The sequence below is a fragment of the Mugil cephalus genome, chromosome 12 (assembly GCF_022458985.1).
Source record: "Mugil cephalus isolate CIBA_MC_2020 chromosome 12, CIBA_Mcephalus_1.1, whole genome shotgun sequence".
Classification (NCBI taxonomy): domain Eukaryota; kingdom Metazoa; phylum Chordata; class Actinopteri; order Mugiliformes; family Mugilidae; genus Mugil; species Mugil cephalus.
The window spans coordinates 18,695,146-18,810,097 of NC_061781.1; the positions used below are offsets into that span (position 1 = coordinate 18,695,146).

The 114,952-nt window shown below is 40.6% G+C and overlaps 8 protein-coding genes and 1 long non-coding RNA gene across 17 annotated transcripts; 4 read left to right on the top strand and 5 right to left on the bottom strand.

The window, feature by feature from the left end:
- The first annotated feature begins 708 nt into the window (after positions 1-708).
- Positions 709-8,218, top strand: phf11 (PHD finger protein 11). The gene is made up of 17 exons (XM_047601600.1): positions 709-911; positions 989-1,023; positions 1,105-1,190; positions 1,483-1,550; positions 1,663-1,712; positions 2,936-3,003; positions 3,081-3,103; positions 3,269-3,342; positions 3,433-3,515; positions 3,637-3,644; positions 4,375-4,409; positions 4,488-4,546; positions 4,793-4,943; positions 5,984-6,091; positions 6,200-6,340; positions 6,419-6,490; positions 7,711-8,218. The coding sequence occupies exons 9-17, from the start codon at positions 3,456-3,458 to the stop codon at positions 7,785-7,787; spliced, it is 711 nt and encodes a 236-aa protein (XP_047457556.1). The 5' UTR covers positions 709-911; positions 989-1,023; positions 1,105-1,190; positions 1,483-1,550; positions 1,663-1,712; positions 2,936-3,003; positions 3,081-3,103; positions 3,269-3,342; positions 3,433-3,455; the 3' UTR covers positions 7,788-8,218.
- Positions 8,219-8,378: 160 nt separating this feature from the next.
- Positions 8,379-18,961, bottom strand: LOC125018002 (RCC1 and BTB domain-containing protein 1-like). Its single transcript, XM_047601598.1, has 12 exons — positions 18,808-18,961; positions 15,636-15,865; positions 15,216-15,366; positions 14,964-15,130; positions 13,615-13,773; positions 13,412-13,519; positions 12,373-12,515; positions 12,093-12,283; positions 11,055-11,181; positions 10,817-10,968; positions 10,567-10,697; positions 8,379-9,454 (listed from the first exon to the last, which is right to left on the bottom strand). The coding sequence occupies exons 2-12, from the start codon at positions 15,759-15,761 to the stop codon at positions 9,314-9,316; spliced, it is 1,596 nt and encodes a 531-aa protein (XP_047457554.1). The 5' UTR covers positions 15,762-15,865; positions 18,808-18,961; the 3' UTR covers positions 8,379-9,313.
- Positions 18,962-20,736: 1,775 nt separating this feature from the next.
- On the bottom strand, positions 20,737-42,583 carry kpna3 (karyopherin alpha 3 (importin alpha 4)). The gene is made up of 17 exons (XM_047601134.1): positions 42,220-42,583; positions 38,944-38,988; positions 33,733-33,822; positions 32,158-32,184; positions 32,014-32,066; positions 31,828-31,923; positions 29,304-29,389; positions 27,159-27,245; positions 26,878-27,047; positions 26,537-26,581; positions 26,319-26,450; positions 26,067-26,195; positions 24,823-24,927; positions 24,499-24,570; positions 24,137-24,299; positions 23,925-24,019; positions 20,737-23,837 (listed from the first exon to the last, which is right to left on the bottom strand). Exons 1-17 carry the CDS (start codon positions 42,286-42,288, stop codon positions 23,739-23,741), a joined length of 1,563 nt encoding a protein of 520 aa, XP_047457090.1. The 5' UTR covers positions 42,289-42,583; the 3' UTR covers positions 20,737-23,738.
- A 1,951-nt stretch (positions 42,584-44,534) lies between these two features.
- Positions 44,535-52,556, bottom strand: spryd7b (SPRY domain containing 7b). Of its 2 annotated transcripts, none has more exons than XM_047600407.1 (5): positions 52,389-52,556; positions 50,733-50,849; positions 50,160-50,326; positions 47,102-47,204; positions 44,535-45,574 (listed from the first exon to the last, which is right to left on the bottom strand). In XM_047600407.1, exons 1-5 carry the CDS (start codon positions 52,519-52,521, stop codon positions 45,477-45,479), a joined length of 618 nt encoding a protein of 205 aa, XP_047456363.1. In that variant the 5' UTR covers positions 52,522-52,556; the 3' UTR covers positions 44,535-45,476. The 2 variants fall into 2 exon arrangements, with proteins under 2 accessions (XP_047456363.1, XP_047456364.1); XM_047600408.1 differs by lacking the exon at positions 52,389-52,556 and adding an exon at positions 52,014-52,303.
- A 194-nt stretch (positions 52,557-52,750) lies between these two features.
- On the top strand, positions 52,751-55,592 carry trim13 (tripartite motif containing 13). 3 transcript variants are annotated; one of them, XM_047600404.1, is made up of 2 exons: positions 52,751-53,401; positions 54,024-55,592. In XM_047600404.1, exons 1-2 carry the CDS (start codon positions 53,318-53,320, stop codon positions 55,263-55,265), a joined length of 1,326 nt encoding a protein of 441 aa, XP_047456360.1. In that variant the 5' UTR covers positions 52,751-53,317; the 3' UTR covers positions 55,266-55,592. The 3 variants fall into 3 exon arrangements, with proteins under 3 accessions (XP_047456360.1, XP_047456361.1, XP_047456362.1); XM_047600405.1 differs by having other exon boundaries at positions 52,752-53,401; positions 54,057-55,592; XM_047600406.1 differs by lacking the exon at positions 52,751-53,401 and adding an exon at positions 53,410-53,957 and having other exon boundaries at positions 54,057-55,592.
- A 2,766-nt stretch (positions 55,593-58,358) lies between these two features.
- Positions 58,359-80,865, bottom strand: LOC125017369. 2 transcript variants are annotated; one of them, XR_007113833.1, is made up of 2 exons: positions 79,568-80,865; positions 58,359-59,109 (listed from the first exon to the last, which is right to left on the bottom strand). It is a non-coding gene; the product is annotated as an uncharacterized LOC125017369 (long non-coding RNA). The 2 variants fall into 2 exon arrangements; XR_007113834.1 differs by lacking the exon at positions 79,568-80,865 and adding an exon at positions 68,938-69,351.
- A 19,726-nt stretch (positions 80,866-100,591) lies between these two features.
- Positions 100,592-105,236, top strand: rnaseh2b (ribonuclease H2, subunit B). Of its 2 annotated transcripts, XM_047601753.1 has the most exons (11): positions 100,592-100,838; positions 101,140-101,208; positions 102,001-102,108; positions 102,612-102,688; positions 103,323-103,437; positions 103,522-103,586; positions 103,748-103,853; positions 104,097-104,178; positions 104,257-104,302; positions 104,522-104,599; positions 104,875-105,236. In XM_047601753.1, exons 1-11 carry the CDS (start codon positions 100,775-100,777, stop codon positions 104,983-104,985), a joined length of 921 nt encoding a protein of 306 aa, XP_047457709.1. In that variant the 5' UTR covers positions 100,592-100,774; the 3' UTR covers positions 104,986-105,236. The 2 variants fall into 2 exon arrangements, with proteins under 2 accessions (XP_047457709.1, XP_047457710.1); XM_047601754.1 differs by lacking the exon at positions 104,522-104,599.
- Positions 105,237-105,350: 114 nt separating this feature from the next.
- LOC125018104 (uncharacterized protein C13orf42) lies at positions 105,351-114,275 on the bottom strand. 2 transcript variants are annotated; one of them, XM_047601760.1, is made up of 4 exons: positions 114,079-114,275; positions 107,798-108,309; positions 107,570-107,714; positions 105,351-106,512 (listed from the first exon to the last, which is right to left on the bottom strand). In XM_047601760.1, the coding sequence occupies exons 2-4, from the start codon at positions 108,209-108,211 to the stop codon at positions 106,268-106,270; spliced, it is 804 nt and encodes a 267-aa protein (XP_047457716.1). In that variant the 5' UTR covers positions 108,212-108,309; positions 114,079-114,275; the 3' UTR covers positions 105,351-106,267. The 2 variants fall into 2 exon arrangements, with proteins under 2 accessions (XP_047457716.1, XP_047457715.1); XM_047601759.1 differs by having other exon boundaries at positions 107,798-108,407.
- On the top strand, positions 106,457-112,221 carry LOC125018103 (TLR adapter interacting with SLC15A4 on the lysosome). Of its 3 annotated transcripts, none has more exons than XM_047601758.1 (2): positions 106,457-106,567; positions 110,348-112,221. In XM_047601758.1, the coding sequence occupies exon 2, from the start codon at positions 110,350-110,352 to the stop codon at positions 111,271-111,273; it is 924 nt and encodes a 307-aa protein (XP_047457714.1). In that variant the 5' UTR covers positions 106,457-106,567; positions 110,348-110,349; the 3' UTR covers positions 111,274-112,221. The 3 variants fall into 3 exon arrangements, with proteins under 3 accessions (XP_047457714.1, XP_047457712.1, XP_047457711.1); XM_047601756.1 differs by lacking the exon at positions 106,457-106,567 and adding an exon at positions 108,387-109,521; XM_047601755.1 differs by lacking the exon at positions 106,457-106,567 and adding an exon at positions 109,532-109,815.
- Positions 114,276-114,952: the final 677 nt, after the last annotated feature.

A 114,952-nucleotide genomic window follows, 5' to 3' on the forward strand; every position in this document is an offset into this window, starting at 1 on the left:
TATTAGCACGTTTCCTTGCTAGTATGGAGATGAGTTAGAAAAAAATAAATAAACATGGCTAGCAAAGTAAGCGCGGCTATTTTATGAAGAAGGATGCAAAAGAAGAAGAGAAACTCGTATAGAAACTTTCTTCCACCTTTATTGAACGCGGAGGAGGGAGGAAGCGATGGGTACATTATGTGACAGTCTATTATAGAGAGCCGGTTCTTTTGGTCCGGCTCACTAAAAAGAATCGACTCTTTCGGCTCCCAACTGGCTCCGGAGATGTTTTACTGCTTAAATTAACTTTAAATTATGTATATAGCGTAAAGCTAATTGCTGATGGAGTTACGTTATATAAATTGTTTATTGTGCAAATTCTCATTGAACTGCTTCAAAACATCCTGTCCTGTCCTCTGGAGGGTCACCCAAACCAAGACTCAAACCTGGATCCTTCCTGCTGTGAGGCATCAGTGCTAACCACCACATGTGCCTGTGCAAGTTATTTGTGGAGCCTGCTCAATATGAAATATTTAACTTTTTTAGCTTTGTAGTATCATGCACGTTTACTTGTTATTTACTTGTGTTTCTGTTATTTTTTTTAGTTATTTTCCTCAGGTATTTATTGCCGGGAGTCACCAGAGTTTGACAACCTGTTTGGTTTCTCCGTGGAGGATGTGCTGGAGGAGGTGAAACGAGGAAACAAACTGGTACAGGCCGCTGAAATGATCAGATGCCCGATCCACCGTCTGTGCCAGCGGTTATGTTCAGTTGTTTGACTGGTTTGTTTGCATTAGATTTGTTAACTTTTGTAGGACGAAGGGGGCCACGGCTGGGTGTGAAATCAAACGCTGCAAGAAGTCCTACCATTACCCGTGTGCTGTTGAAGAGGGAGCCAAGACGGTTGAGGATGCGGAAAACGAGAATTATGGGTAAGTCCGACATAAAACGTCGTCCTGTATTTTTAAGTTGTGAATAAATCCAAGCTTACCTTTGTTTTACGCAACAGGCTGTACTGCCGACATCATTATGAACAGATAAAAAGTAAGTGGCTTCTTTCCGACGTTATTTTTCCCCAACTGTACGACGTATTATGAGTTGATCGAGTTTCTTTTTTCTGACCAGAAAAGAACAGTTATGACAAAGAACTTGTCACTTCCATCGCGAAGCCTTCGACCTCCAAAACCCCCACTGAAGCCGGACCATCGAAGGTCAGAACGACTTCGGTCGCGTCATATTTATAACACCTGGCGATGATAGGGATGGGCATCGATAAGATTCTATTGATACCGAGGACTTCTGATTTAGATCCTCACCACCTCTGCTCTGCTGAGACTTAAGGAGAATCGATAAGCATGAAAGATAATGATATCGATGGAGTTGGAACCGGTTTTCGATGCCCATCCATAGGCCCTGAAGTTTTTACCATATTCTGTATTTACTTACTGGTGCAGCGGTGAAAAGTGGTCCGACCCCAAATTTAGCGTGTTTTATTCTCAACAGGTGTATTGTCTGCCCTGTGAGAAGACAGAGGGAAATATCACCTTGGACAGTGTGGCTCAGAGCATCAAGTGAGTATTTCACAAACATCTTTATTTTTAGTGAATTCATCTGTTTTCAGTCACGTCAATATCATCGCATATCATCGTAACAACCGGATGTGACTTCTCTTATTTTCTTAAGGTTAAATTGTGAAAAACATCTTCCTTCGTCACATAAGAGGAACAACAGCGGTGAGTCTTGATCAGAGGCTTGTGTTTTTTGTCATATTTGTCACAGGTTAAAGGCAGGTTACGTACTTTTTTTTGGGGCATAATTTTGTCCAAATTCAATTATAGCCTGTCAACATAATGTTATTCAAGCTTCATGAGAGAAAACTTGACTTCTGTTTATAAAAAAATCATCCTGTGATGTAAGTTTTCCACCAATCACAGGCCATTTTACAGAGCGTCACTGTTTTGGGTGTTCCTATTGGTTACTCTGCATAAGTCGTGCACGTTCACGTCCCATTGCTAGTCAGTAACTATACTGAAGTAATATTCAGTATATTCACGACATGAATCTGCCATGGTGTATAACTGAATAATGGCTCCACCAACGTTAAAGGGGAGGGAGCTGAACTGCAGCATATTCACCCCTTCATGTCCAACTTCACAGTGTTAACTGGAGGCCAAAGCTGTCACTTTCAACCATGAAAAAGTTTTTGCTGCCAAAACTGAAAAATCAAAAACCCTAACTTGACGTTTTATCACATGCAAGCAACTGCCAGCCGTAGACAACTTTGGTTTGGCTTTGCCGATTAAAAGAAAGGATTGGAGTGAGACAATCAACAACCTGCACACTTCATATCAGATAAGATTAATATGTAATCCATCTTCAGTTTCAGCCTGGGGTTAATTTAAATCATGACTGAAATTATGTTAAGTTAATGCTTATTTAGAAGATTCTTGTTACAGGTCAATTCTAATGCTAACCGCTAGGTAACGCAACATTAGTCGTATGTTTCAAGGGTGTCTAAGCAGAAGTTGCATTTACTACGTTACCCTCCACAGTGGTTCCACTTACTCTTTGTAATATCTTTGTTGGAGAGGCTTCACTTGACTTCGCCCCCTCCGTGTCCTCCTTTGGTCAAATCGTCCATCCAGTGAGTGAGTGTAGGGGTTGGTGAATACAGTCCCATCAGAGTCAACTTTTTAAAATAACAGTGTATTAGTATATTCTCTAAAATATGTGTTTTCCTCGTACATTCCTGCCAAAACAGTCCACTGAAATACGCTAACCGCCGTTTACAAGCTATAGTGTTTGAGAAATTGTGCATCCAGTTAAGCCCCGCCCCTCACAAAACGTCACATTGTTTACAAACTGTGAAGGTTTTTAAACTAGAAGGAGGAGGGGGGAGGGGACAGCTCAGATTTTACATACTCTGCCTTTAAATTCCTCTCCTTCTTATTTTCAGGTGACTCTGCAGCAGCCGGACCGTCCGACCATTCCTCATCCAGCAATACGACGCATGGCACATCCAAGGCACACAGATTTATTCACTGTCACTAGAATGAGTCACGAATTGATCAGAATTTAATCGTTTTGTCTTTGCCTTTCAGAGACGACTGAGTTTCTGTGACACGTAAGTGGCCGTTCTTTGAAATGAACCTTTTTGTCATTGTGTGTTTTTAGATATTTTGGTGTTATTACAGCTAAAAATGATTACAGGAAATACAAATGATTTTTTTTCTTGCTCTGCCTTAATAAGTGGCACAGTTGTGATGGTGCCTCATCTCTTATGTCACAGACAAGAAGACACTTCCTTTAAACGGAGGCCTGAAAGCAAGAACGGAATAATATCTGATGATTCTTCAAATTCAGGTTGTCCTCTTTCACGAGTAAAGAAAATGTAACCTGTGTGGGTTTGTTCTGCTTTAGATTCTGATTCATGTGATTCCTCCTTTTCCATAGATGACTGTCAACTAAACGAATCAATGGAAATATTTGCGCCTTTAGAGTCGGATTTGGATGAAAGTGGCGGTGCAGAGAGCCAGGTAGACCTAATCTGTTATTATAGCTAAAAATCACAACATCCTGAAGATGTTTAATGAGCTAATGACCTTTTTTTTTTTTTTCCTGTCTTCATTGATTTTCTGCGCTGGTCTGTTGCCTCAGAGGATCAGGTACGACTTTTCGCTGTGTGTTTTTCTTTATTATACAACTCCTAAGTTTGATCAGCTGGCTTTACAAATGAGGCATCTTCTTCTGCTTCTCAAAGCTTCTGAAGGATAAGTTTATATTTTACCGACTTAGAATTCTATACACATTTATAAACTAATCCATAGTTTAAACCATTCTGACACAACGGCTACGTTTACATGGACAATATTATGATTATAGATTCCAGCTTTGACAACGCTAAATTCACTCAGCGGACGGACGTGACCACATGACTTTTAACAGCGCTGCGCACTCAGTCGATTCTGGCTTCGGTTTTGTTATTTTTCCATGTTTCCGTCCATCCTGGAAACTCATCACCTCATCTGATGTTTACGACATGTGTGGCAGACAGAACGTATTTATTCAAACTAGAGAGAAATGTTTGAATAAAGCGTCTCAGTGTTTATTTGGCGTTATGACCATTTCAAACAGATGGTCAAAGGTTTACATCAGACCTCCTAATCCTATTGAAAATTCTGTCTGATTGGATCCTACCAGTATTTTCAGACTGATGCGTTTTTTTTGTTCTGATTGGGCTGTTATTCTGAAGATTAGTGGAATATTAATATCTGTGTAAACATACCCTTTAATGGCCCCCTGGGGACGAATAAGGTTTTCTGAATCTGAATAGCGACTGTCACCAGCTATTAAATATTAAAAGATATTTCGGTTTTTAATGTTATTGCCCCCTAGGAAAGACTGTAAGAGTCCAAATGGATCCATTCCAGGTAAGCAGTCACAACAAATTCAAGTTATATAAAGTATTTAGCTAAGATGTGACACAAATGGGTCCTGACTCCTTTTAGGAAATCAACCAAAGATTGAGAAGAGACAAGAAGATGAAGATGAAACAATCCTATGTTCAGTGAGTTCTCAGATATAGCTCCAGTACTGTCCTTCCTAGTTCTTACTAGTGTCCCAGTCTTTTGTACTCAAACATTCATGCAGTTTATTACTGTTTATTCGTATTTTCTTAAAAAACGAGTTGTATAAATATGTCTCGGGAGCATATTTGCATTCAGAATTAAGATACATTTTAAGCACAGTTCATGCAGTATGAGGTAAATCGATGACCAGTGTGTTGATGTGAGACGTATCTGCTGCCTGTGAGGACGCTGAGTCTGAGAGTCTGCTGCTTCCTGTGGAGATCTGCGTTGGGTCCGAGTCCCTTTCAGCTGCTGCTCCTGAGGATTCAATGGATTCAAGTCCAGCACCCAAAGTGACTTTGGTTAGAGAAGATGTGGCAAAGACGGTACATAAAGGTAAGACCAGACCAGTACTTTGTTGTTTTTCAAGTAAAAACGAGTAAATATAACCGTTGCACCTTTAATTAATCCTCTGAGAACCATGAATGTCAAGATTTCACAATAATCCTTCCGGTAGTAATTCACCAAAAAGCCACTTCTTCCTTCTAAAAATACACGCTGACAGCAAAATAATACCAGAATATAGTTAGTATCATTAGAAGTGTTCAACATTATTTGAGTAACTGCTGTTTATAAATGACCTGATAAGTGCTGCGTGTGTCCAGGGACATGCAGCGCAACACCCACAAAATGCATCGTGTATATTCTGTAGTTCCAATGTTACAACACCAGGTGGAGCCTCCTACTGATCAGTGACAGGGACCTTTTATTTATAAAGATGGAGGCATCCTCCAGGATGTCACACAGAGGTTTCCTGAATAGCAGTTTTGAAGCGAGTTGTGTGGCCGATGCTTCGACACACCCAAATTATACATAACACTAAGCCTTAATGCAAATAAAGAACAAATACACATTGTAAAACAAGCACACCTCCCTGCGTCCAACTAAGAAAAAAAAGTCTCATGTTGAGCATTAGGTGTCTGTAAATTGTTGACTTTAGATAGTTTTGTCATGCTAATGCTAAACTATGATTTTTTTTAATGTTTAACACAGGCCAGGAACTCTGTTAAACTCTGATTAAGTGCTACCAACAAACTTAAAACTAAGGTGATAAAATATATTGACAGTCCCAGTCTAGATACATGTTAGCCGTGACATTTTAATGATTAATGACTATCTGCTAACTACATTTTTTTTAAATGTCCATCCTTCAACATTACAGCAGAATTTGGACATATTTGCAAACAAGGTGCTCAGATTTTAAACCTTTAAACCTACAGACTGAGTGGAGACGAACCAGTCAAACCTCTGACATAAATACTGCATGAGAAATATTTATTATATGAGGACGATGCCGTTATATGAAATTTGCAAATTATTAAATCAGGAGGGGATTAATTACATGTATTTTGACACTGAAACGTCTCCGTTGTTAGACTCCAGTCCCGACCACAGGCCGGGTCGTCACACCGAGGGACCCTCTGTCCCACAGCAAAGCTCCACTGCTCGCGCTCGTTCTCCTGAGCCGTCTCAATCTCGCTCTGGTGCTGGCTCGCCTCCATGTGCCGGCTCAGCTGTTCCCCTGGCTCCACCTGAAACCAACTGTGTAACCCTTCTCTCTACGCCTTCCTCTCTAACGGCACTTCCCTCAGGCCCAGCGCACGGCATCAACTCCACCAGCTTCTGGAAAAGCTGCAATGTGGCTGGCTGCACGGAGGCCATCTTCACTGACTTCATTAACGGGATGAACGATATTTCTAACAGAATCCAGTCCGACCAGGCCAGCCAGGAGGGTAAGAGAGGACACAAGACACGTCTCTTTGTTGGTTTTCATTTATAAGTGTAAACAGAGTAAAAACTTCTTTCCTCAGATTATGATCGGGCACTATCGGTGATGGCGGCCTCTGGGAGACTGGCAGAGTTTGTGTCCAAGCAGCAGGAAGGTCAGTGGACAGTGTTGCTTTGGGGATTGTGTCGTTGGTTGGACTTGATTAAACACAGTAATTTAACCTCCTGAGACCCTGCGTCCTCATATGGGGACGTTAAGTTTTAGGTTTGTGGTGACTTATTTTGCTTCATTTAAATTTTTATCCTCATAGTTATGATCGTGTAACAAAAGTGGACAAGGTACAAAACCTTATTTGATTTTACAGTTGAAACTAGTTTATTCATGCTTACAAACTTTTCTAGTTCAATTCTATCAATAGTAACAATCTATGACTTCGCTAACTAGCAAGTACTCGATTGAGGACATTGGGACTTCATTTCTGCTTTTTGCACAGAAATGTTCAGACATGAAAATTAACAGCTTTGGTGGCTTTATTATAATGTTGAGTGAAATAATCCCTGTGTCCACACACGAGGATGTAATTTTTACGCTTAGTTTGTATAGTTCTTGGGTCCTACTAATCCCAAATGAAGAGAAGTGGAGAAATTAAAAATGCATACAAAACAAAATCTCAGGTCTCTGGAGTTAAAACACGTTAAACACGTTCTGCTAATTTTAGCTTTCAGCTAAGTCTGCACTGCACTCTGACTTTAGATCAACACATAGTAGATCCAAAGCCATTTACTTAAATTTTCTTTAAAAATTTACTTAAATGCACGATCAGGCATAATGTTATGACCACTTTCCCAATATTGTGTATAAATAATAATAATAATAAATATTATTTCTATTGCACTTTACATTTTAACAATCTAAAAGTGCTTCAAAGCAACAAAAAGGGCAATAAATTTAATTGAAATTAAAGGAAGAGCCTGTAAAATACATTCAGTAAAAACCTTTTTCAAAAAGAAGGGTTTTAAGTCTCATGTAAAAACATCTGTAGTCAGTGGGGCCTTCAAGTTGTTATTCACGTCTTCTGTCGGTGGTCATAATGTTGTGGCTGATCGGTGTATATGAAGCGTACTCTATCACTGCTGTTGTCAGTAACTGTTGTAGTGCTGTGGTTTTTCTGTGGAATCACTCAGAAAAATTGAATCAATGTCAGCAGTAAAAAGGCTCCATAAATGTGCTAGAAAAGAGCCAATGCAGTTAGTTTTATTACAACAGATTCGTTTTAAGACGGTTCGTCCTCGTATTAGGTCACTGGAACAGAGCTTCTGCGTTCAGTGCTGATGTTCATGTTTTAATATCATTTCTAAATCACTGTGGTTGCAGAGTTAAAAAGGAAACTAAAGGAACTGCACAAGGCGGCAGCGGCCATGATGGAGGTCGTCTCAGCCCTGAATAAATGAGTCCGTCCCGAGAAAGAACATGTACATCAGCTTTTCCTGCTTTTCTCTGTTATTTTGCATTTCAAATTATTCCCATTTTATATATATATATATATACTGTATATATATATACTTTTTTTAATCTGTACATTTTTATTGATTCTGCCTTAACATGTGTTTTATTTCTTACAAGGATTTAATTTTAAAACCTAAAACAAAATGTGAAGAAGTGGAGAGGATATTTATATTGAAGATTGTTCCTCTCAACTGAAGTATGTTTGCTTGTGGGTTTGATTCTTTTAAATAATTTTATGGTTTACTTACATTTTAAGAATATTTTTATACCGCAATGTAATTGTTCTTTTTTACCATGTTGAACTTGATGCCACACTGCACATTATCGGAGCTGTTTATTATGTTCGATACATAAATGAACACCAAGTGAAAATTGATGTTGAAATATTTGACACACTTCATGCTGCATTTTTTTTTTTTTTTGTCAAGATGTTTGCATCCTGTGGTTTACTGATGTTCTGTCAAATCAAATAATGCCTTTTCTAATATAACTGTTTGAAAATCCTTTGTGCATTTTGGGAAAAACAAAAACACTCATTTACAGAAAACTACTTTTTATTTATTTGCTTTACAAGGTCACAGAATTTAACTGGCACTTCATAGTCTTCAGTATCAACAACTCACAATTATTTGATAAAAACAAACAAAGAAAGCAAAACAAAATAGGAAATATATTCTTGAAAATACTCACAGCGGTAGTGTACATGTCTCTAAACGGCTTCATAAATGCTAATACTGTGTAATATCACACGTCCAGGACCTTAACAACCAACGTTTCATGACCAAGGACACATGCCCTGAACGGTTCTTAACGGCTCCAGACACTTCACTACGTCAGTTTACCTCAAACTATTTTTTTTGTGCAATCTGGAGTTGTAGCTGCCTAGGAAAACACAGTCCAGTTTACGAAATCTACAATTTAAGACTGGATGTAACTCTGGGTCGTAAAACAGAAAGTAGAGGAGGATTCGGACCTGAGCGCTGCAGCTGTGGAGACCACCAGGACTAATAATCACTGGAATAATAATGCGATATGTTTGTGTTCAGTTTTCAAATACCGGTTCTCTCTTGATAACTACAAGTGCAAAAAGTGTCATGCCTGAAATCCACAATGCATCCATCAAAACAAATGTGCAAACTCAAAACAAAGTAACTTGGTCAGTTGAACAGAAACAAGGCAAATGGCAAAACACTTTTAAGTTAAAAAAAAAATAATGTTAGCCACATCAAACTACAGCAATCCTTTAAATGCCTTTGAGCTCCTGCTTTACGTCTTTAAGTCAGGCACTTGTAACACTGAATCAGCTTGAATGTCACGGACAGGCTGTTTCTAGTCTGGAAGTACGTGAATTAGGGATTTGACAGTGATGGCGGTGAAGATTTCCGCCGCGTCACCGCCTGTCAGTGGAGGTACGTGCAGTCGACCGGAGGCGACGACGCGCTCAGGCGTAGAGTCCTGCATCGGGCCGACATCAGTTCTTGAAGGCTCCGCACTGACTGGCTCGACCTATGAAGTCTTTGAGCAGACCGCCGTCGACCTGCCAGAAAGCGGCAGTCTGCGTCACCTCGGTCAGGTGGTTCACACAGAACCTGAAGCAGAACTCCTCCAGCTCCTGAATGACAAGGTAAGAGCACAAACAAAAAAAAAGATTTAATAATAAGTCCTGATTCAACTGCTCTCCCTCCGAGCACTATTTTGAAACTTCTTTACATTCTTGCTCGTATTTTTTGATTGAGCTATATTCTTGTCATTAAAAAATGTTACATGTCCCAAATTAGCTGTGTGTGTAGAGTTAAAACATTGGGATCCAAACAATGGCAAAAATAAAGTTTCTTCCATTTTTTCAGATTTACTCAACCACTGACAGAACATAAAGACAATGAGAAAGGAAGTGTCGCTTTTCTCAGTGAAAATTGAGGCCAGCTCAGTTTTGATTGGTTGTGTCAGGTTGGAGATTTGCATTTTACGTGTAGCTTTTGACAGCCTGAACACACCACTACGTAAGCTTCCCCAATTTCTGGGGACAGTCCCCGTTTTGGATGACCTGTCCCCCGGCTAAAGCTTGTCCCCGAAAATATCCCCATTTTTAGCTTTTTATGAATGAGAAAAAAAATGTTGCGCGCGGACTACAATTATTACGGTAGCCGGTCATGCTGATATTGACGTTACAGACAATATCCGTTAAATATGAATAAATACGTCAAAATGAATTGTCCCTGTTACTTTATTTCATCATTTTTATTTATTTAGTTATTTATTTTTTCATGTCCGAACAGTAAATGTCCACAGATTTCCACATCAGCATTCAGTGCTAACACAGTGCCATGCAAACCTGTTTTACTATAGTGTGGAATTATTCTAAAATATTTACTCATCATCACAGTAAAATAGTCCATCTTTCAATCAATAATCAATTAATTCCTCTCTCAACCAGTAGAAAATTTTGGGAACACGATTATGCAAGAAAAAAAAAATATTGTGATACCATCAGAATTTTGAAAAACACTGATGTACATTTCTGGTAATACCCTACTTCACACTAAGAACAACAAAGTTACAAAAAAAGGCTAAGTGTGGCCAGTTACGCTGGTGCAGACCTCTGTTGTCGATTGGTCTTAATGTGATTGGAGAGGCAGATGAAGTGATACATCCATCATGCCTAGTGTTTTTTTTTTTAGGTAGTAGTGTATCTCCACACAAACAGATGACAGACGACAGACTGACCTCAGCATCGTAGCGTACAGCAGCAGACAGCAGAGAGAAGGCGTTGTCAATAGTGATTCCCCTCTTGATGAGGTTTTGACAGAGACGTTTCAGGCGGCCCTCACAATACGACGTGGCCAGATCCAGCAGCCCTGCCAGCGCACACACACAGGAGCAGTGTGAGTGTGAGTACTTAAAAATGACACTGACAAGTGTCAGCAGGCTGTGAAGTGTGTGTGTGTGTGTGTGTGTGTGTGTGTGTGTGTCTGACCGATGGCGTCTTCAGGCGGCAACTCAACGTTGTCTGTGTAGAGGAACTCCAGGAAGGAGCGGTAGACTGGGTAGGAGAACTGGTCTATGTCAATCACATCCTTCATGTCTTCGTTCCAGTGGGACTGAAACATCGATCTGAAGTGTTCACACCTACACAGCAAACAGACGCACGACACATCCTCTTGAGTAACTTTGTGAAATCGGTTGAACAGATCAGAGGTAAAATAAATCCTGACCTGATTTTGAGAATTGCTTTGTGGACATAGATGTATCTGCCTTCAACACAGAACGTCAGGTCAGCTGTTTCTGGGTTGTCAAACTCTTTCTTGAGGGCCTGAGCCACAGTCATGAAGTCATCATGTTCTGGATGGAAAACAACAAAATGCGAAAACAAATTCATTTGTGTCTTTTGCAATTAGACACAACTGCCCAATGTTTTTTTATGTTTTTATCTTGTCTTTATCTTGAGTACACAATATAAAACCCAGACAAAAATGTAATATTAATAACTAACTGTGGATAAAGATGATTGTCTGAACTTATACGTTTTGTCTAGTCCAATGAAATGCTAATCATTATTTTTTTTTCACTCAATGCGCAGCAGGTCAGGAATATGTCCGCTGGCTAGCAAAAATTCATTTTTAGGTTAAATGAGGTTAATTAATTTAAAGAAATTGCTCTAGAAAACAACACTATTATAACTACGCCCTATTTATTATCTGCCTTTATAATGTGTGGCCAGAATAAACCCAAGGCTCATGTGTTTTATATTATAAATGATTAACCACATATTTTAGACAGATCTCATCTCTCTGTACACTACACTACGTCTGCCTGTTCTTTCAGTTTATTTATAGTAACAATAATAATAATAGTAATATATATTGAGATGTGTTTTATGGTCTCTTTTGTAACTGTGAATATATGAATGCTCAACGGTTTTGCAATATTGCATTATACAAAATTTTAGCATAATGAGTTTCATATTTTATATACAAATATAAAAATAACTATTAGTAGGAGAAACATTACATAAAACCCACCATCATCCCACTATAAATGTTCCTTTTGTTGTATTGTACAGTGAATATATATTTTTTGTATATTTAGTGTGTGTGTTTATTTTATTTTATCTTATGATATATTTTTTATGCAACAAACACCAAGGCAAAGTCCTTGTATGTACAAATATACTTGGCAATAAAGTATTTTGTGATTATTATTATTACTAAATAATTATTTCAATAATTGGGATAAATTGAAAAAAGACTTACCCACAGAAAGAAGTCTCCACATAACTGAGGGTGTGGCAAAGCAGGCAAAGACGTCGTCTGTGCAGGTGAAGGGTGTGAGGTGTGGCAGCACTATTGACTGACCCCTGCACTGGCCCCACATGTACACCTGTCCACTCTGGGTCTTGGCAGCCGATGTGTGGGTGGAGTGACAGGCAGCGATCTCTACGATCCTGTGAAAGGAAACAGAAGTGAAGTCAGTCGGTGCCGATGGCAGCGACGGGAGGATTTATATCTATGTGTGTTGGTGGTCTCCTGTCACCTCTCTTTCTCAGTCATGATCTGAAACGGGCTCAGCTGGTTGCTCTTGTTGCCGGTGCCCAGTTGTCCGTATATGTTGGCACCCCAGGTGTAAAGCAAGCCCTCGTCTGTTAGAGCCATGGAGTGAGCGATGCCTGAGACGATCTGGAGAAAGAGGGAAAAAAAATTAACGTGAGGCCGATCGTTCTAACGTGCCGACCAAGCTTCATATTATTTAATAGGTATTATAATAAAATGTTTAATCCAAACTTGACATTTACAGCCTTGAAAATCCTTTAACATCGAGCTTTGTACACTTTCTAAACACAGTTACTAATCTCCTGGAAGAGGTGATTTAGAAAACATGATTTTGCCCTCATTTTGAGGAATGCAGATTTAATTTTTGGGTTTTCTTTTTTTTCTTTGTGTTTTGATAAGTAATAGTAGCGGAGGGAGCAATGGATTGGGGCAAAAAGGTGGAGGCTAGAATCAAAGCTGTACCACCTGCCTCATCTTTAAATTAAGATTACTTTAACTTTTTTCGTTTGTTTTTATCCTGCTGAGACCCGGCGTCCTCATACGGGGACATTTTTCTGCTTCATTTACACCTGTTGTCTTCATAAGGGGACGCTTTTGTCTTGTTATCAAAGGGTCAATGCACTTGTTTATTTGTGTTTATTAACTTTTCTAGTTTGATATAGCATGCAAAATTAACAAATTAACAAGTACTCATTTGAGGACACTGGGAAATCATCATTTCTAGTTTTATATTTTGGTACACGTTGTGGACTTAAGTTGTAATATACACTGAAATAATCCCTGTATCCACATAATTGTTATACTTCTTAGGTCCTACTAATCCCAAATACCTAAAGATCTTTATCTTATCTTAAAGAAATTAGGATGCATTCCAAACAAAGGAGGTTATTGATGGCATTTGCAGGGAGTATGCAGGTATTATGAAAATTATTCCAACACATCCAATACATTTGCGCATTTTATTTCTTGTAGACTTTTAAAAGGTGAAACAAATACAGCTCTCAATAGGTTTTATCACCCACCTGCTGCACACACACACCCTGTAGAGCCAAAAGTCGACAAGGAGTGAGCTGGTTCCCGTTATTTCCCAGTCCCAGTTGTCCATTCCCATTAAAGCCCCAGCCGTACACCTGCGGAGACACAAACAGAACATGAACAATGTGGTGGCGGTCTGAGCAGGGGGACTTTGTTTGTATAGCTCGGGCACAGACGAAACATGAATTACCTCTCCATTGTCCACTACTGCCAGAGACGAGGTCTGACCACAGACGATGCTGACGGCCACCTTGTTCTGCAGGCAGCTGGAAACTCTGCGGGGCAACAGCTGGTTTGCTGTGGAGCCTGAGCCCACCTGACCGCAGTTGTTGTAGCCCCACGCATACACCTGGCAGACAAGAAGAGGTAAAACTTGAGATACTGTGTTTTTTGTTTTGTTTTGTTTAACAGCCAAAATACAATTAAAATCTGATTTATTTATTTTTTTTAAAGATGGAGCCCTGTAATTGATTATTTTAAATAGTCAATTAGACACTTCATCATCAGCATCACATATTAGAGGTTAAATATGTGATGCTCTACCAGCCTTTAATTAGCCCTTTATTTTTCTACTCGTATGTTTGTTTGTCTGAGGGGAGAGAAGAGATGCTATGAATTGGTTGGATATGTTGAGGATGCAGGTTGTGATTGGGTATAAAAACGCGACTGTATTTATTTATGTTTCTGCCTCATCGCCAGAACCCAACTTAATTAACATTTTATTATTATTATGAGTATTATTGTTATTATTATTATTATTGATCTTGTCTATGATCCTGGTCTGATGGCAGGACTGGAAGGGCGAAAAGGAAACTGTGGGAATATGGTTTAATAATCTTGAGGAGACCTTCTACATTATTTCATCTTTGGTATTTTTTTTCTTTATACATTTGTGAATTGTGTTGTATTTTATGTGTTTGTTTTTTTTTTAGTAAATGAGGAGTTTTATTCTATGACAATGGAAAATAAACTAAACAATATGTTGGAAAAAAAAAAGTGGAGATACATGGAGAGTTAAACATCACCAGCCTTGATTTTGATTTTAACAGCAAACTGTTTATAGAAAGTCAACAAACTATTATCCAATCTCAACTGTACCTTCTGCTCCAAACACCAGCATTTATGTCTCTTTATGGAGTCTAAACTGTTACAAACACTCCTTCGTGTCTATACCATCCAAGCTTCACCTCTGACACTGGTTAATATTGGATCCTAAATGATAAACAAAGTTTGGACAATTTGCAAAACAGTCCAAACAGGCTAACTCACTAGCTGCGTCCCTTGTGTTACAAAAACCCAGCTGCCAGCATCTCTAAATCTCTCGTAATGACTGTGCGGGAAGCAGTTTGAAGCAGAATAGATTATTTATTTTCCAGGTTTTCAGCTCATGTGGGATCAACTGCAGCTGCGATTGGACTTTGGGTCACGTAAAGCGTCACTATGACTAATCACCGCCTTTGACCAAAGTTGAGCCTCTTGTGTAATTAGACAGATTTTCGCTGTATAACGAATTCTGTTTCAGTCACACTAGACACTTACTTCTCCCAAGTCAGTCAGAGCCAGCGAGTGGTGAGAGCCACAGGCCACCTCTGTGACCTTCTTATTGAGCAGGTTGGCAGACACGAGCACTGGAGCTACTCCTTGGTTGGTCGTCCCGTTTCCCAGTTGGCCGTAGCCGTTGTGGCCCCAGGCAAATAACTCTCCATCTGAAACCCAGAGACGTGCATCATATTCTGGTGCGTGTTTTAATCCAGCCATGTGGAGGGGGATTACGCGTTTTGGTGAAGCTACCCTTCGTGGCCAGCAGGACGTGGAGTCCACTTCCGTAGCTCAGGCTGACCACCTTCCTGCCGCTCAGGAAGTCCAGCTTTTTGGGTACAATTGTGCTGAGGCTGTCCCCTGTCCCCAGGCAGTTACTGCAGTTCAGCCCAAACACGTACACCTGAGTGTGGACAAAAGAGACAACATGTAATGTCGACCTGTGATAAGGAAACAGAGAGAGCTGAGTGATAAGAGCTGCATATGTTCAGCTGCAATGGATAATAGATAATAATAATAATAGAAACAGATGGCAGGAGCCTAGATTTTAGTTTTTACATTTACTTAAACAGTGTTAAATACACAAGAATATGTATATGTAGAATATTATTTTAATAATACTCAAGAGGACGAGGATTTGACGCCATCTTGCTTTCCCCTCTCACCTCTCACCTTATCGTCACAGGTAATGTAGATGGCCTCATTAGCAGACGTTCCAAACACACACGCTTTCTGTATCTGGGAGAGCTCCTGAGGCTCCAACAGGCTGAAAATGGGCCATTTGGTTATATCCACCATGATGCGAGTGCGCAGCAAAGACAGCAGGTCGGATGGATGAGCTTCAATCCGAAAGGCACGGCATGGGACGGGGGGGCAGGAGGGGATAGGCAAGGCTGCCAGCGCTGCAGTGGGTGAGACAATAGACAGCAAGGACATTAGTCAACTTGTGTAAAGGCTAATCTTAATAATGCAACAAAAATGACTCGATCTGAGCTGGAAAATGTATCTCACAACAAAATCATTTTAAGCTTGTAAACACACACACAGTGATGTGCAGCTAAATCAGAAATGAAGCCACACATGATCCCACAGAGCCACATGATTTAACTTATTAGCTCACAGAGATAAGGGTTGGTATTTATACGCTCCTTGGAGTGAAACTTTCCAGTTCGTGAAAATACTTTAATGTTTGTTATTAATTTGTGATATGCATAAACAACCATAAGATTTTAGGTTAAATTATTTAGGAGATCTTAGGAATCAACAGCGACTCAGGGGGTCAAGAAATGGAAAAAAGATTTAAAACACGTTTGAATCGTAGCAAATTGTTTACCGTCATTCATTACATAATGTCTAAGCATAAAGGAGAAAAATATAGTTTGTGGGTGTAACTCATTGTGTTTTTAGGCTGGACTGATGCAAACTGTGGTGATGATGTGGAACCAAACCCAGGATCTGCTCCATAGATAAATAAAAGTAACACCAGCATAGAGCAAACAGACAGAACATGCTGCCATCCAAATAGTGTTTATTTACATTTATGGTAAAGTATTTGCATTTTACTACATTTGACATAGTAATACACATTTACCTCTTGCTTTACAGAATAGAATAGAAAAATACTTTATTCATGCCCTGGGCATGGGGGAAGTTGTAACATTTTATACGCAAAATATGATAAATAGTTCTAAATTAAACTGGTATAGATACTTTATGCTTTGACTCAAAGTCTGGACTAAAATCAATTCAATTATATAAAATATTGCATTGACAGGGACACATATCTTGCCTTATAGAATAGAATAGAAAACGGTATTGTCCCCTGGGAGCAATTTAAGGCACAGTTGAGCTGCATGACATGAAAGTACAAGTCATTTACAAATAACAAAAAAAGAGCAATACGAAGTATATGCAAATTACTATTCCCCCCAAAAATAGATATATTAACCTCGCCAACTGTCCATGGAGGATGTGAACATGACTGTATGAATAATGTGACTAGAGTTTAAGTGTAAACAGTAATTTCCAGGGATCATCGTGCGCCGCATAACTACATTTATACACTAATAGTTCTTGATGTAGTGCTGAATGTTAAACATTTACTGGGAAGCCTGAGGTTATTAAACTGAAGACACGCTTTACAATGTCTGCTGGAGTTCGACCTTAGAGAATATAAATCCAGGTTAAATACATTTTCAGGCTTCTGATGGAGGATGGAGAAATAACAGATGAGTGAGGGCCCAATAAAGTGGCTCAAGGCACAGCTGTCTGACTTTTTGCCATCAAGCAGGTGAAACAAGTAGGTCAGATGTTGTTGTTGTTGGCACTACGTGTAAAAGGCGCTGACATCAGGACAGAGCGCGGGACGAGCACAGTAACAATGGCACCGCTATTTTATCCTCACAATCTGAATTCCATCGCAATAACAGTTTGCTCACATGTGTTTACACTAGTGATGGAATCTGATGTCCAACCCTAGCCTGTAAATAAAAAGCACAAATATGACCTGAGAGTGACTTGTTATATGCTCAGTAATTTTACGTGTTTAATTCAATCCGGTTCAACAGAAACACAAACTACATCCTCCAAAAATGACCGTACAATGGAAATAACACATTTTTTATGCAGCTTCAGTATTAACTGGACATTATAATTTAGTTTTAGAGCAAGGCTGTTATATTTAAATGCATTTATCTACATAGGTAATGTATTGACAAGCCAGTGTATATAATAATTTCACCAGCTGCTGCCCTCACTTAGAGCCCAGACAGACTTCTTTTCAACCACTGCTTTGGTGGTGGATTTTTTTTTTTTTTTCTACCTTCCGTTTTAAACCCGCGCTGTTTATCCTGTGTCACTGAAACAGTTGTTAGTGAAAACAGTTCACGGATCTCGGAGGCTTAAGGATTTCAGAGGAAACGGGCGTTGAAAGTGCACGAAGACAGGTCACACAGGATTTACGTAACAGCGCAGCTTACCTCGAGCAGCGGATGAACGCAAACCAGGCTCGTACGCAGTGACTTTTAACTTGCTGGTGGTTGACTGCGATGTCTTGTGATGCGCTCTTATTGTGATTATCGTCCTGTTTTCATGTCGTATCCCTTTCTCGTTTCTCCCTGCTGCCATCGGTCACCGATGCATTGCATCTGCTCAACTCTGAGCCTTTACGGGACATATTAGTGGACACTAGACATTTCTTGCACTTTTAACACTGAGTCACATGTTTGTTTTATTGTCATTTGGAGATGAATGTTGTGCGTGGACATGTGTTTTGAGTGCTCTTTATTCACACAGTTGCTTGAAAATTTTGTAAATTCATGTATATACAAGCTACCCCCCATTTTATATTATATTTTTCAAATATCTATACCTAGTTTTTTATTTTGTGTGCTATATTACTTTTTCTACTGTTACTTTTACAGGTACAACAATATATTTCAGAGTGTATTGTACTATGTGTAACTGTGCATGTGACAAATAACCTATCTTATGTTTTTGTGTTGTGTTTTTGGCATCATGGTTTTTGTGTTACCTGTTAACTGCGGATAAATAATTAAAAAATACTCTTCAAACCTGTGAAATATTAAAACATCCGCAGAGACCCACCGGGGCCGCTAACAGTTAGTTTGCTGGTTAATGTTGTCCATTGTTACAGTCGCATTATTCAGCAACACAATGCAACAAACGGGACACAGCTGCTACTAGACTTATCCCTTTGGAAAGTCGCTCTAATCTCCCGTTAACTCGTTTTTTCCACCCTAACACGCCACGGTTAGCAATTAAAAACAAAAACAAAAAACACAGAGAGAGAGAAGGACACGACTGCCTCTTCCACAAAACTCACCCGTTACGTGGGTTTGTTTCTGGAGTCGTTACCGGCTCCGGTGAACGGTTTCACCATGACACCATGTGCCCGTGTTTCCACTTTCTACCGGAGGTGCCACACTCACTCAACTCTCCTGACTTTTATTTGCGGAAGTGGGGTGGAGAAAAAAAAAAAAAAAAAGGAAAAGAAAACAATGTCACATGACCTCAAGGCCAAACTAATCGATTTCAGAGTGAGTAGATTCAAACACAGACCAAACTGTCGAGCACAGACCGATTAATCTGCATTTCAGCTTTTCTTTCTACACCAGTCGTGTGAAACGCATTTTAGTTCATTTGATCTGAAGCGGACTGGACAAATATCATAACCTATCAACCGCACCTATAAGCAACGAGAACTATTTTTTTTCTATTTGTTTTAGTGCAAAGAAGAACAAGTAAATTAGGTCAATGTTTACATTTAATAAAGTGCAATTTGGGCACATTGCTGTCTGGTCTTTAGTGTTGGGTTTCAGTGTTGTGTTCTGTCCACTTCTCTGACTAAAACCATGGACAAATTAGGAACAGCAGTTATCATCATCATCAAAAAAAATTGCCATTTTTTTCTGTAATTTTCACGCTTTCCGAGTACATCTGGTGGCCCAGATTAGACCCTCTGGACACTTGTGTTCTACCACATTTAATAGTTTTTCTCCAACCGGTATAATGTGCAGCCTCTTATAAGGATTTATGTTCTCTGGAGTTTTCTGGGACTCAATTTTAAAAATGATAGCCAGATGTCAACAAACAAATCAAAGTGAGATTGTGTTCTGCAGTTGAAATTTATAAATTGGCCCAGATTTTTAACCAAGGAAAATGTGTGTGTCTGATTTGTGTCTAGAAAAAATATTATTATTTAAAAAGGCTACTCTAAATGCCACCATATTATTTTCTGCAGTTGTTCTTGAGCTTTCCACAATAAATAATTGTGATCTTCACCAGCTGATGAAGTTAGCTCAGTTGAATAACATACTTTTGAAAACTTCTGTGCTTGTGGACATCTGAATACGGAGCTTATGTAAAACAACCAAAGATCCAGGACACCTATTATATGGACCTCGATATGTTTAATAAGGGCCCGTTTCCAAGGTCAACAATGATCTTTAAGTCTCAAGCTATTTCCTGGAAGAAGAAAAAAATATCCAAGCTCAGGTTTGCTGTGAGGCAGCTTAGGGTCTGCATTTATTAAGCAATCTACAGAGTGCAAATGTAAAATCATCAGAGCAAATAAAACGTATCATAGCGCGCCTTTGACACAAGCCTCAGACTCGGAATCTATGTAAATCCAGTAGCCGCTTCAGGACTTTAGAATATCTATTTACACCTGGGTTTGTTTGTGCATTGCACTTAAATAACCACAAATCGATTGCCACGCAGCAAACTTGGGGCATCTGGATCCGAGTCAAGCACCATTAATGTTCAACCTTGAAGTACTGTTATCTTTTTTTAGCCTGCACGGGAAATCCAAATCTAGATCGCGCTGGCTTAGTTAACCATTAAATATATTCAAAACAGGGTGAGTGTTTTCCATGTGTCCACTGTAACCTCATTTCAGCAGCAAATTAATAAAAACAAAACATTGTAATCTAAAGAAAAAAAAACAGATCCATGAGACATAAATGAGAAAAATCCTGTTGTTGGATTTGCTCTGCGAAGGTTACGCTGCACAGAAAGGACCAATGACTATAACCTAAGAACCTTACTTATCTCTTTCTGATAAGATGCAGGAGTCGCTTTGCTCTTACACACAGAGAGGAAGTGAAGTAGGTTTTGATATTCAAGGAAGTTCAAGAGCATAAAAACTCTGAGATAACACTCGGAAACCATCAGTGCAAACAGCTCCTCACATTCACGCTCGTACAACTTTAAACAGCCACTGTATGTGCGAATCACAACACTTGCAAGCACGAAGGATCCAACGGCTAAACAGCAAGTTTATTTTGGTTAGAATCAGAAACACAGATAATGTCCTGAGGGCGAGATGGGAGGAGACGTCCAAGTCTCCCTGACTGAGATATATAAATGAAAATGGTTTGTGGCGTCCAGCGGGGAGTAATGAGTGGGAGAAATGGTGCGATACAATGTTCGGTGAATAAGTCTTGGAGGGGAGCAGTTGCTCTCAACAGCAGAGAGCAGCATTGACCGTTCCCATGGCAAACTCCAACAACAAGGAGACGACACATTACTGCAGCCAACGTCTCCCGCTCAAAGGTTCTCCAGTTGAGTTATTTCTTTTTTTTCTATTCAATAAAACCTGGTTTTAATTGAAATGAAAAACAAAAGGCACAATGATTTTCAACTCATTCTTGTCTTTAATATGCACAAGAGTTGAAAGCATCAATGAGCCACCTTAAAGAGAAGAATTCAATCTAAAATTTATAAAAAGATATAAACAATCAGAGGCCAAAACGCTGTCTGTTGCTTTTTCCTTTATTATTTTATTTAAAACAACTTTTCATTTAGCAAGTAAAAATCTTGCAACAAACATAAGCTTGTATCCAATTTGGATACAAGGCAACGAAATTGTAAATCTTTAAAGTGGCTCGGTCTAGTCTGCTAGTTCATGACTGTACACCCTCTCTATAGTTTTGTTCAGTAATAAACAGCTAGTCCCAAAAACAAGCCTGGGCTGCTCTTAACAACCCCACCCCAATATTTAAAACCCCAGTGTGACCCTACCCCCCACCCCCACCCCCAAACCAACCCTCACTCCGACCCCCCCCACTCTAAGTAGTTAGCAGCCAACCGGGGAGGGGCGTCCAAAAAGTCTTCGAGAGGGCTAGGGTTCGGGATTAAAGGGCGACACCTTAAAACTCCCCGAACCCACGCACCGACTGGGACGGTACTTTTTTTTTTTTTTTTTTTTTTTTTAAATCTTTAAAAACAGCCCGTCACCACTACGAAGAGAAAAGAAAACAGCCTGTTCCGATTCACAATACATACGCAAGTCAAAAGTAAAACAGTAAAAGAAATATTGCTTCAAAAAAAAAAAAAAGAAAAAAGAAAAAAGAACCCTCCCCAGCCATCTGTGACAGTTACCGTCCGTCCAATGACTGTGTCCGCTGCAGCAGCTTTGTACAGGCTTTATGTAAATATATTCATATATTCATTAGGAGAGGTACAGATCACGTTTGTTGTGTTGTCGTTTTTTTTTTTTTGTACAATTATTCAAATTGAGCGATGACACGTGACCTTTTCATCGAAAGTAGTTAAGTACTGTAAAGATCAGGACCTGTACTCCTCTTATAAGTCTTCAGCGAGTATAGGTCCCTTTCTGCAGGCAGACATCGTTATGCCTCTCTGACGTGTGCATAAGACTGAAGAAAAAAAAAAAAAAGAAAAAAAAAAGTAAAAATAGACATAAGGAAGTTCCACAGACTCAACCAGGAGAAACATGAAACTATTATTTGTGTAAAGAGAGAATTTAAAAAAAAAAAAAAATAATAAAAAATTAAAATAACCTTAAGGTCACATGAGCAAATCAGGACGATTTTCTTCTTTTTTTTTTGTTAAACGCCCTCCCCAACCCCTTTTACGAGTTTCACATTACAGGGGAGTCCCGAGCCAACAGTTCTCCGGGGTCACGGGATGTGACCGAGCTCAGATGGATGTCCTGTGAACGGGGATGAACGCTACAGCAGACCGTGTTCCTCTTCTCATAATAAGTCTCTGCGCCTTCACCCGAAGGTGCTTCCTCCCCAGGTGTTCACATCCCAAAAAAAAAAAAAATTAAAAATTAAATAAAAATAAAAAAAAAAGTCGCTCTGCTGAATTAGTCGTAGACAGTAAAGCAGGTCTTACATTTGAAAAAAAATATATATTAAATTAATTATGGCATTTTTTTTTCACATTTTCTGATGATTTTCTTTTTAAAAACAAACATGAAGTTTGAGAATTCAACTGAGGTCACGTTAAAAATAAGTGACGACGTCGAGTCAGAAGTCCCGTCAGTCAGTTTGCCACGGAGTCCTCTTATTTATTTCATGTTTTTTTTTTTTTTTTTTTATTTTGCCTCGGAGCCCTTTCACCCCCTCCACCTGCCCAAGGACTCTCCTGGGTGGGCAGCGGGGGTCCGTGGTTAATCATGGCTTAGCTCTGGGATTAACTCTTTAAACTGGGTGGGAGAGAGAGAGAGGGGTAAATCGGTGTTGCCTGGCCACCAGAGAAAACAGTGTGACTACGTGTGCTGACGCTGTGTCATGTCAGTGTGCGTGCGCGCGCGCGTGGGTGAAGTAACACCAGAGGACAATCCAGGGGAGGGGAAAGCACAAAATTAAACCACAAACAAACAGCAGTATTTCTTCCCCCCGTTAGTGATATGACGCCTTCTAACAGAAGTATGCACACAAATCCTAAGTGTCAAAAGGTATGTGTATATATATGAGAGTGTGTGTGTGTGCGTACAGGTGTCTGAACGTGTGCTTGTGTTTTTTTTGTTGTTTTTTTTTTGTCTTCGTGAAGAATCAACATTTGGCAATTACGTCTTGCCCCCGAAGGCTTTTCGCTTCCTTCTGGTTTTGTTTTTGTGTGATACTTAGAAGCACTGGCAGAGAATCCTCCTGATGCCGGATGGTGACAGTGTCTTTTTTTGAATAACCAGGACTCCTGTGAAGGGTTTCAGTGTTCTGTGAAGGATGACCGTTTAAAAATAAAGGAAAAACGGAAAAAAAAATAAAAAAAAAAAAAAAAAAAAAAGCAAAAACAATAAACACCCCACAGTGCAGAGAGGTGGGTCGCAGGTAAACACTTCAGTGGTGAGTTTCCGTGTTGAAGTGATGTAAGTAAATCCGTCCGTACCAGGTTGCCAGATTGGAGGAGAGATGGATGAATGTCTGGGGTGATTACAGAGTACCCGTGCAACTGGTTGAACCAAACATCCTGGGTTTTTTTCTTTCTTTTTTCTTTTTTTTTTTAGAAATTAAACTCCTTCGTTTGCATGTTGGAAGCTGGGTCAAAGTTGAAGGTTCCTCCTTGAGTGGTTTCAGGGATCAAGCTAGGGTCTTCATCAATCTGGAACAAACAGATAATATTGTATTAGAGTAAAATAAATAAAAAAATTAAACACCAAATGGAAAATGTGAGGTAAAGACGACTTACATCATCTCCTGAAAAGTACTGATCAATAATCTCAAAGGCTAGTTTGTAGATGTCCTCGTTCTCGTGCTGCTGCAAATTTTCTATCTTCTCCAAACCTAAAAATATCAGAGTCTTTGGTTATTACAAACCCTGACGACCCCGTTACAGAAATAATCTAATCAACCCGTGGAGCAACAACGCTGAGCCCGGTCCAAAATGAGCCAAAAACAGACCTCCGCACTCCTCTATGATCTCCGCGATAGCGCTGGCTTCGTCTCCCGCCATGATGAGGATGTTCTTGAGGCCGTCCAGGACGACTTGCACCACCTGCGAGTCCTTCACCGACAGCAGGTTACAGAACGGAGGGATGACGTTCTGGTCCACTAGGAACTCCACCTACACAAACCCACATACACACCACATCACATCCATGCTTGATTACAACACAAGGGCACGGTTACAAGTGTGGAAACGCGTCGGCATCACTGGTTCGTTTGAAAAAAAATAAATAAAAAATGGGCTAAACATCTGCTGTTAAACAAAACCAAAATATATGACAAGGAAAGTTAAACGCAGGCACCACGTTTGAGCTCACCTGGTCTTTCCTCCCACTGATGGTGAGGTTGCTGATGGCCCATGCTGCCTCCTTCTGAGTGCCAAAATCTCCCTGCAGAGAGACAGGCTGTCACTACTCTGTACTACAACAATATACTGCCAAGGACAACAGAAAAATCTAGGCCACATTTGCAATTCGGCGTTCGCTTCCTTTATCGAGAGCTGCCTGGTTAGAAATAGAAGCGTCGCCTGAACGCAAACAATTGTCCCCAGAAACATGGTGACATCTGTGGAGAAAGCTGGAAAGAAAGAACAGCGAACATGCAGCGTAAACTTTGTCTGTTTTTCCACCCGTGGCACAAACCTTAGCTAGTTGGTGAATGATCATAGGAATGAGCCCGGCATCGATCACAGCTTGGACCTGCTGCTGGTTCCCAGCTGTGATGTTGGACAGGAACCAGACGGCTTCCTGCAAACACACCAGCCACAAAAGAGTGAAAACAAACCGTAATAGCTTCCCCGCTAATAAATATTCTGAATAAAACTGCGCCAATAGCTACACCCCAGTTCCCTATCCGTATATATACTGATCAGGCATAACATTATGACCACCTGCTGAATACTGTGACCTGGGTATTGCCAATTGCTTTTGTAAATTTGTTCATAATAATTATTGTATTTTAACCTAATCTTTCTTTTTACTTTTTAGAGTGTTTCTTTTTTTTGTGCTAAGCTACTGTGACCGAGTCATTTCCCTCGTGGATCATTAAAGTCTACCTAAGTCTGAGTCTTGAGTCTCCTGCTCCAAAACAGTTGTGACTCATCAGAGAATGGACATGGGCCTCATGAGGGTGTCCTGTGGTGTCTGGTAACAGGGTGTTGTTAGTGGGGGGCCTTTGGGTCCTATGGGTTGATCCTCTGTGGATCATCCCACAGATACTTGATCAGTTTGGGATCTAGTGAATTTGGAGGCCAGGTCAACACCGTGTGCTGTTTTTCATGTTATTTTTTTAGCTGTTCCTGACTCGTTTTTATGTCGGGCTGCATCCTGCATCCGGGGGAGGCTGCTGCAATCAAGGAGTGTCATTGCTATGAGGTGGGGGTTGTCTGGTGTGGTCTAGTCTAGATGGGTGGTACATGTCTAAGTAACATCCACATGAATGCCAGGTCTAAAAGTTTCCCAGCAGAACATCGTATTGTGACAAGACGGTCAATGTTATTCACTTCACCCATCAGTGGTCATAATGTTATGGCAGATTTGTGTATCTAGCTGCACCACTTCAAAACTTTAAGGATGTTTCTTGAACACGTTTGCACCGGTTAAAGCCGAGATGAAACTATGTTCCCTTTTTTTGCACCATGAAGGTGAAAGAATGAAAAATTATTTGATTTAATACAGTTTAAAAGTCACGATCCACTCATCGTTAAACGTGGTTTGAAAATCGTATTTACGATGAAAACAGAAATCGACCCCACTGTAATCTAAACTGTTCTGCAACTGAACACGTACAACAAACCTGCTCCTGTTACACCACACTTTCCAACACTGAAACCGATCTCAGAAACGTTACAAACTTCACTAAGAAGAAAAAAACTGAGCCGTGATACCTTATTGATCTTTTCTTTTGGGTGCGTGAGCAGGTTGGGGAAGTGTGACAGGACATCGCAGTTGAGAACCACTTGTGTCTGCTCGTCCGTCCCAGTCACGATGTTCCCCACTGCCCTCAGACCCGCCGTCTGCAGTTAGGAGATAAAGCAAGACAACGGACTACGTGAGGACAAAGATAATTAAAGAAACAACTGTCTTCTCAAAGCGGACACAAAGCTAAATAAATACCATCAACAAAACAAAGCGCTCACCTGAACTTTCACCTCCTGATGGCTGAGTAGAGGCACAAGAAAGGGAACGATGCCAGAGTCGATGACCATCTGGATCTGCTCGTTGCCTCCGTCCGTCAGATAAGACAGAGCCCACACGGTGTCTACTAGGATCTAAACAAAAATTGCATAATGTTTTTAAAAAAAGGCCAGCAAAAAACAACATCTACACAAACAGGACATGTCAATTTGTTACTTACATTTATATCAGTGTGATATATTAGCACGCAGAGGGCGGGCAAAATCTGTGAGGGAAAGAAAAGTAGTTTGTGAGTGGGTCGGACGTAGGCAGAGGAATAGATGAATAACATGAATGTGAAAACAAGGAACAGCAAAAAAGACAAATATATATATATATAAATATATAAATAAAGAGGAATAGCTGTCAAAGCCAGACTTCAGCTGTCGCTAGAAGAGCTTCGTAGTCAGAAACTCTCCCGGGTGACGGAGCTACTGCAGTGACTCAGTCAGCTGCAAAGAAGCACAATGAACACTGTATATGCACACACAAACAGACACACACACAAACAGACACACCCACCTCTTGCACAGTCTCCATAGGTGGTGGTGGGTCCTTGTTACGGCAGAGGTTAACAATGACCCAGGTAACATTGCGAAGGAAGGTGATGGGGATCGCTGGGTTGATGAAAGAAAGCAGAGGCTTGACCACGCCCAGGGAGATGACGTAGTCCCTGCACTGTGGGCCGTCACCTGGACACACAACCGAGGAGAAATCGACATGAGTTGAACGTCTGCGGCGCACGGGTGCTTCTATGAGAGGGTGAAGCTTATAATTATTAATAATAATAATAATAATAATACCTATAATGTTTCCTAAGGCCCATACAGCTTGTTCGCATACGTTCTGGTGGGGAGAGTTTAGCAGCCGCAGGAACAAGGGCACTGCATCTGGAAAAAAAAAAAAAAAAAATACAAACGTTTCAGAAACTTGGTCAAGGTGACAGATTGTGCAACCCACAGTGGAGGGGGAAGGAAAAACGTTTCCTGGTCAAAATCAGAGCCAAACCAAATAAACATGAACACACGACACAACCTCTGATCTGAACCCCGAGCTGGGACATCGATGACTGAACGCAAACATTCAGCCGTGGCAAACTGAGCCGTCACAGACTGCTGGGCCACGAGGGCGTCAAATAGAAGGGAATGGGACTAATCATGTGTTTCCATGGAGACGAATTGAAATGTGCGCACGATAACATTTAGTGGGTCATAGCAAAATCCTACCAAGACTTCACCTATAAACTGGCTTTAGATATAACTATATCTTCCCTTTTTTAATTTCCCACTGACTCAAGACAAAATACGACAATGTTTCATTGAGCACATGGGATAATATTAACTTTATATTTAAGATTTTCAAAGACAATTCTGGGTTAAATTTAAGACCTATTCGAAGTATGAAAAATAAGGAAAACCAGAGAGCTAGAATTACTTTCAAAATTTACTGCCTAACTTTATTTAAAATCATTTCTCTGTCTTAACCTGTCATTGCTCACTGCGTAACGTCAAAACTCCAACATCCACCAGAGTTGGCTGGTGTTTGGCTGATAACTGAGGAAGCACTAGTCTTTATTTAGGTTTGTACTAATTTTGAATGAATTAATCTCGTCACTGACCGGGGTTAAATCTACAGTCTGGTCACAGTGATATCATTCATGTAAGTGTATAGCTCCAGATCAGCCACTCGGTTCCTATAAAGGCTATCCTCTTGGCTTTTTAAATGTTCTTTGACCTCCTCCACTAGGCCCAGGATGTTCTTCTGCTGCAGCCTGACAGCAGAGGACTCTTCACTAAGAAAGTTGAGAAATTTTTGATGTCCTCTCTCTCCTAAATGGCTTGATCAGGACACTTCTAGATACAAGCGATAGCCCACACTAATATTAAATAGCCCAAACAATTCAAGGCACTTCTCTCAGATGAAAAATACCAAGTCATATTGTTCAAAAAAGATACAAATAATAGAATTTAACTGTGATCATGATTTTGCTGCCATGACTAAATGAATCTGATTGTCAACGATATTTAAATTTAAAGTCTCCACCAGTGGTCAGCCAACCACCAGGGGGCGAACGCATGGTTCATGCTTCATTAAGCTGCCTAAATAACAAGTGAGTGCACCTCGGAGCACCAGCCTCGAGTTACCCGGTGTACAAGTCATAATGGACTTGTTTTGGATTTAGGGCAAGTGACGTTAAACAAGAACAAGTTATATGCACAAGTTATATGTTGTGTCTGCTCTGCAGGGTAACACAACCAATACGATCAATCATCTAAAAAAAAAAAAAAACAATCACACTCTTCACAAAAGACTCGTGTCTTTCAGCAACACTAGTTTAAAGTTTCATTTTGCACTTAAAACTGCTTGAATACTGTTTGTTTAAAAGTAGTGCAATAATAATACAGACGTTTTCCCAAACATGATGAATAATGATGATTGATCAAAATAATCGTGATTATCATTTTGGCCATAATGGCGCAGCCCTAATTCGACATATCACCCTGACCTAAATTCAACTAAAGCTCACTCTCGGCTGACTCCCAAACTAAAAAATTAGGCCCAAATCAAGAAAATGCTTGGCTTTTGATTCAGAAAACTGTGCGATTTGTCATGTTCATCTGAACGAGTTTGTACGTGGATTTATAAATGACATACACCTGGATTTAAAGAAAGGTTTTAGACATGCGGCTTTCCTTAGCTCCAAGTCGTGCTGGATTGAGAGCTTATCTTTCGAACACTCACAATCAAGACATTTCGTTCTTATCAGATAACGGCACATTCTCATTTTTTAAAAACAATGCTACCATCCAGAGAAAATAAATCTGCTGCAGCTAGTGAAAGAACAAATAAATATGCTTGGCTTGCAGATGGCAGACAGTACGTAAACACAGGCTGACAGGGCGGCGGCATCATCGGGGGGGGGGAGACGGAGCACGGGGTCAACTTACTGGATTTAACCACAGCCTGAGTCTGTGCTGACGTCCCAGAGGCGATGTTGGTCAGAGCCCAAGCCGCCTCAAACTGAAGAGAGGGACTGCGAAGCAGAAAAAATAAAAAAAAAATCGTTTAAGACATGAAGCAGGCGTTCATTTCGACGGTAGATGGAGGAGGCAAGGTGGAAAAAAAACTGGGAAAAGTGAGAGATGTGCTGGACCATAAAACATGACATACTGCTCGTGGTATTTGGATTACTGCGGGGATGTTTGGGGAAACACTTACAAAAGCAATGCACAAACAACGTGCACGCTGCAAGAAAGAGCCATCAGGGCCATTAATAACGTGGGAAACCGGGAACACACTGACAAACTGTTTTTAAAGTCACATGCACGAAAACTTAGGGATTAAAGACTGCACATATTATGTTCAAAATAAGAAATAATCTACTTCCTAACAACATACAAAACATATTCATGGACAGGGAGGGAATACAGAGGGAATTTAAACTTTAAACATCGCTGTTTTCGCACAACACAAAAAAAGCATGAGCATATCCGTTTGTGGGGCGATTCTGTGGAATACACTGGATGAGGAAATCACGAAAATGTTACACAATTTGGGAAGAAGTATAGAGAGATGACTTTCGCAAGATATAGGAATGAAGAACTATGTAAAACACTTTAAATATTATCATTGTTATTGTAAGTGTTGCTCTTATTGCTGCTACTATCATTATTATTATTTATCAGAGGAGGAAGAAAACATTGAACTGTGACATATTAATACTGATGAGGGGAGGGACCATAAGCATGTTGCTTCCCCCCCACTCCTTTTTGAACATTACCAGCGATTTAAGGTACTTTCTGGAAGTATTTCTATTGAACGTCGACGCGCACATTTTGACATTTCAAACCTCTGCAGCCGACACCAGATCCACGGTCTAGACACCGTGCTGCAAACGAGGGCCGCGCTCAAAAAGGAGAACTAGCAAGAGATGGTTTTAAGAGAAACAAATGCAACACCAAATATTAGAAACCACACAGTTGCAAGTGATCCTCACACCACCCACCAGCCAAATGCTAGTTAATTGTGACAAAGGGTGGTAAGTCCATCTACCCCACTAAATGTTCGATCTGGAGTTCCTACTTATTCCTTAAGCTTTATCTTCTTTAGCTCTGATGTAAAACAATTAGCCACAAGCCACTGCAGCTTCCATTTACAGATTCAGCGCGAAGACCTAATACACAATAATAATCTTTTATTGTTTTGTTTCACTGGGTTTCACACCGCACGTCTTGCTGTGAAGATGTGTATCGAGCCAAGGTGCTGACTGGCTTCCTGTTTTGGTGCGATAACAACACTGTGGTCAATTTTCTTTCAGTTACTACCCATCGGCTACACTGCAGGAACTCTAAACCCACGGGTCAGCAAAACCTCATTTGCCGGTTCATTAGGCACAATAATGAAAAACGAATGCATTCTAACATGACAGTCCTGCATTAAACTGGAGCTTTATGTGGGTTCTGTATTCAGTGTCTGATAAACTGTAGATTCAGGCTGCAGTTTGTGGTACTGTTGAATTACTGGGTTTCTATTATTATGACCAGGGCTGGGTACTGCTACTGATCTCCTGAATCTTTTCATTTCTGATTCGATATTGATTCAAAACTAATATGTATTGATGACAACTGCTGCGTTTCCATTACCCACGCAGACGAGAGTTACAGCTCATTCCCAAAAACACCTGTCAATGGAAGCACGTACAGTCTAAAAATGTCTGAAATACCGCTTTTATTTTGGAAATGTAGCAACAGACTAGCAGCGTCACTGGTCCAGAGGTTTTCACAACATCTTCAGTCTAGCTTGAACGTTTTGCGTGTGGTTTTGCTCTTTTCTGTTGTCATACTTTTCAGATCCGATCTGCTTTCATCCCCATCACAGACTAATGCATAATTGGATGTATTTAAAAAAAATAATAATAATTATAAGATTTTATGAATTGATATCTGATCAACTTGAATTGGAATTTGTTTTATACCCAGACCTGATTTGGACAAACTTATTTTATGTTTCAAAGACCTCATCTGAAATAATCATACATAACTGACCATTAAAACATCCATGAAGCTAGATCTGCATTCATTTTCACCACTGTACCTAATGTCTTGACCTTTCGTTCCGCGTTAGCACGATGCTATCGGCAGTGGGTTGCCACGGTAAAATCATTGCAGTCACTTCCTTACAAGTTCTTCCATTTCAACTATGCATTCCCGCCCCTCAGCGAGTACAAGGTCCTGGGAATTGAGGAACTCCGAGAGACAGGAATGTTGATATATTTGGCTTGGCCGGTGCGGAGAGGACCAGCCAGCTGCCCTGCATGCCTCCACACACTCTCAAGTGTGGACACAGTGGGAAACGCAGGCTCGTGCACAGAAAGCCTCTGTTGCGGTAAAGTGTTTTTGCAGTAGCATCAGTCTGCAACCTGGTCGTCACCTGGAAGAAAAGCAACGCGAGCTGCTTTGGAGGCGGACTTACTTGTCGTCCCTCTCCAGGCATTTGACTAAACTGGGCAGGATCCCAGACTTTATCAAGTCGTCGATGGGAGGGTTTCTGTCACTCGAGAGCAGTTTTCTGAGAAGAATCACAAAGAGATCTCAAGAACATCATAAAGAAAAACAGACCGCGTCTACGCACGAGCGTTTTTATTTTCCAGCTACTCACCTGGCGGCCTGTACAGCACTGAGTTGTGTAACTGCGTTATCACTGGTCACACTCTGTAGCGACAAACATCCGGTAGATATTTGCGACAATTAAGACATTTAGGAGAGACAGATAGATAATAGAAATAATATTATAGGCTCTTACCTGTAAGATGGCATCAAGTGTAACATTCTGTTGCAAAGAGAAGCGAAGAAGCATATTAGCGCATATTAACAACAGCTTGAAGAGCTTTTTGTACATGTGGAACAAGGTGAATTTCTCTGATAATATTCCGATCTTATGTTAACTATCTTGTATTTTTATACAATATTCTATATAACCTGATATCATTTCAGGCTGTTCCTATTGAACTGTGCCTCAATAAGCATTAAGAACTACAGTGAATCAGTTTAGGGAACAGATTTTTTTTTTTTTTTTGTCCAGTGTGGGACAGATTGACATCTGACAAACAGGAGCAGATGTGACATTGACCTGCGGATGTTTGAGATATTTTCGCAGTATAACTACCAAAGCGATTCCCGTCTTAACACAGTTTTAACATACGTTAAATTTCTGTGCATATTCTGAATCCGTTCACACGTTTATATATTGAGACTCTCACAGCTTGTCCCGGTCTTTGAAATGAAAAACAGCAGCGCAGAATATGGAAAAATGCTTGGTGGTTTGTTAGCTGCCAGCTAAAATACATGGACACACGTCCCTGAACTAAGAAACTAGTTTGATGCTTTTAAAAAACGCTTTTTTTTTTTTCAAGCTACACTGTCAAGTAATATTTGAGATTGCTTCCTTCTCCTGTACTGATTCTGAAATTTGAACCTTATTGTTTGATCAAACTGCGGCAGCAGCAACATGAGAGCTTGACAGGGCTTGTCAAAACAACATAACAACACTGGATGCTACAGAGTCGTGCATGCTGTCACACACTCCTTGGGTGCATTTTCCCTTGTGAGAGCATTTTCAAAAGCAATGACATGAATATTTTTCTTCACTTCAAGGCAAATTAAATGCTTTGCCATTTTGTCTCAGAGCACATTATGAACGAAAGAAGATGCCTGTTAATGGTATTGTTTGTTGAGTAACAACATCTTATTAAATTCCTATAACCTTAATTTGCACAATACAAAGACGAAATACAAATTATGCCTAGTGTCCTGAGTTATCATGCAGAATGTGGTTTGAAAAAGCTTCTCAGATATGCAAAAAAAAAAAAGAAATCAGGAAGGGAACAAACATTTCACACCACTGTAGACAGCGCCTCTGAAAACGCGGGTCCATGTGGGTCACACTTTTCTATTGTCCGTAAAGTTTTGGAGATGAAAAAAAAAATCCACAAAATTTGAGGGACATCTGTGCACCAGAAATTTTCCTTGATAAACTTTTATCTGACTGAACTTGCCTGTGCTCTAAACCACTCTCAGATCTTCTCTTTGTTGTTTTTTCTCCTGCAAAATATCAGTGGTTTTTTAAGGTCTCTTGCAAGACTGTTTCATATTTTTTATCTTCAGAGGGGTCTTTCTTCCTCCCTCCTGCATTAAGAAAGGAACTGTCTCAATATGTGAAACAGGCTTTGGTTTAATTGAACCCTGGCAAACTAATTAACAAACCCCGTTAAGAGGCTGAGAAGTGATACGAAACTGAAGAAAAGTGCGTTTGACTCACGTCCAGCTAACTTGAGTGAATATACGAATAGAACTGCTCTCCCGTCCCAAACACACTTACTCCTTTGAAGTCTAAGTCGATATCGGCGTCCTCCAGACACACCTCCACCGGGACGTTCCTCTTCTTCAGTAAATGTTCGTCTCGTTTGTTCTGACAGGAAGATGAAAAACAGAGGAGCAATGAGGGGAGGGTTCATTGATGCAATAATACATTCTTAAAGAAACAGTGAATCTGGGTCTACCCCAAAACCTCTTTTTCTCTTTCATAAACTTTTACTTTGTGGTGTGTCGCCCTGTTTTTGCTTCTTTTTTTTTATTATTAAGAAATCCTGTTCTAAACGGTAAATCCCTTGAAAAAGAAATGCGTTAAGGGTGACCAACGACACAAACACGCTCATCTCTGAAGGACACTGTAGCCCTCTACCCCTCGGCGCATGCTGCAGACCCAGCATGCACCTATTCCTGCTGCATCTATCTACGGGGCATGTGAGTCAGTGGTAGGAGGAGATTCCCTTGTCCTACATTCCTGTGCATCACGCTGAAGTGCGTCACTGATGACTAATCAGCTAGTGCAGTGGTTTTTCGCTGCGCTGATCCAGCTGAATGGAATGCGCCAGACTTGAGAGCCCCTCACCACTGACGTCTTACGTTGTAACCCCCGGTCCTGACAGTGGTCCTGGTTCTCCAGACGTCTGCTGTGCAAAGGGGATGTCTGAAAGTAACCTTTCTCCACACACAACACAACAAGCCACACTCCTGCTTGTGAACTAGTGTGCGATTATAAATGTTAATCAGCTTCTGAGGGGTTATCAAAACTGTGTGTGCGGTTTTTTTTTAGAAACCTTTCTGAGAATTTTATTTTGTTTTATTTCAAGCACCAAGTTCCTAGAAGCAGAAAGCACTTTCACCTTCAACTACAAACAAACTTCATTTCCCAGGTAGCAGGAACAACTCAGCTTGACATTATTGTAATCATAATAAAATTATTTTGTTTAGTGGAAATACACTTCTCGGATTTGTAGTGTATATAACCCAGCATGGTAACGTAAACGTGATCATCATCACTTATGCTATATGCTATAAAAACAACCTGTACCACACCGCTTATATACCAATACACTATTCATGCTACATGTACTTACTGCTTATTGCATTCATGTACATGTGTAATGACAATAAAGTTGTATCTAATATAATATAATCTACAATAAAAGTTATTCATCAAAAAAAGAAAAAAAAGTTGAATCAGCTTAAATACTAGCTTCCTAGTTTGCCTTCACAGTCCTGAGCAAAAAAAAAGTCATTTGTATCTTTGATGCAAAGAAATGCAAATGCTGGACAGAGGTGACAACCCCAGTGTTGCTATTTGCAGGTTATGTGGAGACGCATCAAACTTCCAGGTCACCAAATTAGCTCGTTTAAGCTGGTGTGTTGGCAGGTGCCTAAATTATCCAAAATATATTTATATAAAGATTCAACATATATAAATAAATATGTATATGAGTGTCGCGCTAAAACAGGAGCAGGATACTTCGGCCATGATTTCAGCAGGTTGCTTGCTTAAAAGATGACTGCTGGCAAACAAAATATCCCATCCGGAACTGTCAGTGTCCACAAAAGCTGTCTCAGAGTGAGTGCCAATGAAGCAGCTGTGTCAAGTCACATGCTGCAGTCACGTCCCAGTTCCTTCTGACTCTGAAGATTCACACTCTCTCAAACGATACCAATATGAAACCTGACTTGTATCTGGATAAATATATGTGCACTCGTAGGAAACATCGTCGTTTTAAACAATCCGGGTCTCACACATGTCTCTGAGGTCCTGTGTGGAAGGGACCTGCATCATACAGACCATTTGGGGGTAAAAGCTAACTACAGTGTGTTCATATATTGGACTTTGAACGTTGCCAAAACGGGGGAACACACTGTGTAGACACAGATGGAGCAACTGCTGCTTTACTAACATGCTGCTCATGCTACACCTTCTGTGTAGATCTAGTTACTCCACTCAGGTTTAAAAGCAATTTCAAAACCGGTGTTTTCTTTACAAGGGTCAGATTTAGCCAATAGCTCTAAACTCTCTTAATATGCAAATATCCAAAAGGAAACTAGTCTATGTACAGTCTGCAAGGGTCAATGACTAGCGTTGGGTATTGTTAAGGTTTCATCCGATGCTGGTGCCAAACGGTTCTGGTGCTAAAAGGTTAGAAAACATACAAACTTTGCCCAAAAATGGTGCCTTTTTGATTTTCAAGCCATTTTGTGATGTGTAATATAAATACAACTAAGACTAACACATAAATTAACCAAAATAAAATGAAATTCACAACAAGCTGTCCTAATTATCATAATAAAAACAGTGGCATGTGGCGTGGCAGGTTATTAAGACGGTACATTTTCATGTGGTTCTCTCACACTCTGCTACTTTCCACTTCACTCTACTGCATGTCAGAGACCGTTTTAATTACTTTGCAAATTATAATGGAAAACAAAAATATTTTTGATACTATTTATTCTGGGGGAAGTAATTACCCACGACCTGGCGGTATTTAAATCAGCTCTGCCTTTGTCGATGAACACATTATTGGTTGATTTAATGATTTAAACAGGTGAATAGTTCAGCGACATCTCGACTTTATGCTTTAACATCTGTCCAAACTTAGTAATAGACCTGATTCCTCAATATCCTGAGAGTCAAGGACTGTAGAACAACGGCACAGGATATAAGGGACGCTGTAGCTTGTACCCTCAGAGTATACTAGGTCTTGTGGTGGATTGTCTTCAGGTATTGCACGGAGTGTGGATTCTGTAGATTGTCCGCTGGATGTACTTGGACGATCAACCTCCAGACCTGAATCGAGATATTGTACGTTTACCTCGCCATTCTGAAAGTGCAAGTCTGCGGAAGGATGACGCAGGATCCAAGGAATGCTGTAGCTTGTATCCTCGGACTCTATTGGGTCTTGCGGTGGATTGTCTTCAGGTTTTGCATTGAGAATAGATTTTGTAGGTTTGGCGCTGCAACTGAACTGGGGACGATCAAGCACCCGACTTGATCCGACGTTCAGGAGTTGGCCATTTTGCAGAGTGTCAATATTTTTAGAGTCCAAGTCTGAAAGGGCTCCAGCGTTCTGATGCAGTAGTTGACTAGGTCTGGTAGTAGACAGACTAGGTAGGTATGTCATGGAACACAGGTTCTGCAGGGTTTGGATGAACTGGATGAATCAAGTGCCAGATATGATCAGTTTTTCTTGACATGCTGACATGCCACCGCCCTTATCTGTGATTCATGGGCTGGCAGTTTGTCTCCAGGTAATTCATCTGCAGTTGTGGAAAGCTCCTCCTCCGTTTTGGCTGCTGCGTCGGCTTCAATTTGTGGTGGTGTCCGGCAACAAGTTTGGTGCGATCCATCTTTGGATTGTACAAAAAGCATTTGTCCACAACAGGAAGATCCGACGGGAAACTCTAACCCTAGTGACACGGACTGAGCAGATGCTTTAGCTATGGGATACATTGCCGATTTTTTTCTGATTATGAATAACAGTGTGCTATTTGGCAGTCTGTCTGGATTGCTTGTGTCGGCTTCAGTATTTTCCAAACATCTGTCATTCAAGAGGTGATGATCAACGATGGCTACAGCAAGGCACACAGCCAGATGAGGAAGTTTTGAATGGTCACTGGTGCTATCTTGCTTTTGTTCATCTTGCGGAGTTACATTACTCTGACAGTCCAAGCTTGTAGAATCAGTGTTAGCATCCTGATCAAGCTTTCCACTTTCACCGAAGCTTGAGACCTTAGAGTCCACCACCAGGAGTGGTGGTGATATTGCAGGCTCAACAACTGGATGACGAAAGATCTGATCCGCTCTCCTGCTCTTGTTCAGTCTGCTGAGTTTCAGTGTTCTCACAATCCAGGCCTGCAGAACCAGTGCTGGTTGAACTGATGTGGTCAAATTTAAGACCACATTGGAAGAGGTGGCTTGAAACCTTGGAGTCTCTTGCAGCTGGCGGTGACTTGTCAAGAGATATTCCATGGAGAGTGGGTACACCTGACTCTACTGTAGATGGAGTTGGATGACCAGTACCAAGATCTGATCTGCTATCCTGCTCTTGTTCATTCTGCGTCTCTCGGCAGGTTTGTTAGAGGTATTTCAGGGACCACTAGTTCTATGGGGTCTATGCTGGTTGAACTGGTGTGGTTGAAACCAAGACAAGAATAGATGAGGTTGCCAACAGCTTTTGCAACCAATGGAACTACAGCGTAAATTGTTGCACAGATATGTCAACTTTTGTCTGAGAAATGCTCTTATTTATGAAATGCTCTTGGTCTGTGAGGGCTCTTGCGGTGTACTTGCAGAGAAACTGTACTGTAATTCTACTTCTACTTCTATGTAATAGAATAAAATAAATAAAAATATGTCATTTGATAAATAGTTGTGTGCCATGAACACAGACGGGTTTCAAACCGGTGACACTGCAGTCCCAAGTCCAATTCCCTAACCACAAATGCTACAAATGAGATGCTGTCAATTAACCCACAGAACCTCAAGTTAATTAAAATCTTGTCATTAATAGAGTGGTTGATTGAAGCTAGCTGACAAGTACGGACAAATGACAGGTAAAGGGTAGTCAGAAATGTCCACAATTAAATTACAGAGAGAGTGCACAGAAACCCATGAAAGTCAAATAGATGCAAATAGATGCACGTTCATTTAGAGACCTTCATTTGGAACTTACAGATATGGAAGAACCAACAAAACAGGCATATGGAGCAATGAACTTAATGTTGACCTCTGTGGTTATAGCTGACTATTTTGCATGCAGACTGTCTGTTTGACTCCCTATGGTTCACAGCATGTAATTGCCGTCCCAGTTTTCTCAATACACTCCACTCCACCGGTCTACATACAATGTATGTGCATCTCCCCAGGAACGTAACAATGCGTTGGCAGTTCTCAACAGACAGACAACCACAGACATGGTTCCCTTGTTCAGCCTCCTACGAACCGTCTGTTCAGATGTTTTCTCCATTTCCTGCGCCACAGTAATTTCACTAAAAGTAACCGTTAATCAGCACTTATTAATTTCAACTCTGACATGACTCATCTGAAGTGCAGACACTCAAAGCAGCTGACCAACCATGACTAGCATTTTAGCAGTGTAATTGCAGAATAGTGTAGAGTGGAACCAAGGAGATTTGTTGTGGGAACACAAGCTAAGCTAAGCCCGACATAGGCTGTGTGTGTGTGTACAGATGGTACATCCTTACTCACCTTTCTCAACTCGACCGTCACCTCATTTCGATGTCTTCTCATAGTCTGTAACAAAGAAACAAAAATACAGTAATCAAAAAATGTTCATATAATGACATGTTTGGTAAATTCAACCATGTACTGTTGTAGGAAAATGGACATGGATCATATAATAGGTTATTTTTGATTTTATGATCTTAATAAGTTAACAAAAATGGGACGAGTAATGTGTATTTTAATTTTGGGACAGATCTGTAACTCAGCAACAGCGATTCCCACCAACACAGCTGAAGGTCAGAGGTCTGTTAAACAACTCAAAAAGGGCACAAATGAAGGGTGTGAAGAGGCTGGTTAGACTAATTGCTTTATTTATGCGTCTGTTGAGCTCCCAGTTCATCCAGAATGGTTTGAGATGGTCTAAGATCTTGTGACTGTTTGAAGAGGTTCATGTTGCCTTCCTAAATAGCCTCTTACGTAATTTGGGACAGTCATAACTCAGGAGGCTGCAGAGAGAGAGGTGTCTCCCAGCCACTGCAGAACCACAATAAATTCGCTCCACTGACCCGAACAATAATGTCTATTAAAGACAATAATCCTGCCAGAATATTAAGAGAAATTAACAGTGCCCTGCACAGTTTTGGAAATTGATGAACCTAAAATATGAACTATATGAAATAAAAAGATTCACTTACATGCACAGCTTTATCGAGCTATAGTCAGAATTCATTTTTCTGAATGCAATGTGTACATGCAACAGAGAAAACAACTGACAGGATCATGTCCTTCTCCTTCACAGTAGGTGGTGATATGTTTCTTTTCAGCTGGTTAATACGGTCCCCTTTCGGTTGAGCGATTACTTCAAATAATAAACATCTAGATGGGGCAGACTATCCCTCTTGGATATTTTTGTTCCTGACCCGCTGCGCTGACGCATGTGCATGCGCGTTGTCTAGTTTAACTCTGATTAAGGTGTATACTCGCTGATGAAAACTAATTTCCAATCACATTATCTGGGTGTCTTAGTCGGAAGAGGAGAACTCTGATATTAGTCGGAGTAACGTGTCTACATGCGCTTAAGTTGTCCAGTTAAAGTCGGATTAACTTGTTTTTCTCATGTACATGTGAACGTACTGACTGAATGTATATAGCGACAAAAACAAACTATATGGTTTTAAGCAACATATAGATACCATGCATATCCCAGAAATGGGATGAAATGGTGTGAAGATATAATTAGCAAAATAAATAAATATATAAACTCCAAACCATGGCCACATTGAATATAATATTGGGGGCAACAAAGGAGAAGCTAATGGTCTGCAGCATGTGAGACTTCACCGCTTTGCAATTCAACGCTGTTCATAATGGTGTCAGAAATGAAGAGCAATCTGTTGTGCCTGACCTAAATAAATAAAACCCAAAGTGGCGTGTTTCCCCCCCTCCTGCTGTTGTCTGAGTCATCCATTTACAAAAACTCCAATTCACGTAGAGGCTCTTAAGGGGAGACAGGTCAGTCATCCAAGATGCCTGAAATAGCATCAGGAATGCACTTGGCAAAGTCCGCCTGTCATAGTAGCCATGTGCTCGTCAGACCAACCCCGAGTTTCAAAACAACCACCTATGGAGCACCAGACTGATGCAAGTCCGATCGCCGCGATGGCGGACGGAGATCTGAGGATCCGCAAAGCCTCTGAGACAATTTCAATTGTTGGTGGCACCATATAAATAAAGCTGAAATGAAGTGACGGATTCTGAAGGGCCATTTCCAGACGTACTTTTGTTTGAGGATTATCTCAGGATTACCACTAGATCAGAACAACCCAGCACAAGTGCGCCTTTGTTGGTAAACCCCTTGGCTAAGAGAGATGCTTTCTGATAAATTCCGTGCATACCATAAATTATTTAAAACAAGCCCCAATATTTGGGCTTGTTTTTTTTTTGTTTTTTTTCCTTTTTTCATTTGACATGCTCAGTCAAACACTGCTAAGCGCCTCTTTTTCGCGGCTCGCCTGAATATATCCTGTATTTATGACGACCGAATGGTTTGGTCATCATGAGCATTGCAGACAAATGCTGTCAGGGAGATTTATAATTAGACCTGTTGGTTGAATGATGCTGCAATACCCGGGCGTTTCAGACCGTTTTCCCAGAAGGGGCACGCAGACCCACAAAATATCTACCATCCAGTCAAGGTGGGAGAATATTTTAAGTGTGCATTTGGATTACTTCTGCGCATAACAAATCTGAGACAGGAAACGTTGGATCAGTTAGGTGGGATTAGGAGCATAGGCGTGTCTAGCCCATTTTTAAGGGTGCGCAAGCAGCTCTAAAACTTTGTGCCAGCACCCCTAAAAATAAAGCTGGAAAAAAATAAATCTTTAAAAGGCTTGTCTATGATAAGATGACAAAAAATCTGGACGACAGTAGAAAGTGAGTTCAGTCCAAAAGGAGAGGTAAAGGACAGAAGGATGTTGTCTATCTTTATTGACTTTTATATCTTTAAACTGCACTTATTGCCCCTATTTCATCCTGTCATTCAAATTTCTTTTCTTTATTGTTTTTAGGTCAAATACCAGCTTTGTGACACAGTAGTCTGACACTAAAGCACCTCCAAAGAGCTCTGACCCCCATTAGGACTCCTGCTATCTTAACCAAATACAAATAGTCTATTCTCGCTGATGTATGTATTTATCAAAAAGGTAAATTAACAACTTGGTAAAGACGTTTCTCCACGTCTAAAACATCTAAACGGATCCTACACCTAAGGTCATATTTACCGGGTAGTGGCTTTAGCCGGCAGCTCGGGTTTAGCATGTTAGCAACTAGCAAGACAACAAGAAGAGGCAATATCCACCCAGACTGGAATTAATTCAGCATAAACCTAGGTCGCTGTGATGTTGACACCTTCGTGTGGGTTATTACTTGAGGTTTATCCAGCTCTGAAACATATTAAATAGGCAGATTAAGGCACCGCTCAGGCCCAGCCTTACCTATCCAACTAGTAGCAGTTATTATTATTATTATTATCATGAATATATTACACCACTTGTCGCCACATCTAAAGATCAAACTGTGGCAAATGTTCATAACGTGTGAACTACCGGTGGCTAGAAAGCAGCTGTCGTTACCGGGTTGATAATAATGGTGATGAAGAAGATGGCCAACTCTTCACATTAGCTAGCAGGCTGAGAGGAGCCGGGGCCAGGCTCCCCACCAACGAGGCCCAAACACTGACATTTTCTACATAAAACACGTCAGCTCCGCGTTGTTTACTGTAGCATGCGCGCGTCGGCTCACCTCGACATCGCGTCCCTTGTTTTTAAAGCTCTTGATGCGGTGGTTTTCCAAGCCGGCGTTTTCTGCCATGGCTGTACGAGGTTTAGCTATTACTCCGGCTTTCGGAATCTCCTCGGTGAAAAGACGAGGCTCGGCGGCTCCTGAGAGAGGAGGGGGAGGAAGAGGAGGAGAGGAAGGGGAGGAGGAGTCGACACATAGCTGCTGTCTGGCCTGTCCCGGTTTCCACGACTTCCTCTACCGCAGGGGTGTCAAACTCATTTTTAGTTTAGGGCCACATTCAGCCCAGTTTGCTCTCAAAATACCATCGATAACAACCAATAATAACCTGTGAGCAGGTGCGATCCTAGGCTCAGAGCTCTGTGGGGTGCCTTATTGTCGAACTACACAAAGCTGTCATTTGTTTTTGTTTTGTTTTGTTTTTAATTAAAATTAGAATTAGAATTAGATTTAGAATTAGACATTAGTATAATGACAATAAAGGGCATTCCATTCCATTCTATTCTATTCTATTCTATTCTATTCTATTCTATTCTATTCTATTCTAGAATTAGAATTAGAATGAGTAAAAACCTTTATTTGTCTCCCACAATGGGCAAGTATTGTACTGAATTGAAAGAAAGAAAGAAAGAAAGAAAGAAAGAAAGAAAGAAAGAAAGAAAGAAAGAAAGAAAGAAAGAAAGAAAGATTGCATTTAACTGAGAATATGAAGTAGGAACAATAAGTGCAAAACAAACTTAAATAGTGATAGACAACCCTGCCTAATAGACGACATCATTTAAGTTTAAACCACTTACTTTCTACCATTGTGGTCTCTTTTTCATCATCTTATCGCAGACAAATTTTCAAAAAAAAATAAAAAAAAATGTAATTCTTATTTTTCAGAATCAGAATTTTCAGGAAGAAACCAAACAAAATTATTCCCTACAGGCAATTAGGAGGGCAAAGAGCATACATAAAACTAACAGTGGACAAACTATTAACATTGACAAATTGCAGTCTTCTATGTCATTTTTGCACCTTGTAAATTCATGCACCGGGCCAGATTAGATCCCATAGCAGGCCGCTTTTGGCCTGTGGGCTGTATGTTTGACACCTGTGCACTAGCTTATATTCACTGACAAAAACAAATCTTTTGCACATTTCAAAATATTTGACATAAATAACATCACTGCCTTAAACATAAAGATGACATAGATGCCATTTGCTGACTCATTCTGTCTCCATTACAGTTGTATGTATGTAAAAATGGCCACTGTGTCACTTCGCAAACTCACGCTGTGGGCCATATGTTTAACACCTGTGCTCTACGCAGTAGTAAGGTAGGGTGGGCAAAAGCAGTTTATTTTGTACAATGGCACTGCGATAGATGGGAGACCTGTCCAGGGTGTACCCCTCCTCTAACCTGATGACAGCTGCGATAGGTTCTGGGACAAAGTTCAGGGCTGTTTGAGCTCCCCTAAAAAATGGACTAGACACATCTGTGCCTATAAGTAACGACAACTCCAGAATTTTTCCATCTGTGTTAGTCTTAAGAAGAACAAGTTAATCAGATTTAATAAACTATCCTTTTAAAAAATGTCATTTCTTAAGAAATATAAGCGCAATTTGGGAACATAGCTGTCTGCTGTTTAGACTTGAATGATTCACAAGGGAAATTACTTGGTCACAGCATTTACTTGCACATAAAAACGCTCTTAAATACCACAAGTAAAAAGAAAGATAAAATAAGATTAAAATAAAAGTATTAGCTAGTAAAATAAAATAGAAAATTGCATTAGCAAAATATGTACAGAATTATCACTGTAAACAAAGTTACAAAAACAAATGGTGGGCAAAACAGCGCTTATACTATTTTATTTTTACTTGTGTTTTTTTATGAGCAAATAATCTACTGTGACCAAGCAACAGTGGCCTGGATCTTGTCTCATGCCTTGTCCACTGAGGGAGGGATTCAAACTCCAACACCCAAGAGCGTGTCCCCATCCACCTGTAGAGCCTTAAAAGTCAGGCACAGACGCACTGTGGCCCAGGACGTCTGCATACAGCCAGGTCTCAGCAAAACACAAAACACTGCTCATGGTTCTCAGTGTTGTGTTCTGTCCACTTCTCTAACTGGACAAATTAGGAATAACAGTTACTTCCATTGAAAAATTGCAGTCTTCTATGTAATTGTCTATGTAATGTAATTTTTGCACTTTGTAAGTTCATGCCAGTTTAGACCCGCTCTACAGCCCTACGCAATCACATGAAAGCAACACTGATCATGAAAATCAACCAACACTTGCAACTAAAGAGACGAGACAGAAAACTGATGCTTCAAGACACAAAGGTTTTACTGAATCAACAATGTTTGAATTTGTACAATACCATCATTAGTGCAAAACATAGACAAGCATTTGAAATATTTGACTGTCACACTTGAGCAGCAGATATGCAATGCCAACACAACACAACAGATTGACATTTCAGTCTCCTACTCTGAGACATCCAGCACCAGATTTCAGGATGAAAACAGGCCGGTTCAGGTAATCGATTGAGAAATGACTCTTAGTGTCCACAATTTAAAAGAGATATTTCAGTTTTTTGAGCGAAAACCATCCTCACACCAGATGTCCCCTGGAAGGTGAACCAGTTTACAGATTAGTATTTTAAACCCTCTATGTACTAACTAAAATGAATACACTGACATGAAAGGAAAGTCCACAAACACTTGTTTGTGTCCAAAAAAACATGATTTGACCAGAAAGATATGTCACTTTAATCAGAGAATAAAATAAATACAAATAAATATGGGTGTATTCTGGGATGTCAGTATGCCATTTAGGAGGTTACACATTCAAAAACATGAGCACAGAGCGATGTCAATAAAACATGGCTTCTGATCCTGAATAATGGGAACCTTTAAACAAGTGCAACGTCCATTGTTTGGTATCTATACACATGTGGTGGACGAAAGCAGCAACAGAGAGTTGTTCAGTTAATACAGACGGACAGCCACTGACTTTCCTTCAGCGCGGACTGTAACAGCCCATCACAGCCCAACAGTGACCACAAACCCCAACTTCTTCAAAGACACTCCTAAGGTTGATTCAGAGCAGCAGCAGAGAGAGGCAGAGTAATCACGGGAAACAAAACAAGACGCATTCAAGCCACATATATAATGATAATATCCAATCAAGGTCAAACGGTAGTGTCACAGAGGTTGCGATGGGATATAGAGGAAGGCGACGACATGACGAGAGGCTGAAGGGCTTCCTTTAGAAGATTTGTTGTTCAAAGAGGATCTTTTCAAATCCCTGTGGGGGTGTGTGATAGAAGTCACTAAACTGGCAGTCTAAGATGGCACTGTCATCCACTGCAACAGAAGGTAAAGACACAAGAAAAGGTTAGACACTGTTAACACAAGTTAACCTCTTATTAAACATTTATACTTTTGATTACATCTTAGATTTTGTCCCCACAGAATCAAAGACCTTAACGTCCTTAGAGGCTCTTCATTATAAGAGACTTGTTAACAGCGTGACCAAATAACACTCGCACTTTCACCACATCTCGTTTTAAATATCATCATGTCACGCTCATCTCAAATTATCAGATTGAACTGTGGTAGCAGCAGAGGGAATGTTTTTTATTTTTTTTTATCAGAAACCATCTCAAAGTCATATCACTCACTTGCCAGTTTATTAGGTACACTAGTGAAAACAAAATGCCTTTTAATGTGACAGTCTTACACTAAATCTTAGCTTCATGTTGATTACGACATCCAGTATTTAAATTAGCTGTCGATTAAACAGTGTTTTCACTTTGGAAGCTGTGGTTTTAATACTATTCAATTGTGTCGCGTTGCACTGACACATGTTTATATTATTCTGACGACCCTGTTTTTAGCAGTGACAGAAACAGAAACACTTTGGACTTGAACAACATCACAAACTATATCCTACAAAATGACCATAGAGTTGAATGATCACCGTTTTTACATTGTTTTAACATAAACTGAACACAGTCACAAAAAAAAAGGAATTAATACATTTGTTTTCACTAGTGTACCTGAAGAACTGGCATGAGAACGTATATCCCACATTCAAACTATATTTACAGCATAATTGAGTCATGAGTTTTAGATTGCTTGTAAATGATGCCTGAACATACGTCACCAGCACTGGATAAAATAAGAATGCAGTGATTTGTTTTCAGAGATCAACGACAGTTGTTTTGTGTAAATACAGATAAAACTCAAAGAACCTGATTAGAGAGAGTGAACATCAGAGGCATTAGATAACACATGCATCCATAGAGATTTCATGGAAAGCACGAGTGGAGTATTTTCTTTTCACAATAAGCAATGCAATTTTAGCAAGTGCTGAAATAGTGAAATGACAACTCTATAGGAAAAGGAGCTGAGCAAACATCCAGCGCAGGGACGGGAACATGCAAAGCTGAGCATGAGAACAAACATTTTACACCTTTTCTTTCAGTGGATTGTACTTATTAGTTCAAGATCAAGTGGAGAAGAGAAGCCAGTCAGTGCAAGCGTTTCACTTGAATAAAACCTGCCTATCTTGATTCTCTATGGCAAAACTGCCCGTTTCTGAAGAAGATTATAGTTTGATTGTTTATATAACTCACTGCTTGGATGAGTGGAAGCTGTTTGTGGTGAAATATTCACATAAAACCCACTCTATTCATAGTGTGACATGAGAAGCGATATGTAAAACTGTACAAATACACCCCTCTAGTGGAATAAAATTGTAACTGCAATTAAGGCTGTGCCGAAGGCAACACTAACTACAAAAATGTGTATTAATCATCATCAGAAGTAAATTCTGCAAAAGGTGATTGTGAAATACTGGTAGTGAACACATGAAACTAATAAACTTACCATAAACAACTGGGTACACAGTGCCTCGGATCCCTGAGGCAGGACAATGCATGTTCTTTCCATTCAGATATAAATTCAGCTCCACGTGGTCATATGTGATGCCCTGAGGAACACAAACACATATGTAAACACACTGAACCTGCTTTTATAATCTTTTTAATTAAAACTTCCTTTCTCAGCCCAGTTCGCCACATGTTGAATCTGTAACATGTTTAAAGATAAGGAGGGAGCAAGACAGAAACTAAACTAAATGTACAGGTGCTGGCCAGTAAATTAGAATATCATCAAAAAGTTGAATTATTTCAGTAATTCCATTCAAAAGGTGAAACTTGTATACTGTATACTTTCCTTCCACACATAGTGATATATTTCAAGTGTTTATTCATTTTCATTTTTATTATTACAACTGACAGCTAATGAAAACACCAAATTCAGTATCTCAGAAAATTAGAATATTCTGAAAAGGCTCAATATAGAAGACACCTGGTGCCACACTAATCAGCTGATTAACTCAAAACACCTGCAAAGGCCTTTAAAAGGTTCCTCAGTCTTGTTCTGAAGGCTCCACAATCATGGGGAAGACTTCTGACTTAACAGTTGTCCAAAAGACGACCATTGACACCTTGTACAAGGAGGGCAAGACACAAAAGTTGATTGCTAAAGAAGCTGGCTGTTCGCAGAGCTATGTGTCCAAGCACATTAACAGACAGGCGAAGGGACGGAAAAAATGTGGTAGAAAAAAGTGTACAAGCTCTAGGGATAACCGCACCCTGCAGAGAATTGTGACGACAAACCCATTCAAAAATGTGGGGGAGATCCACAAAGAGTGGACTGCAGCTGGAGTCAGCGCTTCAAGAACCACCACGAAGAGACGCATGAAAGACATGGGATTCAGCTGTCGCATTCCGTGTGTCAAGCCACTCTTGAACAAGAAACAGCGTAAGAAGCGTCTCGCCTGGGCCAGGCGAGACGGGTGGTCCAAAGTTATGTTTTCTGATGAAAGCAAATTTTGCATTTCCTTTGGAAATCAAGGACCCAGAGTCTGGAGGAAGAGCGGAGAAGCACAGAATCCACGTTGCATGAGGTCCAGTGTAAAGTTTCCACCGTCAGTGATGGTGTGGGGTGCCATGTCATCTGCCGGTGTTGGCCCACTCTGTTTCCTGAGGTCCAAGGTCAATGCAGCTGTCTACCAGGAAGTTTTAGAGCACTTCATGCTTCCTGCTGCTGACCAACTTTATGGAGATGCAGATTTCACTTTTCAACAGGACTTGGCACCTGCACACAGTGCCAAAACCACCAGTACCTGGTTCAAGGACCATGGTATCCCTGTCCTTGATTGGCCAGCAAACTCGCCTGACCTTAACCCCATAGAAAATCTATGGGGTATTGTGAAGCGGAAGATGCAATGCGCTAGACCCAACAATGCAGAGGAGCTGAAGACGACTATCAGAGCAACCTGGGCTCTCATAACACCTGAGCAGTGCCACAGACTGATCGAGTCCATGCCACGCCACATTAATGCAGTGATTGAGGCAAAAGGAGCCCCGACTAAGTATTGAGTGCTATACATGCGCATGCTTTTCATGTTCATTCTTTTCAGTTGGCCAACATTTCTAAAAAAAACATTTTTTTCATTGGCCTTTTCAATATTCTAATTTTTTGAGATGCCAAATTTGGAGTTTTCATTAGTTGTCACTTATAAATATCAAAATTAAAAGAAATAAACACTTGAAATATATCACTATGTGTGTAAGGAAAGTATACAGTATACAAGTTTCACCTTTTGAATGGAATTACTGAAATAATTCAACTTTTTGATGATATTCTAATTTGCTGGCCAGCACCTGTACATGTTATGTTCAATGACACATCCAAAATGAGGATGTGTCTGACACAAAACGCAACACAAACAACCAAGTATGTTCTGTTAATTCAGAAATGCCACCTATTGTCAATTTTTACATTGTTCCTCCTGCGTCTGTGTGGGTTCTCTCTAGGTTTGCTCGTTCGGTTCACTGGTGAATGTGAGTGTGAATGGTTGTGTGTCCCTCTGTGTCGTCAGGCTGGCGACAAGCAGTTACGAAAAATGAATGAATGCATGCACGAATGCGCAATTTGTCATACCACAGCAGACCTTCAGAGTTCTAGTTGAGTCTTTGTCTAAATCGATTAAGGTTCTGCACATTACTAGGCATTCGGTCATAATGTTATGGCAGATTGGTGTACGCCTATGCACTGATGGAGAGAAATTCTGTGAAAGAGTGGCGTTTATTTATGGTGGTATTCAATCAATAACCAGCGATAAAGGCCAACGTATTGATGTTGTAGTTTGTTTTCCTGTCCACTGTTCTTGGAATAAGTGACAAAGTGAAAAACTACAGTGGATGTGTGTTTTGCAAACCGCCCTATGACCCTGTAGGCAATAATTCATAAACAGTAGCCAGCTCCAGTTTGTTTGTGGTGGATTATGAACCAAGGAGTCACTGCTTTCATAAGCCTTCCTTTGTGTGAACACACAACACATGATTTCTGAGCCCTGGTCGCTTCATAAACAATTCCAGACAATGTTGTTTCATAGTAATGATGGATTAATTATGATTCACTGAAACCAAAGGGAATATGATGTATATGTGACAGAATTTGGCAAAAACAGAAGGCAGGCTAACACAGATTATACCATACACTGAAATGTGACAAATGTCCATGGCCTGGAAAAAGAAACAAACAAAACATCTGTTTCCTGTGTGGGTCTCATGAGATCTGCAGGCCCCTAATTGATAAAGATCTCAGCAAACATTAATGCAGCTTGTTTACTCTGCAAGAAATCATTTGATTCGAGCGCCCATGTCAGAAGACATCTTTATCTTTAAAATAAAAACCAACTGGCTTGCAGATAAGATTCCAGCTAAAACTATGCTCGCCGGCTGTAATTAATTTGACCTGGTGCAGACTTAGATAAAAAAAAAAAAAAAAAAAAAGCCTGACAGGTCAACTGGCAAGCATGTCTTTCAAAGATTAGGTCATCGAGTAGAAACACATGATGACATTTCGCACTTACCACAATGTCACCCTCCTGAGGAAGGCTGTTAGCGGGTAGACGATTCTTCTCTTCGTTATTGTGATACACGGATCCATCATTCCTCAGGACAAGGCTGTTTGTGTCTCTGCCCAAAGGCACTTGGTTGAGATTCACTTTCTGTGTGGCCACCCCCACACCCCACACACCTAAACACAAAGCACAACAGTCTAAGTATCTAATAATTACCTCAGCTTCATCACAAAGACTAACATGCATGTATATTAAAGACAGCCAGCATCGATAGTAAAAAAAAAAAATGCAATATTCACACGCATCATGTATTTGCAAGTGAAAGCTACAGAGAAAACTTTGTCTGAAGGCAGTGACCCACATATATAAAAATAAAATAATAATAATAAACAAAACTATGTCTTTGCGAGTGAACACGAGGACAGATTTTGAATCAGTGAAATCAATGAGCACGCAGTCACAAGACGGTGCTGCCGCCAGAAACTGTGACGTCTCACAGATAATTACATAAAATGCACCAGAAAATTGTAATCTGCCCGAGAAGTGAAACAGGAGGAGAGGTACAGAAATGTACGGGCTCACCAGTGGACTGGATCTTAAACTCAAAATAACTTTTGTTCTGGTGTAAAGGAGCGTTGGCCAGGCAGCCTCCGGTCCCACATATCCTCCGTCCGCTCTTTACAATGACAACGTCTGTGCCTGCAAAACAAACACAGGTACATATTTTAAAGTACATCCACATTAAGTTCACTTATGGATAATTTCACTGCTGACTACACTGTGCTGTTTGCTGTTGTTTTTTCTCAAAGAATCACTTTAAACTTCAGAGTCACCCACCACCACCTCCCTGTAAATGTTCTTATTGTCGTATTCAGTGCATGTATATTTTATTGTCTATATATTTATGATTTGTTTTTAGTTGTATTTTTTCATGCAACAAACACAAAGGTAAATTCATTCTATATACAAACATATTTGGCAATAAAATCTCCTCTGATTCTGATACAATACACCTTATAAATGAATTAAATGAGCTTTTATATGATGAAAATCACTGATTAACTGCCTGTCAGTCGCTTCATTTAGAAAATGTTTCAACATTACACTCACTGATGTTATCCAATGTGAATTCTCCTCAAGCGCCATTTGAAAAACTAGATATTCTTCATAGTAAAAATGGTCAGGTGGGTTATTTGAGAGGAGTATTATATGTTCAAGCTGAAGCACAAGGTGTTCAACATCACTTGTATCTGAATACTGACAACTTTATCAGACCAACTTCAAGTTTTAGTCACATCCTCTTGTCCTGATGGATCAACCTGTCCATGCTAATAAAAAACTCTCTAAAAATGTAAACATTAAGTAAAGTTACAACCATAGTTAGTTTGATCTGAACACAATATGTTTCAAATGCATCTATTGAAGGGAGAGAGTCTGAGTTTGAAATGACTTTTACTGAGACTTCAGCGAAGCAGAATCAGTATTTTGGCACAGTTGAGATTTTAAATGAGGATAATTAAACACAAAGGCGAAAAAATACACATCGGTCAGCTGTCAACTGGAATATACTTTAAGCCACCAAAAACACATTATTACTGGACTGTTCTCCACATGGACACGTTAAACAATCTGTTTAGTAACATTAGGCAGCTACAGCTTATTATTTATGCGCTGTTTAATGCTCACTTTATTTGTATTTATTTGTATCGTCTAATATATCATCTGCCCATTTCCTCTACTGTGTATTAAGTTATAGCTCATGTTTATCCCATTCATATTTACATTATAAATGCTAATTGATATGTTTTGTCCCACTTATAAAAATAAACAAATAGTAAGAAAATAAGTGTAGAGTCTACTTACATTTAACGCAGAAATGCATCTATATATGTTCATGTCAGTCACTGTGTAGGCTATATCTTCCTCACTCACCTGTACGTAGGTTTTCATCTGTAAATATTGTCCATATACTATAAAGACAACCTGCACCATACCACTTATATACCAATACACTATTTATGCTACATGAGCTTACTGTTTATTGTCTGGTTAGATGCTTAACTCCATTTGAATCTAATCCAATCTAATTTAACCTAGCAGAAAGTCCAAATGAGGTGTAGCTATCGGCTAGCTGAAGCTGAAGCTAACAGCGGAAGTAGCAAACTGTCACTGAGGTAGCTGGGTGCGTGTTGACGCCAGCCGTGGAAACAGGTTACGATTACTTAACAAAAAACTCACCCATGTGGTGTGTATCTAACTGAACAATGGGCATTTCTTTCAGGGAAATATGCCCCGAGCCGCTTTCCCCGCAGCAGCCCAGACAACACGTAAACATCGCAGCCATTCTTGCCCCCGGACACAAGATGAACATCCGGAAACAAACTCCGACCAAACCAAAGAGTCGCTCGGAGTCACGGCGTCAAGCTGCAACAGTGCCACCCGGCGGCAGAGCTGGGAACTGCATTAGCCCCTGCTCCCCCCACTGTATCCAATCACAGTGGCTAAGATAGGCAGTTGCTCCTGATGGCATGGAAACAAGGGAAGAAAATCAAGGTCAAAATTTCTACACGTGACTAAGTAACTATTGGATATCGATGTTATATAACCCCGAGCCAAGAGAAAGTGAACTTTGGGGGGAAATGCAAGGGGTTAGGTTAAATGCTGAATGCGCGACTCAAGAGAGCTGCATCAGAGGTTTGATTTCAGCCCGTATGCTGAAAGCTTATGCACAATAGTTAGTTTGTCTCCGTTTCTATTCACACGCGGGGACACAGAGGGACACGGCTTAGGAGTGTACTTTTCAAATATAACAGTTTAATGCAGCTGTGCAGCGTCGCGTGTTTTGCAGATGCACATATTGACAAGTGGGGACGCGGTCCGGTGTAAAAACACGTGATGCCAAGTTGGGACTAAAACCTAGTTGACAGTTTTTCACGCTGTAATGTTTTGCATAGCAACAGCCCCTCCCCCATCCGAGCGGCAGGGACCGTCTGCAAGTTACCCAACGAGGACAGAAACGTAAACCCCCCTACGCTTAAAGCGGAGCTGTCATATTACTTAAAATATCAGCGGCTATTATGTTTTCACCGATATATCACACACTCTCAATTATCCGTGCTTAAATACAGACGCGGAGGTATATTTTAGATTTTCTGTGCGCCACTGAAATGGTTAACTCTATACCCGGAAAGGGCGAAGTCTGCACAGCAACAAGCGCCATGATTGCGTTGCACTGTGCGTCTCAGCAGCTGGTGAGTGATTCTTTTGGTCCAGTAGTTGCATGTTACTATGCGCTTGCAAAATCTGTCACAGCCCTCCTTCAGTACCTTGCCAACAGGAGCAACGCTACCGCGAACCCTGTTTGTCGACAATTTGTCGCATTGGATTGGTTAAGCGACGGTAATTTAGGGCTCAGCTCAACACTAACCGCCGTCCTGCTACCCTGTAATACAAAGCTAAGGAAAAAAATAAATAGTTCTTATAGGATAAGTTTAAGCGATCTGTTTAGATTAATAATTCTTTCTGCAATACGTTTCGAAGTTTCTTGAAATTGGCAACAGAGAGGCGTAAAAAAAGCCAGGATGTTGCTTAACCTTAAATGCGCAAACGGAGCCCTTGGCAGATGTCGTGCCAACCTTTTACGCGGGCACTGGGAGGCAACTCAGTTTCACTTTCAGGATGGGAATACTCCAGACACAGCTGGAACCTGACTGCAAAAAAAATCTGTATCCTTTGCGATGCTGCAGCTTTTTCGTGTGTAATTTATTGCCTCTGTTGTCTTATGGGGCGGCATCCCTCTGAGCGTGGGTGCGTATTATGTACTAGTCCATTTTATTAAGTGCTGATTTATTGGTTGTCTTTATTCAAATATAGCACCGATCTGACGCCTGGGTGATGTGTTTGCAGGACGCAATGGAGCAGCTAGAAGAGGAACTTACATGCCCAGTCTGCTGCGGTGTCTTCGAGGACCCGCGGGTTTTGCTGTGTTCACACAGCTTTTGCAAGAAATGCTTGGAGGGACTCTTGGAGGGACACCGAGGTGCAGGTTTCAGACCACCGCTCAAATGCCCCACATGCCGCAAAGAAACCCCCCAAAACGGCGCAAACAGCCTGCAGGTGAACTACTCTCTGCGCGGAATAGTGGAGAAGTTCAACAAAATAAAGGTTATGCCGAGGATGTCCGTCTGTAAACAGCACTGCGGCCAGCCTCTTAACATATTCTGCGCCACTGACATGAAACTCATATGTGGATTTTGCGCAACGACGGACGACCACTGTGGGCACAAATTCAGCTCCTTGGAGGACGCGTACGAACGGGAGAAAGAGACATTTGAAGAGCTGCGTCGTGATGTGGAGAGCTGGCAGAGCGCAGATACCCTGTCCTGCCTGGAGACACTACAAGCCAGTAAGAAAAAGGCGCTCCAGTCTGTGACCAAGGACGCGGAGAAGGTAGAAGACTACTTCGACAAACTCATCAGTTCCCTCGATTGTAAAAAGAACGAGATCCTGTCCGATTTCGAAACACTAAAGCTGGTGGTGATGCAAAAATACGACCCGGAGATCACTAAGCTGAGCGCAGCGCTGGATGAGCAGAAGCGGGCGCTCAGCATCGCCGAGGCTTTCAAGAGCATCTCCGACCCCCTGTGCTTTCTGCAGCAGATGCAAGAGTTTCGAGAGAAGGTGGGGGTCCTTAAACAGACTCCACTGCCCTCTCGGAAAGGCATGGACGTCGGTCCACTCGTGCACAATTTCGATGTTAAAAAGTGGGATTCACTCAGGCTCCGAGAAGTGGACAAGATCTCCGTCCCCCACGAGAATGGCTCGTACAGGACGGGGGGCTCGCGGATGGCAGTGTCCAAACGGATCGTCCTATTTGCGGGTTTATTACTGTCAACACTATTCCTGCTGCTGTCGCCGCACAACGTATCAGCCGAGTTAACCTCGAAGATTGATCCTGTCCTCTCTCTAGTTTCGTCCTATGTCAGCCACGGTGCTGTGTACTTGCATGAAATGAATGACATGTGCGCCACTTTGATGTACGCTGGTCAGGAAAGTATGTGGAAATTTATTGACTCCGCTGTTCACTTTATTGGTAGTTGTAAGTTATCTAATTAGCCTGTGACATCTCACAGCTGAAAAGTTCCACTGACTGACTCAGAAGCACACAGCCAGTGTTTTTAAGAGAGCACCAGTTTGTTTACTATGTCCTTTATTTTTGCCTTTTTTGATCAAGCTGCAGCCTCAGTGAAGCCATACAATCAAACTAAATCCTTAAATCCTCAAAGGTTGTATCCTACACTTACAATCGCTAACTCTCAAACTCACACTATTTCCACGAAATCTGAAATATATTCCTTTATATATATATATATACACACAATGACGATTTTTTTATACTTGTCCAAGATGATCTTGACAAATAAAACCGAGCGATCTCAGTCACTTCCATGCTTGTTTTTTATTCAGTGCGACAGGCCAAATCAGAGAGCTATTTATGGACACGAGCGATCCAAAGATGAAGTGAGCAAGTGACTGATGAAAGAAATAAACAGAGGAATCCATGGCCTCTTCCCCACAGAGAGCCGCACCAGTGATGCTGCAGCCTCTTCAAGGTTACAAACGTTGCATAACAGGGCCCGTGTGAAATATTCAGCAGGCTGCAGACACGACGCGTGAGGGAAAAAATAATAAACGCTACTCGGTCATATGTTGTTTTCATGAAGCCTAGAACCCTGACAGCTGTATTTCCTCCATCAGACGACTCGATTTAGCCACGATTGCCGGGCAGTTGTTTATTCCCCCCCAAAATCTGGACTTTTTAATTAATAGTGCGTATATACATATATTCTTTTTTTTTCCTGACATGCATCTGAACGTAAACCAATTTAAATCAAAAGTACAAAACGAACGCACGGAAAATCTCAAATTTGGGTGTTTTATTTAAATAGGTCAGAGCAAAACGGGCTGTGAATTGGAATCATTTGACTTTTTATTTGTTCATTCTCCTGTGCATGGACGCATTTAGAGGGAAAATCCTATAAGATCAGACCACAAAGTGAATCAGTGATGTCAGCACTGACCATAATTCAGGATGTACGTCAAGCCCGCTTACACACACACACACACACACGCATATGTATATATATAGTTTGTGTTGCCAGGCAAATATAGGATAGAAATGAAAGTACCAGCCTACATTAATATTTTAATAGTTATATCACGCAAATTTAAATGCAGCCTGAAAACGCTCAAATGAAGAACATGTATTGAGACCAGGACTAAGCTCACATTCAGACACGCAATATCAAAAGTGGGCCTTTAATGGGTTCACAAATATCAACTTTGACTCACAACGTGAAAAATATTAATGACATAATGTCCAAAATAATAAGTGAATAGTGTGCACAGTGTCAGTTTTGGATGAAGTTCTGCACAGTTGCATATTTTAAGCGCCACAAGAATTTGATAGTAATTTAATCTGACCTATTTTTATTACTCTAGCTATTAAATCCTCATTCGTACATTATTTCTTATTTTATATACTAATTTTAGATAAAAGTCCATATATTTTTTCAATTTTCTGAAGAAAAAAAAAATACAACTGCAGCTAATGCACACACACACACACACACACACACACACACACACACAACTCGAGATCACCGAGGATATTATCATTTTTATTAAAATCTGCAAGACCGATTTAAAGGAAACTTTAAAAAAAATCATCAGGCTTTAATGGGAGCTGTTGAAGACAAAATGGGGCATATTAGGCCGCACACCACTTTCAAATCTGCTTCGACATTTTGATGTGTGCGGAAGTTAAGGTTTTGCGAAAAGGGGCAAAAAAAACTCCAACGTTTTAAATTAAAATATTGCACATAGGAAAATACAGTGAAGAAATTAATAATTTCCAAAATTACTTATAATAAATTCAGTCGAGTCCGTTAATACACACAGAAAATGTGTTTCCAAAGTCCACCTTGCAGCATGTCGTTATAAAATGACGTTATTATTCGCCGAATGCACCTGAATGTTGTAAAATAAGTTAAATTGGGGTTTTACAATTTGTTACATGCAAACATTTTTGCAAAGAAAGATATTAAGAATGGACGTAACAGTGGGATTCATTTGTCTCTAAAAATATTTTGAATGAATTGCACCCTTGCCAAATGCCCTAATTCCACTTTGTCTATAATTATAGTTGTACATAAGACACGAGCATATTGAATTATCCATGAAAGGCCCACCAGGCCAAAATGGAAGAAAGCTGTTGCACCGTCCGATTGGTTAATGCAGTGCAAAATATCACGGGGCCTTTAACCCTTAACAAAAAATATCCACTGTTAAAATGGGGAGGAAAAAAGTCAAAACGGTACTGATTTATCAAAAATTTGTTATTCGTGTTATATTTCGTCATTAAAAGCGGAGAATAACTCGTGGAACTCTTCGGACGGGTGTAATCAGTCGGACAGCTTTCATGTGTTCATATGATTTTATTTTATTTTTTATTTCAATGTATCCGTACACATTAACCACAATTTTCCTAATGCACTTACACACGCTTACCACACTGTTTCAAAGGCCTGTATGTCAAAATTAATCAAGGCATTATTTTTTCCTAGTCTGATTTGGGATTATCGTTGTTGGACGTCCTGTCGCAGAAATGCATTCGCCTCCACCGCCACATAAAATGGAGGCTTTAGTCGTGTTGCGGGACGCCATGTTATTTCCTACGGAACAACGGAACACAAAGTAGATTTTTATGCATAAAATAGTTATTATGCGCAATAATCTGAAGTGACTTGATCGCTATTTGTGAGGAAATAGATAATAAAGACGCTTAGGATGGAACTCGGCAGAAATCAAGTCGTATAAATATTTTCGATATGAAAAACTATATATTGTGAAGCACTATGCGGTATAAATTAAATCTGATATTGCATTAGTGATTCTAGTGTATACATCTAGTGTAGCTATAATAAGTTAAGTCGGCTGCAGGTCGGTGCCAGCGCTCTCGTTGAACAGGCCCAGACATCCCAGCGCAGCCACGCAGGCCGTATGTGCATCTCTGCTTTGTGAGTGTCGACACCCTTTTAACCGTGGGGAGAATTGTCCGTGTCGGCAAACACAAACTTCTAGTGTCACTCTATAAAAGACTAATATGCACAGTTTAGCATGACATGTTTAAAACACATTAGACAAAAGTCAATTCAAATTTTTATTTATCAAAGTATGCAGACATAACAGTGTGTAATAAAATGGTATATACACATTTTAACCATCAATATAAGACAGTGTTGAAGACTAACCAAGAATGCGTGTGTAAACATTGCTCATGTAAACATCTCTCAAGCATAGCCACTGTTTGCACCACCGGGGTGGTCTGAGTACACTCGGTGGTGGTTAGTTGTGCAGATTGTGAGTGGTCAGCTTTGCTTCAGCAGCACGATCAATACTGGAGGCTTCAGCTAGAGTTTTAACTCCAATATTTACGTGCTGCTACAGTAAGGCTACCAGCAGATATCCAACCAAGTTTTTATCACGTGGAAGACAATTATTTATGTGACATTAATTCAGAATGTAAAAACTGTAGAAAATGAAAAAAGTGGTGGCATGTGACCTTTAATCTTCACTGAAAGAGTACGACATGTTATGGAGGTTATGGTGAGGCGATGACCATGTTGTATATTCAAGCTTTACTGCGGCAGCACAGTATGGCCTGCATCTCAGTGTAACCCACAAACCATTCCGTGCTGCTACAGCATCACCAGAACTGCAGTCATGGCCTCTCTGCTTGAGACTTAGTTCATCTTCTGCATTATTTGCACTCTCTTCATCCTCCAGGTTTCTAATCCTTATCACACATTTACAGATACAAACTTTTTACCTATCACTTATCTACCTACAGACGCTCAGTCTGTTGTCCACTTCTATAGCAGGGAAGCAGGCTCTCCATCTGAAACACACAAAAAGAGAGTAGAGGTCAATATTACTTTGAAATCCTGTCAGAATGTTACTGTTAAGAATCTACGTGGTAAAAAAGTATGTGGACACCAGAATTTAACACTAATATGGTAACAGATAATCTAATTTCATGAACATTAATATCTCAAAGCCTCCACTCTTCTGGGGACTTGATTCAGAAGATTTTTTAGAGCCTAGCTGCTGAGATTTGCTCCAATTTAGCTTCAACCTGAGGTCTGGAAAAGATGTTGTTGGAAGATAAGGTCTGACTCAGTGCCGGTGTCCACTTCATCCCAATGCTATTGAATGACGCAAAGATCAGGACTTTTAAACAGACTAATGAACTCACAAAAATGCCTTTATTTCTTTATGGATGTTGCCTAATGCAAAGAGACACTGTCATGTTGAAACAAGAACTGGACTTCCCCCAAACTGTTGCCACAACAATGGAAATACACTGTTGTCTAAACTCTAGCATTAGGATCCCCCCTTAATTGGAAGCAAGCAACCAAGAGCTAAGGTAGTCCGCTGTCCATTTATAATGTGTTCGAGTAATTTCACATCTTGATCTCACTTTGCTCCATACATAGTTAAAGGTGAGCTTCAGAGGAAGGGTACATCATCTTTTTCTTACAATTGATAAAAAAGAACCATGAATGCTAATCCTGAACTGAATCCCAATGATAATTTCACCCAATTTTCAATAGCTGATCCAGCATATGGAAGAAACCAATTAAGACACACTTAAATAAATAAAGGAGACAAAAAAAAACTATTCACCAGTTGCAGAAATCACAAGTTATAAGAGGAAGTTCTAACAAGATTGTTATAGCTTTGCTACATGATAGTTTAGGCTTGTAGGAACATCAAAACATGTAAATCTTAAAATAAAATATCCCTTAAAGTAACCTAGTTTGTATAAAAAGGCGTTAAAACAAACTTTATCCTGTCAGTAATCCTGTAGGAGATTGGGTCCAATGATTGTGTTGCCACTAGAGGTCTCAATGGACCTGTAATTATGACCTTAGTCTGAAATGGACCGGATAGCCTGAATCTAATAACATCTGTAACACACTTCCCTTCAAAAAGACGTGTAATGCAGCTCTCCTGTCTTTTTCTGCTTCTCTCTCACACACACATTTAACTGCAGCTCAGATGACAGATACTAAAACTTAATTTCATTCATTAGGTTGAGAAAAGAAGCAATTTACTTAAGTTTCTGTCCAAGTACAAAATATTTTGTGATAATGAAGATGCAAGCAGGGTTAACAAATACAAACTGAGGGTTAGCTGCACAAAGACACTGTCCTTTTCAGTTAAGTCCAGAAAGTAAACCATAGGAAAGCAAATACGAACTTGGTTGTTTTCTTGCATTAAAAAAAAAAAAAAAAAAAAGAAAAAAAAATACATACTTCTACATCTAAACTTTGGCTGCCAGTGTCCACAAAAATACAGTTTTCAAAAATAGTTCCAGGTCTCTATTACATTGCCAAACATAAAACAGTGCATCACAGCTCTGATAGTGGAAAAGTCAGAATTCAATCTAAAGTCTGTATCATAGCTTATAGCAGTTGAAATGAGTAATTACATGAGCTGTGCAATTGCAATATTGCCTTGAATTTTCATTCATTACCCTTCCGGCACCATCACTACTCATATCATTGTACAAAAGCTTCATCGCTGATAAAAGTAGTTTCTAATGTCAGTTAATGCTCGAGTGGGGAAGCAGTGATAATCAAGTGCATGGGCTGCTGTAGAAATTCTAGGTGTGCACCGCATATTCTTAATACAATACAATCTGTTTTATCTTTCCATCTTGAAGCATAAATGTCTTTGTAGATGATTGATATTAATTACTACAGCTGATTTTTGTTAGGTGAGTAAAGAGAACACAGGTGCAACAGTACTGCTCACCTATCAGTGGTGAAGGGTGGAAAGAGAATGAGAGACACCGAGTGGAGTGCTCTAGTTTTTTTTCCTCCCACAATTTGTTAAGTAGGAGCATAGCTGTTTGAAATACAAATATTATCAGTGCCCGCATAGGGAAAATAGAGTAGCAGCTAATTTAACACAAAAATTATGCACTTCAAGAAAATGTACTGTCTACATTTTGTTAAAGTATATCTATATCTACACAAAAACATCTATTTTGCATACTTTGTTGCATGCAGTTAAAATGAAACATGGAGCTTTAAGTATGCAAGGTGTCAAAAGGTTAAATAATACTCGAGACTTTTGCGATATCACCCACTACATGCCAAACTGTGATTAATTTATAACGTCACATCAGGGGTGAATTAGTGCCACATCTGAGGGACATGACAAAAATCTTAGTCCTGGTCTCAGTGAGTACACATGTACTACGAGGGAGCACAATGACACCTACTGAAAGCAGTATCTGAGCAACAAATATGTAAACCCCTCTTTAAAGTCAAAAAAGAGTTTACACAAATAGGCAACACAATTTATTCTTAACCATAAGAGTTTGCAATTTTTTTTTTTTTTAATCTTTGTAAACCGAATCATCTGTTTTTGTCCATTCAGACTAAATTAAAAATTAAAATGACCATGAATGGGCTCAGGATAGCTGCAGGGGGAAAGAAGTGTTTATAACTTATAACAAGTGGAAAAATAAATAAATAAAAATTCTATAAGATAACTTCATAAAAAAAAATACAATTACATACCACTGTTTATATAGCTGTTTCTTTTTCCTGTACAAGTCTGTCCGTGCCAGGAAATTTGTCTAATCATTTCCTTATCTTATGTGTAATTTGTACATGCCTTCTTGTTTACAATATTGCACTGGATTACACTGAAGCTGCAATGAAACGTCCATTTCGCCTTGTCCATGTTTTATAAACTACTTAACAAAAATTAACACAGGAGCAAATCAGGTAAGTTGATTAATTTCCTGTGAAGTTGATTTCTTTACAAGTTGAGGTTGAACTGTTAACATCAATGACTCTAACCTCTCCCCATTTTTCTCCCTCTTATTTAAGGACGCATGCCTGGACATGTCACCTTCACTGCTCAATCTTTTTAACCCATTCCTACAACACTTGCTCCCCATACAATGTTCTCAAAGAATCACCTGACCCTGAGGTTGAGAGGTCAAGTAACCTCCTACACCCTGTCGGGTTCAGAGACATGGACATGACAACCCATCACCTCCCCAGATCAAGTGGTCTGGGCTGGCCCCCTCTAGTCTGTTTTACAGAGTCGTGTGCGTGTATAAGCACTGACTAAAAGGAGATGTGCAAAGTCATCATAAGCGTGGGAAAAAATGGCATTCACATGAAAAGATCTACACACACACACACACACACACACACAAAAAACAACATTATTGATTACTAATTGTCACTCCAGAATACAATAAATGCAAGAATAAATTTAGTGTTTTTACTTTTAGCTTTGATATGCAAACAAAACATATCCTTACACAATTACAAGTCGATTGTAAGGTGTAAGCCAAATAAACACCACGTATTAGGCTAGCCAAATTATTGTTGTACAGTGTGGCAAAACAAGTACACACACAACTAGGATAAAGAGTTCCATCGGCTACTGGGGCAATATTTGCACAGCATGCCATTTTTTCAGCAACCTTGTACAGAACTGTTTCAATAACATAGAAATTGTGATAAAAATGTTTATATTAATGTCACCTTTTACCAATAAAGCTTTGGGAGGGTGTAAATATAAATGCAACTACAGGAGTTGATTAAGTTTTACTCTTCGTAGTAGATCAAGGATGCTATCAGTGAAGAACTGCTTCGTTTCATACCAAACACCAGTACTGTATGTGGACGTCCGTACGTGTTAATCCAAGAAAAGCCTGTCACATTTGCACACCCAGCCAAACTAGTGTGTACAGTAACTACTGGCAGGTACTGGGATTCCCTGGAACAGCCATATCTCGTCGAAAGAATCACAGAAACAAGTATGAACATAAACTTATCACAATATACCTTGACTACTGAATAAACCCATATCTCAGGTAAACTGTAGATATGTAAAAGTGACTTTGAAGACACTTTTGCAGTCTCATACACTTCTTTATTTACTGTGGAGTGTGGCTGTGACAGAAGAACTATTCACACTCACGTTAGATCATTCTTTGTCAATGAATAAAATAGTTGTCAACACCAGACTGGATTTGGATTTCAGTGAATAAAAGTGCAGTGTGACCAATCTATAGAACAAATGCAACTTTGAATTTAGCAAAAGACCACATGTCTTACAACAGGACGCAACACATCTTTAAAGGTTTATTAATAGGTAAAGCCGTTTACAACCACTTCCAGTCAAATGTCACATTATAACGCTCCCCCATAAGAAACAGCAGTGTCTGTCATCTAAATACACCAGTGTGTCCACAATATACCTGGTGAAATATTTAATCCAAACACACAACTACTATATCTGTTTCTACAGTATCAACAATGCATTTTAACTCACTAAGTGCTCAACAAATAATAATTATTTTTTTATCTCTTCGGTTATTTACCACTTCGTTTGAACCATGTCAAGCTTCCTCCTACTGTATGTAGCAAAAGACAGAGCAGCAATAAACAGGATGCAGACACAGCAGTACACTGTGATGCAATTTCAAAACTACAACCTGGGGACTTGATTTCCACTTGACCAATAGCATGAAATTATTTTAAAAAGGCAAGTCAAGAATTACCTACACAAAAAAGTTTTGACAACAACCGTCAACATGACTACCACAACTTTTGTTTCATTACAGCGCATCACTACTTATAGGACAGTAAGACTGAAATTAGGATCCTAGTAAGTGCGTATCTAGTATGTGCTCACATATGCACGAGGGGCAAAAGAGGAAGCAAAGCAAAAGTGTGAGGGTTGAATACATACACCCATACACTCAGACCGATATTACACAGCCTTTGATGGACTCAAATGTCTAGGTTAAATTCAGATACTAGAATAATTTGTGTTGGCAGTGAAAAAAAAGTGTTAAGCACACATTTTTGCTGTTGTAAATATAATTAGGCTTTTCAGTGTCTTTAGCCAACTGACTTTAGACACTAACACAAATAAATTAAAATAAATATATAGTGGTGTAACATGACTCTTATGTGCATTAAGTCTAACAAATAAATTACAGACATTAATGTTTCTGTTGATTTCACCATGTTCCTTGCTACAACTGACCGTCCCTACTCATAAGTGTATAGTGATAATTACACACCAGTAGATTAACATTAGATACAGCATAGAGTTATATACCCTGATATTATAATTTGAAATTTATCCAATTTGTTTAAGATTTTTAAAACCGAATAAGGTATTGTTTGTCACATGGTGTGAAACTATGTAGCCTCTGTACACTCTAGACTGGGGGTAGTAGGTGAGGTGTTACCTGTTATCAAGTCAGGGTTCATAAAATTAAAATATAAATATAATCCCTAAAATTTTTTGGATCATCACAAACATTTCAAGCCAAATGCACACAACTTAATGTTGTAGGTTGATCTAACCACACAGGTATAAAAAAAAAAAAAAAAAAAAAAAAAAGAAAAGAAAAAGAAAATGGCTGGTACCGCAGAAATGAAAACACAGTGTGTGTCCAGTCAGAAGACACACTCTTGCTATGTCAGATCTTACTTGCAGTGCTGTTGCAGGTTATCATATTACAACCTAAAATTTAATTATCAAGCAGATAATTCACCAGCACTATAACAGCTGACATCCTTCTAAACATGCTATACAAGTCCATGGTACTCCTGCCACTATACACCCATAAAATAAAAAAAATTTAAAACTTTCTGAGTGCAGCAGAAGTGCACAACACTTTTGAAAACAAACTAATTGCCACCATTTCTTTTAACATAATGTGCTCCCTGAAAATGTGATGACACCATAACTGCTCTTAATCACATAATCTATAACTATTTAAAAATGCCACTTTTACACAATCCACATATTGAAGTTTTTGTTACACAGGTGTAAAGTTTTGTGCACTACAGTGATGCAGCATCTTTTACATGAAAAAAAAAAAAAAAAAAAAAAAAAAAAAAAAAAGAAACGAGCCAATGCAAAACATATGCTTGTGGAAGCATGCAAGGACCTGGCACTCTCATATTGTCACTCATGTGGACAGCCATAACTAACTTAAGGGCTAAATACATCATGCAAAATAAACATTTTCACAAAAGTTCACATATAAACTTGAGGCTTACCCACAATAACCACTTTTTAAATTACTGCAGAATTTAAATTACTTACATATGCAAGAAAAAAAAAACTGACCATTTGACAGGTTCTATTTTATGCTGCTGAGACGAAGAACTGAAACTCCTGGAAAACAACCAACACGACCTGCGAAAACTTGTCCCTATCACAGCAAATTTGAATACTATAAAGTTTGTGCTGAGTGGAGCAGAAAGGAGGAAGAGAAGGGCGGGGGTTCTCTGCAGTCTGGCTACAACACATGTGAGCAAGTACAAGAAGAGAGGCACAGTTTCACCAGGAAATGGGGGTGGGAGCCCATTTTGCCAGAGGGGTCTGAGAAGACAGAATGATGAGTCACAGAATGTCATGCTAACAGTCTGAAACAGCACAACGGTGCTCTACAAAGAGAGTGAAAAGGCAAATACCAGAGAACGGAGGGGAAACATAAACCTGTAGCATTTAAAGGAGATTAACTGTAGCCACCACAGGAAAAAAAAAAAATTAAAATGCACCAGTGCTAATTTCACAATTACATATAGAGACAAAGTTAACAAGGCTGTATTTTCTCTTGGAAAAAAAAATATGAGCAACATCTTTACACCCACTTCACCACTATAGACACATCAGATACACATTCATAGACTAACCTCAGCCTAGCAGGTAAGAAAAAATGCAAATATTACTAAGACTCTTCATCATAAATTTTCACTTTGACAAAATGCTACCCACTCAATTCCAGACATTAGGTCAACAAATTCAAATCTGTAGTTTTTATGAAACAAAAAATATCAGCAATAGGAACACACACTGCAGCTGACATAGCAAAATTGACACATCCATCAGCTAATTTCGACAATATTAGATTTTAAGTATCACTAATGCTGCCTTACCTGAGGTATAAAGTGCCATCTACACTTGTGTATATAATCCTTTCCTCATTTTAAGAAGTAGACTGAAAATAGGTATCATAACATTTTCTGTTTGAATTTTTTTTTAAAAATATATATATATATATATATACACACACACACACACACATTAACAGCTTATCATTTTGTAATATCTTTTTTTATCCGTCTCCCACATCACAGTCATTTGACTTCCAATCTTTAAAAGTGTTGCCGGCTATTTGGCTCAATACATAAAATGGCAGATGAGCAGACTGACAGCCTCGACTTTTAGAATGAAATAACCAGGGATATTTTGATTATATGTTGTAAACATGGCATAAAAACAACTACAAATATTTGAATGACTAAACTGCACTAATTAAGACCCATTCCACTTCCATATTCAGCTAAGTGAACTAAATTGGCCCTTTTCACATTGTAGATCAAATTCTAATTAACAGCATTATTTATATAATTATCAATAAGTAGCTGGGGATTTTTAATATGTGCATCTCGTATAGGCATATGACAGTTACAGTACAGTAAAAGGGGAAGTTGTTTTAAATTTAAGCTGCCCATCCATTTCAAATACACCATGTGGTGTGCATTATTCCTAAAGCTGATAATCACATGCCTGTCACATTTTAAGCTATCATGCTATTCACTGTGTTTCATAATCTAAAAAATGAACTTTTCTTGTAAGTCAGATACACCAGATGTTTTTTTTAACAGTAATTTTCTTCTCCTGCATCTCTTCACTCTGCTGTGCGTCTCTGAAAGGTCTTTCCCTCACATCACACTGGCCCATTTCCCTCCAACTTAATGCCTTAAAAAAATATATAAAATAATGTGCGAGTTGGGCAGTTTTAAAAAAGGTGTCCCACTTGTGCAACAATTATTATATCAAGGATACACAATCTGCAATTCCCATAAAAGCAACTGAAAGGTATTTAGTTACATTTTCATTTAGGTCATGCCTATCAAACTGAAGTGGAGTTATAAATCTTTACCTTATTATTGTAGAATATGAATACCTAAATAAAAATTCAGGGGGAAAATGCTTTAAGTAAGCATAATGTCAGCTGTGACCGGGCGTATGAAAAAAGGGGGTGGGGGTGGGGGGTTGCAAGGAAAATGGACAGAAGTGCATTCTGTCTGGTGTTCCTGTAAAACTGAATTTTTTAAAAAATATATATATATAAATAAAATAAAACGTATCCAATATATGTAACTTATGTGCATAGTCTCTTGCTAAAATGCAACACAATTAAAAAGATAGGAAGGCCTCACATTATGTAACACATTAAACCGATCTCTACTTAGAAGGAAGTAGAAGGGGCGGGTTTAAACGCACAATTATATGGAGCCTCTCTTTTCCTCATCCTCTATCAAAGATTTCAAAAATATATAACAGAAAGCACAATGTTGCACAAAATGTCACAAATACAGCCTGTGCTGTTATTAATCACCGGTCTGTTTTAGTCACTCCTTACTAAAACGATTAGACCACGCAGTTTTTTTTTCCTCCTTCACTGTACTTGAATTTAATCAGGGCACACAGAAAGTGCAGCGATGCTCGTAAGGGCAGGAAAAAAAAGGAGACAGAGAGCAATGACTTAAAGTCTTCTGCATCAAACTACAATGAATCGAAAAGCCCAACATTACAATGTGCCACGGGCAATTACGAAAACAATACAGTCATGTTATAAACTATGTCAATTCAACTTTAATGCATAGTTAGTGGTTATGACAGCTATTCGTCTGACGTTTAACACAGCTATTAAAGTTGAACCGTCAGAAGTTGCGCCATATGAATATTACCACTTGGCCGAGAGCCACATTGTCCCTGTAACGTTAATCTAAAGGTATTTGAATCTAATAACAGGTAAAAATACAAAGCAAGTGCTTAACGCCGGATAAGGTTATATACGTGGCATCGGAGGTACATTAACACACGAACTGTCAGTGGTAACACACGACCACTTCACGACACATGAGAGAATAAAACAAACTCCGTCATTATTATCATTATTACTATTATTAAGGGCATCACGGTCTCTAAGGTCATACAACGGTATAATGATAAATTTACCAGGTGGTTTCCTTCTAACAGTCCAAAAACCCGCTTTCAAACTGCACATATGCAATTCACCAACTCGGACAAAATGTCTACCTTGGCTAACAAGCTTGGTGAAATTAAGTTACCACAAAATGCACCGTGTCTGTCCCGGTCTCTCGTTTTGATTTTTTCCCTCCCAAGCCCAGTGTAGGTGCCGTGTGCATTTGTTGACACTGCCGACTGTGCCTCTCCTCTGCTGGAGCCTGGCAGCTTTTTGCACCTCCCGCTCAAAACTGAGCTCCAGTGCGAAATATATATATATATATACACTCTTATAATAGTTCAACTTTGATTAATAATACCGCAAGTTAAGTCTTCTCAAGGCGACGTAATTTCCCGCCTTGTCGGGTTTTTTATTCGAATAAATCTTCCTCACCTCCAGGATAAAACAACCCGCTGTCTGAGCGCATTTTTTTTTTTATTATTTTTTTTCCCCCTACGTGCTAGGAGGCTATGCTAAGAGGCTAAGCTAACAGGCTAGGAATAGTACAAGCTGGCCAAACGGCTAACGTCTCCCCCAACGGTCGCTCTCTTTCTCTCTCTCTGTCCTCCGGTCCTTTTATATCGCCCGATTAAAATCTATTTAAATATCCGTGGCTGCAGTTACCTGTATTTCCGTTGAAATTACCCGAGTCTCTCTCTAAAAGCGCAGCTTTTGAGCGCTTTTTGGGGTTTCTCGCTCCGTCTCAGAGGCAGCTCTCTCTCTGTACATATATATATACTCGCAGCATCCTCTCCCGCAGCTGTTGAAGGAAGCGCTGCTCACTCGAAAATGGCGCCGAAAGATCCACTCCTCATTCAAATTCGATAGAGCCTCCCTCGCTTCCTATTGGCTGAAAGCGGACTGAGCTCCGCGCCGCTGATTGGCCGACGAAAATGCACTCTCGAATGATCTCGTAGCCCACCGCAGCCACCGGCGAGAGAGGGACAGTTAACTCTTCAGGTCCCTCTCTCTGCGACTTTCACAGCACTAACTAAACGTGATAATCTTTATTGGTGTGATTTGATTCTAGGAGTCAGAGCTCTTTAAGGGTGCTTTTTATGTCAAACTACTGTGTCACAAAGCTAAAGCTTTGGGCTAAAAAAAAAAAAAAAAAAAAAAAAGAAAGAAAGAAAGAAAATAAATAGCATTTAAATGAAAAGATGAGGTAGGAACACTAAGTGTAAAACAAATTTAAATATATGAAGGTCACTAAAGATAGGCAACAATGCCTAAGAGGCAACATCATTCTATCCTTTGTCTCTCCTTTTGGACTGAGACCCTGCAGACCCCGAAAAATTGGCTCAACACGCCAATGCTTTTACGTGCAGACTTGTCCTCGCCTTGTTTTGACATGAAAAGAATACCCCAGCCCACCATTAAAGAAGGACTATATATTAGCAACTATAGGTGTGACTAATTCAGTTAAATTTTATTTATATAGCATCAATAACAATACAAATTGTCTCAAGACGCTTGTACAAAATCCCGCCCGAAACCTCCAGAGCAAGCTCATGTGTAGGGACCCATCTGCCTAAGGCCGAACAGGTAGAGACGAAAAAAACGAGAAGAGAACAGGAGAAACACGAGATAAACAAACATAGGTCATATGTACATGCATCTGACTAAAGCAAACATGTACAATCTGAGGTTGGAGAATAGTTCATTCAGATTGGAGTGCATAACCGCAGGCCACGTAGACTGGGCAGGCTGATGAGATCATTTGTTGTCTCTCAGGCAGGGTTTCTAACTTTATTGACCTTCATATCTTTAAGTCTTCTTTGCAATTATTGTTCCCACCCCCATCTTCTCATTTAAATGCAATTTCTTTTCTTTATTTTTTAAACCAAATGATAGCTTGGTGATATTAAAGCACCCCTAAATCTCCGCGTAGCAACTAACTTATGCAGCTTTTAAAAGAACCACAAAAGACAGTGAAAACAGAAGAAAAAGAGTGATAAAGTCAACACTAATGGCCTCATTAGGTCACACTAGCTCAGGTTGTGTCAAACTCATTTTAGTTCGGGGGCCACATTCAGCCCATTTTGATCTCAAGCGGGCCACACCAGGAAAACACAATAGTGACAATTACACACCAGTAATAACCTACAAGTGACGACAACTCCAGATTTTTGGGGGGGTCCAAGCAGCGTTAGTGTTATTGTTATTATTATTATTTCCATTTGTTTGAGTGCAGAGAAGAAAAAGTAAATTACGAGAAGATTTAAGAAGAAGAACTTTAATTGTCATAGCACACAAGTTACAACAAAACCAATCTCTAGTAGCAGCTTGAGTTTACTCACGGGTTTCAGAGCTGTGTTCTGTCCAACGCTCACCACCCAACAGTGGACAAATTGGGAATAGCAGGTACTTTCATTGACAGATTGCAGTCTTCTTTGTAATTTTTGCACTTTGAAAATTCGCGCAGTGGGCCAGATTACACCCTCTGGTGGGCCACTTTTGGCCCCCGGGCCGTACACCTGTGCACTAGCTTATATTCACTGACAAAAACAAATATTTTTGCACATTTTACAAATATTAGATATGAATACGATGCCATTGCTGATTCATTCCATCTGCATTACAGATGTATGTATACGAAAATGACAATAAAGCTTGATTTGACTTGAATGATTTGCTTTTTTCCCCCGCTCATCGTACCAATTATATTCATTTCCTTGCTGCTGTGTGCTTTTATTGTACATATTGTACTTTATTGTGTATAGTTGCTATAGTTCATCTTCATGCTGCCTCAGTTTCTATTTTTATGGCTCCCAGGCCAAAGAGCTGCCAAACTGTATTTCAATGCTTTTCAGCAATAATATTCTTCATTTCCATGGCTATATTGAGAGCTCCACTTAGCCGTGATGAACAAACACTTATTTGCCAAAACATTAAATACACTAGTGCAAATAATGCATTCTAATATGTATGTTGTATATGTGATTCATAATAATATTGTGATTACTGGGAACTGGGACTTACAACCCAATTACTGAAACTGGAGAAAAGCTGATGAGTGATACCTCGACTCCTTTGCCAGTTCTTTAGGTACACAAGTGAAAAAAAAATGCATATTAATATAACAAAATCGATTCGCAAGGTTTATGTCGCTGAGCATTTGTTTCAAATGACAGAGTCACCCTGTGTTTTGTAGTACTACAACTGTCCCGACGCGTGTTTCTATTACTTTGACCACCCCACTTAAGTCAGTACACATAATGGAAAAATTATTGTGTTTAATTCAGAACATCACAATCTATATCCTCTAAAATCATCGTGCAGTTGAATTACCACCTTTCTTGCACAGTTTCGGCATAAACTGATCACCATGACAGTCATGAAAGGATTTAGTGGAGGTTTGTTATATTAGAATACCCTCGTTTTCAATAGTGTACCGAACGTTTTGACAATTAAAGTGTAGGTGGAATCATTTAAATTGAAGAGATTCACTCCATAGTGAACCACAACAGAACGTATTCATTCATCCTCTGGGTTACAACACACTGTTCTTCACCAGCATGACACAAATCCATCTGCAATTGCACTTCCAATCACTGATTAACATTTCTGCACACACATCAACACATTTTATTTTACACATAGCCTACAGACATCTACAGGGCATTTGTTTCAACATAATGTGTACAGAGGGAGTGTTTTTTTACATTATATAACATCTGATACATTGCAGTGATCTTTTTCGCCATTTTTGATGTGAACACTACGAATGTCTATTCAAATAGTTTGTTATTTGTAGAACGGTTGGTTGGTCTGCGCTTAGCACAACACTTCTTGTCTTGGAGTGACAGGAGGATGGCCAAGTAAAACACACTATGGCAGCCATAGACGACAAAAGTACAACATCTGGTGTATGTGTATTGTTTTGTCAACAAGTTAAGTCCCAAGGCCATGGAGATGCAAACCAAATGACGTTAAAGGACAAAAACAATCACTGAGTCGGTGAGGTAAAGGAGCTAGTAAACACAGAGGCTCAAACCTCAGTTATATTATCCTGCAATCCTTTACTCAGTCACACATCACATCCTGAACTTGGTTTTGATTTATTTTGTTCACAGTTCGAATGAGGATTTTGCCTTCTTATCTTGAACTGCTGTGACATCATGTTGCCCTCTCTAATTTTAATTAGGTTTCCCGTTTTAGTTGCCTCGCTTTTTGTTTTTTCTTAAACTTTTGACTGAATTGTTTTTTTTTTTTTTTTTTTTACACCTTTCAAAGGGACTTGCACGTGTCGCTTTGAGGATCACATTCTGTTAATAGATTGTGGCACTTTCTCTTATTTTTGGGATTAGACTGGCAACACCATATAGTAAGAACACATGCCGTTGCATTGTGCATGGTGGCCAAAGCACATGCGGGCTGGGCTCTGCTACAATAACCCTGCTGTTATCATATCTACTGTAGCATGGTGCACCTCAGGCAAGATAAACAGAGACGGCCATTTCATCCCAATGCACACATAATAACAATACATAACATTTACCTGCTATGTCAGTAGTAGGTTCCACCAGTGAGCAATGGAAAAAGAATTAGCGGCAACTTTTACAGTGTGCGCAAGTGAAGTCATGGTTTTACTTATACATTTACTTTTTTAAAAGTCATATTAATGACATTTTAAATACATTTCATATTCCTTTACTTGATAAGAAGGATATTATTTCTTTGCACTGCTACATTAAAAACGTACGGCTTTTTTACTTTGGAGTACAAAAACATGACCGGGAGAGAGAGGGCGCCCATTGTGTATGCATTCTGGTGTAGTGTGGACAATAGGGCGGAGAGGAAAAAAACACACTTGTTTACAGATAAACTGGTTTGGACAGGAAGCCAGTAAGGAGGAGCTCTGTGTTGTTAAACAGGCATGTGGAGAAGCAGGGATGAGCCAGCAAAAACACTACCGTGACCATGAGAAGATTATGATGCAGTACTCAAAGGCGCCGCGCACACATGCATGGGTTCACATCTACAACGGACTTATGCAAGACTTCGAGCTCTGCAGATTAGGCCACTCGAAAACTTTTTAAAACATGACACAATGAAACCAAGACCCATTCAATGACATAAAGTGAAAATCGTGGTTTGTCTAGTTTCACTATGATAAAAATTAACAAGGCACTCGTGGGTCTCTATTAGCAGTGCCAAAACAGTAGCCAAGCTGAGCTCTAGTGAATACTATACAGTTCATTCCACATTGTGTCACCGTCACATGAGCACACACTGCCTTCCATTAGTTAGGAGATCCTTATGACTCACGAAAACACAAGTCACATGTCACTACACAAATGAACCATGCTACTCAGGCTGCTCTGTTAACCACAGCAGCACATCATAATGCATCTCTTCATTAGGAGGGCTGGGAAAGAGTGGGGTTCTCCCTTGTCTTCTGGTAGACGAGCTGAACAAGAGCCACAGTGTTACGTATCATGGTGTTTGGCCACAGCAGGCTAACGCGGCTGCAAAGTTGCCAGGCCGGGTTAGGCTGTCAGACGTTTTTTGAGTTTTCCCCTTCCCTTCCTTTACGCGACTCCGAAAGATCACAACAACACCACCACCACCAAACCCCATTAATCATCGAATGATGGGGAAATGGACATGGTCACGAGATGGGAAGGAGCGTTCTTGCTCAACAGCGAGATGAAGATACGAGCGAGAAATTTGAATTTAAAGGTGAATTTAAAGTGCACCCCATGCACCGCAGAAAAGTGCAGCTTGCATGTCACCTCAATTGTTGATTTTACTTCCCTTGACATGGGAGCACTAGGTGTTTGTTTTGGTGTGTGCACACACTGTCAGCTCCCTGTGACACATCGCTGCCTATCTTTGACTTAACAGATTGTGACATTCATTCAAATATAATCCAACGACCCCAACTTTTAGTTCTTCTCGGCGAATATCAACCCATGCAATGTAAAAATTTGGCACACCAAAAGGACAATTCCGTCTGAACACGATGCGAGAAGCAGGCAAATGCGGCAACACCCCAAAACAAAGTATACGAGACCATAGGCTTACTATATTAACATAGCCTATTGGCTCGTCTTGGTCTTTAGAGAACACAATGAGCCCCACAGAGAACGCCATACTAGAGAGAGACTCTCCATTGATGTCTCCTTGGTTCCCCTCCCCCTCTCAGACATCTGTAGCAGCTGCCCCCTTGTGCTCCTGTCAGCAGGGCAGAGTGCGTGTGTGTGTTTGCGCGTGTGTGTGTGTGTGCACAAGTTGAGGTGGGGTTGGCTCGGAGGTTAGTGCGGGGCGTGTTGTGACACCTCCCCCTTTGGAGGGGTCCGGCCCGCACACTTGTGGGACATCACATTTATCAATGGCTAATAGTCACTAGCAGGTCATCCTGAAAACACAACAGAGACCTCTGACCTCTTTTTAGCACAAAGGCTGCCACATTAGACCTTGGGTGCTATAAAAAGTACACACACACACACACAACTTCTTTGCATCTATATTTGCAATTAGAAATCATGTTAAGATATAGTTTCAGGATTTAGTCTCTAATAAGCTTACCTTTAGCACAATCCCATGACAAATAAATCATTTAGCGTTAAAGTAAAAGCGAAAAAACAGACGTTTATGGCCTGAGTTCTGCTAAACACTATCACATGCTTGGCCAGCAAGTTCAGATGTTACAACACAAGAAGCCCCTTTTTACTTAAGTCTCTCCATAATCTTACACACATTCTCACACATAGCAATCAAATTAAGCGGGCATAATTCACAGAGCAGACTAAAGCGACACATACTAACAGGGGACAATTAAGGGGAAAAACTCAACAAGCTCCAGTGGTAACAAGGACAGACGAGGGAAAGTGTTTAGTAATAGGAAAGGCAGGCGAGATGAAGAGAGGAGAGCAGTGTTCCACTCAGAAAATATTTGATTTTCTGGAGAAAATGCTCGGCGTTAAACGGTAAAAGAATAAGCAAGAGCATTGTGCCGTTCTTCAGACTAAACATGGAGGCACGTGCCAGAAGGCCAAAGAGTCACATGCATGATGTATAAAAAAAAAAAAAAAAAAAAAAAGTAATAAAAGAGTAATAACCTCAGTGACATGTATTTTTATCCAGAGTCAAACATCCTGGTTGGTGCGTAACATAATGAGAGCAGTTTCCCTTTCAAAAGCAATGTTGTTATTTTAAAGATAAGTTTAAATCTGTCAACAAAACATTATTCATGTTGCTTCCTGGTCTGGTAGTATTTTTTTTTTTTTTTTTCTCGACTGAATGGTCCACACCCCTCGCTAATTTTTTTTTCTTCTCTATTGAGGCAGACTGCTGGGAGGGATTACAGAGCAGGCTAAACACAAACAAGATCTAATCCTGGGCCAGTGGTTACCTTGAAGAATAAGTTTCCTGAAGGCCAACGTTAACAGCTCTATTTTCTCCCCTGAAGCTGATGACTGTGAATATGTTGTGCTACATTCTTTATCGTAAAGTTTGAGGATGACTGAGCAAAATAAATAAAGCAAAGTACAGTATGAAGAGCGGTGCACTGCGGGCAGAAACTTACCACTGAGAAGTGGATGGAAAAAAATATAAATATATAATTGCAATAATATTTATATTCATATTAGTGCTTGATTTAATCAAAATAGTGAATAAAAAAGGTCAGATGCACTCTCAATTAAGAAATAGATTGAAAATAGTCTCAGAAAACTATCTGCAAGGCTATTCTAGTATACCCCGGGAGGTGATGAATAGGCAAACGCAACCAAAAGGATCCTTTTTAAACGAAATTTTTACAGAACTACACAAGTTACATATGATTTTTCAGTCACTATTAACATTTAGATAGTGTAAGTCGTGGCACGTCAATGATATTTTTGATTTCTCAGAACATCTAAACCCCAAAGATGCTGCAGAGAGAATTCATAAGCTGTATTTACAAGTGCTGCGTACATTCCTGTACTCACACACTGTATAAAATCAGCATTAAGACAGTATTTAAGTTACTTATGTCTGCGGTCCGTACCCAGAAAGTTATTCTTTTATTCTGAAGCATACGTCATGTCTCACTTTTGTAATTTGATTGAGGTTCGGCTTGCGTTGTTAATTTCACACCATCAATATGATACTCAAAACGGATCGTAGTTTTATGTAAAATATTAGTTGTGAAGTAACTTCCATCCATACGTACTGTAAAAGGAAAATCCTTTTTAGTCAAACGACCGCCTGTAAATGCATTGAGCTAATCAAAGCCCGATATTCATTAAACATTATGTCAATATTTGCATTAACGTGATAGACTCACTAACACAGCTCCTGACCGCTTGATTAAAGTATGCCGCCTGTAATGAATGATTCTATGCACTTGTGAAAAATTGTGTCCGGGGCGGGGGGGAAGGTGGTTCACTTCTTATAGCTCAGCAGAGAGTGGGAAATATCAGAGCAGGTATCGCAGGTCCTGGTATCAATACTTTATATTGACGAACGGTGAATTTCATTTTATTACAAAGACAGGATTTGTATTTTGGTCACTTTTTACTCTCTCATCAAGCTCACGCGAGATAATATTCATATAACATAATGCTTAGAGACATCTCACAGCCAGATATTCTCACCCAACTAACTAACAAGTGGAAAGTATAATGCAGCTTAATTGCCACGAGGCAGCTTGTGCGTTATTGCAATAAAGATTCTGTATGCAGGCCACCTGGAGACTCTTTATTATGCAGAAGAGACACTCCGAGGCTGTTATATTAATAAAAGTGAGTGCATTTTATGTAACTGATGCAGTGACATTGTCGAATGTAAAACCAAATATTACTGTCGTGTGTCAGGATGGAGGCTAGATTTAACATGCGGAGTTCAATGAGTCAAACTACACCTTATTCACTAAAGTGTATTATTAACTGGTATAATATAGGGTTGATTTCGCTATGGCATGAACGTTATTTTAGACAGACACACTTTTTCTTGCGGCTGACTCGGATGCGGTTGAAAAAATGTGAAGTTCTGAAATGTTACATTTAAAACAGCTCTACTGCCCGTGTGCACAGTATTTGTACAAATACTAGGAATATGTTGTCCGCCTTAAACTCGTGTATTTGTACACAGAGAGAGTAATGAGCACACTCGGAGCAGTGGGCAGCCACACGCGGCACCCTGGGAGCAATTTTGGGGGTTTAGGTGCTTGTTCAAGGCACCTCAGCCATAGAGAGGATTCAGACCAGTGACCTTAGGGTCCCAAAGCGGTTTCTCTAACCACTAGCAGAACCTGTAAAACTTGACAAAGTGTCGTATTAACAAATGAGGTAACCAATCAGTTTTTCTGTTTATTATTTCACTCAGTTGTTTTAAGGGAAGAGCGCAAGAGGACTGGTGACAGATAATTCCTTATTTAACTACATTCCTGTGCTATTATGGTATTTGGTGCCAATATTCATGCTAAGGTTGACACTTGAAAAGACTTGTTACGGCAGCGATACATCCAGAATAGAAGCGCACAGAGTACTGGGAGTAAGTGGTTCTACACAGTCTGTTCAGTGTAAGGGCTATTTAAGATCAGTACTGTATGTTCTCTTTGTATATTTTATAATGTATCTTATATCTTATTATGTTTATTGCACCAAACACCGAGACAAATTGGCCGTACGTACGTGTGAGAATACGTGGCAAAGAATCATATTCCGACTCTGATTACTGGAGCAGACTTTTTAGGCCTTTCATAATCCAAGTATTGAAACTGGAAGCAAGCTGATGACAGATACTTACACTCAAGTGCCAGTTCATTAGGTACACTAGTCAAAACAAACGCATTCTAATGTAACAGTCTCGCACTATATCTTGGCCTCATGAATGTTATAGTATTCAGCATTTCTTTAAAGTAGCAGAGCGCTTTGGATTCAAATGTGTTTTCATTTTAGATGCTTTGGTTCGAAGCACTGTTGAATTTTTACTATTATTTTGAGAACCTATTCTTCAGTCAGTGGATCCAGGTTAAGCAACAGAAACACTTACTTCAGCGCAGTTCAACAGCGGCACAAACTACACCCCCTAACACGATCACACAGTTGAATCGCAACCTTTCCGAAACTGTTTCAAGATAAACTGAGCGGCGCAGCACTGTAACACATCACAGTGCATTTGTTTCCCCAAGTGTTCCTAATAAACTGGCGAGTGAGTGTACATTTTCCACTGACACTCTAGAGGTTATATTAAATTACCTGACCTTCCTGTTTATTGTAATGATTTTTAGACCTACCGGCAGCTAGGATATCATATGATGACGCACACGTGGTCTGGAAATGCAAAAGAAAGTCAAAAAAACAAATGTCATTTCAACCTGCAAAGACAAAACTGGTGAATTCATTGTCCTGTTTCTGGACTACAAATTCAGAATTCCTGCGGAAGTCCCTCCCTCCAGAGGCCGCTGTTGTACCTCGATGATGTAACCACTTTCCAAATATAGCGTGTTGCTGATGGCGGAGCGGCCTCCCTATTGGCCGAGGGCCCTGCCACTAACGTGACGTCTCCCGGATCGTGTTATTATTGTAAACAGCCTGCCTGCTCAACACCGACGCTCTGTGCCGAGCCGACTACTCCATCCAGTCCTTTGTTCATGCAGTAAAAAACACCGACGCGACAAAGCACAGCGATCGTCCGCCCAAAACTGCGGATCGAAACCTCAAAGCAAAGTTACACACACCACCTGAAACCGTGACACCCTATTTGTTTAATTACACGGTGGCACCGCGGCTCCGTTGGGTTTGTTGATTACCGGGATCTTCTTGCAACCGGCGACTGCTCAAGGCTGCTGCATGAATAACAATAATAAACTGGCAGACTGTGATGAAGTCTTGCCAGTGCACAACACCTTTGTGTTTGGTGTGTCTTTTTTTCCCCCCCACAGTATCCTCAATAAAAACTGAATTCTCGTTCACATTAGACGGACTAAATCTACAACAGTGTTTGGGATTGACAGCACGAGAAGCCTCGTTGTCAATGGCCCCCTAACGCCAAATTGTTGAAAAGGAGAGGGCTACAAACTTGTCATTTTGTAAACAGCGTGCACAATGACATATTTTTATGGGCCTATAACTTATATTCTACCTCCTCAATTCGACAGGATTACATCAAAGGGACTTTACTTTGTGCCCAGTATCGCAGAGAATCGACCAAAACGACTTTATTTTTTTTCGGTGACTGACACTCTACGGCAAACTCAACTCGTCGGGAGGTCACACACCAAAAGTTGAAATTACTCCAGTGAATGTTTAATGGCACTTACTCGATAGCCTGGGTGCGTTTCGACTGCATCTCTCTCGCTGCCAGCCGGCCGCTGGTGACACCCTCACCTCGACGTTTCCATCCAGGCAAGTTGACAACAAGCTTCCATTCTCCGACTAAGTGCAGTTTCAGCAAAGCTTCAAGGAAGTTGTTTCTTTTGTTCCAGTATTTTTGGTTGCGTCAATGTTGCGAAAAGGGGGGAGGCGGAGCGGTGGATTCAGAGAGCGACCGAGAGAGAGAAAGAAAAAAAAAAACATCTGAGCGCACCATAGCCTAGTTCGCACGGCTGGCCATTAACGCACAGAAAACCCCCCATCCAAATCCGCGATAAAGTCGTCTCATCTCTCAGCTCACGTGTCTGGGACGACGAGCATCCCTTCAAAGTGAAACACACTGCACACGGTGCCCGGGTCCGATAGGCTATCCAAGATCAGGCTACTACAGGTCGGTGCGCCCGTGCGCGCGTAGAGGAACGGGGACATTTGCATAGCCCGGCTCGGTAACTTGAATTTCTCCGAACTACATATCGAATAGATGCTTCCTCTTTTTGCTGTCAGTAAAACTCTCGGGGTTTCTCTTACTTCGACGAGACGGTCTTCAAAAACGCGAACGCACGCAGCCTACACGCCTTTCGACTTCAAACTCTGCTCGTTCCCGGATAGTACAGGGCGGTAACGAGATGCTCAGTAATGCGTTACCACCAGCAAAGAGTATAGTAAACACTTAAAGCCGTCCACTCAAAAAACCTCCTCGCTATTAAACGAACTCGCCGTTCAATTCAGCAGCAGAGCAAGGCTGAATTTGAGATTGTATGCCATCCTTTTATTGCTCCTCTTGACAGGTTACTTTTTGTCACAGATTATTGAACGCAGAAAAAGTTCACTTTCTCTGGGTGGATTTCATCAGACAAAAAAAGATGGAAGGACATGTTGGGCATTCCGTACAGGTCAGGTAATTTGATTTCCTGCTTTCCAGCACAAAGAGGACACTAAAGCAATGCAACAAGTACGGTACAAGGAGTGAGACTTCCCCCCCTTGATGTAAAAATGTAAGCACGAGCAGACTACTCTTTGATGCAAAGAACCCGTCACTGTTCTTGGAACAGAGGGGAGGGTGAGCTGAGACGGCTTACTATGCAGAAATAGGATCGTGTTGGTTCATCGGATAAAAAGGTGAGCTCCCTGTTTCCCCGCCGCTGTTACAGTAGCGTTGCGTCAGGAAGTTGTTGGTGTCAGTGAAGTCACCACCAAAGCGCCCTTCTCTCCCTCCAGCTCGACGACTTGCAGCATGTGCTCAACAGAGACGGTTAAGATCATTTCTGCATCAAATCAACATCAGTAGCTGCCTTTAGCTCCTACGTGTCCTTGAAGATATTTTGACCTCACAGAGCGAGAGGCTGTGATAAAGTGCTTGGTACGATATAAATAAATAAAAAAAAAGGCTGCAGATTTCGGTAGAGAGGAAGTGCATTTCAAATGTTGCAGATTAATGAAAAACAACCACGAGAGAAAATATATGTCTGATAAGTGTGGCATCTTTATCACAGCCACCCGAGAACATTAAGAGATATTTCTGGTGTACGCGCAGCGGGCCTGCAGTTTCCAGGCCTGCTGCACACATTCTGACTTTACAAAACTCATCTGAAGTAGTGTGAAATTCCCCTGTAATTATTAACCTAAGAAATCAAAACCTGAGGAGAATAGTCTGTCAAAGCAACTCCACATTTAACTCACAACTTCTCGGGATGTATGATTACGTTAGCTTGGAGTAAAAGCACATAGTATGCGTAAAAGACGCAGACCAAGTCTGGGAATTTCCTTGTGAAGGTAATACGAGAAATGCGATTTTTTTTAATACGGATGCAGAAATAGATTTTAACAGAAATTTTAATTGTGCAACTGCCCGCCAATTGTGTCATCACCTTTCGTGCAAGTTGTACAAATGGAACTGGGTGAAGCTGCCGTGCATGTGTGACAGGAGGGTAAAAGGTGCTTGTTAACGCTTTCACCATGAAATCTGAGTATTGACCTCAAAAACACCTTTCATTATGCTTGTTTAAAGGAAAAGTTTTTTCTGCAGGCTCGGAGCAGTTGCACACCAGCAGGTGCAACGCTCTTGCGGCACACGGCATCTGTGATACTGTACATAGAGCTGCAAAGTGATAATGAAGACGAGCAGTGTAACAATACGAAAAAATAAATGCGCTCACATTAATGCTACTCGTGTGCTTTTGGACTCATTGAGCGACTAAAGAACTTGTTGACAGCGTTTAAGGGTAAATCTCTTCGAGCATTGCACTGCGGTATATGCAGATATGAGCATTTAAAGTTTATTCAATTAAATGTCGAAACTGTTTCCGGGTCGTAGATGCCTAATTAGGATATACGAGAGACATAGACTGACTCGTTTTCTTGGAGGAAAATATAAAAATGGAACCTTTTATCCAATTCAGTCATCGCCGCTCGACGTTACCAACATATGGCAAAGAATGCAAACATTAAATTGTCATAAGTACAGAAATACCGAACTTAATTTGAATCCCAAAGCCCCGAGGACTGGAAAACTAGAACGACGAGTCTTAGAAACACATTTTATATCATTTTAAATCTATATTTGCAGTTTAGACATACTGACAGTGTGGTTTCTGTGCGCAAATGGAAGTTAGCAGCTGTGAGCGCTGAATAAACCTAAGTGTTATTGCTAAGACGCTTGCTCTCTCTCTCTCTGCTCGTGTGTGTTTGGGAGTGTCAAGCTCACAGTTATGCAGCAGTATTTGAATATTTGCCTGATGTGTGGGCTGATGCAGAGTCAGAATGCAAAGAAGAAACAGTAATCAGGCAGAATTATCTGACGGGCTGCGGTTCCCTTAAAGGTCATCGACTAAGAACAAGACTGCAAAGGGAGCGCCAAAATAGTTGTGGAGAGATTTTACAGTTTCTACATTTAAACCTGTCCACCACGCAGGTTCTTCTGAACAAGGTCACATGTTGTTTAACAAAGTTTGTGTAGGCTCGTGTTCTCTCTGTGTGTGCCTTTATTCTATTTTGCCTTGACTAGATCGTTCACTTTAAAAAAAAAAAAAAAGAAAGAAAGAAAAAGAATAAAGCACGTAAAAACTTTTTGATCATTTTCACTTTGATCAAAAAGCATCAGGGACGACCTCTCGTTCCTCAAAATCGGTGAAGTAAATTTGACTAACCTGCAAGTTTTGTCTTCAGCGCGATTAAAAAGAAGAGGAAAGGCAACGGAAGATAACGCTCCTGGGCGCAAAATTCCCTTCTCTGCACTTTGTAACACTTGTTTACGAAATGTGCCCGTTTTAACTTTGCAAATGAGTATTTATCTGAAGCACTTTCTGCAGGAAAATGTGACCAGGCGCATCGAACGAGCGCATCCAGCTGCGCAAGAGCAGGACGGTTTAAAGTCGTAGCACATTTTGTTTTTCTCAATTTTAAGAGATATTTAGAATATGAAGAGACGCTGAAAGGTCATATTGTGTGGGAGGAATCTATATGACTCAAAACCGAAAACCCATGAGCCCGTGTCTGTGTTTGTTTGTGTGTTTGTTTGTGTGGCGTGTGCGTAATCTGCGCACAAGACACAGCTCAGTTTCTCGGTATCAGAGAAGCCTTTCAGAGCGAGGACCTGCTTAGATTATCAGTTAGATGACACTTTTACTCGCACGAACTGTCATCTGAATGTTTCTCTTCGACACTCTGTTTACACGTGTAAGTAAAACGCAGAAAGTATTGGCAGATCAATATTAGCCTGGACTCTGATTAAGCCAAAGCACTGCCCTACATCTGGTGGCTTCTGTGTGAATTCTGTGGAATTTTTTTAAAAAAAAAAAAAAATAAAATTAAATTAGATATTTAAGATTTTGACGACTCCAGACCATGCTTCACATGACAGCCATTTGTTTCACTCGTGCCACATGAGATTGCGCTGCCAACATGCAAGCCCAACTGTCACTCTGTCAGTACTATCCTTGTCAGCTGGGGACACATCCAAGATCAATGATGCTCACTCAATTAACCTGATGGATAAAATGCCAGATTAGGTTATGGGCAGGAGTGTGTATTACTCCTCTGTGTGTGTGAATATGTTTACGTTCAGGACTACGGGCCCAGAGAGGAGACAGTGGGTGAGGCCTGTCTCTCCTAAAGCACCCTGTGTCCAGAGCAGAACTAGGTCAACAGAGACCGCTGGTTGGTGAGTTGGAACGATGCTGCTCTCTCACACACACAGGGAAGAAAAGGAGGAAAGAAAAAAAAACAGGAGAAGAAAATCCTTGCCTTCGATTGAGGGATAATTAGAGACTGTTTGACCTATTTGTCCCCTTAAATAAACATTGGCCATTTAGTCAGGAGTGGGTTGAGAGCACGTTGAGCCCTTCACGGGACCCCTCCAATTATGCTTTTTTTAATGGCAGCCTGCCTGACTACGTTCAAAGGACTCCCCGTTCTCTCCCCCATCTTTGTCTCCATTACAAGTTACATTCAGAGATGTCCAGTGATCAGAAACAGTCAGTTACAGCCTCTGTTTTGATATTACACCGGTGTGCATTTAAACCTGCTGCTTGTAAGTAGCTCAACTGAATTTTTCCAAAGTTGTACACAGGGCAAAAATAAGTACAATGTGTAAGTTCCCAGAAAGGGAGAGAGAAGACTCATCTCTAGAATAACTAAATAGTGTTACGTGTTACTTGAACAGTAATGTGGTTGGGCTTAAGATAAGATTTAAGAAGAGACTACACACAGAGGACTATGTCATCATGTGTTCAAAACCACTGCTAAAGTCCTATTTGTTCCTGTAAATAAAACAGAGGTCATGTAGTCTAGTTATTCATTTAATTTTATTATGAATTTAACACTTGTTGATATATCCAGCCTTTCCATGTTATCTAGCCTGTGATCGTGTACCTGAAGACCCTAAATGCATCACGGCTGTATGCACAAAACATGTCACATATTCACCGGTGGACTGGCGTCCACAGGGACAGCAAGTGTTCCTGTGATAAGTTCCCTGACCTGCCCCGCGCAGCCTGTCAACACAATGCGAATCAACAGGTATCTTAGCGACCTGAGCCAAACACATTTCCCACAGAAAACGTGAGCACAATAGTTAACTACAACAGTATATGCGTTTTTTCTGTTCACACACAAAGGCCCACTGTTACTCACATGCATGCAAACCTAACTCACCTGACAGGACGGCACAAACGAGGAGATCGTGCTTTAAATTGAATCTCATTTCCTCTTTATTCTCAGTTGAGAGCTGGACCCGGGCGCCATTTGCATTTGTACAGTAATGTGTGCACAAGAGTGATAAAGGCGTGGAGAGAAAACACACGGAAGTGACCAAACACATCAACTGTTGTTGGAGGGCTTCAGCTGGTGCCTCATGAGTGAGGCCTATGACTAAGATCGGAAAAGAGTAGGAGTGTGCCTGTGCCAATGTTGCCATACCAATACTGCAGAGAAAAGAAAGAAGGTAGGAAAGACAAGATGGTGATTGGACAGGGCATGGACACACCAAATAAGACCAAAAATAGGAAGTGTGTGTGGAGTGGGATGGTAGCACAATTCATCCTTATTCAAGTAAACAGTTTACATTTTGATGAACAGTTCAATGAGAAGTATATTTAAACATGTTGCGCGTGAGAGATAATAGTGTTGTTTATACAGTAGGTGCAGCAGGAGTGTGAATGGATGTTTGTAGTTGCAAATTATTAACGTATTGTCCACGTCTGACTGTCTGCCTCTAAAGTCAGCCATTAGTTAGCGTGCAAGCAGAAGAACACAGCGCAAAGTAAAGGGACTTAAAGGGGAAGTAATGGTTAAATGTGTCTGCTTCCTCTTCTTTGTTCCAAGTGTCTTTTGCCTGTTAAGTCAGCTGAACTGCAGAGATGCGTACTTTAGCTGTGACATGCCGAGGCCCTAAAAAACAAAAGGCCGCCCAATCTGCCTAGCTCGTGCCTTGTGTCACGTTTTGTGCTGGTGTTTACTGATACATGACTGTGAGTAATAACTCTGCCAAAGGGAGTTTCATAGCTTCACTAGCTGTTTGATTATCTCTGACCAAAAGATTTTTTTTTCTCTATTGTGTGGGCTCACACCCTCACATCACGATGAGCCCTCCCTCATTCCCTTCCTATCTCTCATCCTTGCTCCTCTCTGTCCCACACTACATGCCTCTCTATTTATACTGTTGAGTCAGTTAGAGACTGACAGCACTGAGTGATAAGAAAGATTGAATCATCGTGTATTAGACAGACCAGCTTTAATTCATCAGTGATCTCTTAAAAGGAAAACATCGAGTGTTACTGGCAGTTCATTAAAGTGTTGAGAAAATGTGGCCAGCTACAAAGTAAAGTGGGCATAACCATGGCCTCGCTATTAAATAAATAGATTAAAGTAAGCTTCTTACAGAGAACACATCACTGTGTACCCAGTGGAATGTCCTCAGCATCGGCGCTGGCTCCAGAGAAAGAGAGGTGTCTCACTTCAGCAAGATGCTGGTCCATATGTGTGTGGTTTCAGATGGCAGGCATGCTGGGAGCACAGTGTGGAGCACAGCACAGCCAAGTGGACAACAATGGAAACACGCAGCGGCACAGGTGTCCCTACCAAGATCCCAATGTGAGATAGTGTGTTTATTTGTGAACCCAGATCCCCGTGCACACATGTGATCGCGCTGCTGTGCATGTGGCATGCGTTCACACACCGCACATGCACCCGTGTAATACATGCGCTTGTGTGAATTCCGTATTTATGTGGGTGTGTGTTTGTATTAGCTCTCTGGTATTGATTCACTTGCACTCTAGCTGCACTTTAGCTGCACTCATGCATACTTCCCTCAGGATGGTAACACCTGCAAATGGAAATGAAGCAAGTATTCCTAAAAGAGAGAGACACGAGGCTCAGATTGAACAGGAACCACGAGCGGTCTTCGTAGGAAACAAAGAATGTTAATTCGGATCACAGTTATCGTGTCTCCTACGGTGTCCACCGCTATTTGTCTTTCTTTTTTATTTACAAGTCTGTCTCTCTGTCTCCTTCTTGCTCTCTCGCTTTAACTCACTGGAGGATGCTAACCCATCAGGTCCCTTGGCTCCCCTCCATGGGATGATGTCATTTTAGATGACATCACCATGCAGTGTATGTGTGTTTGTGCTATGTGTATGAGTGTGTGTGCTCCCCTCCACTCCTTCCCCCCCCTCCTCCTGCAGCCCTCCCCCCACTTCTTTCCTCAGAGGGAAGGTGCTGTTTGACACACACCCGCTATACCCAAACCATCAGCTAAACTGCCGTGCTAGCACAAGTGCTCGCAGAGAGCAGGGTAAGGAGAGTGAGACAGACATGGACTGCCAGGAAGGCAGAAACACACACACACACACACACACACACACACACACACAAAAGAAAGAGGCGAGGTAGTCTTTAGTGTGGTAGTGGTAGTGGTGTGATGTGAGGGCACAAAAAGAAGTGTGGAGGTGTGGCGAGGGCTCAGGGAGGGGATGGGCTCTGAGGGGCAAGTTAGTTTAATTACACAACACAGCTACTTCTATAACACCACAAAGCCCAGGCATAAACTGTCATTAAGATAAAAAAGTAGCACACGGAGGAGTGCCACAGACTGTCTGGATTCTTTCTGGCTCTATTGTCTGTTGTTAACATGGTTATATATAAGACTTAACAGTCTGCTCCAAATTTCTAGTAAACATACGAGTTTAAAGGAATAACTTGGCTTTTTATTTTTTTTAGGTTTACATACCGCCTACAAATGATTCATTTGTACCTATAGGAACATTAAATATGAGGCTGCAGTCTACAGACAACTGGTTAGCGTAGCTTAGCAGTTTGGCACAAGTCCCAAAATAGCCCTGCAAAACCACTGATGTCTTATTTTTACACTAAGTTGTATGCACCAGTGACGCAAAACCTGCAGCTCGTTAGCTTAGCTTAGCTTAGCACAATAGCCAATTTGACTTAAAAATCCCCCAAAATGGTCCTGCGAAACCACGATGTCTTGTTTTTATGCTAAGGTGTTGTGCCAGTTGGAAAATTAAATATGACACCACAAACTGCAGCTTGGTAGCTTAGCTTAGCACAACAGCCCGTTTGACTTAAAAGTCCCCCAAATAGTCCTGCGAAACCACCGATGTCTTATTTTTATGTTAAATTGTTCGGGCCAATTTGAACATTAAACACAACGCTACAACGTGCAGCTTGTTAGCATAGCTTAGCTTAGCACAACAGATAATTGACTTTGAAAACCCCTAAAATAGTCCTGCGAAGTCACCAATTTCTTATTGTTGTGCACGGCTTTTTATAGTATCCCATGCTAGCATCTCCATTGTTAAAGAGATGTTTTGTTGATCTTTCCACACACCCCAACCTCCTCCCTAAGCAGAGTTTGTAGTTCTAAAAACTAAAATGGCTGCTGAGCGGCTTAAACACGTTGTTTTGGGTCGACTGATGCTGTACATTTTCTTGGAAGAACATTCTCAAAACTAATTACGATATCTCTTCGGTATCATAGAGTTTCCTAAAGCATGAAAGAATGTTGTTGTTGTAATGATTTTATTTTACTTGACAATTACCCCGTTGAGTTCTGGTGACAAGCAATACCCTCTGATTTTTGCCATGACTAATTTAGTACAGCGATCTTCTCACTCACGTCTTTCATACAAATCTCACTGCAGCAGAGGCACTCCCACACTGAAACACGCCTGGGCTTTATTGAGCACAGTTGGCACTCTCTAAACCAATGATGTCATCCTGGTGAATGGGCCAGCAATATGGGGATCAGCAAGTTTCTGAAACGAGGAACGGTGGGGATAGACATCATGTGTAGCTGTAGATACTGAAGGCGTTGGGGCAGAAAGGTAAAGTTGCAGCTTTTTTTTTTTTTTTTTGGGTGCGTTTTTTCGTCTCTAGAGGGGACAATAGTGAGCTATAGAGACTTTGTGTCCGCAAAAGCTGGTTACACAATTACATGTTGCGAGTCTCAAAATATTGAGGCTTGGTTGGAGGTTTTCATGTGGCAGTGCTGAAGAGTTTTGATAAGTGGTTTTACAGTCTGCCAGTGAAATCTGTTGTTTTCAGCTTGGGACTTTAACATAGCATGACACAGATTATAACCATCGGTTTGGGACTATAACAGACTCGTTTTTAGAGGTGTGTGTGGTGAGGTGGGGGTTTCATTATATCAGTCCTTTATAACCAGTCTGTGAGGTCTGTGGCTTTGGTCATGGTGTTCTCCCGTCTGTCCCGTGAGTACGGGCCAAGGCCCCCGTCACCTCCACCTGCTCCAGCCTCCAGAGGAGACCATGGCTAAATTTAGATCTACAAGGAAGCTCGTTTGTGGACACGAGGCGGGATAGAGATCCTCCAGATTGTTGGAAAACTGGGGCTCTGGTTTTTGTGCCAGGCTTAGAGGGAGGCTATTTACTGCAGAAAAATATCCCTCTTTATATCCTTAAGTGTAAAATATATTTTTTTTATTAGTCATTATAATGGCAGAAAGAGGTGGTCGTATACAGACACAGAGATAACCAGGTTCATTTCCCCTGGGAATATAAAATATTAACAAAGGGTAATCCACTGACTTTTCCTCTTATGCCACTATGAGGTTGACATGTATTTAATGAAATTTGGCTCAGACTTTCATGACCCCCAGACACATTCTAATAAACTTTAATGCAGCACCACTCACTATCAGGCCAAATTTCTATCATCTGCCAGACAAAACCACAAAGCAGTCGTATGCATTTTGCAAAAAACCTGATGGCATCTATTTTAAGTGCAGTGCAGAAAACTAGAGTTCTTGTGGCGGTTGCATGGTTTCGGTTTATTAAACTGAAGCTAATCACTGTTGATTTTGCAACTTTAGAATTTTATGTGTCACTGCCATGTAATTCAATCCCTCCCCTTCTTTCTTTAGTTGAAAAAAGAAAAGTGTGTCCTGAAGCACAAAGGAAATTGTTATAAATAGATGATTAGAAACATGGTGAGAAGAACTGAAAATGCAAGCTAGCTGAAGTGGGGTGGACTTTTTTTTTTTTTTGCACTGTTTTGTGGGGGCTGGGTAAGGAGTCCGCCCAGAGTGAGATGTAGATTTCAGCCAAAAAGCTCACACCCTCTCTCTTTCTCTGTTTCCCTGCAGCATTTTGTCTTTAAATAAAAATTTGTAACGTGAAAAGACACCAATGTCCATTTAGACATAAGTGCATGAGCGCATGTGCACTCCTGCCCTCCGTGCACCTGTTGTCCTACACGGATCATGCAGCTCTCCCTTGAACAGGAGGTAGAGCACGAAGAATTTCCACCTGTGCGTGGGAGGTGTGTGTGTATATGTGTGTGTGTGTGTGAGAATAAGTGACAGATAGACAGTAAAAGACTTGAGAGAGTGCAAGCGCTGGATCACTTGAATGAATTTTCCCCTTTTAAACACACCCTCTTTAACTCAATCCTCTGCCCTTCAGCCGCTCTTTGTCCACCCTTCCAACCTCCTTTCTCCTCCGCCCGCCTCCCTTCACCCCGTGGGCCCAAAAGTCACCCTAACATTGACATGTTTTGGGTCATTTCATCTGATGGGATCTCCTGGGAGGAATTAGCATGTGCAAAAGAAAAGTCCACAGTTTTAAAAGCTCAGTGTTTCCAATTTGCCGCCACATGCTTCAAATTAGCCACGTATTTACTAAGGTCAGGCGCTGGGCACGGAGCCTGTGGGGGAGCCTGTGTAGGGGTTTGAGAGAGCAAGAGGGAGAGAGAGGCAAGTTAGTTTAATTGCAGTCTGTGATCACAATTATTATAATTATTTAGTTCAGCCTAAACGTATGTACAGAAGCGGAACAGTTTCAGCAAATTGTCTACTCGGCGTGGTGGTTTAATATAAATCCAGATAATGTAGTCATTTTAATATTCAGAGACCAGACATCACACTGGAGAAGAAAGGCCTTGCTTTACTGCCAATTAGGTTTTTTTTTTCCTTCCCTTAGTGAGGAACTCTGTATATATATGAGCTGCAGAAAATTAACACAGTGGCCTACAATACTATTTTGGGGGTATTTTGAAGTGGGCCTGATGTGAGTACATTAAGAATCAGGAGTAGCTTTTTTTTTTTTCCTGGCACAGCAGAATATGAGAATCTGTGGCCTGGCTTCTGTCAGAAACCTGAAGGTTTACAAGCTTATTATTAGGCGTTTTTAGTTCTGCAGACTTGCTTTATTTGTTCTGCGGCCAGATGACATCCTTATCGCATCTGTTGTGTGTTTGTCTTGTTTATATCACGACTCTTGGGTGAGGCTCCTCGAATGGGCTTTATGTGTGTGTGTGTGTGTGTGTGTGTGTGTGTGTGTGTGTGTGTGTGTGTGTGTGTGAGCGAGCGTGAGTCTTCACATGTGTGCGTGCCAGTTTGCGTCGTGTGTGAGCACAAGCCTGTGACCATGCGCACACTTTCATTATGAGTGTGTGTGTGTGTGTGTGGGTGAGTGCGCAGCCAAGCCTAAAAGCATTTAAGCGGGAATGGGAGAGGGTCTGGAATCCTGGGATGACATCATTATCCATGATGTCATTTCAGCAGGGTGACTTTGGCATATGTGATCGCTCGGGTGAGGTCACGCTTTCACTTCTAACTCCCTGTAATTGACAATGAAACTGCGGGTCACCGCTGTAGATTGAGCCATGTCAAATTTAGCAGCCAATTAGGTAGCCAGAACTAACAGTTTTAAAATGTGTTTCCAATTTATTTATTTAATTTACTGCCACAGAAAAAAAAAGGATTGCTTTCTTTTCTTTTCTTTTTTTTTTTTTTTAAACCAATTTCGTTTATTTGTCAAGTTCTGGATTGAGTCCTGGATTTGGTATTTGTTGATTATTGATTACATCACTATATCAACGTGTGAATTTATGATGTGTTCTCCGTGCTCTTTTAACGTAGCCATACCGCTCGCATGTAAGTGAGGTTTCCTCAGTTTGCCAACTCTTACTATGAGCGTCATAGTGTGGCAATACATCACATAGAACATGGAAAAGTCAATTTCCACCTACTCACTTACGTTTGTAGAGTAGAAGGGGAAAAAAACACAAAAAGACACAAGGTTAACGCAAATGTCCTTTTCACTTCTCGGCCATGAAAAGTCGTGAATTTCTTCACAAAACAATACAAAGACGTTATTTACTTAACACGACACTGTTGTACGATCTGAAGTTGTTCCAACGAAGTCAGGAACAAAACAGGAAGAAACCAGATAAGCAACAGAGGAAGGATCTCCTGGACGAACAATAACAAATTGCCTCATGGGGAAACATGAGTGAATGAAAGCATTATGTATAAAATGCAAGCTTGAATGCAGAAGTAAACAGTTTAGGTGTATATATTTTATTGGTTTGCGCGGATGAGATGGAAGAGTCCAAAAGTATACGCTGGCCGCCAGAAATCTGGATGACACACTCTCAGGCATTCACTTCACTCTGTTATGGCAATGTGTCAGAGGTTGTGGCAATTTCTCAGACTGCAAAGAGTAAATTAGGGAACAGACTCAACCTCTGCTCACTCTAACCCAATGAGTTCACAGTGATACTCATCTGGCGAGTGGTTTTGTATTGTCTGAAGCAGAATGTGTCAATGGAAAATTAATCATGTCGTCTGAAGCTCGCATGGTTTCCCAGTGTGTCCTCCTTTGGAGTGTACCTGTAGGTCATTTGCATCCACCGTTTCTTGAATACATTATTTAGCCAATAACCATCAATTCATCATAGCATGAACACACACTCTTTCTCTCTCTCTCACACACACACACACACATACATGCAAGCCCACATGGATACCTTGAGGCAGGCCATCTATTCTCATTAGTACCCTGTTGCAGTCGGCTGACGGTAAACTGAGCGTGTGCCAAAGTCATAAACTCACGCACCCCTCCCCGCCATTACCTCATAATTATGATATCACACGAGTGTCTCATAGTGATGACATCACGCCACCAGATTCACGGTCTTGCCTTTTTTTCGATTACATTATACGTGGCCAGTTCATGCCAAGACCCTTATCCGTGAAAAGCCAAGGACGAAATTCAGACTGTGAGTCCGGTCTGGAGAGTAATGACCAATTTTACTGTTCAGATGAAAGTGTCTGGTTCAGCTATTGTTGTCTAGTGAGAAGAGCTTAATGGCAGAATTAAAGTCCTTGTTCGCACTTTGAGATAATGGTGTTGGCAAATACAGCAGCCATTACCTATAGCATGGAAATTTGCCAGAATCCTTATGTCACATAAGTAATGTTTTCTGCTCATGAATAATGAAGTCAGCGGTCTTTCCCACTGTCTATCAACCCCCTGCCCCTATATAAATATTTGCTGACATGCGCAATTTCGTGTGTTACTTAAAAATGATTGTGTTTAAGATGGCAATGTGTTTATTGATTGTGCGGGCGTCAAAATTCAACGCGGCCTTAATGCTAAAGTCCTTCAGAGAACATGAAGTCATGACGAGTTGCTTTAGTTTAGTGGAAAATGACAGTTCTGACATAAAAGCGTAGATCCATCATGGGAACAATTTCACTAAAAGACTGGCTAGTTATTTTATGAAGGAGCAGGGTCAATTCATCTTGTGAGGTAAGTTAAAGGCACCGGGCTCTTACCACCTTCATGTGTCCTGTCCCGTGTGTTAATGCCACTTTGAATATGGGCCCCAAACTAAACTACACTAAGCTAAGCTAAGCTAAGCTAAGCGAAACTAAATTTAACTAAGAAGCAAAAATTATTCAAATTCAAAACCATACCTAAATCATTCAGCATGCTTGATAAGAGATTTTTAATACACGATGACATTGGTATCAAAATCAACAAATCCTCAAAAAAACAAACAAAAAAAACAGAAAGGCATGAACACATTTACAATTTATGAATATATTCATGCCTTAGATATTTAAATTGAATTTATACGTCTTCGGGGGGGAATATAAAATAACCACAGATGTGTCAGAGCACATACTGTCATGTGTGCATTGTGCATACCCATGGACGCGTTGCATAATAGACTCCCCGACCCCCACGTAGATTTATGGAATGAACATGATGACTTTGCGCTCAAATTATCTCTGTATGCCTGTGAAAATTCCAGATAATCTTTTAATGGCTGAAGTTGTCAACTGTCTTGTTGCGCAGCTCATAAATCAGGGAGTGGAGAAAGCTTGGGGTCCCCTTGACTACTTTGCGTCTGAAACTGGATCCCTTCGAAAGTGAAATGGAATAAGCGCTCTTATCAGGGAATAACAGTGGGACTTAGAAGTTCTGAAGTCCCGTACGTGGTCCGGTTGTTATGGAAAATAGATGCTGTACAGGTATTAATTTGGAAGTGTAAAATGTATGTAATGATGTATTTGGTTAGATATGGACAACAGGAAGTAAAGAAACTGCATAATACATAAGTACAAAAGTGAGGCCGTATCACTTTTACAGAGCAGTCGCCACTTTGGTTATATGTGGCAGTAAAAATATAACAGCAGATGCTTGCGGAGAGTGAAATGAAAATATTGATGCCGCTCTCGTGTCTGCATGATAGCGCTTCTCTGGTTGCCTGGCAACTTCCCAATAACTACAAGCCTCCAGGAACTAACTGTCAAGAAATATCACCTTATAAAACCGCAACATGTAACTTCAATGCTTTTAATCGTGAGGCACGAACAGTGTTAACAACTGGCTGTTGAAAGAGAATTTCTTAACCTCAGGTAGAGCCAAGCTAGCCGTCTCCCTACTTTTAGTAAATGCTAAGCTAAGCTAACGGGTGGCTGGGTCAAATGTATCAGCAAACTTTCATACATAATTCATAAAATGTCAAAGTATTCCCTTAAATGTAGTGTAGAGGTAGATAAGTCACAAAAACAGGCCACAATCTAATGCTAGCTAACGTTAGCGGCTATTAGCTAATGACCTTAGAGACCAGGAAAACCCATTTAATTGAGACGCTTTAATTCCATAGACGTTTAACTTTTCATCAATTCCCATTTATCAAAACATATGCAGCTCAATTCAACATTTTGATTTAATGACAAACTTAAAACAAAGAGGTGTCAGACAGGTCGGGCCAAAGGGACGTTAAGACCTCCTCTGTATGAGAGAGACAGGGAAAGAGTTTAACACAAACATAAAGCAGAAGTGAGAGAAATGTGAGGCAGTCAATGTTTAAATGTTTTATTTAAGGAATTATTAAGTCATCAAAATCACCCCCGTCTACACTGGCCCTAAAGAAATCCCCTCCTTAAGTACGAATCTGCACTGTCTGTTCAAAAATACATGCCAGAGTTGATCAGAATCCAACGATTCAGCAGTCAGCGTTGGTGTCTTCCAAAGTTAGTCACAATCGGGAGAGTTTATGCAGAACTTTCTTTCTGTTTTATGATCTATCTACGGCAGCACAAAAACAATGTCTAGGACAACACACAGAAGGCCTTTGTAACTCAAAATTAATGAATTGTGATATGAAACTGAGTTAAATGACAAAACAATCCGTGCAGAGCTCTGGTGCTTAGGAAAAGGCCGGACTACTACAGAATATCTCCAGCAGGGGTTCTGGTGCACATCCCAGTGACATGACCCAACCTTAGAGAGCAGAAACACACAGGGCCTTGGAATTCTGGGGTCTCATAAATAAACAAATAAACACATTTCATTCGTAGAGTACTTATTCTAATTACAGCCCTGGACTTGTGCTGAGCAGTCTCTAATTTTTCTCCGAGCACAGAGACTTACGGAGCCGTCTGCGGCAGACCAGCAGTCGGCAGATGTAATTACCACATCATCTCTGGTCCCTGGTACACTGAGAGAGAGGCAGGGAAAGCGGGGGAGACACTGAGGGAGCGAGAGGGACAGGGAGAGGGAGATTGATCCTTGTAAACAATAATTAGGGTTGGGGATGGTGTATTGTGGGACGTCTACTAGGCGGGACAGAGTAAAGAGGGACAGAAAAGGGAGAGAGGAGACAGGCATGGATCGAGGACAGATGAGGACAGACAGCCCCCCTGAGAGGGTGAAAGTTAAAATCATTAACAAACCCCACACATCAGTATTTAATTTAGAGTTGCAACTAACTCTGGCTTTTATTACTGATTCATCCATCAACATTTTTTTTTCTTCCTCCAAATAAAGAAGTAATTTGACTTCCCAGAGCCTGGGACGAATTGTCAGATTTTTTCTTACTGATAATTTCAGCACTGGTCCACGTTTAAATTGAGAAGTCACATTCACTTCTCCTGCGTTTCTCACTAAAAATGCAGTGTGTACACAATGGAGGCCTATCAAACATTCTTAATACACCTCCGACCTTTTCGAAAAATTTTAAAATGGACTTGTTTATGCACATTTGTCAGCTCACGGCCGTCTTCTTCCTTGTAATTACCGGCCCAGTCATATGATTCTTGGCATATAATCAAAAGCCTGCAATCACCACACAAGTGCGCTGGTCGGAATGTGTATCGTGTGATTCCTGCCCTTTGTGGCGCGCAAGAAGTACAATCAAAAATGGGATCGCACTCATAAAATCATTGCTTTATAGTTCAACTTTCATTGACACATTAATCAGATTTTTTTTTTTTTTTTTTTAATGGATCATTTGAAATGCACAATGTTTTAGCTCCTAGCTCAGTTCCTGTGGCCGTTCTAGAGACTGCTGAGGGTAGCTACCCACTGTGGAGCTCCTCTGAGAACCACATACCTACAAGCGCTTTTTTCTGTTTGCATTTACCATCAAATATAAACGCTGAAGTGATGTAATAACCAGCTGGTGGCTGGCACTGCAACCTTACTTAGTTCTCCAACAACACTGAACATAAGCTGGATAAAGCTTGAACTTCACCATCACTGTCACTCCATTTGTCTGGATTCATATGTTTAACCAATTAATGTACATCTGACATAATTAAACGATTTTTACCTGCTTTAAAGTAGCAGCCGCAAAGACAATTGTCCCTAGTTCATGTCTCCAAAAGCACCTTATTATTACAGAATTTTTTGATGTGGTCAAAACTAAGCTGACATTTGATGTGTTATCAAAATGTAGATAAGTTTCCAGACGGCGTACACTCTCACTGGTTTCCAATCTAAATTGCACCCAAGCACACTGTAAGTGAAACGATAGGAGCCATAAACATTAATTCTCACTGTGACTGGTTGTCAGAAATGAGCCAGGAGCTTTAACTTCTCTCTCTCTCTGCCTTTTTTTTTTCTTTTTTTTCTCATTATTGACGCAACAAGTATTTTTGTCACTTTCCATGTGAACAACCCAGCGCAGCCCCGTGAATGTCTTTAAGGAGAGACTGTGTGGGCCTTGTTTTGAATGCTGGGGCCTCAGAAGGGGTTCAGACCTTCATCTGTGCCCTTTAGGTCACCTGGTTAATCAGATTCATCTGGTCTTAATAAAATATTTTCTCACGCTCTGTTAAATAGAACCTCAGATAAATATAGGGCAGCAAAAAGTAATGTTTCTTTGAGGTGCCACAGCAAATCGGTTCTCCATACAGTCGTGTGAAATGTGTGTTTGAGACACTTTTGAGCCACTTGAAGGTACCATATTTGAATAATACAGCAAATTATTATTATTTTTTATAAAATCAACAATTTATTGAACACAAGAAAGGTGTGATATTATTCTGTAGAAAACCTAAGCTCAGCCTTGATGGCAGAAGCCAGTTTTGCCTCTCTTAGAAGGGGACCGACTTGCAGATATTGTGTATAGTCGTCCATTGGTCTTTCTACAATCTGTTTCCAGCACCGTGATTAACCGTTTTGTTTTCGGTCCCATTAATGTGAAACCTCCCTGGTTGATTCATCTGTCCAGAACACATTAGTCCAAATATCATGGTCTTAGCCCATATGTTCACTGGCAAACTCCAGTACTAGCAGAATGCTCTTTTTGGACAGCGGTGACTTTTTCCTGGCACACCTCCCATGCATGTCAGATTTGTACACGTTTGATTGTAGACTAATTCGCTTTGACACCGGCAGCCACAAGAGTTGTCTTCAGATCCTGCATTGAAAACTTTAAGAGACTTTTTGCGTCCATTTGTCAGTTTTGAGGCTGTGTTTGTACTGGGGCACCGAGTCCTGGACAAACCGGGAATCATTTGGAATCTACCGTACGTCGCCTGTAGAGTGGAGTGGTTCAGATCATTTCAGTCTGCTTAAAATTTTCTCCAGTGATCTATAACCTTAGTCAACTTAGTTAACTCTTAACCCATTGATCTCCACACAAAGAAATATGATTAATCACGATTAAATATCATTAATTTTTAATCTATATTAATGCAGATTCAGTTTATTGATACCTGATGTGGAACCCGCTGGATATAAAAGTGTGGTAAATGGAGACTTACTTATCCTTATTGTCCATCGCCTATCAGTATATTTTAAATTGGATTAAATGTGTACCTGCACACATGCGATGAAAAAAATGAAGTCTTTCACAATTCATGTGGCTGCCCTCGAAATGTGAAGGATTGCATTAGTCTCTAACCAGTTCATTACCTAAGCCATCAAACCATTCTCGCACATCCGGAGGCCTCACACAGAGCGACTGATGCTGGGAATAAGGAGTGACCATATTGTGGAGTGAGCAGGGGGGAATCGAGGAACTTACGGGAAGAAATATCTCCCCAGTGAGAGGGCTGTCAAAAAAAACACTACGTGAGTGTGTGTGGGTGTACACGAGGCGTGCGTGCTACAACTAAGACTTAACAAACATGCATGGGAGAATAGTATTTCGGTGATTCTCGCATTCCCAGGATTCCTTCCTGAGAATTTCCAGGCAGCGTGAGGCTGCTGTTCCAAAGCTCTGACATCACAAGGGGGTTCCACTGCTTTCCACATTCTTCCTCCCGCTCTCTCACAATCCCACCCATATTTGGAAGTGAGAGGAAGGGAATCCCAGATGATGACTCAAAGGTCTACAGCAGCCGAGGGAAATTCTCTCCACATCTGTTTTCATGTGTATGAATGTCTGTTATGAGTGTATCAGCGTGCATGTTACCTTGTTGAGCAGAAATCTGGGGTTTTCATCTGCGGGGAATTAAAAATGGTAGCGTGGCTTTAACGGCCGCGTTAAAATGCTCATATGTCTGAATGCATAGGGAAAAAGTGGCACTCGAAGTGACGCCGTCTTTCTATTTATAACCCGCTCCTCTCCGCAGCCATCGCAGATAAAAGGTACTGCGGCGATTATGCACGTTTGCAAAATGGACACGTGTCACTCCATAAATCCTTAAGTCAGATGAAGAATTGAGTAAAAAACGCAGCCCGTGTGGGGATGCACAGCGTGCGAGGGTGACATAAAAGCTCGAGGCTGAGTCGATATGTAAGCTGTGACCAGTCACCCTGCAGTGGACCACTACAAATGAGGCCACAGTGATAGATAGGACCACGAGCTGTTCAATGTGCTCAGCAGAGTGTGACCCACCATCCACTGCGAGCTAGCTGCAATAAACCTCTAAAGAGATGTTCACTGGAATCACCTTTTTTTTTTATTTTTTTCATTTGAAGAAAATATCAAGGAGCAAGGAAGTAGAGCTTGAGGAGGAGATGGGAAGAACAGATACATCTTCTGCCGTGTTGAGATTCTCTTTGTTGGTTGCATGATTGATGAGGACTGTGGAGCTGGTTTGGGAGAGGATAGAAGGGGTCTCGGACTCCGGGTCTAAAGCCATATCGAAAGCCTAAATTTAGACCCACTTTGTTCTCGTCTGCATGCTGGTGACAGAGGACTCGGCTCTCTGGGGTTGTCTGCGGTCCAGTGTATCAGAAAGGCCGCTGTTGTTCTGCCTGGCAGTCAGAAACACAGACGCTCCCTCATGCAGCCCAAAATGAAAGAAAGCTTTCATGGAATATTCTGTTTAGCCGCACAGACTGTTGTGTATGATACTCTCGGGATCCATAAAACAAGTAATTCACAGACAATATCTCACCCACGCTCTCTTTGCCACAGACTACAGCAACATAAATCTAACTGAAGAGGGGCCGAGGCGGTGTTCAAAGGGTTTAGAGGCATGTGTTGCTCAGATTTGGACAAATGGGCAAGTGAAACGCAACGTTATTTTCAAATGTCGATGCAGAAAGGGGCGACGTTGGAATGAGCAAGACAGAGATTTTAAAAAAAAAGCATATGTCACCACGTGTACACTCAAGTTTTCCTCTACATCATTCAGCTCCCCACAGGGACACTCCATGGTGATATTTAAAAAGCTAAGCCACCCAGTGCACAAATCCCAACCTTCCTCATTACCAAAACAAGCTAATTAAAAACCTGTTAATAGGCTGTGCTGTGGGTGTCTTTAGAAGAGAGAGAAATCAGCAGCTAAAAAAAAAAAAGCTATATAAACATATCAGAGGGACCCCTGAACGGTTAAACAAATTGATGACACAGCTATAGTCATCTAATGGGGTTGAAAAAACACACATAAGCATCCTACACTTCCCCATTAGAGCATGCACGTAAACAGTGCAGTGGAGAAAAAAACAAGTGACTCACTGAAAACCAACTGGGACACACAGTGTCATATCCTGAGTGAGAGTGAGAGATGCCCTCATCTTATTGAAGGACAGATGGACCCCCCAATCTGTTGTGGCCAGCGTGCCAAAGGACAACTGGCCTCCACACATCGTGCACCTGAGAGCAGAGACCGCGAGCCCACACCGCTTCAGAAATATCTGTCAAGTTACTGGTAGGAAAACTGTGCAGGACGAGCCCAAATGCCATAGTTGAATTCCAACAGAAGCTAATGGGCGACCTCTAGCGACAGTACATAGAACTTACACGTTGGCCTGACGTCACCGCGGAATGTACCACTGCGTTAAAAAAACAGGTGTGGAGAGGTTGAATTAAAAATATGCCACAGAGTCTTTTTCACTTTTTTAAAGCCTGCCTCGAAACTGTAATATTAATTTAATTCTAAAAGTAACAGCTGTTTTCAAAAAAAATGTAAGCAGGACATGAGCTGACGGCGCATTAATGAATGTTTTTCTCCCCCACAGTGACACCGGAAGTGGATGCAGAGAGGCGCCTTTTCTGAGCTCACGTTGTCAGGCAGAAATTAACCAAATCTTTTGGCAGGGCCCGACGTTGTTGTTAGGTCGAAAAGGAGATTATTCAGCTGGCATAACACTTGCCAAGGGCAGCGGCAGGAAGTCGTACCGTTAAGTTGTCACATATTCAACATGGCGACTAAAAAGAAGCGAACGCCAAACGTGCAAAATGACAGCTGGGTTGTAATCGCTGCAGGTAGGTTGGATGTTATTCTATTTTAGCCACCAGTGCTACGTGCATTTGAAATCTAAAGTCATTCCAAAACTAATAGCGGTATATAAACATCTATTCTAGCATGCATACAACTAACTAACTATGCTTCACGTTATTAAAGCATTGCATTAAAGTTTATTTGTACTAACTGGACTGTTAAATAGATATATTTGTTATCCCTTTAAGATGAACCAATTTTCCATATTATATAATGCAATGATGCTGGGTCTGGAGTCATACCTGGAGCTGATCGTGGGCTAAATCTTTGTTTTGATTTTCACAGACTCTGCCATCGACACACAGAAGCACGACAGTGATCCAACTTTCGTCAGACTGAGGAATCCGTCTACAGGTCTTGCTTTCTTGTTGTTATATGTGTAAATTACACGGTTCTGAAAGTAATCTATAAATTAAAGTCTATAAACTTTCAAACCTCCAACCTGTGAGATGAACAACATTGATAATCTCATCTAGGATGCAATGTTGCATTTAAGAGGGTGTTATTTTGATAGTTGCCAGCAGACCAACCACACCCCTATGTCATGGCATCCTGGTGCCATGTGTTCTCCACTTAAGTTGCAAACATGCACCTTGCCATTCATATGATGCAACAATGTTGCTGATCTGACACAGACACTTTCTTCCATTTGTCTGTTGTAGACACTTTTGGCAGTGGACATGTTTCTGCGTGGACAGCCCCCTACAAAGCAAATTTTCTGCTAATGTCAGCACATTGAGCTCCTGTAGCTTGTTGTTACTCCAGCGACCAGCCTTTGCTACAGCAGTGCTTCATTAAACCGTAGCTCTACATGACCCTGCATGTTTGTCACTTTTCCCTCCTCAGATCAGTTTTGATGACCCTTGCAGACCACGAACACCTCACAAGACCTTTCGTTTTGGAGATACTTGAACCCCTTCATGATTCTTTCTTATTTTTATTAAGGTTCCCCATTGTCTTAATATTTTATTCTGGATAAACAGGAAGTAAAAATAAAAAAAAATAGAAAGTTGTTTTTAAAATAACTTTTGTAGTTACTTCGTGTTTCCAAGGCAGGGGAAACAACAGCAAACTAAGATCTGTGTTTTGCCAACTTGCAGCTGCTGAAGTCAAAATAACACGCTTCCTTATTTTTTAATCCTGCAGATGCAGCATCTCTGTACCTGCTGGGCAGCGGTGACGTGCAGCTGTATGAGGTCAAAGCATTTCAAGAAGATTTCCGTTCCTGGTTTGTTGGCCAGAGTGTACAGAGAGGTGGGTGTCTTTCCTCATTACGACGTAATATTCAAATCTGCTTTATCATAATTATAAACACAGGCACAAAACTGTCTTATTGTAGCTTTAATCGCAATATTATTTAATAAGTAGAAAAGAGGTTTTCAATCGGACCATAATAGCAGCATCAGTAGATATTTTGATTAGTACAGGTACAGAACCAATGAAAGAGAGCTGTAATACAATGTTAGCATCTAAACACAAGTGCAAAGGAGATATTATTAACGTGAAGTGTAAGTATATAGAGAAGTGAGAATACAAGTAACACAGTTGTGTTATGTGGAGAATATACAGGGTTAACAGATCGTTAACAGGATACTGGCAGAACATGGACAGTACACGACTGACAGGAAGTCGTGTCTAAATAAATTTAGAAAATGTGATGCATTTATTTTATTATTTAAACTTTCTTGTTGCAGAATGTCAATACAAGTTAATCAGGTGTCTTTGTGTTTTTTGTTGTTTTTTTTTTTTTGAAACAGATGGCAGACTTATGTTTGTGACACCAATGGATCCCCTCTACCTAATTCTGCCATATCTGATTAAATCTGGCAAAGAGGTAAGAAACAAAAATCTAAATTTTTCACATTGCCAAGGAATCTCCTCCAGTAGTTTGTTTTCACGCTGATTTATTTGCTTTAATGCAGTGTGTTGTGTTACTCCTTATGACTCTGTCAGAGCATCTGACTCCACTGGAGTCTGATTTCAAACTTATTTTTCATGCATCTTCTAACTCATGATTCTCCTTTTAATAAGTGTCCAGGTAATGAAGTTTATTTAGTTTCTCCGCCATGATATGAAATAATCACAGTCAGCTGCAGCAGAGCGAAGACTTTTTAATCTTGATGTTATTTTTCATAAGTATGTGTAATAGTTATTACTTGCTTGTGGTGCTACTTTCTTGTTACTCTTCACTTTGTGTTGTCTTTGGTTTTAATATATTTCAACTAGAGGTGTCCGTTGATGAAAAATATTTACTCACACTTAATTGCTTGATTGTCCAAAGTTAATAATCCTGCAAACAGTCAATATATCTCCAATTGTAATAGAACACTGTAACTAAAACTTTATTCACAACTTCCTAATTCAGCCTCTGTTTTAACGATATAGTCTAAAATCTTGCTTTACCGTGACTTGAGAGTGTATTTTTGTAAACTGGTAAATGAACTAAGTTAATGTTATCTGCTTCTCAGGGGAAGTTCCAACCTTTGGATCAAGTTATCATGGATGAGGAACTCCCAGCTTGCTCGAGGCTGCTCAGCTGCACACGTTCCCTGTCGTCCTTGCACCACATTGCTGAGGAAAAAGGTGAAGCTTATTTCTGAATCTAAGGTCATTCGGCTCTCGGGATAAGTTAAAGATTTGTTGAAATTTTGTTCTTTGTTATTCCAGAGGTGGGAGGCCAGAAGTTTCATCGATACAGTCAAGAGAGAACCATGAACTGGTTGAAGAAGAAGGTACTAATCCAATATTAATTACAAATTATTATATATATGGTTTCATATATATATATATATATGTTTATACATTTAACACTTGTTAGGAAATCTGTGTTTATGTGAAAATACACACATGTTTTGCACGGTGTCAATGTTTTTTTTTTAATTGAATGCTGTAGGTGGAGAGAACGGTTGTTGCTCTGAAGAAGACAAACATCTCCGTCGGAGAAGGAGTGAAATCCACAACATATGTCAGGGTGAAGTCAGAGTCAGGCACTCACGAGGGTAACGCGTTTCAACTAACAATAACTTCTCTGTCACAAATGAAAAGACAACGCACTCATTATAATTTCCCCCCAGTGTTTAAGCTTGAAGCAGCTATGAAGTTGACCACTAGATGGCAGTAGTGGTGTATAGTTTTTCTCCATGCTCAGAGTTAATAATAAATCACAGAAACATTTCGTAAACCTTCAATACAAAATAATAAAGCAAGGTTATAATTGTCAGTCTCTTGTTTTTATGATACAGAGGACTACCTGCGTTACGCCCATGGCCTGATATCAGATTATATCAGCGAAGACTTGAGCAGAGCCCTCCTCAAACACTTGGGGTAAGTTAGCAATTTTTGAAACCTTTAATGTGGTTGTGGTAAAGATGCACATAGCTTATGAAGCTTTTTATTCCACAGGTTACCAGAACTAACGAGTCCAAAGGAGACAGAGCCTCCTTCCAAGGTCTGTTTGTTTCTCTTTTATAATGTGCATAAAGCTGGTGTGGCATGTTCTCTCAGTTCTGCATGCTGCTGTAGCTGCTGTGCACTTCTTGTGTAGGCTGCCACTTCACTCTTGCATGTTTCTGAGGAGGACTCGTCCTCGACCACTGCTTGTGTGGGATCATTAGAGCCAGTAGTGGCAAAGTAATGAAAAAGACTTTCTTACTTCCTCGTTTGGCAGAAGCGGAAACTTTCAGACAAGCCGGTGGAGGCCGGAGAAGACTACACCAAATTCAACAGTGCAGACTTTGCGCGGAAAGTGAGTGTACGCAGCGCTGTCTGCCTGGATAGACGTTTACTGTGGAGAATGGTGGCTTTCATTATCATTTCTTTTCATAAAAGTGTTGATTTGTTAGCGTAGTTGTTATTGACTGCTTGCTTCAAGCTTTGTCTGTTCAATACACACACGGGCCAGTGGTGCTTACTGTGATTCTTGTCAGATTTAATTGAAGCCCTTGGTATGTAAAGATTTCTCTACACAAGACCATTGAGTTATATTGATTTTTATTTTATGTTTTTCCCCTCTTATTTCAGCCGTCCAAGAAGATGTCGGCTGCTCAGAAAAGTCTGGCTAAGGTGGATAAGACTGGCATGAAGACAATGTCGTCGTTCTTCAGCCCCAAGGTCAAAACAGAGAAGAAATGAATGTTGTCTAGTTCCTGTAATTTGTATACAACATATTTGTAATAAAGAAAAGAAAATGTATTGGGACATATTTTAATTTTAAATAGTTTAAAAGGGATAATTTCTAGAATTCTAGATGTTTTTTTAAGGCGACAACTATATAATACACTTTTTTTTTATTATTTATTGTTTAAAAATATTTATGTGTAAGTAATGTGTGAATATTTCTTCTCTGACTTCACAAAATTATATAAAAAAAGTTTTATTTCTTATTCCCAGTGCTATCTTAATGTTACAGTCTCCTAAAAAAAAATGACCCGTTCATAAATTATATAACTTTCAATGACAGCTATATGAAAACGTGGCCAAACAAAACCAGATATATCTGGCATTTCATTTATTTATTATTTTATTTATTATTTCTTGGTCTCTTCGAGTTTAACGCCATTTTCACTATATCAGTGATAATATACAGGAAGCCTTGCTGGTTTTTGAGCTATTCAGGCAGTTCAGCCCTTGGACTTTGCCTCTCTGAACTCTACTCTTAAATGAAACCGACATCCGCGCGCGCTGTACGACTTTGAGCTTGAAAGGAGCCATTGTTGCATTTTACAGTTGGCTTTGATACCTCGAAGGAATGCGATCTCTCCACGGATCTGAACCGTAAACTGTACTCCGCCAAAATTCCACATCCATCACAATGTTGAACATTTTTCCTATTTAGTTCATTTCAAAAGAGCTCTTGAAAGAAATTCTATAGCAGACGGGAGAAGGTAATCTTGAGATGTTGACAAAATTAAGGATTTCTCTCTTCTTTTTTTTTTTCCTAAATTTCAGGCTACGCTTTATGAACCAAAAAAAGTAACATCACGGCTCCATGGAAACTAATCTGATAGCCTTTGAGATTAATGGTAATCTGTTTAAGAAACTCAAGAACTTCTTCAAACAAATGATAGTGAAAAGGTCTTGAATAGCATATGTGTAAATAGTAGTTAATGAGGGCTCAATCCATTTAGCTGCTTCGGTTTAAGGGTCCTTATGTTGGCTTTGACAGTCTATTAAATGTGATTGGCAGCACTTGTGCCTTATTGTGATTAAAGTACTGCTGAGGAGACGCATTTTGGACCAGCAGGAGTTGGATTTATTTCGTCAGACAGACAGATTAATGCCATTTTCTTTATTTAAGAAAAGAAAATGTTAATCATTCAGATCTTTTTTGCAGAGGATGGGACTATCTTAGCTGAGCTGAGCCTCTTGAGTCAGTGGTGTGGCAGTGATGCTGGTTTCAAATGTCCATCAAGCTTCACTGCTTTTTTAATTTGGGCTTGAAGCGCAGAGTCTGGAATGCACTCTCCACCACTTTGGGCAGGTGGATCGGGTTCCTCTGAAGTCGCAGTCGGCTGCTTGTGGACCCGCTCTGGTTTTTCTTCTTCCGGACGCTTTTGTTGGCACAGTCGTGAGCCGCACTCTGCTTGGAGTCATCCGCGACCCGGGGAACCCGCAAGACCCAGTTGGAGTGGAGGTCGTGTTCGGCCGAGCTGGAGGCCACTGTGGGAGGGAAAGAACATGCATGACGCAAGAAGCTGAGACGAGGCTGAAAGTGGTTCGTGGTATTTCCTCCTGGATTTTCTCTGTCTTTGATTCTAGGAAGCCACGGGTGGATTGAGTCTACGGAGCTGGAGTAAAATCAGCTACGCAGATGATGATGTTTTGAAGCACATGTGTATTAACCGCACTGCACATAGGTGTGACCTTGCTCTTTTGCATTCTGATTCACAGTCATTGAGCGGAGTGTAAATCCGTGCTGTGATAATATTTGTACCTCCCACATTAGGTCACAGGTCTGATTGATGCAACAATGGCTGCATTCAGTTGGGGTGTTCTAGTTCACTTGCCCATGCTGAACTAACGGTATTGGCTTTTCATGCAGGGACAAGCCAAACAAGCTGCTGTGAAAACATACTTATGTATTACGATTATGATTTAATAATATATCACGGGTAATTCAATCATATTTATGGGGATAGCTGCAGTGAAACCATCTTAAGAATCACAAGAGAATAAATTATTTATGGAAAGAAACTTTAAGTAGCATTTCAGCACATCCAACTACCAGTAATCTACTTTTAGCCCAATACTTATAAACACTAGAATCGAGAACTAGTTAGCTAGTTAACCACAGCACATAAATAAGTACTGAAATATGAAATAACTGTTTCAACGTTTTGTGCTAGACACTTGATCACATTGCAGAGCTGCTGTTTTTGGCAAACCAGGGGGAAAAGATGGCAGTTAGGCAATGAGTGTGCATGAACCAGGTGCAAGTGCCTAACCTTCCCCATTATCAGCTGACATGAACCAACTCAAAATATCAAGAAGAAGAGTTAAAAGGAAAACAGGTAGCTTAAATACAGATACACAAGCAGTAAAAGCCCCTAAAGCAACGAACGACCCCCTTTCTTTTGACTGATTTGGTTGTTATTATTAAGGTGCAGTGATCCTGGGTGCCTGTTCCCAAACAATGTGGCAGAACATCAGCTTGTCCACAGTGTTGAATAATCAGCTAAATTTCCAGTGTCACCGCAACTGAAGACTTGAAACTCACCAATGAAATCCACGTCTGCGTGCCCATCGTCCGTGTAAGGTTTGCGTGGAGGTTCGTTGTCGCAGCTGGCGATGACCGCATCAAAGAACTCCAGACTGTCCTCCTCGGTGGGAACCGGAGGGGCTGAGGGTTTGGCTCTTGATACCTGTTGTTACAAAAAGACAAGGCAAATACTTTTGTCTTTAACGTTTCCCTTTCATGCTTTCTAGGGCAGATGACTAAGCTTACCCGTTCTGTCTTCTCCGGCGGCGGGGGCGCAGCTTTCTTTTTGGAGGACACCGTGGCCTTAGCATCGTTGCTTTTCAAGTCACTCACGCTCTTCGTGTACTGTCTCCTCAGAGCCACGAGTGCTTCCAGGTACTCCAGGCAGTTCTGGTTCTGCGAGTAAAGCCATATCCTGTCCTCCTGCCTCTGATAATAGTACATGGTCGACTCGATGCTCACTGTGCTCTTGCTCCGTTTTAAAGTGGAGCCCGCGGCCATGTGAGTTCTCTCGCCCACCACGAGCATGGAGGTGCTGCGGACCAGCCGGACGGTACAGGCTTTGTGGTAGTCCTGCTCGGCCCGAAGCCCTCCGCCACCATCCCGCCCTCTGTGCCCGTGATGGTTGGGACGGAACACATTATTGATCTTCCTGAACATTCCTCTAAACGGAGGCTTTCATGGTTACAGACGTGCGCTTAGATTTCCATATGTGGGAGTCGCATCTCTCCATAACTCCAAAAACTCCTCGATCTTTTCTAAACAAACAAACAAACTCAGGCTTTAGTCCCGACTTGATCGCTCCTCTGGGTCCGGTCCCTGTCCAAGGTGCTGAACTCCCCAAACGGCCCCTAAGCTGTGACACACAAAAAACACGATCTGAAACAGGTGTCTAACCTGATCTCATCACGTCTTCAATGTTATCGGATGTTGCTCAGCAACAATGCTGTAGCAACGGGACGGAAACTTTACACTTTGTGATACCATTACTACCAGAGCAGCAGCTCTGCGTCAGGTACGCACAGGAAGCGCAACGGGAAAAATAACAACGGGCAGTTTATTCAGCGAGTTCTAGGTCTTTAGTTTGACGGACTCTATCTGTTTATACACATTGTGAAACACAAAACGAAATATGATTAAATAAAGAAAATATTATTTTATTGGTAATTTGATTTTTATAACTTTGGACACAGACTTAAACTAAACTAAATAAATAAATAAATTAAAGCTGAGTCATGAACGATCTGGATAGTAACAAACTTGAGCGTTTATTTGACTCTGTTTTAGGTTTCCACCGCTCATGAATAATGAAACATTTTTTGCTCGGGTTTCATGCGCTGCTGTTGTTTCTGCGTCGCTGTCGCAGGCGCAGGAAGTCCAAAGAAAAGAGACTCATCTGAAGCGAGTCGGAAAAATCCCAGACATAAATGTAAGCCCGTAAGTTTCCGTCACTCTCATCACCCAACTGATTTAGATCTGCCAGCGATTCAAAGTTTAAAAATCAGGCCTATTTAACAACTGATGAAAATAAAGCTATATTTCAAAGTCTCAAGTGACAGTTAAGCATTTGCCAGCTGAAGAGTGGGAACAGTTTCGAGGAGGAAACGGTGACTTTGTGGCCACATGAGGGGACCTGAAGTCGCACTTCTGCTTTAGTGCGGGGACAGAGGCGCTAAACCTTGAAGTCGTCAAGTTGCATGTTTAACGTCCTCACAGTTATGTAACTCGGAATTTTGTGGTACGACCAGCCAGAAAACGAAAACAGGAATCAGTTCCTGTCGTGCACATTGTTTCCTGATAATTTTAGCCTGTTAACTACGACTTTTTTCCTGCTATAACCTCAGTCGCGCACCTGTTTCTTTTGCATAGTAACGGAACATTAGGGGTTTCTTTTTTTTTTCCACCCCCGTGCAAGTTATTCGGAATCAGCCATTTTGCTTCATTTTGCAAGAAGAACCTGCAGTGCAGAGGTAAAGTAGATATTAATTGCACAATTAAGCGAGCAATATATCCGTTTTTCCATTAAGCCAGTGAAAAAGTACTAACTGAGTTGGAGAAAATTAATGATCAGAGCAGCTGTAAGTTTGCACAAATGGGTGGAAAGTAAAAAGTATCTGGCAGTCCCACTTCCTCTTGGGGTGATATAAAACAGCAACCACGTGTGGATGCACCTATTTACACACAGATACAACACGGCACTGTCCAAGACTGGACATTTTCTGCACAAAAACAAGCTGATTTGGAGAGTTTCATACTGTTGCCAGGTAGGAAGACGCTTTTGATTGATGAAATGTGGCATTGCCATAAGGTTTTGTGGTACGTGCTTGCTTTTTGTTGTATTTGCTAAAATCCAAACTATTTGGTTGACTTTTATGGACAGGCGTTTATAATAAACATTAAATTCATGCTGTGAACTGTTGCACTTTAATCCTTCTGGATCTCCCTGAATGCAACACAAGCTGTTTTTTTCCATCTCAGCATGTATGGCACGGTCACAGAGGATATTGCTAAATAGATTCCTGTGTGCTTTATGTCTGTTTCATCATATTTGGTTGAGTTTCTGTTGAGAATTTTTAGAACAATTTTCAGTACACATCAGCTATGCATTCAATGTTATAACTCTTGTTCTTTTATTTTTGGTTTTGTAGAGGTAAAAATCATTAATTATGTTTGTTTTTTGCTAGATTTTCTTTTCTTACTGGTGATTTGTATTTTAGGTTTAGGTTCACATTTCAAACTATAACTTCAAGGCGTAAGGGGTTGATAACTCTTCTGAGTTTGTGCTCTTTCTTGCAGCCATGCTTTGTGAAGGCAGACTGCTGAGCATGACCTACGGTAATGTGGACGAGTGGGACACCCTCAATCCTCCGAAGGCTTTCCAGAGTGCTTACGGGCTCCCAAGAGCAGCTGCTGCCTTCGTGCCAGGCTCTACCGGACACGATCCCCTCGTTCATTACGATTCTCTGGATTCGTCAGGAAGCACAGACAACACGGGTGCTTCGGTGGACTTGTACATTTCCCCATTGCAGTCTATAGACTGCAGACAGATTTCTCCAGAGATAGAAATCCCAGACCAGGCGGGCGGAGATGCCCCTTTTTTGGTTCCCTCGTCCTGTCAGAGCATCTGTCAAAACTACAGTGACCTCCATATTGGAGGGGACCAAGTGCTGCCCCTCTCAACCAATGATGGCGAGCTGAGGGTCTGCACAGACGCCCAGGCTATGGGCCCCTTCCTCCAGTCCTGTGACGTCCCTCCAGCTGTGGAGGATTCTTTCTCGGGACAAGTGTCTCAAGCTGAGTTGTTTTATCCAGTGAGAAGAGATCACTGGAGACAGGGGAGCGGTCGAGATCGGAGCTTTATGCTGCAGGGGCGGGAAGGTCCATTCTCCAACTCCCTTCTGAATCACTACCTGGAGCAGAAACTCTTGGATCTATATCAGCAGTACATGATGGAAAACATGGCGAGAGAAGGGGCCCCAGATTCGGATTCAGGCCCCATTTGCCCTCTGCTGGGCTCAGAGCTTGTCCTGACCAGCCTGGACCAGATCACTCTGCAGCTCAGTCGGGAAGGAAACCTGGAGGCCGGCCTGGCTAAGGACATGGTCCTGAGCTGCTTACTGCGGGTGGCTGGTGACATGCAGTCAAGTGAGATCAGCACTCCTTTTCTGCAGATTTCAAATGAGGCATCCAGGGAGCAGCTCACAGAAAATAAAGAGGAGTAACCCGGTCTCAAGGAACCCTCTCTCCAAATTTTCATATTTTGCTTTAACACTTAAAAAACATGGAACTGATAGCTTCTTTTTTTCCCCTCTCATTTTATCAGCTCTTGAGAGGATGTTGAAAGCCAAGTCCCCCGGGTGTTTGTTAATTACAAGTTGAATGTGCTGCATTCACGTATCCTCATTTCTGTTTGCTGTCATTCCACGGACACGTGTGTTTTGTTGTTTTCCACTTCTGAAGGACAATAGCGGCAGGAACCGAAACTGATATTTTGCCCTTTCATTTTTTTTTTCAATCAAACTTTTATTTCTACCCGAAAAACATGTTATGTTTTTCTAGCCATATCTTTTATTCATCCCTTATAAATGTCTCCTCTCAAGGAGAACATGTCTTTCATATCTAATTCGTAGTAATAGAATAAAGCACGGCTATAAACGCTCCCCCTCACTCAATAATGTGTTTTCCATTATTGTTTCTTAACTTGGATGTTTGACCTTGGCTGTGCAGAATGATGTACAGTACCGTGCAAAAAGTGAGGATATTTTAAAACAAATCAATCACTGCTTTGCCTTTAAACCAGCACTAGTCGGTTGCTCCAAGCATCTTGAGAAGAGACGTTGCCACCGTTCCTCACAGTATATTCGATCGGGGCTCGGTTGGACTCCTTGTGTTTCTGCATGAAGATATTTCTATGTGCCTTCATGTTCTGAGCCATTGTTGTGCTGTAGTGTCCTTCCTGGTAAGAATCTAAATCTAAACATCTGAAGATCCAAAAACCTACACTGCTATTTCTGTGTGTTCAACTCATGCGCATTCTTTTGTTTTACACCTTGTGAATATATGTAAATCGACCATTTCACACTTAGACGTGATATATATACTGACAAATTTATATTTCTGTGAAATAAATGTGTAATAGTGAGGAGTTCATGATTAAAGCGTTAAATGCACCGAACTTTTGAGTCTTTTACTCACATATGACAGGTAACACACATTTCATTACATTGTGGATTACTCATTGGAGCCCGTTTAATTAATCTTAAACTGTGATTTGAACCAGTTACATGCAGGACATTAATGTAGATGTGCACGCAGCAACATCTATAGGACTGAAAAATTAACTCATTGTGGATGTGCCAAAAAACTGCAGTTCCTCAAACACCCACCAGAGGCTGGCTCTACCTCTAAGACATGATTTCTCCAGTGATGTAATAAAAAATTGGGGGGAAAAAAACAGCAGGATTTTTCTGATTAAAGTAACTAGAGAGAGGAGATCTTCTGTGACCTTCACTTTGCTTTGCTTTGTAGTAGAAATGTAATTCACAATTTGCACGGGACGGTTCAGTAAATGATGTTTTCTTTTTCTTTTAGTGCAAAATAGTGAAATATCCTTTTAAAAACATTCTATGAACAACCTGAAACGTCTTAAGAAAAATAATTGTAACATTTCTTCCTTCTCCCTGTTCTTCATCCACTCATCTTCTTGTTAATTTCTCATTTTCATCTTTCTCCTCCCTCTTTTCCCTTCCTTCTTCTTCTTGCTATCCTCTTTTCCTCCTTCCTTCTTATATTCCCTTCTTCTCCTTTTTTCTCTTCTTCCTCATTCTCTCCCTACTCCTCCTCCCCATTCTTCTTCTTCCCTCTTTCTCATTTTCATATTCTTCCTCTCTGTCTCTTCCTTTCCCACTTTCTTCCTCCTCCTTTTCATCTTCTTCTTCTTCTCATCTTCATCATCCTTGTGTCTTCCTTTTAACCTTCTTCCTTCTCTCCTGTACTTGTCCTCCTCAACCTCCTACTCCTTCCTTTGTCTTGTTCCTTTCTCCTTTTTTCTAAAAGTAAAGTAGAGAAAGAAAGTAAGGTGGATAAAAACAGGTGTAACTAAACTAATAAAAGGCTTAGGGTTAGGGCAGAAAAATGTTTAATTGCTATTTTTAATTTCTATTATTTATTGCAAAGCCTCTAACTATATGCTGCTGGAACGAAAAAGCAAGAAAAAGTAACAAGAAGTAAAAGTAATTAAAAGTTACAAGTGACGAAAAAGTAACTAAAAGTAGCGAACAGGCAACGAGTAACAAAAAGTAACGAGTAATGAAAAAGTAATAACTAACAAAAAGTAATGCAAGGTAACGAAAAGTAATCAGTAAATAAAGTAATGAGTAACAAAAAGTAATGAAAAAACACAGACTTTCAAACTAAAAGCCGACAGAAACTAGGCTGGATGTTGATAGAAATGGACCAAAGGGAGGGTCAAGGGTTATGCTGGATTTTCAAAATACACAAAGGAAAGTACACTTTCAAAATAAAAGCATGTAAAGCATGCTCATCACGAAGAGCTGTGTGTATGCTGCATTTTCAAAATAAAACCCCACAACTACTTACAGAAAGTAAAGACTCAAGAAGACCAGACTTTCAAAATAAAACGGGCTAAATGTTAAAAGCAGCTCATGACACCTACACTTTCACTCATGCATACATGTGAAACATTCATGCATATGAAACAGCAGCAGGAGCACTGGCACATTCAAAATTTCTAGTTTCTCTTATTCCTTCTCCCCCTCCCTCACCTATAATCTATCCATCCAGTTAACACTTCCTATGATAGGGAGTTCATGATGTCAAGAAGGACTGGGTGGTAAATCTGCAGCACGCAAGCCGTGATGCTCTGACACGAAAATTGAACACTGAGTGTGATACCGGCGTGTGCAAGAGATAAGGTATCTACACTGCAGGATTTATTTGCACAAATGCACAAACGAGGACTACAAGCTGGCATGTACACACATTAAAAAGTGATTTTTATTTCTTACCTTTCTCCATATTTGATCTGCAACTTTATTTCAGCTCAGTGCAGCCATGGCCTTCTGAGCCAGTGTTTGATCAGCTTCCTTGTTTCCTGTCCAAACAGAGAGCCACAGGAGGAAACTGTGTTTACCGAGCTGAGTGCGGCAGTCGGAGCCCTGTGAAGTCTCAAGGCCGCAGAGACACATGTTTGGTATTTCTGCCTCTATCCGGATTGAACATTCCAGGTACACGTTAAAGGAACCGAGTCCTCGCAGGACGAAACAGAAATGCTCACATATAAATATGTTTCACCCAATGCCAAGCCCGGCGGTGTGAGCACATCCAAATAATCTGATTTCCACAGACCTTGGGAAAAAAAATGAAAAACAGGCCTGTTGTTTCGGCCGAGGTTAAGAATTGTTTAAAGGGCTGAAGGTAACGTTATATACAACAGCCTCTTTCTCTCTCACAAACACTCTCCGCTCAGGAGAAAATCAACAAATCATACAAACTGTGGAAATAATTAAACTCCGCATTTTCAAATTACTGTTTTTACTTATTTGGGTGAATATTAAGTTTCGCAATTTTTAGTAGTTTTTCTCTTTGAGGAAAAGAATGAGGTCAAGTTACGATGGCGAAACCGTGAAGTGAGATACAGTGAATGACAAGCTGGAGTGATTTTAAATGGTTAAGAGCACACACACACACACGCACACACACACACACACACTTCTCCTACCGTCTAGCAATGAAACTAACGGGGAGGTTGAAGTGTTGGAGTGTCTTTCAGAGGTTCATAAAGTAATTTCCTTGTCACAAAGAGCTTTTAACATGAAGGGCAGTAGAGGCAAGGCCACAAGATTTCATATCAAAACCAAGGTTCCAGATACACTCTCACTA

Excerpts from the sequence above, each read along its gene's own strand:
- kpna3 (XM_047601134.1), bottom strand. The coding sequence starts at position 42,288 with ATGGCAGAAAACGCCGGCTTGGAAAACCACCGCATCAAGAGCTTTAAA. Across the intron at positions 27,048-27,158 it reads GGCCTTAGGAAACATTATAG|GTGACGGCCCACAGTGCAGG; the intron begins GTATTATTATTA and ends TTGTGTGTCCAG. Across the intron at positions 26,196-26,318 it reads ATCAGGAGGTGAAAGTTCAG|ACGGCGGGTCTGAGGGCAGT; the intron begins GTGAGCGCTTTG and ends TCCTAACTGCAG.
- LOC125018002 (XM_047601598.1), bottom strand. The coding sequence starts at position 15,761 with ATGGTGGATATAACCAAATGGCCCATTTTCAGCCTGTTGGAGCCTCAG. Across the intron at positions 12,284-12,372 it reads ATCATGACTGAGAAAGAGAG|GATCGTAGAGATCGCTGCCT; the intron begins GTGACAGGAGAC and ends TTCCTTTCACAG. Across the intron at positions 9,455-10,566 it reads CTGTACGCTACGATGCTGAG|GAGCTGGAGGAGTTCTGCTT; the intron begins GTCAGTCTGTCG and ends CTTGTCATTCAG.
- LOC125018104 (XM_047601760.1), bottom strand. The coding sequence starts at position 108,211 with ATGTTCAGGAAGATCAATAATGTGTTCCGTCCCAACCATCACGGGCAC. Across the intron at positions 107,715-107,797 it reads CGCCGGAGAAGACAGAACGG|GTATCAAGAGCCAAACCCTC; the intron begins GTAAGCTTAGTC and ends TTGTAACAACAG. Across the intron at positions 106,513-107,569 it reads CGCAGACGTGGATTTCATTG|TGGCCTCCAGCTCGGCCGAA; the intron begins GTGAGTTTCAAG and ends TCCCTCCCACAG.
- LOC125018103 (XM_047601758.1), top strand. The coding sequence starts at position 110,350 with ATGCTTTGTGAAGGCAGACTGCTGAGCATGACCTACGGTAATGTGGAC.
- trim13 (XM_047600404.1), top strand. The coding sequence starts at position 53,318 with ATGGTTAACTCTATACCCGGAAAGGGCGAAGTCTGCACAGCAACAAGC. Across the intron at positions 53,402-54,023 it reads ACTGTGCGTCTCAGCAGCTG|CACCGATCTGACGCCTGGGT; the intron begins GTGAGTGATTCT and ends ATTCAAATATAG.
- rnaseh2b (XM_047601753.1), top strand. The coding sequence starts at position 100,775 with ATGGCGACTAAAAAGAAGCGAACGCCAAACGTGCAAAATGACAGCTGG. Across the intron at positions 103,587-103,747 it reads TGAACTGGTTGAAGAAGAAG|GTGGAGAGAACGGTTGTTGC; the intron begins GTACTAATCCAA and ends TGAATGCTGTAG. Across the intron at positions 104,303-104,521 it reads AGACAGAGCCTCCTTCCAAG|AAGCGGAAACTTTCAGACAA; the intron begins GTCTGTTTGTTT and ends CTCGTTTGGCAG.
- phf11 (XM_047601600.1), top strand. The coding sequence starts at position 3,456 with ATGGAAATATTTGCGCCTTTAGAGTCGGATTTGGATGAAAGTGGCGGT. Across the intron at positions 4,410-4,487 it reads TCCAAATGGATCCATTCCAG|GAAATCAACCAAAGATTGAG; the intron begins GTAAGCAGTCAC and ends GACTCCTTTTAG. Across the intron at positions 6,341-6,418 it reads CGACCAGGCCAGCCAGGAGG|ATTATGATCGGGCACTATCG; the intron begins GTAAGAGAGGAC and ends TTCTTTCCTCAG.
- spryd7b (XM_047600407.1), bottom strand. The coding sequence starts at position 52,521 with ATGTTCATCTTGTGTCCGGGGGCAAGAATGGCTGCGATGTTTACGTGT. Across the intron at positions 50,850-52,388 it reads GTTAGATACACACCACATGG|GCACAGACGTTGTCATTGTA; the intron begins GTGAGTTTTTTG and ends TTTGTTTTGCAG. Across the intron at positions 50,327-50,732 it reads GTTTAAGATCCAGTCCACTG|GTGTGTGGGGTGTGGGGGTG; the intron begins GTGAGCCCGTAC and ends CTTTGTGTTTAG.